The 114,148-nt window shown below is 35.4% G+C and overlaps 1 protein-coding gene across 1 annotated transcript; it reads left to right on the top strand.

Moving 5' to 3' along the window:
- Positions 1 to 19,919: 19,919 nt before the first annotated feature.
- Positions 19,920 to 61,364, top strand: TRPA1 (transient receptor potential cation channel subfamily A member 1). The gene is made up of 27 exons (XM_070942214.1): positions 19,920 to 20,039; positions 21,614 to 21,776; positions 24,103 to 24,278; positions 26,376 to 26,483; positions 27,710 to 27,818; positions 29,377 to 29,522; positions 30,090 to 30,226; positions 32,108 to 32,156; positions 33,497 to 33,596; positions 33,687 to 33,787; positions 34,988 to 35,157; positions 35,240 to 35,404; positions 37,156 to 37,270; positions 40,933 to 41,099; positions 43,356 to 43,449; positions 44,882 to 44,941; positions 45,660 to 45,758; positions 46,627 to 46,697; positions 47,030 to 47,171; positions 49,139 to 49,228; positions 49,469 to 49,638; positions 51,047 to 51,176; positions 52,051 to 52,233; positions 53,701 to 53,769; positions 56,704 to 56,814; positions 57,651 to 57,748; positions 61,166 to 61,364. The coding sequence occupies exons 1-27, from the start codon at positions 19,920 to 19,922 to the stop codon at positions 61,362 to 61,364; spliced, it is 3,342 nt and encodes a 1,113-aa protein (XP_070798315.1).
- The last annotated feature ends 52,784 nt before the right edge of the window (positions 61,365 to 114,148 follow it).

Consider the following 114,148-nt stretch of genomic DNA (forward strand, 5'->3'; position numbering starts at 1 on the left):
TCATCACGTCCTGTGCTAAGCACATTGGGCTACAAGTGTACTCCACAATTCTTGATCCGCAGCTTCTGTCTCTGCATCCTTTCATTTAAGATCGATGTTTTTCAAATCTTCCTGAAGTGTATGATCTGGTATTAGACTTGCTAAAATTCTTTTAAACACAGAACATAAGCCGCACGTTAGTTTTCACAGCAACAGCATTGAAGCCATATGTGACTCTAAATCCTCCTTCCTGCCGAAATGATTCTAGGAAACAATGGTGTATCTTTCTGTGTGGGCATGAAAAAGTCAAGAGGGCGGTCATTGTACTATACTGCAATGAAGTCATAGCCTTTTGCATGCATTTATGATATGGACACATATCCAAAATAGACACTTTGTTTAGGCTACCATACCTGCCATCTTCAGACACTGCTGTTAGGAAATGCAAGAAGTAGAAAATCACATATTCTGAACCCTATGATGATATTAATGTGTCATGTTCCTGTAACTTATGTAACAATATTCAAAGTATTTTCGGGTGGGGGCTATGGCAATAATCCCCTTAACAAATTTTAAAAGTCTAGTTGATATTTCCCACACTTCACAAAAGAAACATCTTTAGCAGTCCATAGAACCTTTGTGTTTCGTGATTTCTTCCTTCCTCATTTATTTGTATTGCAAAGTAAAATTTGATAGGTAGCAGTGTATAGAACCAAGTTTAACATATAGATGGATATAAAATGCATTTTGATAACGCAAGATATATTTGCAAGGAGATGAAATTTTCCAGGACTATTTTATAGCTCTTTCCAAACAATAAAAAGTAGCATCTGAAATCTATAAACGGGAAAGTTCCTCGTTTGTTGAGAATGTATTCAATAAATTTCCAGACCCTGGCATATTGGTTATACAGATTCAGTTGTTTATGAAATCACTATTTATAGTGATTGACAAAACATTTTAATAATCTAGATTGAGTTGTGGAGTTTTAGTCCCCCAACTTTAAAAGGTACAAAGTTAGCCGTAGGTCAGTGTTTTTAAAGTGGACCTCTGTTGATTCCCAACATTGTCGTAAGTTTCCCAAGACCTCTCAGGGATTGTCAAAATTAAAATTATTTGCCAGGCTACGTTAAAAAATAATACAAAATTAAAATCAAACCATCAAACAATCATGAAAAGCAGTAGCTACAGTCAATTTTAATTTTTAATACAGTAAATACCAATAATTATAAGCCATACAAACAAAACTCTTTTGGAGCCTTCCATAATTTTTAGAAATGTTAAAAGGATCCTGAGAGAATAAAGTTAAGAAACATTGTACTGGGTATTACTGCCATGGTTTACATAAACATATGAGTGTTTTTTCTTTTCTATACTTTAAAAAAAATCCATATCCTTTTTAATAACAGAAATACCTAGAAGGATATGATTTGAAATATATAGAGAAAAACAGAGACAGATAGACAGAAAAATTAAAATATATATTTTGATTTCCTGAGGCAAAGTAATGCAGTCAGTATTTCTGAAGGTTATTGGTTTTCATAAGTATCATATTAAAACAAAAAGCAAGTATCATCCTTCCTTTTTTATTGAGGGATTTTCCCTTTGTATTGTTGCACTTTGATTTATGATTTCCATGCCTTAGCACTGTGTGCTGAGATCTGATGTCAACATTCATAGTTCAGTCTTTATTTGAACTGCATGGTTGCCATCAAGTGGTTTACAATAACATTTCTTGTAAGTAAAAAATTATTTCAAAAGCCAATACTTTGACTCTACCATCCAAAACAATGTAATACAAAGAAAAGAAAGTGTTTATCACTTTAAAATTTTATTTGGAAGTTTTGTTCCACAAATCAAGATAAAAATAATTAAGACACTATAGGCAATCTCATTGCAAACTGAATATTTTCAAATACAATTACTGTATTTATCTGCTATACAATTATCTTGTATTTTCTTCACAGTGTGTTCTATTTGTATCATCGTGGCTCTGGAGAATGGGAGTTGCACTCTAACACATCCAGAGGAATCACATTTGGATAGCCAATGCAGATGATAAAATGTTACTTATTCAAAACTGTATTATTTGCTTTAAAATGCTAGATAATTAGAAACCCTATCCAAACTGGGAAGAGAATATTTTTTGAGAAAGTTTGGACCTATACAGTACATATACACCTTCCATGAAGGAGTGGCACATCTACAACAACGTAATTTTCTTATGTATTATTAGGAAGCAATTTGTGGCTATATCCTACGTCTATAATCTACTCATACTGTATAAGCAGCAAAGAGATGGGAGGAAAAAAAAATAGTAGGGAAGTAACTACTACACAATTGACACCCTATACAACAACTTGGCAAAGTAATAATCGTAGCTTACCAAGTGTATACCTGCCTTTTCACCTTTCAGTTGTAGAATGTTCCGATTCCACATATTTTATGCCCAACCACCACAAAATCTATGTATAATTATTTATGCCAAGCAAGAGCACTTAACATCAGGGGCAATCTATATAATTTATCAATCTATATAATAATATTTGTTACTGCTGAATTGTACATCTATATTATCAGTTAAGAAGTTGGGACTGATGTTACATTCAGTTCTTTGTTAATAATAAAGAAACTAAATATTTTTGATTCTATTCATTTCTGTACATTTCAGGACATAATATTGGTTATTAGAGTTGAAAATCAATATGTAATTTGAACTGAATTTACGTTTAAAAAATTCACTCGTAGTTTAATTTTACTGTTGTGCAAATAAAATATTATTGCTGTACTGCAAATAGACAGCTTACACTTTCTTATAATAAATCAAAGAACAGTAGTCATAACATGTATTTTTATTGACTGTTTTGGACAGCAGTTCTAGTATGTAACACACTAGAGTTATATCTGGCCACATGGAACTGATAGCCAGTGTGGCATTTGTGCTAATTATATTATAAAGACTTATAATGAGCAAGTATGACATTTCTTTTAGGTAAGTGTCCACACCGGACAAGTATCCAGGAAGGTATACTAACTACAGTATATGTTTTATGTATGTTCACGAAGAATGAGAAAATTGTGGATGAAAGCATGTTCAATATGTAAAACAATTCAATGCACATAATCTACTGTTTCTTTTCTATGTTTTATGTGCTCATCAATGATCATAATAATTACTTACTTAGAGGCAGATGGAGACTTTCTTGAGAGATAATCTGATGATCATCAGATAATCTGCTCTGGCTTTGCTCTTTTAAATATAGCTGATCATCTCATGAGTCAGTTGTTCCAAAGTCTATTTAGCCATCTGTTTGGTTTTAAAACCTGGGTTGAAAATATGAGAATAAAATATATTTCCATTTCTTTTTCTTTAATTCCATAATGAGATTATAAAATTGGCCAGTATGGGACACAGACATAAAAATAGTTTTTTCTTTTCTCAATTAACTATTTTCATAAAAATAGTTAATGCCATTAGAGGTAATTTCAATATTTCAAGTCAAGTAGCAGAGTTTTAAAATTGTTGGCAATCAAACATGACAGATTTGCATCAGTGACGCAGATGCCACCATGATGTATTTAATTTGCCAATTCTTTGGGATTTCATGTTCATATTTCCCTTGTTATCTGCCCCATATTGTAAACCATTTCTGACACCTGTCCTAACCAAACATAGGTTTCCTTCTTTTTTATGTTTTATCTTTTTTCTTTGGACTTTGTGCAATAAGAACACAATCCTAAATTTTACAACATCCTAAATCTTATAAAAATAAAAATGTTATATGTATAAGAGATGTGTGATTTTATGTGAATGTGCATAATAGTTTTAAAAGCTCATGTCTTACCTACTCCTCAAAAAAATGTGATGGTTAACAATTTTAAAAATGTTCTTAAAAATCCAAATAAGAGTAAATATATGAAAACTGGTGGTTAACAAAAATGAAAGAGCACAGAAACCCTATTAATTTTAACCAAATGCTTCCTTAAAAACTATTTTCATCTACAACACAACAAAGGATTTTTTAAGATTAGTGCAGTTAACAAAGTTTGGCCTGTATATTAGGACTGGTCAAACCTCATGGGACAAGTAGTTCTTGTATCCTGGAGTATAGGGAAAAAAGCATCCCTTTTGGGGGCCATCAATAGCAACTGAACTGAACTCAGAAGCAAAATGACAGCCAATAAAGTCAAGCTATGTATAACATAACATGTCATAGTTCTCATAAAATAGGGCAAAACTCACTTAAAAAATATCTCACCTAGCAACAGAAATTTTGGGCTCTGTTGTGATTGTAAGTCAAGGACTACCTATATTCCATATAATGGTAAATAGAATCCCCCAAAACAAGTGAGTTTGTTAATACTACTTTTTTTTTTTAAAAAGAGCACCCTGAGCCGTACATTTTCACACTGTTAATTCAAACAATGGGATCATCATGTCAATAGGAATAATGTGGAAACTGCTTCACTTATCCTGACATTAAACACTACTTCCTGGAAATTAGCATGATTTAAAAAAAGAAAAAGAAATAGCAATTTATAAAAGTAAATATCCACATATAACATGGATATTGGACCACTACAGCCATTGTGTAGTGTAGTGGTTAAAGCATCAGGCTAGAAACTGGGAGTCCATGGATTCTAGTCCTTCCTTAAGCACAAAGCCAGCTGGCTGACTTTGGCTCAGTCACTTTCTCTCAGCCCTAGGAAGGAGGCAATGGCAAACCATTTCTGAAAAGCCTTGCCAAGGAAACTACAGTCCTTGACTTACAACAATTAATTTAGTGACTGTTGAAAGTTACAGCACTAAAAAAAGTGACTTTTGAGCATTTCTCACAGTTATGACCTTTGCAGTATCCCCATGATCATGTGATCAAAATTCAGATGCTTGGCAACTGGTTCATACTTATGACCATTGCAGTGTCCCAAGGTCATGTGATTTCCTTTTGTGAACTTCTGACAAGCATATAGGGAAGCCAGATTCACTTAACAACCACTAACTTATCAACTGCAGTGATTCACTTCACAACTGTGGCAAGAAAGGTCATAAAATGGGGCCAAACTCACTTAACAACTGTCTTGCTTAAGAACAGAAATTTTGGGTTCCATTGTGATCGTAAGTTGAGGACTACCTGTGCAAGATCTTGTCCAGTTAGATACTGAGAATTGAACATGATTGAACGAAAGAAAACAACAACAACAAATGAACATGTACAGCCCTGATGAAGTTGTGACCATGCCATAACAGCATAGATGCTGACAGTGGCTTTTAATGTTAATGCTCACATTGTCTGCTAGTCCCTGCAAGATAATTTAGAGGCCTTTAAGACCATAGCAAATCTGCCAACTGCACCATATTATTAGGACAGGCATGGTTGAGAGAGAAGTCATCCTGAAGGAAAAATGTGCCTGGGAACATTCTGGATACTCTGAAGTTCACATTTGAGCTCTTCACTGCTCTCTATGAAGTGTTAGCAGAGCATGATGAGCATGAGAGTGGAACGTGTTTATCACCTATTCTACAAAAGTTAGAACAATAGTTATATTATTTTTCTAAAGAGACTGAGGTAAATAGCGGGTAAAGCATTGTACTCAGAAAAGCAGTTTTAGTGCTTTAGACTTAGGGGCTCCATTTTTCAACATTTGTTGAGAACTGTGGGTCAAACCCACAGAGGAAAAGGCAATCTGATGCTAAGACAGGGTTTCTCAATTCTGAATAGCCCATAGCTGGTTGTGGGGTTCTGGAAGTTGAAGTCCATAGATCTTCAAGTTACTAAGGTTGAGAAATACTGTGATAAGGAATCTTTGCTGAGAAGCCAAATCTCAGAACAGTCAGGAGAATGGGAAAGGCAGATATTTATATTCACCAGTGCTTGGAGAAGTGGACTTTTAAGTGCTCATTAATGTAACCTGCTAAAATCTGTAATTTCTTATTTAAAAAGCATTTTCAGAAGCAAAGGGATGAACAGTAAGATATGGTATGCTTTATAATCCTCTAGCAATAAAAGCTTTAAAATTTCATGCCAATATTAAGAGCTAAAAGGAATTGATGTCTCTATGGTTGCCATCAGGTGGAATAAATTTTTGAAAATGGAACTGTTCAGATGGTTTAGATCTAATTAGCAGTGACTTCCTTAACCTTTCTTCCCACTATATTAGGAAATGGTTGGCTTCCTTGGATGGAGAATGGAGTCAGAGAAAAGTCCCAGTTCGCTATTAGGTGATGACTAAATAGACAGAAAATGTGGAATTTGAGCATGGATTCCATTGTCTCTCTTTCCCAAAGTGCAAGAGAGCTGAACGGGAGAAATACAACCAGGGGTTATTGACAGGGGGTTTGATATTTAGTTTCTTTTAAAGTACCTCCTTCCCACCCCCAAACTCTCACACTTTATTATAAACATTTTGTTATAAACATTTTATTGTAACCATTAGAACATAGTTGTCAGCCTTGGAGCCATTTTCATTGGCGTCTTCAGGGCTGCCATAGCAGAGGCTGGTTAAGCTTGGGAACGAGAGGTGGGAGGTAGAGATAGCGAGTGCTTTGTAACCAAAGCAAGATTCTTTCCTCTGAGAACCAAGGACGTTCCCACCAGGTGTGAGGAGGCGGGATGTGATTGGGCCATGTGATGGTCTGCATGGGCAGGAGGGAGAAAATGTATTTTTAACTAGGAGCAAACCCGAGGAACTTTAGAGTTGGGTTTTCCCAGATGTGCCAATATCACATGCCTAATAAATCTACACTTTGAGGCATATCTAACATCTGCCCAGAGTTTTGATTCCCGTTGGGGCTGTTACTTGAAACCCTGACATTAATCATTCTTTCATCAGAAGAAAACTGTAATTCTAGCAGAAATGTTTGGGACTGACTGAAAAAATACTGGTGAACCTTGTGAAAAAACAAGTTCAGAGTCCTATAAATTCAAACAATTTACAATCCATGTTTGAGCTAGTTATATTTATCTTGTTCTTTGAGAAAGTGATAAACAGAATATAATAAATGTCCATGCCTAAGGCACTATGCTACCAAAAGAGAAGAATTTGCTTTACACCAGCCATGGCAGTCTTGATATGTTATATTTCCAATCCCTTATTCTGGACCAGGGAAGTTCATGGGTTAAATCTTGACTTTTTCAACCCCTTAAAAGACACTCATGAACTGGAAATAGTTCATAGTCATTGTACAGCATGATTAATCTTTTTATTATAGACAAAAACAAATATCCACAGGAGTTTTGCCTTCTATAATATTCTGAAAGCAAACCAATATATGGGACTATTTGTCTATTTATTTATTTATCTATTTATTTATCTATGTATTTAAATACAGCTGCCCATTTCACTTTTGTAGCTCTGGATGGCTTGCAAAACTGATAATCCAAAAAGAAAAAAACCCAACCAAAAATATCTGCAGAAGCCATTAAAACATAAAGAATAAAAATGATTAAAATCTTAAAATAAAGCATACTTTGTGGGAAACCACCATTCATTTTCCTTTGTTCTAGAATTTAAAATCTAGATTATTTTCTAGAAAACATTCAGTAAAGAACTTAATTACCCTTTATTTTGTCCCCACTCTTTTAAAAATAACTACAGGGAGAAGCTATCATTCCCCACAACAAAAAAAATCATTTAAAGTCATGCTTGTTTTTCATTTTTGGCAAATCATATTGTCTCATGCCATGTCATACATTACCATATGCAATGTAAGAGAGTTGACCAGCTGCAGTAGCTGGCTTCCTGGTGAAACATTTTCTATAGGTAATTTTATTATTTATTTAAATGTTTCACCCATTTTCCATTAAAAGAAATTCCAGCTCCTATATTTCCTACTAATTAAGAATTTTGAGAGGTTTTAAAACATTTGTTTTTTAAAAAAACATTTTAAAAACATTTTTAGTTTTAAAACATTTATGTTGTAAAAATGCATTTTAAAAGTTTATATTTCATTTGTCCAATGCAGAATTTTAGTCTAAATACAATAAGAGTATGGGAAATTACATAATATATGCTAGATGATATAGCTAATATTTCTTTATTAAAACAGTGGTCAACAGTAATCTTGAAGAATATAACCTTAAGGATTAACTTAAAATATTCCTAGAATTGTGCTAAATTCAGTGGGTTGCAAATATATCTTCCCTGGACAATGTGAATGTAAATTCTTGGATGATCCATTTCATTCTAATTTCAAACTGAAATAATCCTGATTGCCTTTCTAAATTGAGTGCATGTCACACTCAATATAGAATATTATTTTTATTTTTCATAGTGCTTGGTAATATAACTTTTAAAGATATACCTCCAATTTGGAACTTTTAAGTTTTCATTGAAAAGACAGACCCTGGGAATATAAAAGGCAATCTTTTAAAATTTACCACGTTGTGGTTTTTTTTTTCATGCAACAAATATTTTTAGCTCACCTGCCTAAAGTAAGTATTTTACTATTCATATTAGATCAACTGGTGCCTTTCTTTTTCTAATTGAATCCATTAGCACATAGCACCTGCAAGTTTTATAAACATGTTCACGTTAATCAAACAGAAATGTTTAAAGGTTATGTCTATACAGAATGGCAAATCAAACCAAGATCCATCATTTGTGTACACATCCTGGTGATAACTATTACACACAAGACCAAACCATGCTGGAGCATAGTTGCAGAAAAGGATATATAAATACTTTTACTTTACAGGGAATTCAGTCGTTATATATTCCATTTTTGTCTATAAATTATTAATATAAATGTTTAGAGTATAAATTGAATATTCTTTCTATGAGCTGGAAAATGTAACAGAACAATGCAATTGAGTCTCTCAGTTCCTAATTCTATGTAAACAAATCAAAACAATGAAAAGTTCAGAGCTTCAATATTCATATTATTGATTCTGTATTAACTTTTATATTCTAATCCTGCCTTTTTCTGGGAGCTCAGGTGACAGTCATGTTTTTTATTATTTATTTATTTTAGAGATGTGCAAAATGTTTTGAATTTTAGATGTTTTAAGTTCAAAGTTCTATATTTTGAGCTTGAAGCGCTTGTTCCAGGTTCGAAATGGGTTGCCAATAGATTTGAGTTCAAAAACATGGCCATTTCAAGTTCAGAATACTTCTGGAACAAGCTTTAAAACTGGCACAAGGCATTTTGAGATTAATATGTTTCAAATACCAAATGTATTTTTACCATCCTTAGGATAATCCTAGGGGTTAGATAGGACAGAGAAATATGAGAGGTCCAAATGAACATATCCAGCAAAGAAGAATCCATCTGTCAACCAAGGCAGTCTGTTTCATTGTTGAATAGTTCTTACTGTTTGGACATTTTTCCTGATACCCATCTGAAATCTACTTCCTTGTAATTTAATCCCATTATTTCTTATCTTCTGGAACATCTCTGTACAAGTCTGCCTCGCCTTCTACATGACAGCTGTTCAGTATAGGTTTCACATTTCCCTATAGCCTTGTCTTTTCCAGACTAAATTTATCAGTGTATTTAACCATTCCTTTTTTTCCCTTTAAAAATGTCATGTTGACGATAAGACATCTTCACATAGTTTTGACTTCTCCAGACTAAATATATCAGTGCCTTTAACTATTTCTATTAATTTTTTCCTTTAAATGGATATATTGAGGACATTTTCTCATAGTCTTGTCTTTTCCAGATTAAATATATCACTGCACTTTAACATTCCTCTTAATTTTTTTTTCTTTTCAAGCTATTACCTTGGTTCCTCTTCTTTGTTCTTTATTACAGTTTGTGAAGTTATTTAGAAGCATTTTCAAGAGAACAAGGCCTAGAACAGAGTCTAGTGAAATGCCACTCAACTTTTCCCTCTACCTTGATTAGGTTCAGTCAACTCTATATTCCTCTTGTGGTCAGTTAATCTGGTCATGTATCCCCGCCCCCCGCCCCCTCAAAAAAAAAAATGCTTTGGCATGATATATTCTTGGTAGGACCATGCTAGATTCTGACAAGCAATACATTTTTCTATATTTTCACAATATGTTCAATATTTATATAGGCATCATCAACATGTTCTCTTGGCAGATGATCAAATAATGTTTTTTTTAAATACAAAACAATGATAAATACAAAACAATAATAAAAATATAAAAAAAATAGAAAGCACCATATTACAAAAATCCAGAGAGCCACTTAATATAGGAAACAGATAGAGAAAGCATTTACTTTTGGCTGCTTTTAATAGTCATTCTGATTTTTCTCAGCCAAGATATGGCATACCTAAGCAAAACAGTAAAACAAAAATTTTAAAAGTTTTCTATCAGTAAAAGGAAAATGAGACCAGCTACTAGCTCATACTTCTAATCTTTTTTTAATGAGTGTTTTAAAGAACGATTAAATAAGAAGCCATTAAAAAAATACTAGAGAGGCCAAGTTAAGTTCCTGGGAAGCTGATCTACACCCAGAGCTTTTGCTACATATTCATCTTTATTGTTCCCAGAGCATCTCTTCTACCTGAGACCCAATTTTATAGTCCTAAAACTAAAATGACTATTGAGTAAGAGCAAAAAACTGCAGGAACCTGTCTTCTAGAGAAATTTTAAAAACTTATCATTCCACTATCTCTGTCCTGTGGATCCCTTTCTCCCTTTTAATGAATAAATATCATTCATTTCATTATTTCATTATTTTCCTGTAATTGATCTAAGTTGTTCATTCTTACAGTTCAAAGGTTGGGAACATGTAGCCCTCCAAATAATTGTTCCCAGCAGATCCAACCAGCCTGAATGGGTTAAAGAACGTTGGGAGTCAAAGTTCAGCAACATTTTGAGAGTTATAAGTTTCCTTTGCTATTGACATATTCTTGACTTTGACAAAGTCATTCTCTCATGCCAAACTTTGTTATTTCATCCCATATGGACAACTCACTCTGGAATAGCAAGAAAACAGATTGGTCTATTGTTTTGTGACAGGAAGGTAGCAAATTGCAGTAAACATACAAATGGTAATCCCACAATCTACCTAGAGAGACATTTGCATAGTAATGAATATGCATAAGGTTGATTGGATGTCACTTAATTGTACTTTTATGTGCAATAGAATGAAATTACACTTGAGAGCTATAACAACTTCCTGTCATTAGACACAGGAAAATTTGATGAAGCTTATGGTTAGTTTTGTATCAACACCACTTAACAATTTATATTTGAGTGAACTTATGAGCGTCCCCAAGTAGATCATAACAATGAGCAAACAAGGAGCTCTTTCGGGAAATCATGATTGAAGCAAAGATTATTTTTTGTGCTATCCTGCACTTCTTAAGATTCTTTACTTTCCATGTGACCTAAACTAGTGATCATCTATTTACATACTTGTGATTATTTGATATGTTGGCTAAGCTCAGAATCAAACTGCAACTAGGATCCAGCCTGGTAAGTCAGTGTTCCAAACCTGGAAAATAAATTAATGGTCAGTTTTGGAGCAGGTGCTCAAGAGGAAAATCTGGTGTGACAAGGATGTATTGACAGAGAAGTGCATAATATACAAACACCATGCTACTCCCTTTTGAATAAACAAAGGCAAATGGATGTGATTGTTAATACCTTGTAGAAACAATAGCAGCCATCCTGTATTTTGCAATCTCTCATCATTTGGCCAATATGGTGGGAAAAGTGAAATAGGTTACTGGTTGCTAATTTGGAGTAGAAGTAGGAGACCTTAAGTAGCTATGGTCATAACTGATGCATTATTCAATGCTGAAAGTAGGCTCCCCTGGTTTAAGCAGGAGCCACAACTCAAGGAAACATGTCCCCTCCACAAGTCACAAAATAACTTCTTCAAGAAGAAGCATGACCCCATCATGAGTAACCTCCCAGACCAGATATTACCAGATTACCCTTATATCTATTTATAACAAGCAATTTTGTTTTAGTAAAATGCAATATGAAGGTAGGTAAATTGAGGACCCAGTTGTGGGGGCAATAAGCTGACTTTGTATAAATATACAAAAGGATGAAGGCTATTGCTTAGTGCATGTAAGCCGCCCTGAGTCTCCGGAGAAGGGCGGCATATAAATCAAATTAAAAAACAATAATTGTTTTACCTTATACAGATTCTTGCAGTTTCCAGACTCAGATTCAAGTTCAGGACTTTAACAAATCTAGCTGGGCCATTCACAGTATTATATAACAGGGTAAGCTATCTTATTATGGCAAAGGAGAAATGTTAATGTCTTCCATTATCACTTCATATGCTCTAAACGAAGGACCAGTTCAAGCATATGATCTCTCTTGTGAGTCAGGGCTGCAATTCACTGTGTAAAGCCAATCTTCACCATGGAGACCATATACTCACAAAAAAGTCATAACCACCCATTCTCTCCGTCTTGGGATGCAGCTAGTGTAGAACCAGAAATCCAGTGGTTAATGAGGATAAGATATATCCTCAGAATTGTCCATCCACATCTCATAATACATACCAAGTTTGTGGATTCTTCCGCTAGCATGTTCTGAATGGATACAGTATTATTTTGCATTTATCAAGAGTACCAAATGTATACTTGTTTTCTGTTTACATTTTTATTCATTGCTTATATAATATTCACAGTTTACTTTTATTCTATTCTATCTGTATATTTCTATTACTAATTATCTATTGTTAAATAATTAATTACTATTAATTATTAACTGATTAATTATAAAAGAGGAGCAAAGGGAAGAACAAAAGATGAATGCAGAAGAATAAAGACTAAACTATCAATTGGCACAACCAAGAACTGATCAAAAAGAAATAGGCTGTAGGAAACATCTATGTATCATGACTGCATGACAAGTACAAATAAACTGGAAAAAGAAACTGGAAACTTCAAACACGAAGAAAATGTACAAAACTGGAACAGAGCGCAAACAAACACTTATGATGAGAATCAGCACAGATATCATGGTCCATTGAATATAAAAGTTGGAAGCAGAGCACTGGAAGGCTGTGATTCATCTGAGAGCTGTTTGAAATCCTGCAATGCCCTTTTTTCTTATCTGGTCAGTAGATGATAAAGATTTTCTCTCTCTCTCTTTTCTCCCTTTTGGGGGATATATAGTTTGTGTGTGGTGGTGGTGGTGGTGGTGGGAAGTTTGTACAATGAAATACATTCCAATAAGGTAGCTTTTTCTTACCCTAAGGGCAGAATGGAATTGTCCTTTTCCAGTCTTCTTACTCTATTTTCTCTCATCTAGTTACCAGTCCCTCATCGTCTTCAACAACAGCCTCTCAAAACAACCTATATGCCGGTGTTATCTCCACCATATTAGACTATGCCAAACTCTCACGTTCAGTCTTTAATTCTCTAGCATTTTCTTCAGCTCTTCCTTCCATTCTAATATTTACCTTTCTCTCACTAAATCCAACCACCCAAAGTAAATACTTACTCAACTATTCAACAAATGAATCCTTGAACTAACTAACCTATAAGTAAGCCAAGTGCCACCTTTAAAAATATGTATGAACAAATGATATTAATTCCTTTATATGTTTTTGTCTTGCTGTACTCTGAACATTCTGTTCAAATCAGATGATATTTTTTTCCTCTTACTTATTTTTAGTTTGCTCCAAATCATCTCTAATCCATTTTAATACTTTTTTAAATTAGCATTTCCATTTTTCTGAGTCTCTTTTGCAGCTTTTAAGTTTTAACATCAGTCATAGTTTGATCTTTATATTATGGGGCTGCTAAAAATCCATTAGATGACTGCACTAGCTTGTATCAGGCATGCCCACTTACTTTTATTAAAAAGCAGTTGTTTCTAGAGAATCCTTTACTTTCTGGGTTGTTGTTTTTTTTAAATCTGCACCATTACACAAGAATTTCAGTGCTTTCAATGCATTTGTTCCTTCTCCCTATTGTCTTTCACCCTTTCTCTAGTAACTTAGTATTTTATAGTCCATTTTGATGAATTGGTATGTATATATAGTACACGGACATAAACACACATATACATATATACATGTGCAATAACATAGTTATTAGAATAAGCTAATATTAGTAAAGTATTAGATTTATCTAATGTTAGTAAATAATTAGCATTAGCCTTTGCACTTGTACTACACGCTATCAATGCAGACAAATTTCTAATTTCTACGTGCCCATGATGATATGCACGTAGGCAATAAATAAATTTAACATATAATAAGAATAAAAGACATATCTTTTGTTCTAAAACAGTCCAACCTAACTCACAGGTGGTTTGTTATAAAAAAAAATGGGATAAGGAAACATTGTGTGTTCAACCTTGTGCTCTTGAACAAAACACAAATCTAACAAAATACAAGAATACTGTATTTTACTCAGTTTCTAGGTATAATCAATCATTCACTCTTACGTTAATTACCAGCATGAATCAGGATTAATCAGAAAAATACATAGTAAGGTGTTTGTAAAGGCTATTTTTCCATTTGGAACGTCTTTTATATATACTGTACATGATTCAAAAAGTGGAAGCTATATTTGACTCTATTGTGCAAAGTATTTTTTTACCATCCTCTAAACTATGCAGAAGGGACACGGCGGCTCAGCTAAGATGCTGAGCTTGTCGATCGAAAGGTCGGCAGTTCAGTGGTTCGAATCCCTAGTGCTGTGTAACAGGGTGAGCACCCGTTACTTATCCCAGCTTCTGCTAACCTAGCAGTTCAAAAGCACATAAAAAATGCAAGTAGAAAAATAGGAACCACCTTTGGTGGGAAGGTAACAGCATTCCGTGCAGCTTCAGCATTTAGTTATGCTGGCCACATGACCACGGAGATGTCTTCGGACAGCGCTAGATCTTCAGCTTTAAAACAGAGATAAGCACCGCCCCCTAGAGTCGGGAATGACTAGCACATATGTGTGAGGAGAACCTTTATCTTTACCTAAACTATGCAATGTTTCCCATTTCTGTTTTAAGTATCCTGGTGTATGTAAACAAAGCATCTTTCAGAGAAAAAAACCAGATGGATCAACAAATAAATAAGGAAGAAGCAATTGTTAATTGTTTACAGTGTTCTCAGCAAAAGTCCCTAAAAAGGGATTCTGTGATATATGCTATTATTTGAGACTAAATTAGTAAAATGCTTCGTGCCCATTTTCCTTGATAATTCTACTTATGTGGATTTAAACATAATTTTCATGAATTCAAGAGAAGGAAACAATTTACTTTCAGGGTAAACTAGAAACGACACCTAAGGTTTCTGACAAGTTGTAATGTATTTTGATGAACTAAGATGCATGTTGATTATATTCCTCTCTACTTTTCTTTTAAAAAAATATCAGATCACATCTTATGGTACAGACCTCATTTCTGTATTGCTATTTAGACTATCCATTAAAAGCAATTAGTTCATCAAAAAGTTCAGGAAGTGACCTTCCATGGCTCCCTAACAAAGTTGAAGCTCTATTATCTTGGAAGGATTATAGAAAGCTTGTTCATCATAAAAATGGGTTGGCTTCTCAAGGATTCGATCAAAACGAGGTCTTAGCACTTTATTCATTGGCCAAGTATCCCTCCCATAAATGACTCTCCCAGGAACAGAGATTATTAAATGGGAGAAGAGGTCCACCACTCTACTTTCTGAACTATCTGAAAGGAACAGCAGATAACAAGACAGAAAGCAGGATTCGGTTTGTCATGAATGACCAGGAGCTGTATCCTTGAAAAGTACTTCAGAAGGTAAGGCAACACATTGCTTTCTGTAATCTAGTGGGCTACTCTTAATTTATTTCTGGAAAACATTTTTTTTGGCCACAGAAATATTTTATTTCTTTATTTATATTTTAGACATATATTTGATATAATTGTTCTCTTCAGAAAATCAGCAAACCTGAACAGATGTAATCACTTTTGTCAACTGCTTTAATTCCTAAATTTAATGTTTTCTTTAACATCATTTGGCCTTATTTGTATCTTTGTTTTCCTTATTGTTCTCTTTAGTCCATGTGAATATATATTAATTTCTCATTTAACATTTTCTCACAATCCTGCCATGTTTGGAAAGCTCTTTTTAATCTCCTTTTTGTTTTAAAGTTGTGTTTGGTCTACCAATTTACTCAGCATTCTTTAGGACAAATTATTTTCTGCTGTTCAATTTATAATTAATTTTCTGCATCCTTTTTTTACAAATCTTCCATTTTTCTCTTGAAGAAAAGCTATATATTAAGCTAAAACAATATGTAAATAGAAGTTCGGAACTATTGCAAATAAATAAATACTTCCAAGGTATTACTGATAGAGAACTTCTCAGATAAATTTCTCTAGATGTTTCAGAGAAGAACTTTTAACGAAAATCTCATTTGGAACACAATAAAAATAAATTATGACTAATCAAATATCAGAATATTTTAACCTAGAAACAGGCCACATATGCCTTCTGTTACATAATAATAAATACTCCTATTAGTCTTCCATTAAGATGTCATATTTTTAACTTAGTTAAGTAGGTTATTATGATTGTAATCCTATGCATAGTTTACCTGGAAGTAATTCCCACTAATTCAATGGGATTTAGTTTTAAATAAATATGCTTTAGATCGTGCTGTCAGAATCTTAATTTTTGAAAGGGTTCTTCTTTTTCAATATATTGCATTTATTAAACAGTCATATTTTCATCAAAGGTTTGCTCTGAGGTTATCTTCAATGAATCTAATTTCGCCTAATGGGTTCATTCTTTTATCATTATCAAGCTCATTTTGCACGAACACATATAAAAGCCTTTTCAGTCCACTCTGGGGAAAACTATTCTATTTTTTAATCTGCTTATTAGATTTACTATCTTATGTAAATACATTAAAAAGATATGTGAAGTTTTGTCATTAAGCTTCAGATTCTCTCTAGTATCCCTTAAGAACCAATTCCTTTCAAAATGTCCTTCCAAAATTTTTAACAAGTGCTTTAAGGTTGCAGTCTCACAAAGCTTTAAAAACTGCAGTCTAAAAAAACCTAATCAAGAGCCTACAAATATACCAATGTTTGTTATTCTGGGAAACTGGAATCTTATTGTTCCAGACAGTGTTCAATTGTACTAAATCACAAAATAATTAGAAATAACACATGCAGATATGTACAAACACACATATATACTAGCAAAAGTTATTATTTGTAACTACAATTACAGTTATATTTTTTTAAAAAATAATACATATATTAATCAGATAGTGAATCTTAAATCATAACTTTCATTAAGATTTTTTAACCCCATAGACTCTTACTTTAGAAATTTTGTGTCTGTGTATGCCTTCAACTCAGTCTTAACTTTGTGTGACTACCTATACAGGTCCACATAATCTTCTTACCAGCTTTTTCAGAAGTGGCTTGCCATTTCATTCCTAGGGCTAAGAGAGGATAGATGGCCCAAAGTCACCGAGCTGGCTTTTTTCTTAAGGCAGAGTGAAAGGAACCCACATTCTCTCACTGTCTAGCTCAGGGCCTTTAACCACTAGACCAAACTGGCTCTCTATTTTGGAGTAAGCACCAGTAGATTCAGTGGGACAGACTGCTGAACAGAGGTGAATAGGATTGGGCCCTGGGCTAGAAAGAATAAGTCTGTCAGTTCTAGTCCTGCTTCAGCCATGAAAGCCAACTGAGTGACTTTGGGGCAATCACTCTCTCTCAGCCCAACGCACCTCATAGGGTTATTGTGGTGGGGAAAATAAGAGGAGTATGGGTATTTAGTGTTAGGCAGCACAAAGAAATACGATTTGATAGGCAGCCATCAAAATCCCAATCAATCAATAAAAAAGCCACACACAACCAGGCACCACATAAATATTACGCATAAACGTTAAGATAAAGGTTCCCCTTGCACATATGTGCTAGTTGTTCCTGACTCTAAGGGGTGGTGCTTATCTACATTTCAAAACCGAAGACCCAGCGCTGTCTGAAGACATCTCCGTGGTCATGTAGTCGGCTAAACGCCAAAGGCACCTGGAACGCTGTTACCTTCCCACCAAAGGTGGTTCCTATTTTTCTACTTGCATTTTTTTATGTGCTTTCGAACTGCTAGGTTGGCAGAAGCTGGGACAAATAACAGGAGCTCACCTCTTTACGCGGCACTAGGGATTTGAACTGCTGAACTGCTGTCCTTTTAATCAACAAGCTCAGTGTCTTAGCCACTGAGCCACCATGTCCCTTTGAGCCACACACAACCAGGCACGACATAAATACTACTCATAGAATAGCCCAAAGCATACATTCTGGTAGAAAAAAGTTCCCTAATCAGGATGAGTTTGTAAGGTCGGAAGACTAAACCTCTGGTCTAGGTGACCGACTCAGATTGGATCCTGCAATATTAGGTATGTTCACCACCTTGAGTTATTTGTAAAAATAATAAAGGTGAGATACAAACAAACCAATTATGCAAATCAAAGATATATTACATGTGAACATATACAGAAATATTCATGCTATCCCAAACTAAACATGGAAAGAGGGAGACTATTGTTTTCCATCCTAATTGTTCCACCCATTTCTCTTTCTATTCTATCTTTTTTGGTTTTCAGAACTGCCAGCTGTGAGACTCCTCAATGATGAAGAACTGAAGAGTTCAAATCAGTGTTGCTTCTCTTGAAAGCATTTCATTGAACCCTATAATTTTCATTGAATGAACATTTTTAGAATCTATTGGTTTCTCTCCAGAGACTATGAAAGTAGCTGGATCATATCAGGGTTGACTGTCAGTTTTGGACTGCAGGAAAAAAAAGTGAATGGGTGAAGTCAGATTTTTTTCTTTTAAACTACTTTTTTTATTTTCAGATGTGGACATAAGGAAAAACAGGTTCCCACATTTTTAAAATTTATGGAGATAATTTTGACCTAAAACAGGGCTGAAGGAATTTTGACTAGACAAATGGATGGTGGGCAAATTCTTTTTGACTCTACTTTTTTCTACTTCAGTCAACTTTTGGGCTTCTTTTCCCCAGTTTGTTGCCATTCAAATGTGCTGGGTGGCACCACATAGGTAATGCTGGAATTTACCAAAATGGGAAAAAACTGCATTAATTTAAAAAAAAAAATACAAACAAATCAACTAATTCAGGCACTATGAGGCAGGTAGCAGTTATTGAGCTACAAACCAGGAGATTGGAAGTTCCAGCCCCATCTTTGGGACAAAACCTTGGGCCAATCACTCTCTCTCAGCCCTAGGAAGAAGGCAACTTCTGTAATCTAGCCAAGAAAACTGCAATGACTCGCCAGGTAGCTCTTAGGAGTCAACACTGACTTGAAGGCATCCAAACTAAAATAATAAATCTGGTATTAACGTTTATATTGTGACAGCTGTTTGTAGCAAAGAATCCCCCTCCTTGGTATATAGACGGAAGAAAGGATTTACTTGTAAAGGAAGAGAAATAGATGTTGCAAAGGGAACCAATTAAAAACTATCGAAAACTATCATTCTCAGTTGCTGGTCTTTGGGCAGCAATAGTTTTATGCCACTTTGCTGCTGGTTGCAGAGTCCCATCTATTAAAGCTAAATATGAAGAACGCTGAAACTTAAGGTCTAAGAAAAAGCAGCCTTTTTCTTTCTGGCGGGGTCTCTTTCCTCCTTTCACCAGATGTTCGTCTCCTTGCGTTGAGACTTCAACTCCCTGGCAAGACTGCCTACTAAGGATGGGAGTTGTAGGTCTAGATGGGATTTCTAGCTTCCTAATCGCCTGGTCGCTACTTGCCTCCTGAAGAAGGTAACTCCGGTAGAAGGAAATGGTTCCCAAGCGCTGTTCGCTTGCCCACTCTTCTAACCTTACTTTCTTCATGGTCCCACAGACGCCCGCCACTTAAGGAAGAAACCAACTTTCTCCCACGCGCCGTCCGCTCTTTTTCCCCGCCCCCCGTGGGCGTGTCGCGCCAAACGAGGAGTCGCAGGGAGGGGGGTTCACTTCGGGAGGCGAGCATAGGGTGTTTCCACAACTTCTTCCCTTTTGCGTCCTGGTTCTCAGGTTGTCTCTTGAAGTCCCGCCATGAAGCGCTCGATCCTGAAGTGGTTTCAGAGCCGCGACCAAAAGCAGCACCCCTCTTCCTACGAAGGGGTGGTGTGCGAAGCCGACGCTTGTTCAGTGGCCTCGCAGGATGTCTTTAAGGTAGGATCGTGGAGAAAATTGAAGGGTTGTTTAGCTATATACTATTTCGTCCTGATCGCTCCCCTCCACTTTAGAATCAGCTTCTTCAGTTCTTTTCGGATTTTTTAAATTTCCGTTTCCCAGTTTGGTAGGGACTTGGGGACTGATGCCCAGCTCATCTGGAAAGCTCTAGGTGGACCATCCGGTCCTTACACAGGTAGATGAAGGATGTTGGATTTGGTGATCTAAGTGGGCACAGATACTGGGATTCTGGGTTAGGTATGGGAAATCAGATTTTAGGCTTCCAAAATAAGTTTTCTGTTTTGGAGACTGATGTTGAGATCTTTCACTTAAGCCATTACTTTTGGCATGGCTTTAATAAAGACAGTGAAACTTTCACTGAGCTGCAAAATGTACAAATGATTTGTTGCAGAAAAAACTGCATCTACTGAATCTAACATAACACTTCAAAACTGGCAAAAAAATGCTGGAAGATGACTCAGTGATTGCATGTGCTGTACATTAATGAAACACTGAGGCTGGGAATTAAACAATTAGCAAATAAAAATTATATTTACTTAGCATTTTTTTTTTTTTTTGAAAACTAGTGCAATTCACTAAAAATTTGTCAAACCCTTGCTTTAAATTAAAATAACTTCTTGGTTGAAATCTTCTACTCATGTATAATTTTTATTCAAAACGCTGAGTAGCCTCAAAAGCCAAAATTCTAATCTCCCATTGTGCTTCTAGTATTCTTAGCTAACATTGTTGAATTTTAATTGTTGAAAGCTAAGTGTATTTAATTTTTGTACCAAGTCTTCTGCAGAATAGTATTAATATTAAATATTAATAGTAAATTAAATAATTAACTATACTCAATAGTAAATTGATTATTAAAATATTCTAGAGAATTCTGATAGTCTTCATAAGTGTTCGTTCCAATTTTATAGATAAATAGATGTGTCTGTATTCCACATTTTAAGATTTAAGATTTTTTTCCACATTTAAGATTTCAACCACATATATAACATTGTTAGGAGAGTGGATTATAATTTGGATTATAAAGTCAGACCATAAAAGCTAAAGTCCTGAAAGATTTTTTTTCAAAATTTAATCTAAAACTAACTTTACTTACATATTTTTGCCATTTACAACAGTTGAAATTTTTGTTTTCTTAATATAATACATTTTAATGTCCTTTAATACACTTTTAGCCTCATGCTAAAATATAGCTTTTTCTACAATCTAATTGTTGTATTACTTAATATTCCTTCAAATATTTTTCAGCATAGAAAATTAATACTTTCTGGGAAAGAGGCTGTCTAAGTGGGCTAGGCCTAACTCAGCAGAACTATTTTCATGTTCCCAGGATTCTTTTAGACCTAAATAAAATAAACTGTAGTAATTAGATTAAAGGTCATGTTAAATAACTGTAGCTCTGCTATTAGCATAGTCAATGAACCTTTGTAGTGATGAATGAATATTTAAGTGATAATTCACTGCCAACATGTTACATAATAAAGAGCTACTTAGAAACATTAATATAATTTGGAATTTCTGTGGTACCAGACTAAAATTGCTTAAACCTCAATTAGGTGATCTCAGATGGAAGTACTTGCAGACTTCGAAGTTTCATTAAAAAGAATCGTGAAGGACTTAAGAAACTGGATAAGCTGAATGCTACACCATTGCACCATGCTGCAGGAAAAGGTCAACTTGAGTTAATGCAAATGATCATGGATGATTCTTCATTTGAAGGTGCCAAAATCAATTGTGGTTAAGGCTGGATGCAAATTCAGTAACTCAGGAGGACAGCAAAGAGTAAATTACCATTTGTCATGTATCATGCTGAGTGCTGCGACCTAATAAAGCATGATAATCATTAATAACACATCATTAATAACATCATCCTGCTGCACTCAAAAAATGCCTATTTATGCATGTATGTGCACCTGCAGACTTATTATTATATTTATTTGAAAGGTTTTGTGATAAAAGAAACTAATTAGAAGAAAGTTGCTTCATCTGAAACGACAGATATGTTTTTCTCCAAGCATTCTTCCATTGCAAACATTCTAAAGTTATCAGAAACATATGCAAGGGAAGGATGGTTGGTGCATACCACTCCATGTTCAGAGAAAGCAGCTTTCTTCTAATTAGTTTCTTTAATCACAAAACTTTTCAAATCAATATGAGTTTGCATGTGCACATAGAAAGATGCTACTACTAAAATGGGAAACAGTGATTTGTACCAATCATAGTTTGATCCATGTAAAGCATCTCAGTTTAGAAAAATATGTTAAGGAGAGAACAAAAGCTTAGATAACGAAAGGGAAACCTATACAAGTTATCTCAATCTTCTGAAAAGTTCCCATCTGACAGGAAATCAACGTCCAAACAGATCAATCTGTTGAGTAATTAGCATGCTTTGTATATGTTATTGCTAGAGATGGTGCAGTGTTTCTCCGTTAAGATACTTTTAGCCATTGCTTTTGCTATTGCTCCAAATTTAAGGAACCTGGTAAATTGTTTCTATAATCAAAGCCATGTGTTTAGTGGAAGTCCAGTTGTTAGCATATTCTGGGAGGTCTTCCCTTCCATTTTAAATGTCTGCATATTTTGCAGCACTCAGGAAATAGCTTTTTAGATGCTGATTATCTACTGGGGTTATAATATTGGAGGAGGCTGACTATTAGAGAGGGATTGTAGGCAGTGGTAGGTTGCTACCGGTTTGCACTGGATTGGGCGAACTGGTAACGGAGGTGGTGGGTGGGCGGAACCGGATGCTTCTGCGCATGTGCATACGCACGCGCACAAGCAAACCGGTAGTGACGGGATTTGGAACTCGCCCCTGACTGTAGGAGACAGATAATATTTCCTTAATAGAATGGAGGACTGTATGGAATTCATTGTATGTGATACGTGCAGTTTTGCAAAAGAAGAAAATAGTTGACATCTGTGAAGCACCTCAGAGTATCACTCCTGGTGTTTGATGTGACATAGCAATAGCTTCTTGATGGAAAATTAGAAATGCACAATTTCTATTCACAGTTTCTCTATTATTCACACTTTCTCTATTATTCACAAATACATATACAGGCAGTTCTCGACTCACAAGTATTTGTTTGGCAACCATTCAAAGTTACAATATCCTGAAAGTGATTTATGACTGGTCATCCTACTTATGACTGTCACAGCATCGCTGTAGTCATGTGATCACAATTTGGGTGCTTGGTAATGGCACTTACTTATAACAGTTGCAGTGTCCTGGGATCATGTGATTGCCATTTGCAACCTTCCCAGCTCCTGGCAATGGGGAAAGGAAAAGGGGAAATTTGAATTCACTTAATGACAGTGTGATTTGTTTAAAGACCATGGCATGATCACATGATAAGTCACATAACCACCGCATCACATACTGATGGAAGTTCTGGTTCCAATTGAGGTCATAAATCAAAAATTACTCAATTTACAACTCAAATTCATGCAATATGAAATGCATCTACTGATCTTTTGAGAGAATATTACAAGCATGCATCTACATTTGATGGTTTAAATGCAGACTCTAGAGCAGTGATGGCTAACCTTTTCTGGACCGAGTGCCCAAAGCACACCTGAACCCCCAAAATGCAATGCGCGTGCTCCCCCTGCACGCAGCCCACCTCTGCATGCATGCACATGCAGCCCTCTGTGCACCTGCCCTTCCCCCTGCATGTGCCCCGTGCCCCACATGTGCCCTGCTTGCTCCCCCTGCACGTGCCCCACCCCTGCGCATGCGTGGCAGAGATCCAGCTGGCCAGCAGGAGGCATGCATGCATGCGTAGTAGAGCTGAACTGTGGCGATGGCTCGTGTGCCATCAGAGAGGGCGCTGCATGCCACCTTTGGCACGCGTGCCATAGGTTCTTCATCATGGCTCTGGAGAATACATACAGAATAAGGTTTCTGATGTAAAGCTTGGTTCCTTCATTAAATTTATATTTCCATTTACAGTTCATTACAGTAGTATTATATAAAATACAGTATCATTTTATGTGAAATAAAATATGAAGTAACATTTATTCAATTGTCCTGTCTTTGGCATAGCTCTAAACGTAACAGACTCGTCTGGAAATACACCACTGCACTGGGCTACAAAAAAACAACAGACTGAAAGTGTTAAATTACTTCTCAGCAGAGGGGCCAACCCAAACATCCTTAATTCCAATATGGTTTCTCCACTTCACTGGGCCGTGCAGTATCTTTGCAATGATTTAGTTAAGGTAAAGCTCCATTTCCAAATTTATATGTATGTAAGTTAGTGAAGTTAAAAAATAAGATCATCTCAGGCGGGATTCATGCAATCCCATCTCAGGTGGGATTCAGCCAGTTCGCACCACTTCGGGAGAACCAGTTGTTAACTTTCTGAACAGTTTGGCAAACTGGTGGTTGGAAGAAATCATCAGGGCAGCGAACCGGTTGTTAAATTACTTGAATCCCACCACTGATCTCATGGATATTTATAGGAGTTAATGTGAATAAATGGGGATTAATATGCTACATATCTTGATTTTTGGAGATGCTGAACTCTACACAGATGAAAAATGCTGCATCTTATTATCTCCCAAGTGGAAACTAAGCTAAACTTTCAAATTCTGATATTGTTCTTCAGTTTTTAAAAGCAACCAGATAACAGAAATTAGCAATTTTGTTTTATTCATTGAAGGCAAAATACAGAGGATGGTTTAAAACTAGTTTTAACATTTAGGCTTTCAGGAAAAGGTTTGTTTTCTATTCTTTTTGATATTTTGAGTTCTATTGATTCCTGGTGAGTGCCTGGACAGTTTTTTCAGCTTGTTTCATGACTAAGGTTGGACTAGAACTCACAGTCTCTTGGTTTCTAGCCTGATGCATTAACCATTACACCAAAATAGCTCTATCAGGAAATTATATTGAAAATAGTGGGTGTTCCAGTGTAATGAAGCTAAAGTGATGGAAAGTGTAGGGCAGGAGTCTTGAAGCCCCGGGACGCGGAGTGGTATCGGTCCGCAGCCTGTTGGGAACTGGGTGGCGGAAGCTTCATTTGTGCATGCACAAGATCTAGGTTGCACACACGAAACCATCCCCTTCCCCCTTCTGCTGCCCCTGCTGCTGGTCAGTGGAGCCAGAAAGGTTGGAGACCACTGGTGTAGGGCTCAGGATTAACAAGCACAAACTGGAAACTAAGATTTCTCACAGATGAAGGCAATTGGATCCTGGTAAGATTTCTTCCTTAATGGAATTTTCTGATGAGCAAAGATGATACCATTTGGTATTGTATACGTAGAGTTGAAAGTTAGTTTGATGCTGTGGTTTGAAGTACCAGCCTGGGAAACTGAGAGACTACGTCCTCATTCTGCCTTAGGCACAAAACATCTAGTTATTTTCTCTTATCCTTAGAAAGAAGGAAATGGGAAACCACTCTCAAAAATGTTTTAAGAAAACTCCAGAGACTTGTCCAGGGTTGTCATTATTACATTGGACAGTCTTATTTGCAGTTATTAATCTATATATAGAGATAGTTTTCAATTTACAACTATAATTGTTCTAAGCCGAGAAGAATTTAATTAAATGTGCCAATACAGGTAGTTCTCAATTTACAATCATAATTGAGCCCAAAATTACAGTTACAAGTCATTGCGGTCATTAAGCATGTTACCATATGATTATATGGATTTTATGACCTATTTTGTGTCAGTCATTAAAGAAACATGGTAGTCATTAAAGGGAGGGAGGGGGGGAAGGAAGGAAGGAAGGAAGGGTGGTAGGCTGAGTGGGATAAAGGCAGGCAGGCAGGAAGATTTCTGATGCTCCCTGGTAGCTTCCATAAACCTTCAGGCCCTAATTCTGAATTTAGCACAATGATTTCTGACTTTCTTAATTGTGCTTTACAGAAGACTCAGTCTTAATTGAAGCCACTGTTATATAGTAGCTTACATACAAAGTATATCTAAACACCACTGGATTACTATAGGATCCTGGGAAGTCTAGAGTATATGCATTCAATTTACAAACAAGTGCTACTATTTATTTTAACAGCTAGAATTAAAAAAATTGCAATATTGGAATATTGCAGTAATACAATACAGCAGTGAGCATTGGAAATGGGGTGTAAAACATATCAAAACAGGTTGTCATTAACTCTACTAATTGCATACTAGCTTTAAGGCACAGCCCTAAATTACAAATCTGGTCAGAAACCATCAATGATCTATAATTGGATAACAAGAGTAAGCCTGCCAATTATGATACTATGAGTGCTTGTTACAGTTATAGTATATCCTCATTAAGAATAGTATAATAGTTGACAGAAAACATTTACATTTTATTTGAATATTTAGATTTTCCTTGAATGCAGCATTACGGATGTAAATCTGGAAGGAGAGGGTGGGAATACGCCTATATTAGTAGCATGTTACAAAGATAATTCTGAAGCACTGAAACTTCTGGTATGTATAACAAATGTATATATTTTTGTCAGTGTGTTTGAGTTATCCTTTGTCTACTACTTACACTATCTTTTTATAACTTCGTGTTCTTGAGGATTGCAATGTTGTAATGCTATTCCTTCTCATAGTGGAATATCCATTTTATTAGACATAGTCCTTGATTTGCTACCATAATTGAGCCCACAATTTCATAATGGTTGTAAAGTGAGTTACCAAATGGCCAGATCAGTTCTGGCAACAGTAATAGAAATAGCACTTTGACTTATATACCGCTTCACAGTCCTTCACAGCCCTTTCTAAGCAGTTTATAGAGTCAGCATATTACCCCCAACAATCTGGATCTTAATTTTACCGACCTTGGAAGAATGGAAAGCTGAATCAACCTTGAGTCGGTCAGGATCAAACTGCTGACAGTTGGCAGAGTTAGCTTGCAATACTGCATTCTAACCACTGCACCACCATGGCTCGTTTTTTACAATCTTTTTTGTGGCAGTTGTTAAACAAACACAGCTGTTGTTAAGTTTCCAGAAAAATATAATAAATTGCCATCCCATGATCATTGGAACTTTGAATCCATTGGATGGGTTTGTTAGAACTTCAAATGATCGCTAATTTATCGGTTATAAATTAAGGATTATTTGTAATATGATCTGTGTTGCTTGGTGTGTAAGTATAATATAGCTGTTAGAGGTTTATTGTATTTTCTGTGGTATATTTTTATTACTGCAATTATTATTTTAACCAGATTTGCATATGTCATTCAGTGCAGATAATGATTGGAGCAGCATATAAGCCCAGTAAATAAAAAGATCTAAATTGAGTCTTCTAAACAGCTGGAAGTAAATCAAGTGGCATCTTATTGCAATGAGTTACACATTTGTCTTGTTTCTTTTGTTCCTGCAAATTTTGATCACTTTATCCATCCTCTAAGGGAAGAGATTGACTATATGGGAACTCTAATAATAATTCCAGGGAAAATTAGGATAATATTTCTCTATTGAGGAAGATGTACTTCAGCTGACTGAGAAGTACAACTTCCTCCATTCTTTCTGATTTTTGGGCCACAATTACACAATTGGGAGAGATAGCCAACTAAAACCAGCATTTGTATCAATTAGCCAGTGTTTAATATTTTCATTTTTTACAATCTATTTTGGTAGTGTATGCAGTGAGTGTGTATGAAAAGTGTTCTTGTCATTTCATAACTGGTTCTTTCTTTCTTGCAGATTGAACATGGCGGTGACATTGCTAAAGCGAACAATACGGGCTGTATGCCAGTCCATGCAGCTGCCTTTTCTGGTTCAAAATTATGTTTGGAGATTATTATAAAGCGAGGTAAATACATTTAGGAAACCATCCATTAACATTGTTTACAATTGAAGTAGCACTCAGATGTGATTCTTTAAAATATTATAGGGTTGTAGAGTTTAAGTGGCTGTAAAGTATGTGAGTGTAATAGCCATTAATATGAAAAAGGCAACAGATAATAATAGGATGTGTTATACTGCACAGGTCCTGAGACAGGAGGAGGAATAAGGCTGTGGCCTAAGGGGGTGATACAAAGGGGTAAATGCTGCCTCATGCACATAATTTTTTTGCTATTGATAAAATACTTTACTTTTAAAAAGTATTAAAATGTTATCAGAGTTATGTTACTGTTACGACTCAAAATAATGAAAAACAATTCCAATGATTTTTCAGGAGTTACTCTCTTACAACAAAATATCTTGGAATGGGATTACAGATAGTTCTCGCCTTATGGCACAATTGAGCCCAAAATTTATGTTGCTAAGTGAGACATTTGTTAAGTGAGTTTTGCCCAATTGTACAACTTTACTTGCCGTAGTTGTTAAGTGAATCATTGCAGTTTTTAAGTTAGTAACCTAGTTGTTAAGTGAATCTGACTTCCCCACCGACTTTGCTTGTCAGAAGGTCACCAAGGGTTATCACATGACCCTGGGACCAGGGGTGAAATCCAGCAGGTTCTGACAGGTTCTGGCGAACCAGCAACAGAAATTTTGAGCAGCTCAGAGAACCGGTAGCGGAAATTTTGAGCAGTTCAGAGAACCGGCAAATACCACCTCTGGCTGGCCCAGAGTGGGATGGGAATAGGGATTTTGCAATATCCTTCCCCCAGAAGTAGGGAGGAAATGGAGATTTTGCAGTATCCTTCCCCTGCCATGCCCACCAAGCCATGCCCACAGAACCGGTAGTAAAAAAATTGGGATTTCACCACTGCCTGGGACACTGCAACTGTCATAAATATGAACTAGTTGCCAAGCATCCAAATTTTAATCATGTCCATGGGGATTCTGCAAAGCTCGTAAATGTGAAAAAGTCACTTTTTTCAGGGCTGTTGTAACTTTGAACAGTCACTGAACAAACTGTTGTAAGTGGAGGACTACCTGTAAGAGAGCTGGATTGCAAAGAAGTAGATGATACTACTAGATGGTAGCAGACAGACATAAAGAAAAATTTAACACTTTGCTTCCACTTTAATGGTTATTTGGAATTTTAAACCCAATGTTGGTTAGCTCTAGATTGGAGTGGACAGTTGTTGCCTGCTCCTGAATTAAAATGTATTTTTTGTATGTAGTACAAATGATTTTATAAACAGAAGAAGGAAGGAAGGAACAACATAGAGGTTTTATGATGACACAGCACTCCGTCAGAATTCCTTACTTTAGAATGCTTACAGTTTTGATAAGTTTTGTGGGCTGAATAAAATCTTGTAAAATGAACAGAAGTTGACAATTATTTGAATAAACTTTTATTTAATTAAATTTTTATATTTATTATTAAACATTTTAATAGGAATAACCAAATCAGTAAATTTGTTAATTAATTCTTCTTCTCTTATAAAACTATATCATAGGGTTGTTGTTTTTTTAAGGTGTAGAACTTGGGTATTCACCTGAAAATCATATTAATTTTACTAATAATGGGAAATGTAGTCCTCTTCATCTAGCAGTCCAAAGCAGAGACTTGGAAATGATTAAAATGTGCATTGAATATGGAGCACAGATTGATCTGAAACAGGTAAAATCTAATGAAACAAATGTTTATTTCACTACATTGATTGTAATAAACACATGTAGTTTTAAATTCCTGTTGAAAGAATTAGATATTGCACATAATTCATGCATTGCAATCTTTTATTGTATGTTTAGTTATTCAAATTCTATCCTCATAATTTAGCAACTCTTGGCTGCTTCTGCAATAGGAAAAATCATATTTCTTTTATATTTCTTTTTTGATACACAGAAATCATGTTTCTTTTTTTTTCTACATTCCCTGCTTTCTATTTCATGTAAAAAACCAGAGATATTTAATTACAGCTCTAAGTATCCTGCATGATGGCTGGAACTTTTTGAATTGTAATTGTAATTGTAATTGTAATTCAGTAAGATATGAAGAGCAATATTTTCTCCATTTATTTTAGGCAAAATGTTGCCTAAAATCTGAATTTGAAAAGAATCAAAAAGGAAAAATCTAGATTACGCTGAATTCTATTATGCTGAATTCTATATAATTAATAAGACTTCAGAAATATTTGGTATAGAGAATAATTGTAAGTTTTCTTTTGGCTTATATCTCCACTAATAGAACGACAACTGCACAGCTCTTCATTTTGCTGCTACCCAAGGAGCTACTGAGATTCTCAAGTTAATGATGTCATCTTATACAGGAGAGGAATCCATCATTAATGCATTAGATGGAAATAAGGAAACATTGCTCCATAGGTAAGGGTTTTACCTAGACTCCCTATATTGTTTATGATATGGTATTTTCTTATTAATTTTTCTCAACAATATGAAGTTATTTGCACTGGTTACAATAGCCTTGTTTCACTGGACTCATCATCTAGGCCAGGGGTGTCAAACTCCCCTCGTCATGTTGTCGTCATGTGATGTATCACAACTTTTTTCCCCTTCACTAAAATGGGGGTGGGCATGGCCAGCGTGTGACGCCCTATGGCCTGCAGGCCACGAGTTTGACACCCTGATCTAGGCCTTTGGCAAGGGCGAATGAGACCTCTCACTTCATTGCCATCTTTTATTGATTTTATTGAATTTTCTTTTTTATTATTGTTATGAACTGCCCAGAGTTTTTGAGAATCAAGCACTATGCAAATTTAACAAATAATAATTGTATAACAGAATAGAAGAAAAAGAACTGTAAAAAATTTCAAAACACAAAGACCTACAAACAGAAGTTTAGAAGAACAACTAAAGCAAAGTTAGTACCAATAATGATAAGCACCCTGGGGTAATTCCAAACCATCTCGAGCAATATCAGTATTAACAAAATCACCATCAGTCAATTGTTTAAAAGCAACTTTACTTGGAAGAGCTTACATTCTGCAATTATACTTTTAAGGCCATCAAATAACATCTGCCTGTCAGATCCTTGGGAAGGACTGGAAGGCTGCATAAAGATACAAATCCAATCTAAACACCTGGCCAACTAGGCAACCAGTCATAATAATAATTGGGCATCTTTAGAACACTGCACTGGTGGGTTGCTCCCGGTTTGCACCGGTTCGCAAGAACCAGTAGTAAAAATTTGTAGTAGATCGGAGAACCAGTAATAACATTGGCTGGCCATGCCCCCAAACTGGTCCCCGGCCCGGTCACTGCTCGCTTACCCCGCCCTCCTCATCAGAGGTTTTTTTTTTTACTTTTAAAAGCATTTTTTCTACAACCTCTTCGGCTGAAAAAAATGCTTTTAAAAGTAAAAAAAAAAGCCTCTGATGATCGCGCAGCTCAGCTGGGATCGTCAGAGGTTTCCGAAAGCATTTTTTCTGCAACCTCTTCATCCGAAGAGGTTGTAGAAAAAAAAAATGCCTTTAAAAGCCTCTGGCAATCCCAGCTGAGTTGCCTGATCGTCAGAGGCTCCTAAAAGCATTTTTTTCTGCAACCTCTTAAGGTTGTAGAAAAAATGCTTTTAAAAGTAAACAACGAAAACAAAACAACCTATCCCTGGAACACTGGTATTACTATTAAGTCACTGGACTAAACAGCTCATGGATTTCAGTTATGGTAATCATGAAAAGCTCCTTTATCATGCTGAACAACAATAAGGAAACAATATTACAATTAGAAGTTCATGTATTCTATACTCGGAAGAGCTTTTAGTGTATCATGATTGGAGACTACAACTGATAAAAACTATTCAATTCAATTCAAATCTTTATTGTCAGTGCACAACATATGTACAATGAGATTGGTTGAGCTCCCTCAGTGCACCCCCTCCCAACAGAATACAACTCACAGTGAAGTCAGAAAATCCCTAACCCAATAAATCATATTAACAAAACACCCAGGCCTATTGCACCAGTGTGAACATGTTACACATTGCACCGGCCCTGCAGTCCATCATACTACATAGTTATGATGTTATTTCTCATTCAGGAGTCTGACAGCCCACGGCTAAAAACTGTCCTTCAGTCTGTTTGTGCGGCTGGCTATGCTTCTATATCTCCTTCCCGATGGTAGGAGGGTAAAGAAGTGATGACAGGGTGAGAGTCGTCCTAGTAGATTAGAGACAAAATATAACTTTTTATTTCACTATTATGTGCTCATTTTGACATTTTGGTTTGCTCTTCCTTTTTTTCCTGCTAGGGCTGCATTGTTTGATCACTATGAACTGGCAGAATATCTCATTTCAAAGGTAAACATTTAGCTTTAATTGAATTTTTAAATGAACAGCAATAAAGATTGGAATTAAACTTACTGCAAGTTTGCATAGTAACATGCATTAAGGCATGATTTAAAAAATTAATTTCCTGTTTAGCTGATACAGTAAATTTACAAGAGGAACACAAATATTAGGAACATATAAGTTCAATGGTGCTAATAGCCTTTTCTAGTATCAATGCAGGTTAAATGCTGCCAGTGTATTAATTCTAAGAAACTATACTATATTGCTACAGTATCCCAATTAAGTAGTTTGACCAACGCAGTAACAACAGAAGTCAGTAAAAACATCTTGAATACAATATTATGTCATCCTTCGTTAACATGTCTGCTGTTATGATTTATTTAAATAGAGAAATAGACTATGGCATTCAAAACAAAGAACATTTTCACACAAACACATAGACAAATACATAATATATAAATACATTTATTTATAATACTGTATATAATATATACAGAACTGATGGCAGGTGGACCAAGGCAGTGATAGAATGGATCCCACTTGATAAAAAGTGTCTGTGAAAGAGACCTAAAACAAGATGGATTGACGACATCAGCAAGTATTGCGGATCCAATTGGCAAAGAAAGCTCAGGACCGAATAGATTGGAAACATGTGGAAGAGGCCTTCCTGTAGTGGATAGCCAATGGCTAAAATGATGATGATGATGATGATGATGATGATGATGATGATGATGATGATATAATATATATAAATAAAGCTGGTGTGTGTATATACATATATGTTTGAATGTAAGTATATACATACAAACTGTCATCCTTCCGATTAATGAACTCAGGGCAGTCAAGATTCTTATAGTTTGCTCAGATTCAAGAAACCCTTTAGTTGAGTACATCATGTTGGCATTTAGAAAGGTGAAGCTAGCTCTAAATAGTTCCCGTGCTCAGGGATAGTTAAAAGAATAGAATTCCACCCCCCACCCCACCCCCATGTCCTTTAGGTTATATGGGTCAATCAAGTCTGTCACAGCTTCCCGCTCAGCTCTGAGAGGTGTCTGTTGACATGGCCTTGGTTCAAAGGCTGGCTGGTAGATGTTTTGACTAGCAGTTGAGGCACCACATTCCTAAATTTCCCCATCCCTTCCCCCATGAATGACAACCAAGAAATGAAGCAGGAGTAAGCATGAGAGAGAATAGCTTCAGCTGAAGTCATTTTGCAGATTGACATATACATACATACATACATACATACATACATACATGCATACATACATACATACATACAGTCTAATTCCCTAAGTTATCATTAATATCTATCTATTACTGTACTTTTGATGGACTTTTCATTTCAGGGAGCAAATATTAATAGTGTTGACATTGAGGGTCGAACACCATTACTCCTTGCAACTTCCTGTGCATCATGGAAAATTGTGAATCTGTTACTTTCAAAAGGTACAAAATGAACAAAACACACTTTATGAACAAGATCAATTAAAATTGTTGGTCAGTAGTTTTGAAATCAAAATCTCTTTTTCAAATTAGGAGCAAATGTAGAATTAAAAGATCTCCTTGGGCATAATTTTTTACATCTAACTGTCCTACAACCTGGAGGGTTACAGCATCTGAATGAAGATTTTTTGAAGGTAAAGAAAATTTGTGGAACTATTAATAACCAGTTGTCTAATAATATTTTAAGAACTAATACAGGTAGTTCTTGACTTAACAACAGTTCATTTAGTGACCATTCAAAGTTACAACAGCACTGAAAAAAGTGACATGACCATTTTCACACTTATGACCATTGCAGCATTCCCATGGTCATGTGACTTACATTTGGATGCTTGACAATTGGTTCATATTTATGACAGTTGCATCCTAGCATCCTGGGGTCACGTGATCATCTTTTGCAGCTTTTTGACAATGTGGAAGCCACACCGTGTTACTTATTTAACAATTACAGTGATTCACTTAACAAATGTGGCAAGAAAAGTCATAAAATAGGGCAAAGCTCACTTAACAAAGCTCTCACTCAGCAATATAAATTCTGGGCTCAATTGTGGTCATAAGTCAAGGACCTGTATTTTTATTTTCTTCATGGAATTTAACATACCTATTTAAACCCAGTTTCGTCTAGTGATTAAAGCACCAGGCTAGAAAGCAGGAGACCGTGAGTTCAAGTTCTGCCTTAAGTATGAAAGCCAATTGGGTGATTTTGGGCCACTCACTCTTTCAGCCCAACCCACCTCACAAGGTTGTTGTATGGGGAAAATAGGAGGAGGAAAGTGTGTTTGATATGTCTGCAGCCCTGAGTTATTTGTAAAAATAATAGGCGGGATACAAATAAATAAATAATACATAGGATGAAATAATATGGATTTATATAATTTGCAATACTGCTGGTATTGCAGGTTATATATAAAAACTAAAGTTCAATCGCAAACATTTTTGTGGTTTTTAGCTTTTTTTTCTAATTATTTTTTTCAACTGAATATCACTTTTCAACACCTCTCAGCAGAAAAATCAAAGTGTTCCCTAGAGCTATACCATGAAAGTTTCAGAATTCAATATATATTCCGAATTCAAGGCAGCAAACAATATCAGAATTCCTTATGGCAAATCACACTGTTGGAATATTCAATCATTAAATTATATTCATTCATTCTAAAAGTGAACTTTGATTTATAACAACCTAAAGCATTGAAAACATGTTATAAATACAACATCAGCCTGTTATATCCTGGAACATGTGATCTTTAGTAACATATCAGTTAGGATATAAGTTCAAAATAACTTCCTAACTTCTCTAGAATTCTATTAAAAGGTACCACTTTTATATCTGACAGATGAAACATATTCGCGATCTTATAACTGAGGAGGATCAGGAAGGATGCACTCCTTTACATTATGCATGCAAACAAGGCGTACCCCTTTCTGTGAATATCCTTCTTGAAATGAATGTTTCTGTATACGCTAAGAGCAGAGACAAGAAATCTCCATTACATTTTGCAGCTAGGTAAGACTGAAAATCTTTCCTCATTGGCCATTTTCTATTCCAAACTTTATCCTTCATAATGGGACATGTATCTTTCATACAGCTATGGACGAATCAACACGTGTCTTCGACTTCTGGAGGCTATGGAAGATACCAGACTGTTGAATGAAGGAGACAAGAAGGGGATGACACCTTTACATCTAGCTGCTCAAAATGGACATGAGAAGGTAGTCCAGTTTCTCCTAAAGAAAGGTGCCCTCTTTCTTTGGTAGGTAAATTGCAAGATTCTGTTATTATAGCCTATATCAATAAAGTATAGGTCTGATCTTTCTGTGGGTTTGACTTCCTGGTTTTTACACTTAAGTAAGGCTGACATACATCCGGTCCCCAAATGTACATACTTGATATAAATATGTTCAGTGGTGAAATCTAAAATTTGTTACTACCGGTTCTGTGGGTGTGGCTTGGTGGTGGTGATGGTAATGTGACTGGGTAGGCGTGGCCAAGTTTTTTTACTTTTAAAACCATTTTAAATGTAAAACCATGTAAAAAAATGCTTTCAAAAGGCTCTGACGATCCCAGCTGAGTTGCCTGATTGTCAAACCCTCTGACTGGCAGGCAACTCAGCTGGGATCGTCAGAGCTTGGCTCATCAGAGGCATTTAAAAGAAAAAAAGCCTCTGATGATCACGCAGCTCAGCTGGGCATGGGGGGCGCAGGGATTTTTGCTACCGGTTTTATTTTTATTTTTTTATTTTATTTTGAATTTGTATACCGCCCTTCTCCCTGAGGACTCAGGGCGGTGAACAGCCAAGTAAAAACATCAAGTACAAATATTAAAATACAGTTAAAATATACATATATAAATTTGGCCCCATTAATTAAAAACAATAAACAAAACACTTAAAAACACTTAAAAAATTAGGCCAGCCCGGCTTGCTGGAAAAGGAAGGTTTTAAGGGCACGGCGGAAGGCACCGAGGTCTTGGATTCTCCTTATCTCTGGAGGCAATTGATTCCAGAGGGTAGGTGCCCCAGTTCTCCGAACTGCCCGCCGCCATCGCTACCTACTCGCCCGAGCTGGTCCGAACCAGGAGCATTTCACCCCTGCATATGTTTATAACAATCTGAATTATTAAGGAACAAATTATTCAGGAAATACAGTCATGTGAAAAAGAAAGTACATCCTCTTTTGAGTGCCATGGACTCAGGACATAGTTAAAAATCATCTGTCACTTAGCGGTTGTTAAAAGTAGTTTGTTGTTAGCATTGAGGGTCAAACCCCATTATTACATGCCACTTCTTGTATATACTGTATTTTTCGGAGTATAAAATGCACTCCGCCCCCCAAAAGAGGCTAAAAATTTGGGTGTGTCTTATACTCCGAATGTAGCTTTTTCGAAGTTTTTTTTCAGCCCTAACGAGGCGCTAGCGAGTGAAGTGATTTGCTGCTCCCCATGCTCAGCTGTGCTTTAAAGCTTTTTTCAGCCCTAATGAGGTGCTAGCGAATGAAGTGATTTGCCTGCTCCCCATGCTCAGCTGTGCTTTAGAAGCTTTTTTTCAGCCCTAACGAGGCGCTAGCGAGTGAAGTGATTTGCTGCTCCCCATGCTCAGCTGTGCTTTAGAAGCTTTTTTTCAGCCTAACGAGGCGCTAGCAAGTGAAGCATCTCTATGCTTTGCCTGCTTTTCTTATTGCTTTTCTCTCCAAAGATCATTTTATATCCCCAAGCAGGTGATATAAAATGTGCACTCAGGCTCAAAACCAGCAAACTAATGTGCTGAAGCTGACCAGACTAAGGACTCTAGCCAGATGAATACCGGGTAGACAGATTTTTCCCCCCTATTTTCCTCCCCAAAAACTAAGTTGCGTCTTATACTCCGGTGCGTCTTATACTCTGAAAAATACACTAGTATATGTTTCTTCATACACACACACACACACACACACACACACACACACGGACTTATATTCAATTGTTGTAACAAAGTGAGAATATTTTATTCTCTTTTTTTTCCATAAGTGACTATAAAGGCTGGACAGCTTTGCATCATGCGGCTTTTGGTGGATATACTCGTACAATGCAAATTATTTTGAACACAAATATGAAAGCCACTGATAAAGTAAATGACGAAGGGGTAAGTGTCTCTGTAATTTTTAGTTAAAATGGTAACATTATACTTTAGTTTTAGATACTATGTAGTTCAGAGGGCTCTTACATAATATTGGAACTCAAAGAATGTGTTTCAATTGTTATTATCTCATACTTGCAAGGGTGCATTTAGCCATTACTGAAACAGGAGTGCTTTCTATCACTTGCCTTTATTCTGGATAACTGAGCACAAAGCATTGTAGTTGCTTGTCATTCTTTTGGCAAGAATGGCTATGTCACTATTTCCAGTTATTTCTATTAGAGCCTTGTCTAGTGAGCTAGGTGTTCACATAATGTGTCTCGGAAAAATTAATATACTAAATTGATGAAAATCACTTATATCAGAAAAAGTAGCCTTTCCAAAATTGAAATGTTGTATATTTATTAAATTAAGTCATTAATATCAGAGCTAATAGTACTTTTACAATCTCTACCATGTTATTTTCTTAGCTATTCCTACAGTCCAATATACTGTAACCAATATTCCTGCAAAATAATCAGATTCCAGGATTTTGCAGTAGAATTCAAAAAACACTGACATCTTTAACTTGAAAGCATGTACCCAAACACATACTTATATAGGTTACTATATTCTTCCCAAAAGAAACCAAAACTGGACATAACTAACCCAAATGAGTTAATACATCCTCAATTTTTTTAAATTACTAACAGAGAAAAATCAACTTTCCTCTTTTTTTAAAAAAATTTTTTTGTATTATAGTTAAAAAAAAACAAAAACAAATGAAAAACAAAGACAAATATATAATAGTTTTTCTATCACGGTGTAACATCACCAAAATGTCCATGTATATATACACCAATAATCAGAAAGTAAAAACAGAAAATATTTACAGATTCTTATATACAAATTTACATTTCCAATACTTATTGATTACCATAATTATACCATCATCTATAATTATAATCCAGCATTATCCTTTGTCATCTCCCATCGTTTCTGGTTCCAATCATACCATATGTTCCTAGTATAAAAATCTGAGTCTCTTTTACCCTTGATCAGTTTTGTAAGTCTATCGGACTCTGCACATTCCATGATTTTATAAATTATTTGTAAGTCCGTTGGTAGATCCTCATTCTTCCATTCTTGTGCGAATGCAGTCTCCCTGCAGTGATTATGTGCAGCATCAGATACCATTTAGTCAATCCAATATTGACAGGTCTAACCCCCCAACCAAAAGGTTTCCAGTTTCAATTCCACTCTACAGTGTGTAATTTCAAGCAACCATCGTCTTATTTTCATCCAATATTTAGCTGCCAGCGGACATGTCCACCATTGGTGGAAGTAAGTTCCATTGCTATGCCCACATTTCCAGCACTGTGAAGATGTCCCGGGGAACATTTTAGCTAATCTTGCTGGAGGTAGGTGCCATCTATAAACCATCTCATAAATATTCTCTTTATAAGAGGATGCCATAGTTAATTTTAAATTTTTAAGCCAAATCTCCTCCCATTTTTGAAACTCCAATGAATAACCCATATTTCACCCCCAGGCAATCATGGAGTCTTTAACGACTTCGTCCCCCACTTTCAATTATAATAGGTACGAATAGCATCTCGATAAAACTTTCCTGTCATTACCTAATAATATTTTATCCAATTCTTGTTTCCCATGATACATCCTTTCACTTTCCTGATTTTTCTTCCACCTTGAATGTATTTGGGTGTAGGCCCACCAGTCTATATTACACCGCTCTGACCTCAGTTGTTCCCGTGTCTTCAGTCTGCCCTGAGTATCCAAAATGTCTTCATAGGTCAAGACCTTCTCTCCTTTAGATAACGTCGGGTATACCAGGGCTTCCTGAGTCGAAATCCAAGATGGTATCTTCAGGTACAACTTTCTCCTAAGTCTTTCCCAGGTATCTCCTAGGGTCTTATGTAAATAATGATTGCGAAAATACCTCGGTCGGGTTAACTGTCCAGGCCATAAAAAGTGGTGTCAACCATGTTGAAGACTGTGGCCTTCTGCCACCAGTAGCCGCCTCCTTTTCAAGGTGATCCAGTCCTTCACCCATATCAGAATGGCTGCCTGATGGTAAAACTCCCAATTTGGGAGTCCAAATCCCCCTTATGTATAGGTTCCTGCATCATCCTAAACTTAATCCTTGACTTTTTACTTTGCCAAATAAATTTAGAAATAACTCTGTTCAAGGTGTTGAAGAATTCCCTATCCAGACTTAACTGGGGCAGTTTGGAACAAAAACAACCATTTGGGGAGGACGTACATTTTGATGGCAGCTATCCTTCCCATAAGAGATAGTTGTAAATTTTTCCACCTCTCCAAATCTCTGACTGTCTGATTATAAAAGGGAACATAATTATCTTCCTTTACCGAAGAGCACCTTGGTGTCAACCAAATTCCCAAGTATTTTATTTTATTAGTTGTCTGCATCCCCAGGAGTCCCTCCAACTTTTCTCTTTTTGAAAATGATACATTATTTGAGGAAATGATACATTATTTGAGGAATTATTTGAGGCTTACATTGCTATTGTTGTATATCAGGCAAATACAATTCTAAATCTGATTATTGTTGAAAGTTCTTAAAATAATACTCAGTATGCCCCAAATATATCTAGCTACTTGTAAACCGGGAATTTATTTGCTATACTGTATGTTGATCGGAATAATAGCAAAGATTTTAATAAAAAATACATAATAACTTTCAAGTGAAGCCTGCAGAGGTTGGTATTCAGTTAAATTCTAATTCCTCATAAATATAGCAATAGCACTTAAACTTGTATACCACCCCATAGTGGTTTACAGCTTTTACTGAGCAGTTTACAAATGTCAGCATATTGGCCCCAACAATCTATGTTCTCATTTTATTGCCCTTGGAAGGATGGAAGGCTGAGTCAACCTTGAGCTGGTTAGGATCGAACTGCTGGCAGTAGGTAGAGTTAGCCTGCAATACCGCATTCTAACCACTGTACCACCATGGCTCAATAAATGTTCAATTACATTTTTGGAAATATGGTAAGATAAAACCTCCTTCATCAATTTACCTAGTAAGATTCTTGGTGCGTGTCTTATATTTCCATCAAATATAAATATGCATGAAATACCTATTTGGAATGAATATTGGGTTACCCTTCAAATATATATCAACCAAATGTTATTAATTATGATAAGATTTGGCAACACCCTAACAATGCAATGAGATTTTTGTCTATCTTTTAATATTTATGAATAAGATTTCACATCAGTTTCCAAATATTCATAATATTTTTGGTATGTAGTTAACTTTTTGTAAAGTAGAACATTGAATTTCCTGTTTATCAGAAATGAAATGTTTGAATAATTGTTCATTTCTCAGAAGTAAATGCTATTCAGTATGCACAGAAATGAAGCTACGGATCATATCAATAATTCTGAGTTTCATTTTTAAAAATGGGTTTCAAAATGAATCTCTGACCCACCTCCCTGCATTGTGGACATTCTGGAGGGATTGTTGCACAACCAAGCAGCAAAATGAATGAATATCCTTGCAGCTTGAAATTTGTCAGAGGAAAAGATAGAAACAGATGTACCAGAGGAAAAAAATTACAGCAGTTTCAATTCCATGTGATGTTTGTTTCATAGAATAATGGCATTATTTTAATGAATTGTTCTTGGGGTGGATGTGGGGAAAGAATACAGCTCTTCATCTTGCTGCCAGAGAAGGCCACGCAAAAGCAGTGAAATTACTTCTTGATGACAATGCCAAAATTCTCCTGAACAGAGCTGAAGCTTCTTTCCTTCATGAAGCCATACACAATGGCCGAAAAGATGTTGTAAATGCTGTCATTTTACATAAAAGGTAAGCCTTCCTAAATCTGTTTAGAAGTTTTCTCTCTTTCTCTCTTTTAAAGTTCTGGTCACTCTTCCCAGTCCTGTATCATTGGCTGATTCTCCTAACAAATGACTAGCCACGCTGTAAAATCCAGTCCTACCTAATTCCCCTCATGAAATGAGAAGGTGGTCAAGAGGTCAACCACAACTTTTATTTACTAGCGAACATATACTACTGAAAATCAGAGGTCCTGATATTATATTTCTTCCTGACCTAGGATATTTTTCCTGACCCAGTGCAGAACTTTATATTTATCTCTGCTAAATTCTATTCACTGCAGTGAAAGTTAAATTAAACATGAGCCAGCATTTAAAAGCAGCTACCCTGTTTCCCTGAAAATAAGACATCCCCTGATAATAAGCCCAATTGGACTTTTGAGCGCATGCACTAAAATCAGCCTCCCCCTGAAAATCAGCCCTCCCTGAAAATATTTAAACGCAGAGCTGGAAATCAGGTAAGACGGCAAGAGGAGCGCCATCTTGCTCCACGCGCCCCAAAATAATAAGACCTCCCCGAAAATAAGGCCAAGCACTTATTTTGGGTTCAAAAAAAATAAGACAGGGTCTTATTTTCGGGGAAACACAGTACTAAAAAGACAAATGTTACCTTCTGTGCATTCATCATCTGAAACATCAAATCTAGATCATGCACAGTAATTTTCCATTCCGCTCTACCCTTGTTGAACATCACTTGCAGTATTTAGTCTGTTTCTGGGCACCATAGCTGAAAAGGATATTAAATAAGTTCAGATGAGAACTACTAAAATGGTAAGGCATCTGGAAACTATGAAAAATGGTTGAAAAATATTTAGTCTCCAAAAGAGACAATTGAAAGGAATTATTTATTTATAAAATTTATCCACATTTCAGTTTTTAACATATTCTTGGTTGATTATAAGTAAATATAGTTAATAAAACAATAATTATAAAAATTACGTTAACATCAGAAATTATAATAAAAATTAAACTCTATTGGTGCTGCTAATGCAAGTCAATTTCTGATGGTCTCCGCAACTTTTCCGGTTGCAGAAGGCCACTCAAAGGAACAAGCTCTTCCACAGAAGGCATGTCCCTACTGAAAAGGCCTATCCTATGCCCCTCCCTACCACATCCCCAGATAAGTGAGGATTCTTAGAAGGCACTATTATAATATAGTGCCTTCCCCCAGATAAGTGAAGATTCTTAGAAGGCACTATTATAATCTTGATGGAAAATATTTGTAGAATTCAAAATCCTACATTGTGTTTTATGGTTTAATGTTAATCTAATATAGCATAAACTAATAAGCATTTTTCATTTTATAAGAAAATGAATTTTGTGCTATATTAGAAATAAAATTTCAATATAGCCAAGGTGGCGCAGTGGTTAGAGTGCAGTATTGCAAGCTACTTCAGCTGACTGCTAGCTGCAGTTCGGCAGTTCAAATCTCACCAGGTCAAGGTTGACTCAGCCTTCCATCCTTCCGAGGTGGGTAAAAGGAGGACCAAGATTGTTGGAGGCAATATGCTGACTCTGTAAACCACTTAGAGAGGGCTGTAAAAACACTATGAAGCCATATATAAGTCTAAGTGCTATTGCTATAGTCCCATTGGTATACAAATCAATTTAAAGAACGCACATTAGTTCTTGTTCAGACAGGCAACTCAGAGTATTAATTTCTCTTTTTGAGTCATATTAATATACCTGTATCGTTTTTTTCAACTTTCCTGTTACATTTATAATGAGTATACTCACAAAGTGCTAGATGTAGAAGTGGAAAGCCAATTTTTAGCTAATTTAAGATATTTTCCCCACATAACATATAATAGCAATAATATGTTATGCTTACATAACTATATAAAGCTGTGACATACCACTTGACTTCAAGAACTTGAAGAACTTGCTATTATATAACATGCTAAATATTGCCTAGCCTACTCATTTTTACTTTGTTATGACAGTGTCTGTAATTGAGCTGAACATCAACATTTTTGCTGTAATCCTTTTAAAAACATGGAAGTTCTGATTGGGTAGTGGTCTTGTCTGCTTTGGAAGCTAAGCAGGGTAGGGCCTGCTTAGTATTTGGATGAGAGACAATGGCAAACTACTTCTATACTGTTGCTAAGAAAACTGCATGGAATCACCTGAATGGAACTTTATCCTTATCGAAGATACAGCAATGTATTTTTTCTTCAATCACTACAAATACCCATTCTGAATCCTTTCAACTTATTTTCTTTTTCAGATGGGAAGAATCTATAACAACATTTTCTCACCATTCTTCTATAAACAAATGTGCAATACTAGAGATGGTTGAATATCTTCCCGAATGTTTAAAAGTAAGCTTATATTTAGCAAGTAATGTAACTTTTAAGAAGGTCAAAACTGGGAGGTTATCCCACTCCCCCCAAAATTAAGGCAATGTCAAGCTACTTCTCTATTATTATGTAAAAAACAACATGGAATTCTGTCCATGAAATCGTAGCTGTTTTTCGAGTTCAACCCTTGAATTTACAAAAAAGTTGTTTTTAAATTTTCCAGTTTGTGACCCCATTATACCCGTAGTTTGGGGAAATCTGGAGCTACAATCCAGTTTGGGGGACTCTGGAACTACAATCCCAAAGGGGCATAAAGTTGGAGAAGACTGATAATAGTATTGTGTGAAATTAGCGTATATTTATGTACATCTCTCTTCATGTTTCTTTTGATTCAACCTATAGATATTCTTTATGCCATGTATTAAGCTTTAAATATGTCCTGTTTTCTTCTTATATAATTATTTCTATCAGTCACTACATTTGTTAGTACGTTTTGAACATCACTACAAAAAGAACTAATTTTACATGTACAAGTCCAAATCTTCTGATAGTAAAATAAAGAATGATTCCAAAACACCAGACAATTTTCTTGGCAGAGAAGAAAGAATGCCCATTTTGAACAAATCCATTTGTCAGGCTATTTTATTTTCATAATTCTAAGATACAATCAGTGAATTCATACCAGAGGTGAAATCCAGCAGGTTCTGACAGATTCTGGAGAACTGGTAGCAGAAATTTTGAGCAGTTCAGAGAACCGGTAGTGGAAATTTTGAGTAGTTCGGAGAACTGGCAAATGTCACCCCTGGCTGGCCCCAGACTGGGCTGGGAATGGAGATTTTGCAATATCCTTCCCCCAGGAGTGGAGAGGGAATGGGGATTTTGCAGTATCCTTCCCGTGCCACGCCACCAAGCCACACCACGCCCACCAAGCTATGCCTACAGAACCAGTAGTAAAAAAATTTGGATTTCACCACTGATTCATACTGTTAGATAGATTGACATGAATAAGAAATTTCAAAATCACCATTTTCTGGTGACTAGGTTGACTAGGATCAAACAAATTTTGAAACACATTGATGAGTGTGTGCATTAAAACTTGCCTCCATCATTGTGCTATTGGCCATGGAAAAGCTATCCTAAGTGTTAATAGGAGTTTAAATTCTGGAGGCAATAGGAGTGCATCTTACCGTTGTGAACAATAGAGAAAGATTAAGGCTGCCCTTAATGTCATGATTAAACTTTGAAATCCTAAACATGTCCTCTAAATAGAATAGTCTTTGCCACATGTCTCTGAACCTAAAACAAATCTTTTAAATGCTTTTGAATATGAAAAATTCAAAACCACTTCAGTTTAGATTTACTTTTCATCATTCAGAATGATGTATAATATGATGGCATAACTTTGTTAGTAATTTTTTAAAAAACATAAAAATGTTTCTCTATTTTTGCTTAGTTGGTATTAGACAATTGCATTATTGAATCACCTGATGAAAAAGGATCTAAAGACTTCTGTGTAAGTAAAATGCAAGCAGTTTTATCTATTAAGGAGTTTTAGAATTAATAAAGCATCTTGATGTACTAATGGTCCTATGATTCTTATGCAAGAAACATATAGTCAGCTGTTATATATTAGATGATGTGTTTTAACTACTATTTAATCGGAATTCACTGAAAAAAATCAGTTGAATTTGCATATTACATTAAATTATAGCTTATTATAAATTAAATCCACAGAAACATTGTACTTCCATGCTGTTTTCTGTTCTTTTGTGTTGAATACAGAGAAGCAGAGTGAGGGATCCTAATATTATGTATGTGTACATGTGTATGTATATATATGTACATGTGTCTGTATACAGTATAAAAATAAGTTTAAGAAGAAATTATATTAAATTTAATTAACTAATGTTGATTTAATTAAAATTGTTTAATTTTGAAGAATACCTTACAGGATTGTTATATGACCTTGATTTAAAATGACATGGAATTGTCACCAAAATGTAAGTTAAGTTTAGCACTAAAGTCCAAAATGGAATATATACTGTCAATAGTAAATATTTCATCAACATTTTATAAAACACTCAAATACCTTAAATTCCTTAATTTCCCTGAATTGAAAGTATAATATCAAAGATTATATGTGTAGGTGCATGTATACATAACTGTGTATATGCCTGTACCCTGAATATATTTATTGAAATAATAAACTGTGTTGGTTTATATTTGCATAGATTGAATATAACTTCAGATATCTTCAGTGTCCACTGAAACTTAAGAAGAAATTTAAAGAGAATGAGGGAATAATTTATGAGCCGCTTCTTGCTTTAAATGTAAGTTATGCTTATGTGAAATCATACCTAATACTGTAGAACAGAGGTCCCCAACCTTTTGGCTTGGTGATCTAGAAGGGGGGAAAGGGATAGTTCCATGTGATTGGAGGGGGTTAGGGGAGCTTCACGTGTGAGCATAAGATGGCTGCTGCTCGCATGATGGGAGATTCATCCGTGCTCATGCGCTCACCTCCGCTTGCGTGGGCCAGTTCCAAACAGGTCATGGCCTGGTAGTGAGCCAGGGTTCAGGGTTGGGGACCCCTCTGTAGAGACTGAAAGTGTAATCTAGGACCATTTGAAATATTCTGTAAGGATCCACTGTACTATCCTTAAATTTGCAGTTCATTAGAACTGACTTGAGATTCACTTTTTCACCCCACCCCAAATAATCACATATTTTCTAGTTATCCATTTTGATAATCTAAATTGTTAAAATCATATTTAACTGGTGACAGAATGCATGCCTTACAATCAGTAGTGGGTGCCACTTACCTTTGCTACCGGTTTGGAACTGTGAGTGAGTGTGTGCGCACGCTTTACACATGCATGGTCTTTTGTGCATGCGCAGACACAAAGCATCCATGATGACGTCCGGGCGGGTGGGCATAGCCTCCCACCACTGCCATTACTGGTTCGCCCGAACTGGGGCAAACCGGTAGAAACCCACCACTGCTTACAATACATCTATTTGCTGATGTTTGCTGTAGAATAGTTTTCATCTTTGTGCCAATACATGTATAAGTACACATTTTAAGAATATTATAAACTGTTCCACAATTAATAATAACTCCAAGTCATATTATTGTTTAATATAAATAATAGGTTGGATGTAAAATGATGTATCTGTATTTTTTCCTATTTTACCCAGGGCATGGTACGTCACAACCGTGTTGAACTGCTTAGTCATCCTGTTTGTACAGAATATTTACTTATGAAATGGTAGGTAGCCATTTGAAAAAAAAAAATCTTTCTAATTCGGGTTCTTTGAAATCTGACCTCTTAAATCAGGTTTCATTTTATTTTATTTATTGATGATGGTAAGATGGGCGACTTATAAATTTATGATTTATGGAAAGAACACATGACAGTTATGATATCCCTTAGTAACTAGCAATGGCAAATATAGTAAATATAAACATAATTATTAAAAAGATGTTCCAATTTAGATTTTATTCTCAGAGCCTTTCCTTGTTTACATTTCTTCCTGCTAAAGTAGAAAATGCTACGATTTATATTATGAAAGTCATACTAAATACAATTTTACTTTATAGGATGGCCTATGGTTTCCGAGCACATATTTTGAATCTGGCTGTGTATTCCCTTGGCTTAATACCTCTTACCCTCCTGGTCACCCATTTAGAGCCAGATGTTTGTTTCAATGCAACACTTAAATATGGACCTTTTGATAATAAGGTATGGCTTTAATTCATTACATTGGTTTGTAGTTGAATTTATCAATAAAGCAATGAACTGGAACCTGGGATTAAGTAGCACGTATAAATGCATTTGCTTTCATTTATTTTGTGATCTTCCAAGAATCATTGTTGTTAGAACTCTGGAAAAGAAAGATCTTAATTTGATCTAGAAAAACAGTTCATAAGTTTTTACAGTAGTAGTAAATAGAAATGTAAAGCAGTATTTCAAGTCTGTAGAAATATTAACATTTTAAAGTACATTCTGCTGCATTTATTGATTGATTTTATTGACATGGAAACCACGTCTTTTCAGATAGATATTTCAGGACTTTCATGTGGAACAGGTCAAAATAATATGTTTCCTTTCAATATCTGCATTTACTTACAGTATGCATCTTAGGAATCTAGGGAAGTCTCTAGAACCATTAGAATTCTGAATAAATATTTTAGTATGATCTTTCCTGAGGCTACCTTGGTCTTGATTGGACCCTAAATTAGGGATATGCTGCCATACTTGTCCTTTCAGTGAAGTAAACAGACATATTCCAAAAAAAGTAAATGACAATAGACATAAATTAGGGAGCGATCAAGACTAAAATAAGTGTCATTAAATTTAAATTTGATTAATTGAGTTTATGTTGCTAACCATTAAGATTTGTCCTTTTATAATTAAAAAGGACAATTTGACAACAATGTTTGGAGTGGTACTTGGGATGACACTAACTAATATTTAGTCTATTGGGGATAAAGGCCTAGGCACACAATTGTGTAATCTTATGTAGGTTCACAGATTGAACCTCTGTTCCTAGTTGTATCTGTTTGCAGACATTCAAGAAATAAGGTTTTTAATGGAAGTGAGGAAAGGTCAAAAAACAAGTGATAACTAAGATGATGCTTATTCAACATTGTTCCATATATCCTTGGTAGTCTCTGAACTTGGTTGTTTTCCCATTCATTACCAAGTTAGATAATAACATCAGTGGTAATAAGGAGTAGGGTTTACTCTCATTTATATGTTAGACACTTTGTCAGTGTTGGTCACCAAGACCACTCCCACCAACCTAAACCAGCATTGAAGATGTTACCTAATTTGGTAATAAAAAATCTGTAAGAAAACAAGCAAGTTCCATAACCACCATGGACCTTTCATTTCAACCCTGAGCTACAAATGTTCTTATCTATTGGTCCATGTTGTTGCCCAGCAATTTAGAGCAAATAATTCTTGTGTATTATGGATAAAACAAAAACATCACTTTGGGAGAAGTGGTGGAACTTACATTGCATGTTATTTTGTCCCTTACAGCATATTTACTGTGCTGTATAAGTAGCTGAGTTCACATAACATGTATAGTAAGGTTGGTTAAAGATCTGGGTCTGTATTTACATAACTTGTTAAGGATTTTGGCTACTGTCTTCCATAGCTTGCATGTTATACAAATCCTACTTGGATAATAGTCAGGGAGTTAATTCACTAAGCTGAAGAAAGTAAGAGTCCCTCATAGGGTAATAGGTATAATTTATTTCCTCTGTACTTGGAGCCAGAGCCGGGAAATCCTTCTGCCCTCAGAAACCTCTCTTCTGTCCCAGTAAGGATTTTGGGTGATATTAGGAGTTTTATTATATTGCAATTATATTGGAATATAATATTGGATTATATTGGAATACTAATATAATATAGTATAGAAAACTAGTATAATAGTTTTGGTTTAGAAATTTGAGTATTGTTAACCTACTTTTATTTTTCTAAGGAATACTTTCATGATTCTTTATTTCTGTAGTTCCGCAATATTTGTTAAGATAATCTTCTACCATCTGGCATCAAACTTCAGCTTTCAAGTTTATATATTATTAATTACTCAAGATATTGGGCAATTTTCCCATCAATTTAATACATTAAAAGCAAAATGAAAATTGCTTTCCATTTACCCATTAATATCATGTCCTGTTTTTTTTTTCTCGTTTCAGGATTCAAACTTCATTAAAGTTTGTATGTCTTTAGTTTTTATCATGAGTTTATTTGGTATCTGCAAAGAAATAATACAGCTATTCCAACAGGTATTGGCTAATGTTGTGGCTTTTATTTAATAATATTATGTGAAGTATTTTATGTGCAATTAAACATAAAATGTTTTTATGAAGAAAATCATTATTCATTATGATTTTTTTTTCCTGTGGGTGTATTCGTTGGAATTAGTTTTTGACTCCTAGTAACCTTGATTTGCTTAGAAATAATAATATGCTATCTGATTTGCTTCATTTTCAACAATATTAATACTTAACTTTTTTATATTTTAGAAATTAAACTATTTGTTGGATTATTCTAATCTTCTTGACTGGACAATTTATACTACAAGTATCATTTTCGTGTCATCTTTATTTGTGATGTTACCAATTCGTTTACAGTGGGACTGTGGTGCAATTGCTATACTCTTGGCTTGGACAAACTTCTTGCTCTATTTACAAAGGTAAGTTAGAATCTTCAAGAATGTAGTTATAAATTAATAAATTATTCTATATTAGGTTTTGAGCCACTGTAGAATGATTTAAATTCATAGGTTTTTGTAAGTATAGAAATGAATGTGTCTTGTTTTTAGTGAATGGTAATTTATATTTCAAGAATATACAAATGTCATAGCTTTAGAAAATTATGAGCCTAATATGATATCCAAAAATTAAGTTGCTAAAGTTGCTGAATTCAAATCAGATTGGTGTGAGATCAAATCAAATAACTGTGTTCATTATTGAAGCTATCCAATTTTTTCCTAAGTATGGCCTCTCCTTTCATGCAGTCGAAGAAATGAAAGAAAGAAAGAAGGAAGGAAGGAAGGAAGGAAGGAAGGAAGGAAGGAAGGAAGGAAGGAAAGAAAGAAAGAAAGAAAGAAAGAAAGAAAGAAAGACTATTTTTTATTAGAGACAAGTTTTGAAGAAATATCCCATTATAGTGGGAAAAGTCTATGGAGATTCTCATTCAACCAAGTCATAGTTGTCCCAATGGTGCTTTTTCAAGAGGCAACTGGACTTCCTTGGTTTTTTTGAAGATATTCTGCTTCTCATTCAGAGAAAGCACCTTTGGGATAGTGGGAAAAGAGAAAGTTAATCTCAATCCTTTGACTCATAGTTGTATTAAAATGATTCCTAAGGGACAGGAGGGCTTTTCACTATGATACCAATTTTCTTGGGTGCAGCTTATCAAACGAAGACAGGGAAGACTTCTAGATATTCACCTCAAGGACTTATGTAATCCAGTTATTTTTCCGCAATGCCTATTAGACATACATAAACAGGACAAGGTTATTAAATCATACTGTACTTGTATTTATGTTCTCCAGGAACTACCATTTTTCTCAACTAATAATGAAATAATAGTGAGTATAATTAGAGGCCATTGTTATCCATTATCTTTCCCATTACTATATGACAGCAGCAGTTTTACGAAAAATACTTTAATTATTCTGAATCTTTTAACATTCAACTAAAGTACTTTAGTTTCTCATATTACAACAAAAGGAGAAAACTCTTCTTTAGTATTTCTTCAGTTTGAAAATGTGAGATTTACAGCATATATAAATAGTTACCATAACCAATACATATTTTAATACAAGGCAATCACATTGTCGTTTCCATCCATGAGGACCAGATTCTGTTCCCATAAAAGACAAAAGAGAATGGGGACTGAATCAGAATTAATGAAAAAGCAGTTACTAAAATGAGAATCTTATCGAGAAACATTTCTTGGTAGGGGAATTATAAAGACAAATAAAATAGCAATGATTTTTATAAATAGAGGACTTCTCAAATGTGTCATGTGATTAACAGATTAAGAAAATTATATATACACCTTTTTAAATTCAATATTGTATTTTCTCTTCCCAGATTTGAAAATTATGGAATATATATTGTGATGTTTTGGGAAATTTTGAGGACTCTGATACGGATTGTTATTGTTTTCTTTTTTTTGATGTTAGCATTTGGGCTCAGCTTCTATGTTCTTCTTGGTTCACAGGTTTGATATATCATATTAAATACTTTACAAAATTATTTTAAAGGAAAAAATAATTTTATTAAATAACTGAGTTGGTCAAAAGGATTGTTATTACTTAAGCCAAGTTAAATGTGACAGAAGAAGACAACAGCATCTTGGGGCTGATGTTCTCTAGATCTTGATGGATACACTAAAATGTGAGGTGGTGGCTTCTGTTAACAGAAGAATGGCTGTTAACAAAATCAAAGTTTCATTAACTGAGTATGATAGTACTGTTTCATGAGTTTGAGGCATGAATTTAGACAACATGAAGGTATTTTTTAATAACTTTAATGCATAAACATACTAGTGTCTATCACCTGATTTTAAAAATTCTGCTAACTAAAATTAATCAGAAATAAATCATCACTCTTTATTATCATATTTATTTTCTTAATAAATTCGGTGTTTCTGGGCACCAAATAACTGTTAATAGAAAATTAAGTTGTAGGTGACTACAGTTCACTGTTTTGTTGTAAATGATATGCCTCAACATGCATAGATAACCTGAGCCATAAAAAGGAGAGGTTAAATGACTATTTTTGAGGGCATCTAACCAAATGTAGCTACTATTTAAAAATCAAAATATACTTGTTTCCTACCAGTGATAAATGCTTGCAGATTAAAAAATTATATCCATGAATTTTCTTTGGATTGCTTAATGTGAGCACTGAAGGCATTTAAAAATCTATTGCAATCTCTATTAGGTCTGTTAAATAGAAAATTAAAGATATATTTAAAAGAACACGAATAGTAACATTTTAGATAATAGAACACCTATGAAAAACCAGGAAATTATATGTGAGTCTGAAAACAGAATACTATAAATTACTATCTTTCCTCTTTTTCCTTTTAGCAAACATATGGCACTCCATATCTTTCAGTAATGCAAACATTTTCCATGATGATAGGAGATAACAACTACCGTGAGGCTTTCCTTGAACCAATGCTCGCTGATAAACTCCCTTTTCCATTCCTGAGTTTTATAATTCTCATTATCTTTTCTATGCTTATCCCGATTCTTCTTATGAACTTGCTGGTAAGAATGAACTATATTAAAGTTCAGATGTTGACAGCATTACTTGGAACTTGCATAAATTTATTTTATTTTATTTATTTTATGTCTATGGAAAATACATTGCTAAAGTGGAGGGAGCAGTTGCTGCAATGTATTAGGAATAAATAACAGGCATCAGCAACATTTCCTTTTTGGCTTGTTGAAGGCAGAAATAATAAGGTCTTGTATTTTTCCTAATATGGGAAGAATCCTCCTTTTAGCCCATTGCAGCTATTCTGACTAACAAATATCAGCCACTGTCTGCATTTCTTAAGAGATTAATTAAAGAAATTTTAAAGAGATGGTACATGGGAATTTCTGCAGGCAAATCACACAGCTGGCTGTACCTGTACTTCCTTTAATGTATTATTTAGGATGCTTGTAGTCACTGAAGAAATTACAACAAAACTGCATGACTGCCATCCAGAAACAGGTCAAGTGGTATTATGAGAATGTTTATTATCATTCCTGAAATACCTGAATAATAAGTCCCATTATCTCTTACACACTCAATGCAGAGGCACCAGAAAAAGCTGCTTTCTAATAATTTCCATATAGGATTATTGTAGCATGTTATATCTTGGGACTGTTTTTGAAAAACTGGGTGATTCAAAATATTGTATCTAGGTTGATTATAAATGGAATTGATACCTATTTGCATTTTATTTCAAATTTATTCAATTTAGTCTATTGGGGATACAGTGAATTAGGCAGATGAAAAGCTTTTAATGGCTACAGATGAAGGAATCCAAGGCTTTACTTATTCTACCTGGACCATCAATTCACTATGAAGTCTATTTCTGATGGCTGTGAGCTTTGAAGTTAAAAGAGAAATATTAAGTCAGTGTCTGAACCTGCACCTCTTTCTCATAATGGATGGGTGGACATCCATTATTTCGATTATTTCCCTTGGTACTTCTGATTTTTTTTAGGATACGAAGAAATTCATTATTTTAATTATGTTTGAACTACTGCATTAATTTTTTTAAAGTGCTATTGTATGCCATCCTTGTTTTTTGTATTGTACAAAACTCTGCCTGGATTTGTATGCTAACGAATATGTTGATTTATTGAATATATGTTAGATGTCTATGGAGATTCTCAGTCATCCAGGTCATGGTTGTCTCAAAGGTGCTTTTTCAAGAGGCAACTGGACTTCCTTTGTTAAGATGTTTCGCCTCTCATCCAAGAAGTTTCTTAAGCTCTGGACTCTGAACTCTTCAACTCTGAAGAAGATTCTTGGATGAGAAGCGAAACATTTTAAAAGAAAAACTAGAAAGTCCAGTTGGTTCTTGAAAAAGCACCTTTGGGAGAATATATGTTAGGTTCCTGTTATGATGGTAAGACTTTTTAGTTTTAATTTTGGTAAAACTGTGATTTAACTGAAGAGGATTGAGATATTTGGAAAGCATAAAAAAACCCTTGCTAATTCTGATTTCTGTTTTGTAGATTGGTTTGGCTGTTGGTGACATTGCAGAGGTGCAAAAGTTTGCTGCAATGAAAAGAATAGCAATGCAGGTTTGTGCAGTGCATGATCGATTTTATATTGATTACAGTATATATAGAAGTTCATATTCTCTGTTTGCTGCTGGGAAAGTAAAGTGAAAAATAATTGGGAAATTACCTGAATTATTCTTCTTCTGACAAGTTATGTGACATTATAGAAACCTAAAGATAAGGAAAATAAAGAAACTTTAATGTATTAAAATCCAGGAATGAATATGTACATACATACCCATCACACTAAGCCCTTTATTAATATGCAACATTATGCAAAGCATAGATGTTACATAAAAAGTGTTCCAAAGAAATTAAAGGTACATGATCAGAAAATAAGAACTTCCACTTTTCAAGGTTTACTTAGTCTCATCAAATTCACATATTGCTTCAGGCATTGCCTTCTGTTATTTAAAATTTTCCATGTCTATCATTAAGTGTTGTACCTTATGATTCTTGATGAACGTATCTTTTCTTTTATGTACACTGACAGCATATGCACCAAGACAAATTCCTTGTGTGTCCAGTCACACTTGGCCAATAAAAAAATCTATTCTATTCTATTCTATTCTATTCTATTCTATTCTATTCTATTCTATTCTATTCTATTCTATTCTATTCTATTCTATTCTATTCTATTCTATTCTATTCTATGTCTCCCTTCCTGAGGACCTCATCCATCCAACCATTTGGTCTTTGCTTTGTCACATTCTGAAGAACCCACTCCAACTAAATTCAATTTTTATATTTCCCTTTACAAATGTAACTCACATTTCCATTTATCAAAGTGGTGAAAGCATGCTTATATTTGCAGCTTTATTTCTTTTGACAAATTTATTATTTGCAACAGATCACATACTACTAGTACTACTACTTTTCTGCCAACATCTGCCCATCTTAAAACTTGTCCATCCATTTTCACTTCTAGCAAACATTCTACCAAGTTACATAAATTCTTCTGTTTGTTTTAGTCTTTCACCACTTAGCTATATCATGCATTTTTTAATTCCATTTTTCCTGTCAAACACAATTAACTTGATATTTGATTCATTAATGTTCACATGAATTTTTCTGGTTGTTTCAGTCTAGCTTAATATTCATTGCAAATGATGTTCTCATCTAATGAGTATAATTGGCATTCATAACCATCATGTCATTGCTGCAAATATAAGCATGCTTTACTATCATAAATGTATTAAACAAGAAACATCATAAATCTTTTATTTGCTTCCTGTTCAGTGTTGAACAATTCACTAAGCTCTCTATTTATTCCCACAAAAGAGCCTTGGTAGTACAGGGGTTTAAGGCACCCTGTTATTAAGCTTATTAAGACCAGCTGCCTGCAATTACTGCAGGGTTCGAATCTCGCCAAGGCTCAAGGTTGACTCAGCCTTCCATCCTTTCTAAGGTAGGTGAAATGAGGACCCAGTTGTGGAGGCAATAAGCTGACTTTGTATAAATATATACAAAAAGGATGAAGGCTATTGCTGAGCACATTGTAAGCCGCCCTGAGTCTTCGGAGAAGGGCGGCATATAAATCAAATTTAAAAAAAAAAACAAAAAAACACACTTTACCTCCATCATATATTCTTATCCCATTGAGTAACCATCAATATTTGTGATAAAACGTTAAATTGTAACTATAATTTTTTTCATAGATTTTTCTCTAAATCAACAAATGTATAATAAACACTCTCATTTTTATATATTTTTCAATGACTAGTACAAATGCAGTCTATATATGCTCTACCTTGCACAAACTGACTTCTACTTCCCGAATTTTGTTCAGTGCCACCATCATATCCTTTCACCAGAATTCTTCCCAGGCATAACTAATTCTAATCTTTTGTCTACATTCTTGCTATTTTATATAGGGAAACAATAATAGCATTCTTCCAATTTGCACCCAGATTAAACCTGTCATGCACAAGAAACTACATGCATATTTCAATACTCCTTCAGACATACTATCTACACCTGCAGCTTTGCCATTTCTCAATTATATCACATCATTTATAGCTTGATTTTCTAGAAATTTATTCCAGTCTATGGTATATGCAGTTCAGATTTTTTTTCAGTCTTTAACACATCACTGTTATTTCTAAAACACTTTGTAGTATAGTATTTCCTCTCTTCAGTTTTTTCTTTTTTTTCTTTTTTCAACAGCTCTATTCATGCTCTTTAACATTGGCTTCACTCACATTCCAATTCAGTCTCTTATGCTGCAGTTTTTGCCAGATTGCCCATAGATATTTAATAGATAATGACATCTGCCACTCCTCTTGTTAATTGAAGTTTTCATGTAAAGCAGTAGATTTAAAGATTAGTAGTCCCTGTGCAATATCTCCAGATAATGATAAGAACCAAATCAGTCAGTTTGAGTATAGTTTGGTCAGGATTGCACAAGATTGCACTAAAGTCCAATTTTTTCCTGGGCACATTAATGTTACTCTATGCAATCTAAAGATTATGTTGCTATCCAACACACTTTTGCTAACATGCTACCAGCCTATATATATGCCTTTTACTTACGTGCTCTAACAATGCCTGTTATGATGCCCAGCTAATCTTTGAAATGCTTAATCCAAATATGGATTAAGCTTGGATTTCCCAGGGTTGAAAATTTTGTCAGCATTTCTAATTACTTTAAAGCTTTATACTATATGAAACATTATCCTTAAGACATAAACTTTTAATATGCTGTTATGAGAAATGACATGACCAGAGATTAATTTATCAATTTTTCTATTCATCTTTTTGTGAGGGGAGATGGAAAACCTTAACTTAGTTTTTTATCCAAATAGGATAATCAACCTTACCTTAAATTTATAACAATTTTTCTATATTGCATGTAGAATTAATCTAGGAAGTGAATGGATAGCCCAGTTCTGATGGCACAATAATTTAGTTTTATGTTTTTAGCAAGTTTATTAAAGATATATTTATTTCTCTTAGGTTAATCTTCATACAAACCTGGAAAAAAAATTACCATATTGGTTTCTCAGTAGAGTTGATCAAGAATCCATTGTTGTGTATCCTAATAAACCTAGATATTGTGGCTTTATGGTAAGTTAAAAACAAAAATGACTGAACTTTATGATTTCTATCCATCTTCCAAGCCCCAGAAACAGGAAGAGAAGAATAGAGAGGGCCAAACTAATGCAATTCTTCTTCAATCTTTCAATTTTGTAATGGCTGCCAAGAGCTAAGCTAACAATAAAACTCAAAGCAAAGAGAAATTGACCTCTCATGATCTACTTTCTATTACTTCTTATTGTTGTTTTGGCAGTGAATGCAAGGAGGAAAGATGCTGGTACCTTCTGTTTGCTCTTTGCATTTCTTTAGTCTCCTGCCAGAGTATCAGAGGAGCTAAGAAGCAGAAAGGTCTGACAAACAGGTAAACCAAAAGGAGAGATGTCTGAAGTTCACCAAGAGAACCAGAGAACAATAACTCCACTGCAAACCAGACTTATAACTTGTTTTAGAATAACAGAATAACAGAATTGGAAGGAACTTAGAGGTCTTCTAGTCCAACCTCCTGCTCAATCATTATAAGCAAATGTCCAATATCTTCTTAAAAACACCTCCAGTGTTGAGTATCTACAACTTCTGGGAGCAAATTGTTCCATTGATTAATTGTTCTAACTGTCAGGAAATTTCGCCTTACTTCTAGGTTGATTGTCTCCTTAATTACTTTCCATTCATTGCTTCTTGTCCTGTGTTCAGGTGCTTTATTCAGGTGAATAAAGAATAAATAAAATAGTCTATTTAATACACTTTACAAGCTTCAAATATGTTTTTTAAATTTCTGTGTATTTAAACTTAAATATTAAGTTTATTAATTAATTTATTAAGTTATAAGAATTTTATCATTTCTATTAATTCCTATTTTTTTATTATAGACTGTGTTCCAGTATTGCTTTGGATGGGATAATACAGCAGCTGATACACAGAGTGCCGATACAACATTAGAACTAGAAGTATTGAAACAGAAGTACAGGTATTTGTTAGTTCTGTGCTAAGGAAATAAAGTAATGAAGTTTCTATTAGTAGGAAATCAATTATGATTTCGCAGACTAAGTATTTTATTTGCAGGACAGTATTTTATTTTCAATAGTATTATTTAAAAAATACAAATGACTGTGGACTTTATTTTTACTGTAGGCAGAAGCAAGCATTTACTGAACCATTTTTCAATAATTTTCATAGTATATTTCTAAGAATCCTGGAGGTAGTGAAAGAGTCTGACATGCATCTTGGGCTATGTTCCTCACTACAATCAAGTCAATCTTACAACATACAAAATTTCTAATATTTTCAATTTTCAAAATAATATTTATATATTATGAAATATATAAATTGAAGGGCCTTTGTTATTCATGTATTGAGAAGACAGTGATCAAGTGACAAACTGGGTTTGTCAGCATGGATTCAAATCTGACTTGAAACAAAAAAGAACGACCTAATGTAAAGAAAGTGTTATTAATCACCATATCATGGTACTGTATAGGGTTAACTTTTTGTCAATACCAACTTCAATATAGTATCCAAGAAAAATGGAGCTGATGTTCTCCATTATCGTTAGTCTGTATTGGTTGAAAAACATCAATCTTTATCATAGTACAAAAATATTCCAAAATATGAAGAGAATGTAGAAAAAAGGAAGAAAAATTCCCTTCTCCGGGGGAATAAGCCATAAAATGCTCATGGTCATAACCCTTGAATTACAAAACCTTGTTTGTTTCAAATCAAATACTTTTAAAACAATTAATGTACAATTTCTTTTCATCTGTTGTTACTTTGAATTGGTGTAAATATTTCTTTAATCAAAAGTAATTTTTTTCTGCAAAAGGAAATCTTTTTTTAAAAAAAAACAAGTTTTATTACAATTTTTCTCTCATCTTACATATTTTATGAACAGAGCGTTGACTGAGTCACATCTTATACATTTTATACATAATCATAATTTTAATATATTCTAATCTTCCCCTTTTTTAATATCATTTATCATTTTCAATTTTTACATATAAATAACATTACTTTACGCCCTATATTTCTCCTCTCTTGCAATTACACCAGTTATTTACCATATTTCTTCATTTCCTGAAGCATCTCTCAATCATTAGCATTTTAAATTTCCATCCTAATTTGCATTGTTATCAAAATTAGTAATGTTATTAAATTACTTGTTTTCACATTCTTATCCACTGAGTTTTATCTTAAACAAGTTCTATTCATTCATCTTTACAAAATAATCGCTTTCATGACTTTGTTATTCCAGTTTCAACATTATTATTCTCTTTATATACTACATTTATTATTTCATATTCAATTCTTTCACATAAATAACATCAGTGTGCCCTATAATTCTTCTCTCTTACAAATACATTTTAAATTGCCCTCTAATTTAAGAAACTATCAAAATTACTAATATTATTATATTATCTACTTTCCCATTCCCATTTACTAATCTACCTTGTTATATATATTTACTAATATTTACCCCATTATCATTTCTTCCTTCCAATAGCATTATTCACCTTTATCCATCATCTCTCAATCTTTTTAGAATCCCCCTTTTAAATAATTTTTGCTCAGCCTTTTATCACGCTCTAACTTCTCAATTCTCTTTTTTTATTTTTTTGTGTTACATTTTATCTTCTGAATTTCTTTTATCTCTTTTTGTTGTACTGTTTCAGCATTCCTCACCAAGACTTTCCCTTGTCTCTTCCAAATATTTCCCTTTTACCCTTTTACCTGTTTGTTTTTTTAGGAGAGATTTTCCCTCTTTCCTCTCTCCCCTTTCTACATTACAAAAAATATCTGTGATATTGTCTACTTGATTCTTATTTTTTAATACTTTCTCTTCTATGTTCTTAACTTCTTGTATCGCATTTAAATTTCCCTCTTCCAAATCCTCTTCACTTTTCTTTTCTGTATATTTCAATGAATTTTCTGTTTCTTTGTTACCTATTAAAGATGCATGCACATTTTTAAACATCAGAAGTAGCTCTTCATACATCTGCAACTCCATTTTATAACAATTAAAAAAAAAATTAAAACATCCCCGATTATATCTCTTCACAATTAACCAAAGTTTTAGAGTCTATTTAATTTTCTTATTTCTCCTCTTTTCTTCCTTTCTGCTTCAATTATTCCTCTTTTATTCAGAAGTAGAATGTTCTCATAAATTATTAATAATCCAACTCCAGAAATAATCAAATCCAATTAGAAGGCTGTCTTCCAAGAGAGAAGGGAAAACCAAATGCAAAACCCAATCACTCCTTAAATGTTCTCACAATGTCCAAATTATCTTCTATATGTCCAAGGTCGGGCCTTCCAGCTATTACTACTTCTTTTTTGTTTATTTAAATAAAGTATTACAGTACTTTTCCTTTCCTCCAATAGATGGCATTCTCCATTTCTTATTCCATACAAAATAGTCTGTTAAAACCAGCTAATTGTTGAAGTATCCAGGGATTTTAAAGTACTCATACAAAATGCTATTTTCTCCCCAAAGTAACTTTTTTTCCTTTTAAAATGTTTTGCTTTCCCCAATTTTCCAAGTATAGAACTTCTTCTTGGGCTTTTTGTATTACAGTCCCTGCTTTTTTCCCCGTATGTGTGTTTTTTCCCCCAAGTGCCAGATAGCCACTAATCCAAGCTCAGGAATTTCTTTTAAAACTCTGGTTTCAATTTTTCCTTTAAGTATAAATTGGCAATTATCTCACCCAGTTCCATCACTTCGTCCAAACACTGCTCCAGATCAATTATTGGGTCCAGTTGTCCCAGCTTCAAGGTAGCCACTAGAAGATGGCTGCCCCCCCCTCCGCTGCCAATCAGAAGAGCTGTTTCTGTTCCAGCGAGGAAATTGCCAATTCCTCGCGGTCCATGAAACGCCTCTCCTTTCTTCACCGTCCCTACAAGACGGCTATGGCTCGAAAGCCACCTGCCAGTGGTTTGTCCAGCTGGATTTTGCAGGACTCATCAGAGCCCGCTATTTTCCAGTCGGTTCCCGCCGCAACATCAAACCAGAAGTCCACAAAAGGAAATCTTATTGTCAAAATAATTTAAAGTCATCTTCAGAAAAGATTAAGTATCTTAATCATCTTTTCATATTTAATACATTTTAATATTTATTTATTATATCATCCATAATATAAACTCATGTATTAAAATGTACACTTTCTTTAGGTTTTCTGAGTGATGTCAGTGGAATTAAGACAAAAAAATAAATATCTTTTCATTTTATTTCATTTTAAATTTAAATAGTAGCAAACAAGTTTTAGAGGGATTCAGAGGGTGTGACCAAAATATAAGGTTTTGCATGCAGTTCTGACATCCTCATTGTCAATCCTGGTGTAGCTTGTATAATTTACCAACTTGTCCTATAACAAATGTATGTTTTGGTCTCCAGGCTTAAGGACATTGCAACTCTGGTGGAAAAGCAGCACAATCTCCTTAAACTAGTTGCACAAAAGATGGAAATAATGTCTGAGGCAGAGGATGAAGATCCAAATGATTTATTCCAGAACAAATTTAGGAAAGAGCAGTTGGAACATAAGAACAGTAAATGGGATACAGTGCTCAAAGCAGTGAAATCAAAATGTGCCTAATTTGGTTACAACTATCCTCATATTTTTTTTATATAAAATAGCTTCCTAGTCGGAAACAGACATTTACACTGTGGCATTTTAAGGTGGCACAGGAGTTACCATTGTGGGACAGTAGTACGTCAATGTCGGATTGATTAGCAAGTCCCCTCAATTCCAGTCAAGCTGGTTAATAAGCATATACTGGGCTATATAATGCTGGATATTCCCTTCCTCTTGCCTCCCTATAGATGATTGGTCACTGTCATGTTGCAATAGTGGCTAACCAGGACTGGCTGAATCAAAAACTTATTTCAGCATAACTACCATAAGTTTCTGTATTCTGTATTTAGAAGCTTTTCTATAGAGCATGGTATAATATTAATTTAGTTATTACCATATATTAAAAAGTTTCCATGGGAATATATAAAAGACTTAGTTTCTTAAATATTAACACATAGCATAATTAATGCAGTAGCAGCTTTGCTGATGAATTCAGGCCAACTAAGCCAAATTTATCTCTTCGGAATGTCAAAGACATTAATATGATAGTTGGCTACTCAGAGTCAGTACAATCTCATTTACATTAAACTAGTTTTCCTGAAAGTATGGTAATAGGAAATATTGAAGACTGACCTCTATGCATATTGTAGGGAATAATTATATGAGGGGGACTGGGCTAGAAAGCAAGAGACCATGAGTTCAAGTCCCGCCTTAGCCATAAAAGCTAGTTAGGCGACCTTGGGCTAGTCATTCTCTTGCAGCCCAATTCACCTCACAGGGTTGTTGTTGTTGTGGGGAAAATAAGAGAAGGAAAGTGTGTTGGATATGTTCACCACCTTGAGTTATTTGTAAAAATAATAAAGGTGGGTTATACATAAATGAATTTGATAAGTAAAGCTTAAATTTTAAATGTTTTTGGCAGATTAAACATTTAATTCATCAACTACCAGTAATTAAATTTAATTGGTTTTAATTGGTTTTAAATTGGGTTTTTAAATTCGGGGTTTTATAAATTGGGCCTACTATTTAATAATTTTAATTTTTAAATATTGTCTGTCTTTGTGTTTTTAATTAAGCTGTACACCACCCTGAGTCCTTCAGGAGAAGGGCGGTATAGAAATAAAATTAATAAATAAATAAATAATAAATAAATATTTTTGTTCAGATATTTAACAAATACTTCTGTGCTTAGGATGGGCAATTGCTTTGTCACCTCTAAAATTCTTCAAGATTCTTTCAACTTGCATTTCCCCACAATATTCTTCAAAGGTGGTAGAACTCCCTCTGAAAATTGGAGAATAAACAGGGGTGAAATGCTCCCGGTTCAGACTGGATGACCTGATCCTGTGGTGATGGTGACGGGTGATTCAGAGAACCGGTAGCAAAAATCCCTGGCTCCCACCTCCATGCCCAGCTGAGCCGCACGATCATCAGAGGCTTTTTAAAAAAACTTTTAAAAGCATTTTTTTTAAAGTAAAAAAAAAAAGCCTCTGATGATCGGGCAGCTCATCTGGGATTGTCAGAGCCTTTTAAAAGCATTTTTTCTACAACTTCTGAAGAGGTTGTAGAAAAAATGCTTTTTTTAAAAAAAAAAGCCTCTGACAATCAGGCAACTCAGCTGGGATCGTCAGAGCTTTTTAAAAGCATTTTTTTGTAGAAAAAATGCTTTTAAAAGTAAAAAAAAAAAGTTGGCCATGCCCACCCAGTCACATTAACCCCCCACCAAGCCACGCCCACAGAACCAGTAGTAACAAATTTTACATTTCACCAGAGTATAAACCTATCTAGAAAATGTCAGGTGTTGGGTGTTGCTGCTTATTCCAGTTGTGCTTGTATCAATTTACTGAGAAACGCAGTGTCTTGTGGGGGTGCGGTGCATGCTCATATGCATGCATGCACACTCTTAAGAGTCAGTGTTGACTCCTGGTAACTACCTGGGCTAGTTCCTGCCGTTTTTGGGCATGATTTTGCATATGGTTTACCACTGCCTCCTCCCTAGGCACATGAGTTGTTCAGATAACTTATCTGGCTTTGTTTCTAAGTTGGGACTAGAACTTACGGTGTATCAGTTTCTAGCCTGATGCCTTAACTGCCAAACAAAACTTAACTCTCTAAATACCTCTGGTCCAGTTTAAAACAAAACAAATCCATAGGCCTGTGCAAAGTATTTGAAAGAAGTGATTCATAAAGAATGTTGGTATGAGAGAAGAACCATTCCTTGTAGTAGTAAAGCAACTGTGTCTTTTGGAAAGTTTATGCTTTTCCTAGTTATCTGTGTATCTGATTTGCTTTGCTGATGTTCCTAGAGGGAGCATTAACTGTACAGTGGAAGGATTGATCTTGTATGTTGGTTCAACTCTTGCAGAATCCTTGCTGCTCTTTGAGCATTACAAGTTGGGTAAAGAAATGTCTCAAATCAAACAACTAACCTCAGAAAGCACCAAGTGCTCACAGTTCAGTCCTGAGCTGCAGATATTCTCTTCTATTGATTCAACTCTTCCAAAGGATGTGCTTGCTTTAATGCTTTGAAAGAGAGTGCTTTGCTCATTTCAATACACTTTAAAAGCACCTCTTTTAGCAATAGCGATAGCAATAGCATTTAGACTTATATACTGCCCTATACATCACTGTCTGAGTGATTTACAAATGTCAGCATATTGCCCACAACAATCTGGGTCCTCATATTACCGACCTCAGAAGAATGGAAGACTAAATCAACCTTGAGCCGGTCAGGATTGAACTCCTGGTGCGTGGGCAAGTTAGCCTGCAATACTACATTCTAACCACTGCGCCATCACAGCCCAATGCTTTTAAATGCTTTGCATGCGAAATCATTGCTTTTATATCATATGAGAAATTAATTGAGTAAAGGATATAAAACGATATGTCTCTTTATCCAGTGGTACATTCATTATGCCTTATAGAAACAGAAATAAACTATAGTCAGTATCATATATTAGCTAAAATTACAACTGCAGATCTACTCAGATGTAAATTCCATAAAGTTCAGTGGACTTGTTAAGATAAAACAGTCTAAATATATGATGAGCACTGTTATCTAGTAAAATATTAGAAGAAAAATATTTAAACTATTGTATTGAAGAAGTTCTAACTAATGCTTCTTTTAGTTTTAACCCAAGGCTGGCTTTGTTGATAAAATACATATTGTTCAACAGATAAAATGATGTTACGATTTGTGTAGATGTGAAGCACAATAAAGATATTGTAATCATCTTCCTGTTTTAGTAAAACTCCTAATAAACCTGCTTATTTCTATACCATTCAGTTGTCTTTTTTCTAAAACAAGAGAAGTAATGCATTTTATCCATTTCATTATGTCTTCTAGTAACGACTGTGATTTTTAAAATCTAAACATTATTTTAGCCATCCGGTAAATTCCTGCTTTCTTTAAATGTGTAAGGAAATTATTATTCTACTTTAGGAATCCACAGAGAATTTACTCATTTGAAAATATCCAATCCGTCTGCTTCTGCAGAACTTAATACACAAGGAATAATTCTAATCTAGTTTCTGAGTTGGAATCTTCCTAATGTCCCCCAATTTCCACTCTCATCTGGCACCTTCCACACGTGTTGAGATTAGAGTTTCTAGAATTGCCAGTAATCATCATTGAAGTCGCACTTCCATTTACAGAAAATGTTTTATTTGCAGATGTTTTTGATTTTCAGGCTGAGCCACCTTCCTTAATATGGGGCTCTCCAGATGTACTGGGACCAAAATTCCCAGAACACTTATACAGGGCAGATTGGTCTGATCATATTATATGCAAGCTGATACAAAGAAATTGCCACTGCGCAATTATTGTCAATATTATTGTATTGCATAGAGCAGAACTGCCGGGGTTTAACAGCAAACCATCACATGTAGATACGGAATATACCAAATAACCATATATCTTTTGCCTCCAGCGAAAATATTTTGTGGGCATGGAAATATTTCCCTTTTTTTCCTTTTAACCTAGTAATTTTGTGTCAATTCCTCTTAAATGACTTGTGTCAACTTTTTTTTTATGTACTTTTGGGGCTATGACTATAGCAAACACATATTGGAAGTGTCGGTAGTCTATCATAACACTAGATGGCAGTGAATACTAGTGAATGCTAGTATTTAATTGGTTGTTAAAGAATTTGGTAGAAGAAACAGTTGATTGATTTTAGTTTTACAGCATATATTCTACAGCAAATCTGTATTTAAGACTAGGTTAGGAACAGATTATCCTGGAAAATATGTAATTAAGAGCTGACAGCAGTTACTGGGACATAATTACTCAATGTAAGAAAAATAGTACAAATGAACTCTTATTTGCTGGTGGTTTTGTTTAATACTCTTTTTCTTTCGTTTTTAGTGACATTTTAATGCTTTTGTGTTGTGCTCAGTTAATACCTTTCTACATCTGGAGGCTGGGAAAATGAATCTGTAGCCTTCCCCATTTCTACATGCATAGCTAAAGTTAATTTCTGAGCTAGAGCTTGGATTTGCCTAGCAGAATCAACTATTAACTGGGTAGTGTTAATGATTTGCCAAAGTTTCAAGTTTTATTTTATTTACTATGAGCTAGATATACAGAAAATTCAGAGTCAATAAAAACACAATTGTTTTCTACAGATAGGGATGAACACCATAATAATAACCATTGTGCACTGGTTGACTTCTTAATGTTAGTATGATTAAAAGAATAAGCCAGCAACATTATTTTGGCTAGCTGGAAAATACTTATTAAAGTAGACATCTTGACTTAGAGATATTGTGTAACTGGGTGTTAATCTCCTTGTTTGTTTGTGTTATATCCTGCTTGTTGTTCAGGAGCTCCATTCAATTTTCATTGCTGTCCTTCCGCTTTGTATTTTTTTCCACAATAACTCTGCAGTAGGTTGGAGTACTGAGTGTGACTGGTCCAAGGCCAGCCGGTGGGACAGACAGACAGACAGACAGACAGACAGACAGATAGACAGACAGACAGATGAAAAGTATTGAAGCTTCCAAAATTGCTGAACAATGCAGAGACAAGTCTAAATAAATTTAATTAATTAATTAAGAGCAAGCTCAGCAAATCTCAGGAGTAAATAACCTTTACAGGCTATGTGTTGCTCCACAGCAACTATTTTGTACCATTTTCTGCCCCTCTTCTCAATATTATGCTACCAACATCGAGTGGGAAATCAGAAATTTTCAGTGGCAGTTTTTATAATCTATGTGTAGGATGCATTGCACAGTGACTATAAGTATGCTTGTTAGATTAATGGGATGGGATAGGAAGGATGCAGAGCAGCTATCAGTATGCTTGCTAGGTAGATAGGATGTGTAATATATATATAAATATGGATATATGGATCAAAATGTACCAAATTGATGAATACAAAGCTTAATATTAGTAGGGAATGAACATTGCATGGATATGATCAAAGGTGGCACCTGGTTTATTCCTTTGCTATATTACAAAAATAATTTTCTGGATGGCTCAATTAGTCAAAGTCTTGCTGGATGACAAAAGTAAAAAATGTTTGGTATCAGTCATAGAGTATGCAACAGTGTGTCCCAGAATGGAAAAAGACCACAGCATAAATTAACAAATGAAAGAAATGAAAGAAAAAAACAACACATGTGTGAAACTAAGTGAAAGGGTGGGGATATAACTGATCTGAATTAAAGTTCTCATCAAATACTGGAAAGAATAGGTTTACTGTAATTAATAAAGAGAAAAAATACATCTCAGGAAGTATGAATTAATGTCACTAAAGCTATGCTCATGTTTGAAAATGGAATTTATAGATTGGTGATTCAGGGATTTGTGAATGAAGGAATGATTTGATAGTGGAAAAACTGGTAAGGCCATTTGGAGACCTAAGAATAAATATCAATGATGGCTGGAAAGTATAGTCTGCCTAGAGTACATGGTTTAAGCAAACATATATTTATAGGAATACATGGCAACTGAATGAATATCAATATAAAAACATGATTGTTTATAAGGAAAGATTGAGAAAATTAGTGAAGAAATATAACAAAAGATTGAAATGTGGAATACACCATTATTTGAAGTTTGTGTATGTATGTGTGTTTGTGCAGAATTAAATTTTTAAAGCACATTTTAAAATATAGCTACTACTGAGTAATGCGGGACACAAACTAAATAGTAATTTAATTATATAACATTACAATTGTGTAAGGCTATAATATGTTATATTAAAATGAAGTAAGGACGGAAAATATGTATTAAACTCAGGAGGGAAAAAGAAAACACCGCACTGCTGAATAAAACAAAAATACAATTTCATCTAACACTGCTGAAATTATATCATTTTTTCTGTGTTCTTATGATAAGTCTTTTTCTGAACAATATGTTACATATAGACCATACACAGGAACATGTTGTCTGGTCTTGCCTCTCATTCAGTACAATGAAATTCAAAAACTGATGTTCACAAATTTAATTACGGATGTAGATTTTAGAATACAAACATTCTTGCATAAGTACATAATCACAACTTTTTGCAATATGTTCTTCATAAGTTGAAAGGCCAAGTTCTTCATAAATTGAAAGATCCCAGATTTTTGGCATATATATACATCTTATATATATATATGACATCTTTAACCCTGAATCATTTCCAAGAATCTGGTTCACCACACTGATAATAACTAACTAATAATAATTACTAATGGACACGCCCATAACACACGTGCCAAAGTTTCTTCAAATTTATTACTTTTCTATCATAGAAAGGATGAGAACCAATCTTTTAAAAATATTCATAGAGGAGGTCCAAAAGACCCTAAAGAGGGATTTTCTGAACTAAATGATTTTTTAAGCCTCAAGAATGACTTCCAGGAAAAAAATGTACATGGAAGAAAAGGAAAGAAAAGTGAAAGAAATAGAGTAAAATGTAATGACTGCAAAAAAAGTACAGGCTCTGGGGAAAAAAAAATAAGAGAGAACAAGATAGACCAATTTTCCTTAATATGAGGAAAAAGTGCGTATAAGGAAAAAGTGGGTATATGGAAGCTCCTGGGAACAGAGACAATTGAATAAACTTACATTAAAATCTATAGTTAAGTTAATAGGAATTATAGAAAAGCTACAATTGGTAGAATTCAGAAGGAAAGATCTTCTTAATGACATACAGAAAAAGAATGAATCCTGCAAAAATGACGATGAGAAAACATACTGCATATTGTAGATAAGTATTGTCAAAAAAGGAGAAAAAACTCAATATTAAAAAAATGTATAGTTAATTTTTACTCAGAAATAAATCTTCAGTTTATTTGTTTTATAGCCTACCTTTATTTTGTACAACTTAAAGTGGTAATATGTTCCTTCTCCTCCTATTTTTCCCTCAACAACCCTGTGATAAAAGTTGGGATGAGCGTCACAGGATAGCTCAAAGTCGCCTGGCTAGATCACTGGGTCTTCTCAAACTATAATTTCGACATATCCTCAGTGTTTTTTTACCTCAGCAACTTTATGATATGTGGACTTCAGCTGGGGAATTCTGGCTCCAAACATTTTAAAGTTGCTAAGGTTGATAAATAGTGATCTAAATATAGAGAAAGCAGAGGTCTCAAATTAAATCATCACGAGGACCACACAATTCATACATGATACAAAATCTTTTTTCTAAAATGAGAATGTTTTCTAGTTTGTCCAAAATGAGAATTATCACAGTATGCTATGAAACATAAACTTATAAAATAAAAACATTTTGCTAGAGTCAAAACTATATTTTACGAGTTTAACACTGCCATGGAACACTGCATTTTGTTTTTCCCAAAGCACTGTTATATCATTTGTTTGCTATGAATAATAATACAAAAACTCTGGAAATTAATCATTTGACACTTGTCAAGGTTTATCTCTTCAGAAAAGGCAATTCTGCATGAAAGTATTTTTCAATTTTGCCAAAAAGTAAAAATGATATTGATTGTTCTCAAAGGAAAAAATCCCATGTTTTATCTTTATCTTTTTATAAGAGGCTATATTCCCACTGAATTAGCTCAACTTTAAATCGTATTTTATCCAAAATACTATCTTCTATTTTTTCCCTCTAATTCCTTGAGTTTTCCTGCTCACTGTTGACCCATTGTCTAGCTGTTTCATCAAACTGTCTTTTCTCCAGAAGTAATGAAGTTTGAAATCATTTGATAGATAGCAACTAGGCACTACATAGCACCAAGAATTAAAAATAAAATTCTGAAAACTATAAACTTACTGTTGTGCAAGATCTATTATCTGTGTCTGTTCAGCTACTTTTCTAATCACCCTTTAAAGATTGACAAAAGTGTTATGTTATCTTTTACTTCAGGCAGTAAACATTTCTGCAATTTGAGATTTTATATTTTGATGTAGAAAATGCTGATGCAGTTCATATTTAACAGCTTGGACTGGCTTACAAAGCTTCTGGGTAATATGTAGATCAGGGGTGTCAAACTCTCATCATCACAGTGGTGATGATAACATATCGGAACTTTTCCCCCCTACGCTAAACCGGGCACGGGAATGGGCATGGGCATGGGCATGGCCAGCATGTGACGCATCTGGCCCACGGCCTATGAGTTTTACAACCCTGATGTAGATTAATGTGTAGTAAGAAAATAAACCAGCTTTTCTTTCCTACAACAACTACTATTAGAATCATAGGGCTGGAAAGGACTTTGGAGATCTTCTAGGCCAAACCCCTTGCCCAAGGTAGGAGTCCTTATACTATCCCAGACAAATGGTTGTCCATTTTTTTCTTGAAAACTTCCAGCAATGGAACATTCACAATACCAGGAAGAAAACTGTTCCATTGATTAATTGCTCTCACGTTCAGGAAATTCCTCCTTATTTCCAGGTTGAATTTTCCTCTGACCAGCTTCCACCTGTTGCTTCTTGTCTTGCCCTCAGGTACTATGGAGAATAAAGCCACCCCCTCTTCCCTGTGGAAGGCCTTGGAAGGCTGCTATCAGGTCTTCCCTAAGCTTTCTCTTCATTAGGCTAAACCGGGGGTCCCCAAATTGGTAGTTTTAAGACTTGTGAACTTCAACTCCCAGAATTATCCAGCCAGCTATGCTGAAGCAAGAAGAAAATAGCAATAATTCACTATGGAAACACAGAGATCTAGCCAGAGTTAGATCAATTGTTGTTTTGAGGTTTTTGTAAATTCAAAGTGAGCGAAAATAAGTTTAGTAGAAGATGTATCAGAATTCAAGGTCCTTTGACCTTGGGCTAAACATAGCAAGATCCCTTAGCGGTTCATAATACAATTCAGCTAGACCCCTTATCATCTTTGTTGCTCTTCTCTGCATCTTTCTAGGGCTTCAGCATCATTTTTGTATCATGGTGGCCAGAATTGGATGCATTGTTTCAAATGTGGCCTCACTATTAGTATAGCATGGTATTATTTCTATGACTACTAATAGGGATTGAATTCTTCCCCTTTAATCTAATTGTTCCTTAGCATTCTAATAAATGCTGCCCCTGCCCCAGAACCCTTCCATTGTTCTCTTTCAATTTAATGGAAAAGTTTACTTTCATTTTTGCTGTGTATTGTAATATACAAAGAAGAAAGTTCCTATAGAAAAAAAAAATTGGTGAAATTCTCAGGGGAAGGTTGTAGGTTTCTGGTACGTATCTTAGATATATGTTAGCCAAAAGTAAATGTTTTGCTTTTATTTTAGAAGGTTGTTTTCATCAGCCTGTAGCTTGTTTAGCTTCTATATTTCAATTAAATCTCAAGGAAGACATGAGGGTTTCTCAAATTGGGAAACAGTGCCTAGTAGCGAGAATGCAGAGAGATGGAGTGAAGTTGAAACAGAAAAAAAATGTTGTCAACAATCTCTGCCAGCTCTTGTCAATAAAATCTGCTTATCTTTCCTTCTTGCAAAGAAATTTGACAGATGCTCCAAAGCATCCTGCGAATCAGATGGAGAAATAGCTACCATTTTTGACAAACCAGGCAGTCAACCTCTGGGAATCTGAAGGGAAGTACTGTTGTTCAGCGTTACTGTTCAGTGCTTAGATGATCTAATCAGGCTTCTTCTGTGTCATTCCTGGTTAGTGCTTTGTGCAAGTTTTAGCCTGTAATCTGGGTACCTGCTGGGTTCAGGTCAGGAACATATGATTAGAAATGGGGATGGGGGATCAAAAAGGGCCAGCTGTATGAATCTTCCTTCCATCCCATATAGAAAGAATGATTCATAGAAGCACGTACTCATGTGGTTCAGACTCTTAAGTGCTTTCCTGAATCTGGGCCATAGATAATGAAATCAGTCTTTGGAAGGGGAAATTGGGTGGAGGAGATGATGAGGTGCAGGTGCCTAATCACTTGGTGCCTGAGCTGGAAACAAGCAAGGAGGCTGCTTACTTTGATCTCTAAAAGGATGAACAAAAATGTAATAACTATCAGGAAGGTTTGACAGAAAGATGTCCAACCATAGAGAGCCCAAACCACCTCATAGGATTGCTATTATGGGGAAAATGGTAAGAGGAAAGTGCATTTGTTGCCTTGACTTATTTATTAAAAATAATACAGGCAAGATAGAAATAAAAATAAATAGGCACTGTGAGTCATGATTTCACTCTCCCAGAGTTGTTAAATCACCATCCAACTACATTTTGGATGAAATAAATAAGATCATAACATGAACATTGATTTTTGTTTTTCTATTTTTTCAACTTTCTGTTCTCTTATGACAATTGGGTTATAAAAATAAGCAAATCTTTCTCTTCAGGTTGACTTCATGTGGATTAAAATCTTGATCTTAACACACAACTGCAGTACAATCCTATATTATTTGTTCAATAATAACTCCCACTAAACTCAATCAGCCTTACTTCTAGAAGCCTTTTTGCCAATAGCTGGATTGCTTTTCCTCTTGCTTGAACAAATCCAGACCAGTTCGTAAAATATGCAGTTAATGATGTAATAAAATTGTAATGCAGATATATTATTTTGGTGCCCTCCCAAGCCATTTCATTTAATACGTATATTGTGAGAGACCATTGTGAACAAAACAGCAAACATTCTATCACTGTGTGTAGCTCGAATCTTAGATAATTTAATTGAAGAGATGGATTTCTAATTCTGTCTGTAGCAGAAAAACACTCTTAACTCACCTTAAACTCTTAAATCAAATAACCACAAAATATAACTGCAGGATAAGCACTAGATGTTCATTGAAATTTATCCAGGAATCGCAATCCTCTCCTATTAGAGAATTGTATTAGTGTGGAAGATGACCACACTGAGCCTGAGGGAGGGGTCAAACATGGCATCAGTCTTGAGTCCCTTTGGTCAAGGTTCAGCCCACCTTAAATTATTTTGATTCTTATCTACCATCAATTTGCTTTGACTGTTAGTAGTTCGGATTCTTTTAGAGAGCTTAAGCTTGCACTAAACCTATATATTCATTTGAACTGCCTGGACTCCTGATTTTCTGTGCTTGAAAGAAAGCTCCTTCTTATATGTGAGTTTATTTATTTTTAAAATATAAATTTTATTGTATAGAATTGAAAGGGAAAACATGCTATTGTGGGTGGCAAGTGGTTCCTTTTTTGGACCCATCAACAACCTCTGAAATTTGAAGGGTATCTGGGTTTTTGTTTAGTGGAATCTTTCATTTAGTATAATGTCCCCAAACTCAAAATAATCTTCACCATAATGTAGAAACACGAAGTATTCTAACTTGCTTTCTAATAATGCTGGTTTTCATGATTTAGTGATGTTATTATATGATCACACTATTCAGATTGTCCTCAATTTGCAGGTACCACCACATTTTTAAAATGTGATTTCTAACTACATAAGGTTATACACCCAGCCCTGTGCTGACTACCAATGAAAAATTAAAATTGAAATTGAAATAAAAAAATTCAAATCTATTTAGTATATATAAGTATGTAAGCCCCAATGTTGAATGATCAACATCCCTTTCTACTGCTACCATATTTCTACAGATATTCCATAAATTCCTATAATCTTGGAAATAACTGGAGTGCTGATTTAAGTTTACCTTCTCATATTAAAGGTTCTTATAGGTAGGGAATGTATATATTGCTGCACGGTATTCAATATATATTAGACAATCATTTATTTGTTTGATGTTCTTCAAATGAGTTTCTCTGATGTCTTTTCTCTGATGTCTTTAGCACATCAGTCTGAGGTTGGATCCTTTGGGATTTGGAGAACTTTTGGAAGAGTTTCTTTGATTTTCTATGATTGTTTTAATCTTTGATGTCTTTACAGACGTTGTAATACTTGTTTCTTTTAACAGCCCTCTGAAATTCTTTGTTAAGTTCCTTCCTGAGATCTTTCTCTTTTTTGGTTTTACCATCTCTTTTGTTCTTTATTCTTCAATTTCCAGTGTTTGTTTTGACATCCATAATGGTTTCATCTGTATCTTGGTTTTGACAATATTTTTCACATTCATCCTTAACAATTTCTTTGATTTTATTCCATAGTTTTCTAGATCCTTATCAATGAGGTTCAGGACTTCAAAGCAATTTTTGAAAATGGTGGGTATATGTCAAGATAATTTCTTAGACACCTGTTGTCTTTCTTCTTTTTCCATAGCATGGCTGACAGTTTACATATGGGCAATTTGCTATCGCTTCCATAGTCAGCCCCTGGCTACAGTTCGCTTTTATAATTAAGCTTTTCCACATCCTTCTATCCAATAATATATTAGATTTCTGCAAATTCTATCTGATGATGGCCATAAAGCATTGTTTTGGTTTTGGAAAGTAATTAACAATGAAGAAACTATTTGAACACATCTTAGCAGAGGCAGAGCCTTTCATAAAAACACTAAGCCAGCCAAACTCACTTTTTATCATTTTAGGAAATGTTCAGTTTAACCACTTTATGAATATTAAAGACTTTCAAAACAGAAAAGCTAATTTGGCATCTGGTAGGTTTTATGTTTTTCAGATTAAAAAAAAATTAAAAAGAGTTTTAAGAATCTAAAATAATATACAATTGCTGAAAAGGGGAAAAAAGGGAATGTGTTGATTTAAAAAAAAATTTAAATGAATTGGGACACCATAGAGATTTGGAATATTGGTTATTTTTGCTGTAAGAATTGAAAAAGTCATAATTAAATAATATATTGATAGGAAATTATTAAACTGGAACTAAACCCATGTAAGAAATTGAGACTTGATGAAGCTTGCAAATGGACATTAGAGAGTATTAAAGAACCAGGCAGAAAAGAGTTAAAATGATAAAGCTGGCTGTAACATTTTCTTATCTTAAAGTGTTATTTGAAAAATGGGCTGATATATTGATAACTAATAACTTGAAACACATTCAGATATCAATGGCTAAAGTTTTAGAAGATGATAAGAAATCTTTTTTTTCACCTAACATAGATTTTAGAGATTTTGAAGGCATGGAAAACAATAAACTTGAGTTTAGCAAAATGGGAATATAAAAGACAAATCAAGAAAAGAAACTGGACATGGCACAGCTGTGACAAGAAATGCTGGACGATGGCTCTTTATGGGATTTACAAAGTAGGCTGGTGAAAGCTTTGAAGGCTCCATTTAAATGCCAAAGAGTGATGAAAGATGAAATCCTGTAATCCATAGGAATGATTTAAAGGTTAAGATTCTCCAGGGCAACCCAGACAGAATATGATTAGATGAATTTATTCTACTTTATGGCAAAGGTGCATTAACAGATTTTTGCAAGTCTAATAGTACAAACTTTCTGTCTTTCTTTTTCATTTTTTTTCTAGTTTAGCTTCTATTACTTTTTACTATGTGTAGTAAAAGCTTTATTAAAAAGGAATTATGTCCCTTTATAAAGTAGTGTACTTTGCTAACTTTGAACACTTTGCTGTTCTGAAGGCCAGGTGGACTGGCATTGGTGATTGGCAAGTTTGACCCTGCCTGGGAAAGACCCTCTCATCCCCAGCAGGACTTGGTTGTGTTAGGGTTGTAGCTTGTTCTCAATATTCTTATGTTACTTAGAAACATGGATACATAATGAAAAACAATGCCACAAAGTTAAGCAAATCACAAAGAAAGAGGCTAGCCCAGAGATAATGGCATTTATAGCTTGGCCATACACACACACACACACACACACACACACACATATTTGTCTGGTTTGGTTCTGCAACCCAACAAGACAGACACAGACTTCAGAGGATAATTAGAATGCCGAAAAAACAATTGCTACCAACCTGCCTTCCATTGAGGACCTGTATACTGCACGAGTAAAAAAGAGGGCTGTAAAAATATTTACAGACCTCTCTCATCCTGGACATAAACTGTTTCAACTCCTATCCTCAAAACAACGCCCTAAAGCACTGCAGACCAGAACAACTAGACACAAGAACAGCTTTTTCCCGAACGCCATTACTCTGCTAAACAAATAATTTCCTCAACACTGTCAAACTATTTACTAAGTCTGCATTACTATTAAACTTCTCATCATTCCTATCACCCATCTTATCCCACTTATGACTGTATGACTGTAACCTTGTTGCTGGTATCCTTAAGATTTCTATTGACTGTTTCCCTATGACTATCATTAAGTGTTGTATCTTATGATTCTTAATGAATGTATCTTTTCTTTTATGTACTCCAAGAGTGTATGCACCAAGACAAATACCCTGTGTGTCCAATCACACTTGGCCAATAAAGAATTCTATTCTATTCTATTCTATTCTATTCTATTCTATTCTATTCTATTCTATTCTATTCTATTCTATTCTATTCTTTTCTTTGAGGACTAAAAAATTGAGCTATTTGTCAAGAAAATTAAACCTGCTCCTATTGTGCAGAATTTAGAAGTCAGATCAGCCTTAACACTGAGAGCTGAGCTTAGCTCTCATTTACACTGCCAGGCCTAACTCGAAAGTTTATTATTTAGTTAGTACAGGGTTAGAGCATATTGTTGGCCACATTAAAGAAACTAAGAGAACATGAATGGAGCTTGAAGTAACATCAGCCTTGCCACCACAAAGTAGGTCTGATAGGCAGAATAGAAACACCACTGAATCGATGAAGTCCTTTGAAGTTATCTGCAAACTTATTTTATGTTGACAGCATAAAACTCTTTTATTAAAGATTAACTAAATTTGTGATAATACCATCTGAAGAAACTCATGTCAGTGTAAGTAGGAACAAGCCCCTGGAATCATTTAAATCTAAATATGCCCCCCTGCTTTTTGGGTTCAGAATATGAAACTTAGAACTATTAACGGATTTCAAATAAATGGAAATGGATTTATAGTTAATGGACATATAGGCCACAATCCAAAAAGCAACTTTAGGTGCTTTCATGCAATTATTTGAGTACAATGGGTACCCTCCCTCATGTGGAACAGCAAAGTCAAGGAATATTACGTATTGCTTTTGAAATTTGGAATTTTAAATATTTTCAAAAAGAAACAAAAATAACCCCAACCTTGATGCTTGGAAACAAATACATGAGGTCCTTCCTTTAGAACTAGTTATTCCATGCTCTGGATTGTACCCATGTAATTTATCTCAAGTGAATTTCAGCCTTAATTAAGCATAATAAAACTCCTTGATTTTAGGAAAATTTAGGCACATATTTAACTCTATTCTGTTTCATAGACAAGAACAATGTTATAAATTGATAAAGATCAGATAACAAGTTTTCAGGGACCAGAATAATCTTTGAATTTTCCTGGGACTGGTTCTACTATCTGTGTCCAACTTCCTGCTTAATGAAGGAACAAAATAGAGCATCCCAGACAGATGCTTGTATACTTTCCACTTGAATGCAGTGAAGGGGAGCCCAACAACTAATTATCTGCTGAAATTTTATGACATTTTCTTAACTTGAAAACTGATCTTCCTGGAACTTAAATCCATTTTTATGTTTTATACTTTGCTCTTTGGGAATGCTAATGCTGGAAAAAGTGGAAGAGAAGAGAAGAGGAAAAGGTGAACAGACTCAGTCACAGTGCACATCATTGGGAGACTTGAAAGAACAGATTTCTGGTCATACAGCATATTCTTCTCCAGCTCCTTCACAAAGTTGATCCACAAGGAAATCCCAGTTTGGTAAGCATGAGGGAACTTCAGAGATTTTATTCTTTCTAGTATGTTTGAACCCAATTCTTAACAAATTAATTTATACGAATTAGAATATACACTTTTAAAATTGTATTTTAAAAAAAAGAACGTGCCAAATAATTCATTGAAAAGCAATTAAGGGAGGGGAGAAATCCTCTTGATTTTCAAAAAAATGAAGTAGACCTAGGGCTCTTAAATTCCTATCCTTAATCTGCTTTGTGATTTGATTTAAACATTAGTCATAAATTTAGGGAAATTATGTAATGTTCTGTATAAACTTCATTAATAGCTTCGTTGTGTTCTAGACAACCTTTCATCTGGTGTTTTATCCCTTTTACAATTTTGTCAAAGGTAATGCTTATTAGCAGCTGCAAATCTGCCAGCACCATTGGTAAGATCAGACATTTTTCACAGCCATCCACTGACTCCCCTACTTTCCCCCTATTCCCTGTCCTCATCCAACTCTGAACTCACACATAAGATGGAGTTAGCATGGCATACTCCTCTCCTGATGGCTTCTTTGGAAGCATCTGTTAAAAGGCATATATTATAAAACACTATAATTAGCTGACTGGCTGTACTGAAATGATTGAAAACAATTCTGATTTCCAAAATTTTCTCAGTCTAGACAGCATCAGAGTGTCTTTGTGGAACCTTTATCTTGTGTTTTTAATGCCACAATTCATGCTATGATTTAACAAGATTATTTATGTCAGTATAGAGCAGGAAATATGGAAGACAGCACTGGGCTGCCCAAGAAACATAATATTTGATGGAGCATTAGCTTAGTCTTTCAAGAGGTGATCAATGAACTGTGACTTGAAACTGTTTAAATTATGTGAAATAATGTAGTAGTGGTTACATTCACTCAAAGCAAATCACTTTGACTCACTTGAGCTTTTCTATCTATATCCTCTTCCTGTTGCACTTCAGAATGCATACAACAAAAAGAAAAGAAAAGGAGAGAGAGAGAGAGAGGGAGGGAGGGAGGGAGGGAAGGGGAAAGTGGGGAAGGGAGGGAGAGACACTTTAAAGTATCCAGCATGATTCTCATGGGGATATTTCTGTCTGGAGAAATTTGTAGAAAAATATCTCTCCAATGATATATGGAATAGCTGGAAGCTTGGCATTCAGAGAAATAATCCTTAGAATGAAACAAAAAGACCCAAACACATCATTTCCAGCAGCCTACAAAGAGATAAAGAGGGATTAACACCAGACAAACTATCAAGTAGATAACAATACTTTAATCAAAGAACTATAAAGAAGAAAGCCATATCCCACCAACATTGGTAGTGCAAACTATTGCATATAAACATGGGGAAAACCCCACTCCCTAGCACTGATTATGTCACTTAATAAGGTATAGGAGAAGGACTGGCAGAGCTAGGGGATGGGTGAAAAGAGGAATCAGCTTAAATCACTACATAACCACAATGAATTAAGTCCAATCTCTCCCCAACTGCTGTTGATCCTCCACAGTTCAACCCTGGACCATAGACATTGTCTTCTACTGGAACAGCCATAAAGTCAACTCACACACCACTATTTGTCTTTCTTTGGAAACTGAAGCTATGGAAGAATATTTGATAATTCTATGCTATACTCTCAGTTCATGTAGGACCATAATTTTGTACAGTAATGCTGATTTGTGAATGGAATTATATTATTGGCAAAATGGAATGTATATTCATCTTAATATATATATATTTTCATATCTGTATGTAAATTTCATTTGCAAAAGAGGTAATGATGGGATATGTATCACACTAAACCAGGTGTTGACAATGTGTGGCTCCTGAGCTGCATACGGCTCTTTCATCCCCCTGCTGTGGCTCCCTGCCGGCTGGCCCTGCCATTCACTCTCCCCTCCCAGTCACGCTTCACGTGGCCTGAGAAGGTAAGGGCAACAGTGGGGATGGAGACTCATTCCATATTCCAGAGCGGGAGGGAAGTGCCCCTGTACTTGCCTCTCATTTCACAGGTGCTTCTTCTGGCGCTTCTTGGTGCTGCACGCATCTCAGTCACTTGGGGAGATGCGCAACTTTCTTTCCGCCCTGAGACACTGGTCCAGCCTGCGGCCGATGCTCCGCATTGTAATGCTCCAGAAGGCTGCGGCCGATGCTCCGCATTGTAATGCATTGTAATGCTCCAGAAGGAGAAGGGGATGCCTTCTCCTCCATTGTGAAGCGTGCTAAATTTAAGTATGCTATGCAAGGTGCTGGTGAGAGCAGCGCCATCAGCCACAGCTGGGCCAGGCCAGTACTCTAGATTTGCAACTAGACTTGCAACACACAAGAGAGAGGGAGGGAGGGAGGGACGGGAGAAAGAGAGGGAGAGAAAGAGAGGGGGAGAGAGAGAGGGAGGGAGGGAAAGAGAAATACAGAGATGAGAGAGAGAAGACAAAAAAGAGACATGAGAAAATTATGGAGGAAGACAATGAGAGGGAAACAAGGGAAATGAGAGAGAGAAGGGGAGAGAAAGAAAGGAAAGAAAGAAAAGAGAGGGAGGGAAAGGAAAAAAGAGAAAAACAAGAGAGAGGGAGGGAGGGAGAGAGAGATAAAGAGAGACCCATTTCCCACAGAAAACACCTGGAGCCACAAAATCGGGATAGGCATGGTTGGGGGGTATCATGTGACTGGGTGGGAGTGACATTGAATTGGCCACACCCACTTGAGTTTTGTGGCTACCAGTGTTGTTGTTTTTTTCTGTGGGAAACGGGTCCAAATGGCTCTTTGAGTGTTTAAGGTTGCAGACCCCTGCACTAAGCCATGATTTACAAAGCTTGATGGTTCAGTTTATATAATACACTAAACTAAATCAAAACCACATTATGGCTTAGTGAGCACATGCATCCAGCCAATGTAGAAAATACTACTTAAGACAGAATGCTCCAAAGTAATAAATTTTAACTATTTAATGTTTTTCAAATGAGCTTTGTATTAAGGAAAAGCTGATAAAGGCATTAATTTGAATTTCAAGCTTAGTTTAACTTTGGAGCAATAGGTCAATTGTATTTTATTATTGGCCTATAATTAATAAAATACTAGAGTCACCCTTTGCTTTTACAAACAGTATTACTACAGCAATATCCTCTAGGTGTGTTAGAACTACAATTCAAAATCACCACAATTAACACAGAAGATAGCCATTTTAGTGCTGTTGCTAATGCATATTACATTACATTATTATGTCAATTTTTGCCCAAATCTTTTTCACAGTGTTTTTCTGAGATAAGCTTAGGGGAAAAATTAATACATATGCTTAAACTACAGAATGTACTCTTGTACATGCTGAATAATGTGTATTAAAATAAATGAAGTCAGACATTCCTAAGCTTCATGCTATAACATCTCTCTTTAGTGTAATGCTAATGTATATACATTTCCTAAAAATCCAAACACCAACAAGAATACACATTGAACAATGAAAACAATACAAAGAAACTTTGGGAAATTTATTTGGATTTATTGTAAATATGTACAGCTACATCTTTATACCTACACTGGACTCTGTCTTTACCTCTCAAAGGGAGGTATACCTCACAATTTGGAAAACTCTGTATTAAAAGAACTATCTCTTATTGTCATACATTTTAAAATTTAACAGAAATGGAGTTGGATAATAAATTTGGAGTAGAGAATTGGAGTGTCTCATATTGCAATGTCATTGGCTGTAGGATAGGTATATTTTGCATAATTCAAAAAAAAATCACTAATTCGATAACTTTTATTTTTTGGATTTATTAAACCTTCAGTGAAAGTAAAAAAATATTGGCTGATATCATGCTGGAAAAATTTTATACTTAAAGGATCTTTATGGTTTACAGTGAACCAGATTTGTGTAATAAAGTTAAACTTTAAAATGTTAATATGTAGTTGAATGATCTTACCATCTCTCTCTCTCTCTCTCTCTCTCTCTCTCTCTCTCTCTCTCTCTCTCTCTCTCTCTCTCTCTCTCTCTCTCTCTCTCTCTCTCTTGTCCTGCCCCCATCCCCAGAGTATGCCTGAAGTCAGGGATTGTCTATAATCATTGTTGTCATCATTATTAATAATCTGGAAGAAAGTGTGAGACCCTTCTACTGAAGAGTGGAACAAACATTTAAATTGCCTACAATTTAAAGAATTAAAAGAATTTGACTGAGTACCAAGGCAGTAATAACTTTGTTTACTAGACAGAGAGCAGACAGAAAAAAATATTTAATTGCACTCAAAAGAAATGAATCTGATTACCCCTTTCTCTGCTGAAAATGATCTACTGTATATATATTGTGAGTGCTAATGTCTTTAGTCATAGATTAAATCTATGTTAATCACAATTTAGAAATCATAAGAAAACATTCAGGAAAAAATTGGAAGTTTGTGTTACTCCAATATTAATTCTACAGTTGCATATCAACACAATCTTACGCTTGTAATCAATGATCTTTTCCTTAGGCTGCTGTCTTTTAGATGCATAGAAGTACATTAATTACATCAATGTCAACTAGAGGTATTACATTATTAATCTGTGATTATTATTGCCTACATGATAAAAATTAGGGCTCACTGCCTACAAAGGAATGACATAAATCCTTAATAGTTGAACTTTTATCTTTTATTCTCACTTAGTGCTTATATAAAATATGATGGATTATTGAGATTTCTTTCATTCCATCTAGCTATCCTGGTTAAAGATGTGGAAATGTGTGATCAGCAAGTTTTCCTTTCCCAAAAATTCCTAAGAAGTAGGAAGGTAGGTAGGTAGGTAGGAAGAAGGAAGGAAGAAGGGAGGGAGAGAAAGAAGGAAGGAAGGAAAGAAGGAAGGAAGGAAGGAAGGAAGGAAGGAAGGAAGGAAGGAAGGAAGGAAGGAAGGAAGGAATATCTGTTCAAATCTATATGGAATTGGAAACTCTTAATATTAATTTATGCTCATGAACTTTGAAGAAAATAATTATCAGGGAAATACTTTTGCCTCACCTGTTTTGGAACAATTCTTTCATTCGGAACTACTTTTATTGCTATTCTCTTATTCAGTCATTCTTGATTTCAAGAATCAAGCAAAGATGGCTTTGAAATGCATTAGGCAGAAAACACTGATCTGATTTTTCCTGGCGCTTTAAGACCATTCTTGTCTTTTGCATGTTTCTTCCACTAGTGGCTCCCCCCCTTTCCCCCCTTATTACTTCTCATGGGAAACTGCTTGTGGAAGTCAGCCAGAGGTTGGAGCAAAGTATCATTACTTCTGACTCATGTTTTAGTCTATGAATCCTAGGGAAGCAGTGGGAATTTTGAACAGGTGCTGAGAGTCAATTTTGGATTGGACGAGGATTAAGCAGCAGAATTTTAATCCTAGTAAAATAGAGGTATAGCAGGAAGCATATGCCGTAAAGGGGAATGCACAGATAAAAATATATTTTAGTCATGGCCAAGCATAGATTGGAGGCACAATTTCTTAGCACCTATGCTTATTTTTTCCCACTATGGGAAAAATTGCTAGCATTATATCATGCTATAATAGACTTTGTGCTTGCCTGTTCCTGCTTTCTCTCCATTCTAGAGGTAGAAAAGAAAAATAGCAGCCTGTTCCATGTATATATAAAACTGTATTGCATCGTTATGACTATGCAATATATAAAATATATAAAAACACAGTGTGGTGAATTGTTTCCCAGGTACAGGATTTATTTTCAAGTATAGGAGGCCTTTTAAAATCAGAAACCTATTTGTGTGATCTCTTATGAATAAAGTAAATACCAGTAATTGCATTGAATTTCACTGAGGGTTTACTGTTGGGTAAGAAATAAATATTCCATTTACTTTTGGTATTTTAATTTTGATCTGTATCATAAAAAATTAATAAAAGATCTTTACAATGTTTTTTTCACAATATAATTCCAGCTGAAATGTTAGTTTTCCTGGATTCATACACTCAGTGAACAGGATTTTCTGACAGACAACATACTGGGGTCATTCTTTAGTAGCAAAAACACTTGTAACACCAAAACATTTTCAACAAATTTTCTTGACTGACGTTTATCAGCATGACTGGTAGATTGGTTATCTTTAGCTTTTTTAAAAATCACCCAAAATAAACATTTTCATTTTAAAAGGTTAGCAATTTAAAATAGTGAATAAAAACATTGAACTTCATATTGAAATATTGAATTTCACTGTACATTTTACAAGTAATCCTTAAAATACATTCATACTATTACACTTTATGTTGGTGGAGAAGCTGGAGGTACATGAATATTTTCAAAGTCCGGCTACCCAAATATCAGAGGCTGGGATCAATCCATGGCCAAAAGTCAAAAGTTTTGTCAATAGTGTTGGACATGATACTCTGGAGAAATTAGTTTTTTCCCCATTATAATATTAATAATATTCATGTAATGCTTAACAACCAATCACAGAACAAGCAAAATACTATTAATTAATCCATAATATTCAAAATACTAAGTAGACCACAACCTAGGTAACTGTAATTCCAAGGGAATGGTGGAATAATGAACCAGTAACCATTTTATAATCAAAAGAATAAACCAGATCCTTTTTTTTTTTTTAGAACAGCGCTAGTTCAGATTTGTTGTACATACTCTGGGTTGGGTTATCCAAATGATTAAAACTGAGGTATTGATCAGTTTTTCCACCAACTTTTTATTCCCATCTCTGCAAAGTTTCCTCAGAACAAAGCTGCAGAGTGGAAAGGGGGGAAATGCCTTATGATATTTGTAGCCTACATCAGGTTTGAATTGGGAGGGATGCAGGTGAGGAGTTGCGTTCACGTTCAATTTCAGGGCAAAAGATACATTCCAGAAGATAATACCACCACCACTAACTTCTGAACTATTTTATTAAAGAAGCCTTGCAGAGACACAGGATGAAGCCTGTGCAAAAACCTGGTGAATGCCTCAGTATTAATCCCTCTAAATCTAGAAGCCCAAAGTAGACCCTGTAAAACTCACAACACTTTAATATAACTAAGTTAAATCAAGGTATAAAATACTATACCACCTGAGAAAATCCCGCTCCACATAGATTAGGGTTTAATGAAAGAAAACAAAACATTTTTACATATAAAAATATTTTAATGGAAAGATATAACTTGATAAACAAATATAATTTTTTTTGTCTTGTAAAAGTCCCCCCTCCCAGTGAACACACCATGAGTAGCTCTAATCTAAAATTTTAAAATACATAATGTAATATATGTAATTTCAATATCACCTAAACTTCTCAGTAACAGAAGTAGTAACTATTTATTTTGATTATATTTCTGGCTTCAAAGGACTTTTCCAGATATTTAAAACATTAATATGTTTTTAAAGAAAGGGTATAAATTGGAATAAAATAAATAAAATAAAATAAAAAAAGTTCCAAGTGTAGAATTCTGTGAATTATAGCTATTCTTATTCTTATTTTTATTTTGTACTTGAAATACAGTTCAAAATAATGTGGCTCACAATAAATATATTTTTATGGTCCTTGATGGATCTTTTTTATTGCAGCTATCTTTCACTGTACATTTACAAGAGGTGAAATACCTTTAAATTAACCAAGGGTTGTACTGTTCCATTCATTTATAGGATGAACATTCCAAAATATTTGAGAGATCATAACAGCTAGGGAATAATCAGATTTCGAGGTGCTCTCTCAGCACTTGGAAGAACAACTCAATCACTAACAAATTAATTAAAAACAGGTGCCAGGGTTTAAGCTGCAAAACTGTAGATTTCTCAGAGCATGTTGTCATCGTTGTTTGAAAAGTGCTGGTGTCCGCTGACGTTGTCCACTAAGTTTAAAGTTACTGTGAGATTACTTCCATCTTTAGAAGAGTTCCATACTGCAATAATATCACTATAATTATTTAATAGAAGTCTAGATACATATGGGTTGAAATATTAGACATGCAAGTGAGGTTTGGCATCCCTATTAGGATTTATTTTCATTCTAGTTTTTCTACAACTACATTTGCACCTAGTTTTTCTACAACTCCCTTTGCACCTTTCAAAAGAGCTCCAGAAGACTGCAGAATGCTTTAGAGATTTGGAGGCTGTGTGGTGGTGAAATGGGAATGAAGGAGGAGATCCCAAAAATTACAAGTGGAATTTGCCCATTACTTTTGAAACAATTTGCAATATAGTGACAAACATGTTGCTAGATTCTCCTGGTATCATTTGGCAAACTGTTTTTGAAATTTGCTTTTTTTTCCTGAGAATAAAAAAACCATTTCTTTCCTAGTCACTGTCAACTACTTGAAGCAAAATGAATGATAAATGTAAATTGTGTTTATAACTAGCATTTTCAGAATGAATTAACAAGAATAAATATGAATATTTTTATTCCAAACTATATTTGGTATATAAATTGTATTACATATACTTAAAGCTTCTCCATGCTAAACAACAATCTTGTGATGGAATACAGTTCAGATTCCCAGGAAAAGAAAATGCATTCCAGAGGAGCAAGAACAACTTGGTTCAAATAGTTTGTGTGAGAAAAATGGGTGAAGATGGCTTCACTCTAATAGTTTCCAGAGTATATGCTTTATAGAGGTGTTAGCATGCTTTAGTTTGGCAAGATTCTGTCTATAGGTAAGGAACAATAAAGAAAGCTGCTTGGAAGAATCACATGTCTTTCTTGATTTTTGGAACCTGACAGATATTGATCATTGTGCTATTTGAGCCAAGTGTTCATGTATTTTGATACTTTAACTTTATAGCTATCATTCCAATTTAACTGTGTGAGTGTATGCGTGCACACACATACAATATTTTTAAGGCAATTTAGATTCAAAGCTAGCATGTGCACAAGATAGGAGCAATTTCAGTGCTAAATGAAAATTGCCAATGTCAATGTGAAAAATAAGAAAGGCAAGCATATCATAGTTCTGAACATCCAAGCTAAATAAATTATATAAATGCTTCACTGAGATGCTTTCCTAAACTATTAAGTCAGAACAGATGCATTAACAACATCCAATGTTACCATGCATATAACTACAGATGATTATGCAATAAACTGAGGACAGAAACCACATTTTCCTTCATGCTACATGAACCTGAGCACCAGCTGACTTTGTATTAAATAGACTCACAAAATATATTTTATTTATTTATTTATTTATTGGTTCAATTTATATGCCGCCCTTCTCCAGAGACTCAGGGAGGCTTACAATGCCTTAAGCAATAGCCTTCATACTTTCGTATATATCTGCTTAGTAGGCCTTTCGGCCCCCCCCTAAGTGGTGTTCTATTTTATACAAAGTCAGCTTATTGCCCCCACAATCCGGGTCCTCATTTGACCTACCTCGAAAGGATGGAAGGTTGAGTCAACCTTAAGCTTGGTGAGATTCGAACTTGCAGTAATTGCAGGCAGCTGGTGTTACTTAACAGCATGTATGAATGAATTATTTGTTATTTTCTTTCTGTCATACCGGATATCTGTCCAATGGCCATCCACATTGTTCCAAAACTGGCTTCTTGACAGACACTTTAGTTAACATTTCCTTTATTTTCACTGCTGTGGTTTCTGACTAGTTTCTTTTTAAATGAAATTATGAAATGAAATTATGATAAAGATGCTTTATTTGTTTTCTTATTTATTTAAAACATTTTAGTTCTTCCTTTCTAAAAGTTAAAAGAAGCTAATAATAGCTAATAATAATAAATAAGTTACATATACATAATCGCAATACCATTAATATGCAAAATGCCCTAAAATAATCCTTAAAAGATGAAGCAGAAAGATGAAAATATAAGAGGAATAACAATCTGTGTTCATTAAAATCACTAATTTACCACATAATGATAAAAGAACATCATGGAAACAGCAAGACTAGAAATGGTAGTAGCCATTTAAAAATGTCCTTTGTCTGATCCCAGTCACCATTTTTCTCCTATACCAAGTCACCAAACAGAACAACCCAAAGAATTTGTTACCTCAAAACAAGATAATTGTGCCCAATTACATGTCCTAAACTAGAAATTTTGCTATAATGTTTTTAATGGGATACCATCTTCATCTCACTTGAGGATAGCCCTTTAGTTTATGGGGGTACAGTGCAGGGCTGAAATGCACTTACCTTCACTACCGGTTCACAAATGGGAGTGCTTGTGCGTGACACCTCTGCACATGCTCAGGACCTTCTGCGCATGAGCAGAGTGTCAAAAACGGGATGTGATGATGTCCAGGTGGGTGGGTGGAGCCTCCCGCCACCGGTGTGACCGGTTTGCCCGAGCAGAATAGAACCGGCTGCATTTCACCACTGCTACAGTGTCATGACATAGGCCAAGGCCCAAGCCCAGGTCCAGGCCTGAGTACAGGCTCAGACTCCAAATCTGATTCTGAAAAATAAAGTTTATTTTTACCTGCGGAATGTCAGCCCTAGGAGAGAGAAAGCCAAGATCACAAGGCTAATCAAAAACAGGCACTTGAACAGTTGGATCAGATGAGGATTATAGTGCATTTAATAAGTGCAGGGCCCAGCCCCTGCACCTATTAAATAGAATGTAGAAAAGAGCAAATGTTCTATGAGGCTTCTTGCCAAACAAGAAAACAAATCTCTTAATGGCAATTGGTTGCAGGCTGATTTAAGAGGCAGTTCAAAGTCATGTTTCTTTATTCGAAATAAATATATGATCTCTGGCTGCTACACATTTGTGTAAATTCTGTCCATGAAATTCTGACTCTGGACTGGCTGACATTTGTGACCTGCCTCTCAAAACTGTGGATTGACCTTGGACTATTCTTCTGCACACTCTTGTTAAAAGCAAGCCATTCAGGAAAGATTCTATCAGAGTCCATTTTGCTTTGCATATACCTTGAGAAAACTGTGAACTATCACTGCAACTGTGCATGAGTCATCTAGTATCTTCTAGTAAAGAGGAATGGGATGGATTGGAAGCTCCCATCAGCCACTGAAGTGAATTGCTTCAATTATCTTAAGGTGGGGGGGATAGGGGGGAGAGGCAATATTTTCTGAACTTATTCTGACTTTATTATCCTATCACGGGCTCAGTTGCCACTGTTATGTGCAGCAATGTTTCAATCCTAAAGTTGATGGAACATCTGGATATTTTAGGCATACATTAGCTTCGAAGGTGCATTTCAGTCATTTCATTATATGTTGAACTATAGTCTCTGCTAACATTTAGCGCTTTTTAATTCTCTCAGACCATTTCACTGGCACACTTCCTACATTAATGTCAACACTTGCTAGCTTTAAGATTGGCTTTTAAATCCTTTGTAAAAGTAGACATATATCTTAGACATATAGAATGTGGTGAGATTTAATGTGGGTTAATGGATTAATCCACATATATTAATATATAAAAAACTATCTATTACACAGGCATTCCCATTAAACATTTTGTGCCATAATTTACCATATTGATGCAGAGTGGGTTGGTAGATAGATATTGTTCAACTTCCTAATCTTGGGCTAGAACTCCTGGAAAGCCTAAACCTGCCCCCAAAACAGCACTTTAGCTAAGTCTGATTACAGAAACCTGTGTTTCTCAACCTCAGCAACTTTAAGGTATATAGACTTCAATTCCCAGAATTCTGAAAGTTGAAGTCCACACATTTGAAATTTGCCAAGGTTGAGAAACACCTAGATAGATAATAGCTAGATGGCTACACAGACAGATAGCTAGATGGAATAAATAGGTATATAATAGATAGATAGATGATAGATAAATAGATAGATAGATAGATAGATAGATAGATAGATAGATGCGTGTGTGTGTGTCAGAGAGAGAGAGAGAGAGAGAAAGAGAGAGAGAGAGAGATGAAAGATAGAACACGTATGTCTGTGTGTCACATATGTCTCTGTGTATGTTGTATGTAAACTCGAGGCAGTTCCATTTCCATGGCAAAGCTTTACAATTCTGTGTGTAGAGTTGGGATGACAGTTAAATTGGGCCAAGATCACTAAGTGACATTTTTATGCATGAGAATAGACTTGAAACTCAGTTTTCTTAGTGCCAGCACTTAATCATTATTCTCCTTATCAAAAGGGACAATACTTGTTTGAATAACTATCCTGCAAATTGTGTCAGCTGTAGAGATTTTACATTGTTCCAGTTTGTCTTTCCAGAGCTGCAGTTTGTTAGTTAAAATCTTCATAGAGCAGAAAGATTTTATTTAGCATGTGGTGTCTACCGAGGTCATGCAATCACTGATATACAAAGAAAAATAAAGCACCAGCAAATATATACACATACATACATACATACATACATACATACATACATACATACTGTGCATAGATACATACATACATACATATATACATTCACATAGTATTTGGATAATACAATATACAAGATAAAGTATTAAATTAAGATAAAACCATAATAATAGAAATATGACGCTAAGAGGATTTTTTGTTTAAGAAATAGCAGGAACTTATGTGTGTGTTTTCGCTTTTTGTGTACTTTGTATTTGAACAATGTAATAATTCCTTTCTTTTCTTTCAATAGTTCTAGATTCAATACTATTCAACACTATCTGTGTTGTGGATCCAACACAGCTTTGATTTTTAGAGCCCTTTCTACAAGCTTCACCAAAATTTAAAATTGAAATTGAAATTCTGTTTGATATGGATAATGTGAAGGAAGATATTTTTCCATCACAGATAGCCAAAATTAAGGTCATTCATTGAGACTAAACATATGAGATTAAGAATTGACCTACAAAATGTTTTTAAAAATGATTCATTGTTGCCAGTGAATCCTAAACTGTGGGATTCACTGGGCAATAATGACAGCTAATATGGAGGGTTTCAAAAGAGAACAGGAAAAGTTTCCTTTTGCTTTTGTTAGCTTATTTTCATAAGAGGTAAGTCTGAGGTACTAAATCCTTCTTTACTATTGTGGAATTGTTTGTGTGAATGCATGTTAAGTAGTACAATTAAACAAGAAATAACACAGTCATGAAGTACAGATATTCCGATTAGAAATAGTTCATGATCATGTTAAGAGCAATTTGAGGAAGGAGAAGACCATTTGGATTTTATCAACCTGAAGATACTATGTTTAATTTAAAATTATTGGTAACGATATAATGATCGTGATAGATAAGGTAAACAATTCTTAACAATCCAATGCTTATCCATTATTTAAAAATAAGTCAAAATTTAATTTTATGCATTTCATTCATTCCTTCAGCAGGGATTAATTCCAGCAATATTATTTTATTAAATACCATTGCTTAACCCAGGGGTCTGCAACCTTAACCACTCAAAGAGCCATTTGGACCCGTTTCCCACAGAAAAGAAAACACCGGGAGCCACAAAACCTTGGTGGGCATGGCCAACTCAATGTCACTCACTTCCACCAGTCACATGACACCCCCCCAACCACGCCTATTCAGCGGGTCATTAGGGCAGAAAACCAGTTGTTAAAAAACACCAGGAACCACAAAATCCTTTCGACATTTCTCTCTCTCCCCCTCCCTCTCCCCCCCTCTCTGTATCTCTTTATGTCTCTCTCTCTTCCACTCTCTCTGTATCTCTCTCTCTCTCTGCCTTGGCCACTTCTCCATCCCCTGCCGTTGCCTTTACCTTCTCAGGCCAGGCGAGGAGTGACTGGTAGGGGAGGGCGAGGGCAGGGCCAGCCAGTGGTGGGAATCACCCAACAGGGAGCCCCAGCAGAGGGCCCAAAGAGCCGCATGTGGCTCTGGAGCCACAGGTTGCTGACCCCTGGCTTAACCACTGATTAACCGACCAAGCTACAGTGACTCAGGAAAATGTATTGTACACATTCTTAGAAATGCCTTTCTTGAGATGCTAGAGAGCCCTCATGCCAAGGTCCTTTATGACTGTCATACAAATGCCTGTAGTGGTTTCTTCAGACAAGGAATTAGTAGTAAATCCCTTTTACAAAGCTTAAGTAAGCTACTGTGTTCAAAATCAGCAGAAGTCTTTCAGTTTAGATATGAATATATCTAAGCTGAATCAGCACAGCTAGATATGAATCTTCCTACAAGCTAGATTGAAACCATATTGTTGATTGCCCTCTGTCAGCATCAAGATTCAGTTCCACTTATATCCATGGCAGTTCAAACATGCTGCTTCTTTTTAACCTTTCCAGGATTCAGTGGTGTGTACTTCATGGTCTTGAAGCAGAGCAGTTTGTTGTTGACAGAACTGACATCGCTGTCTTGAGAATTGTTGGCTCTTGGCTTATCTTTCACACTTGAAACATTTTTATTCTTAACTTTCTACATGTGAAAGTTTCCCCACTGTGTTCTTTCTTCATGTGCTCATGAAGAATTGGCTTTACAGAGGGAAAGGACTGCTCACCATTTCTCACTTTATGGATACCACATACAAATGCAGTATCTACTGCTACTTATACATTCACTTCTAGTTGCTTTTTAAATTTAAAGCTCTTGAATAGACTTTTTTTTTTGCCACAATCTGCAAAATAAAGGCTGTAAAAAGAATTAAAACTTTGCAGTAGCAGAATAGATATTTTTATCTTCCTATATTTCTGTATGTTGATTCTTCTTGTTCAAAATTTTAACCCTGGAATTGAGACAGTCAAGGGCTTGGCCCTTTTCTGTTTAAATTAAATGAAGCCTTGGTTGGTATAAATCAAAGATGAACAAGCAATATGATAGCAATATGATAGCAATTTATGAACTCCATTAGACTTCTGGCTTTATGATTTTGAGCTTTCCAGATCTATCATCAGTCCTAGATTGCCTTCTTTCTGGTATATATCATCCCTGACTTACAACTCTCCCTCACCCTACTATAATAAACAGACATTGCTTAATATATTGAGCCTAGTTATACTATTTATAATATCTGAAAAGTATAAGGAAATTACCACAGAAATCTGTCCTAGAGTGATCTACAAAAATTTCCTTCCGTAGGTTGCATTTGCTGCTTGCAAACTAAGATAAGTTATTTCATAGTTTTTAAAATCTGAAGAGTTTGAAATACAGTTTTGAAATCCTTCTGTGCAGCTACAAAATAATTTGGGGGGTGGGATGGTAGATTATAAAGACAGCTGTGTGAATTAATGAAATGATGTATGAATGGGACTTGGCCATGTGCCCTGACTGAAAGTCATGTAGATGACCTCATAAAAACAGTCAAAGAATGCCCTATAGTTTACTTGTAAAAGCAATCTACTCCTTAAGAAATGTCCATATAATTCAGTGTACATTTAAGCTCAATATTATTGCTTCATTATTGTAGGATGAACATTTCCCATGAAAAGCATATTTAACCAACGAAGGCAACTATAAACTTTAATTGATATTTCACAGTATCTACAAGTTTGCTCTCTGGAGAGAATAAAATGTCCATTTTGCACCTGCATTTTAACAGCAATCTGATAGGCTTTCAACCATTCACATTTTTCATTAACACACTTCATACACAATTTTTCACAAATTTGTTTTATATTTAGGTTTCTCTTCTCGTTCCATGTAACACCAAACAACTTAAACACAAAACCTACTACTTACAACCAAATGAGAGAGACTGGCTATTTTCTTAAATGGTTTTGTCCTGTAGTGCTGCTAGAAAAATGGGTGGCAAATTGTCAGTCTTTACCAGGTACACCAGACAAAAATGCTAATTCTACTTTATCATAAAGCTACTTTAACAGAATCTTCCGAGTCTGGAAGTACAATTATCCCACTATCATCTTTACAACCCAATAATTTAGGGCTGGTCCCTCCTAAGCCTCTTGCTCTTCCGCTATGGAGCTCTGGGCTATGCATCCTCTTATCTGATTGTTCCCTAGGTAGTCTAGCTTCTCCCAAGGTCACTCCCACATACCATTAAACTTCTATATATTATGCAGGTAGTCCTCCACTTAGAACAGTTCATTTAGTGACTGAAATTACAATGGCACTGAAAAAGATACTTATGACCATTATTCACACTTACAACCATTACAGCATCCCCATGATCATGTGATCAAAATTCAGACACTTGGCAATTGTCTCATATTTATGAGTTGCATGGTCCTTGGATCATATGATCTCTTTGTGACCTTCTGACAAGCAAAGTCAATAGGAAAGCCAGCTTCACTTCACTTTTATTTAATTATGTACCTTTCTTGGAGACTGCCTAGACAAGTTTTTTGGGCATGGTGTTTCAGAAGCGGCTATCCTTTATCTCCTTCATAGGCCTCAGAGAAAGTGATTGGCCAAAGTTTACCCATCTAGTTTTGTTCTCAAAGCTAGACCAGAATTCATGGTCTTCCAGTTTCTACCATAGCCTAATGCCTTAATCACTACACTGGCTCTTGAATTCAGTTTTTTGGAATAACCCTTTTTCCCAGTTATAAAGAAGCACAAATAGGCCTTTAGTGAAATTTCTTTTGATGGCCAGGTGGTAGGAGGGAACATCTTGACTTCCACTACAATCAGGTCACAAGCAATCTCCCATGCTGTTCAACACTTTATTTCATACTGAAGAGAAGACCTAATGTGGATGTTTTAAGGTAGGAATTGCAGGAATTCAGGGATGTTTCAGAGTAAAAATGAAATTATAGCAGTGACATAAACTACATGAATTCTGTCCACACTGAAAGAAAGTAAGAAAGTTGAAATTTGCACCAGAAGGAATTGATCATAGCTCTCCAGAAGAATACTTTGTAAAGAAATCAGCTTCAATCTCCAATAAAAAAAGGGGGAAAGTAAGTAATCCAAAATTTCTACAGCACCACAATTCAATGGCAATCACTTTTTCTTTGGATTGGATCTTTCTGAGGTCCATCTTTATAAGCCAGATGTTGCAGCTGTAAAACCATAATCTTGACAGTACGAACCTAGTTTGCTGTCAGTGTGAAATCTCTCCATTATTACTTGTCGTTATTGTTCTCCCTAGTAGCACAAGTTTATTTTTATTTTATTTATTAAATGTTTATGCTGTCCATCTCACCATTGAGCAACTCTGGGAGAATAATAAATGAAGAAGATCAATCAAGAAAAGTTTGGACAGCCATCTGTCCAGAATGGTATAGTGTCTCCTGCTTGAGCAAGGGATTGGACTAGAGATCTCCAAGGTCTCTGCCAAACCTGTTATTCTATGTTCTATCAGGAAATAGAAAATGGGAAACTTTCTCCGAGATTCCAGGAACTCTGAGGTTGCTGCTGGTGAAGAATAATATAATAGGCCAGGTTGAACAAATCATAACCCTATTTATATGATGCTCAGATTAATTTGTATAAGAAACTTCTATCTTAAACCTACTCTTTCCAGTTTTGAAAACAGTCTGTCAGGAATCTTAGTATCTAAGGGATCAGTGCAGCCAAAGAATAGACAGACAGGTTATAGATATGTCGTCTTCTTCCCTCCCCAGCCTTTTCCCCCATTATATTCTTGTACCAGTTGAGACTGCTTAGTAATCTGTTCGGAATGGGACAACTCACCACAGCCAACAGACGTGGCCAACTTGCCACAACCAACTTTCCACGGCCAACTCACTTCACCACAATCAACTCACTGTGGAACAACTCACCATAGTGCAATTCAACAATTCAGTTTAATTATTTAAAATAATAAAAAAACATTATTTTGATTTTTGTCATTCACATTTCATTTTGTCCTTCCTTTGGCATCTTATCTTTAATAATTCTTTCCACCATTTCTTCAATATTAGAGTAACTCTTGTCCCACAGCAAGTTGTCCCACAGTAAATTGACCATGGTGAGTTATCCCATGGCAAGTTGGCTGCAGGGAACTGGCTGTGGTGAGTTGTCCTAGACCTCAATATGTTGGACACTCAGGAAGATGATTTCTAGTATTTTTCCCAATCTGCTAGCCAAAAGTGAACAAAATGATCACATTGATGTTGCTAAGGTCTCCTATTCTTGGATTCTTGGAAACAATAATATACAGTACATGCTGAAACTGTTTTGTTAGATATGATCAGGACTCCAGGACAGTCATAAAAACCTTGTTATTTTCCAATTAGCTACTGACCTAGCACACATGGCAGACACACTCTGAAACGGTAGGTCTTCCTCTACTAAGCTGAAGGATAATGGGCTGAAGTTGAAGATTTTACATCTATCTACTTGTCACGGTCAAATCGCTTCCTGCTGAGCTTTAGACCTGCAGCTGTCATTTTATGTCTCAGAGGATAGGAGATCCATTAGAAGCAATCCATGCTAAGAAGCTAATGGATGCCAATGATTTCCAAAGAGCTCTGGGAGATTTTCCAGCCATTGTAATGGGTGCTCTTATAAAAGTTATCATTATGGTCACTCCTTGGCATTGTCTCCCACTATGTACCATCTCTTGTTCATTTCCTTAGTTACTCCTGATGGGGCAATGAAGCAAATTTTGACCTGACTGAAAATCCAGATAGAGGAAAATTTCTCGTAAATCTGATTGAATTAGGGTTTGTTATCAAATCTCCTCTGTGGTCCTGATGGAGGACAAACATATTTTTTCTCCTTCGCAACTTTTTTCTCTAGTTTCATCCTGCAAAGCTTTTCCAAGAAGATCATCCTCAGGTCTGACTCACCACAAGTTTACTTGGAATCCTTGATTACTGTACTGTGATTAGTTGCCCAAACAGTGAGATAAAATCTACACAAAAAACTTGCTTTGCTAATATTGGTTTTTTATAATCTCTCCACTTGGTGAAATATAGTGAAACGATCTTGAGAATTATAATTGCTTCTCACATTCATTTTACACACTTACTTTTCTTCTGGGCTGGTAGATATTTATCTTAGGGGAAGACTACAAAAATTGGTATGCATTTTATGAATAACATTGTATTCTTATGCACAGATTTCAGTACAAACATTCTGATACAAATCATAGCATAAAATATTTAAGATTTAAGATGACACTGCTTTGTAAAAATTAATGTGCAGAAGGATATGTTTCAAGCTTGATCTTAATTTGGCAGCTGTAGTTTGACAGGGAACTATCCAGAATTTGGTATATGGTGGGCAGCTATATAAATGTTTTAAATAAATACGTAAATAAATAGTTTGCTTCCAAAAGCATTTTAGGGGAAATGTGTAACCATACTACTAATATTTACTACTAACCCTCATTATTTTTTGCTAGGCTTTCCAAAGAAATTAAAGCTCAAGCTAAAAAAAGAAAATTATTATCTATCATGTATTTTTATAACTTCCATGCCAAACAGCCATAAAAGTTAAAATATAGAAGATGCATCAGATGAAGTAGACTTTTCCCTTTGCTATTATTTATTTAAGCTAAACAAACCTAAATAAAGTCTGTGGGTGCTGTATTTTATAACAGTTGGCAGAATAAATGGAACAGCAGTGAGATCATATCTTTAAAAAAAAAAAAACTGAAGTGGTATCCTGGCTAAGTGATTCAGCTTGAACACAGATAAACTCAAAGATTAAAAATGAAGAGCTGGAGCATCTGTCCTTAATATCCCTGAACATGGATTTTGTTTTTTATGTGCATTCAGCCTGTGTGACCATTGACCATTCTACAGGCTCAAACATTAACCCCAAATTACTAGCATTTATGTTGATTTCTAAGGCAAACTAAAATAGTCAGGGTATATTTGGCTAGCACTGTTTACAAAAGATTTGATGCCATAAGAAGATCAGGCCTCTCTTCACCAACTGCAAGAATGAAATTCTGAGCAAATTAAATTAAACTTAAATTTAATAAACAAACAAATAAACATTGTTGCTCGTGCGAAGTCCAAGCCCCAATAGCAAGCCATGTAGGTCCCAAGGTTTAGCAGTCTGATGGATCAGGAAATCTTTTAAGTAGTACTAACTTACCACAAGAGCAGTTAAACATAAAAATGAAGTTCCTAGTAGCTATATTATTCTATTTTTTCTTCTCAAATTCCCTTTAATTCCTTCAAAATAAAACAGAAAGTAGACAATGAAGAATGGTGGTGGACTCATCTTTTTAACATTGAAGGACAATACAAACTAAACATATTTATTTGTTTATTTATTACATTTATATTCTGCCTTTTCTTCACGCACTTAGCAGCATTTACCCTACCTGGGTTGATTTTGAACAGCTAAGCAAGGATCTGGTTAGGAATGGGAGAGAAGACCACCAGATATAATAAACAAACAAACAAACAAAAAAACAAACCTGTCCAAAATCTCCCAGAGACAATATTTGAATGATATGACAAACCAGAATTCACTAGAACTATGGCTTAGCTGTACACAAACTGGATACTAGTCCATGTGCCTCCATTCCATCAACAGATATATATAAATCCATCTGTGATTTGCCTAGTGTAAGTATCAAACCAGGAACTCTGGCTTGTGGATCATTTAAACTAGAGAGTTGGCTTGTTCAAACTTAAAATTAAGCCACTGTTTGTTCTGGAAATATTTGGTTAAATAGCATACAAAATAAGCCACAGGTGGAGCATAATTAAAATACAGAATTCTCTAGAGTTTAGTGTAGTGTCACTTGAGTATCTGCTGCATATAGCACTGTTTTATGGCATTTACTGATTAGCCTCAGACAACCACTGAAATTTTATCTCAAATTTTCTTACATTTTTCTTGCATAATGCAATTTTTATGAAGCAGTTCAAAGGTCTAGTTTGCAGTGATAGGGAGGCTGAATCTGTATGCCTTCCTATTATTAAAATACGAATCCTCCTCTCCTCCAGTTGTGTGTGAAATTTATTTATCTGTGGCGAAATCAATCAGTTCTGTCCATCTGAGTGGTTCACATCTGTGATGGTAGCCTCTTTCTATAAGTAAGATACAGTAGATTCCATAATCCATGTGAAATAATTGTGGCCCAAATGAGTCCTTTGTATTCTGCTTTCATGGAGATTGCTTAAAACAAGGCACACATGTTGCAGCAGTAACACTACCCACAGTGAGAAAAAAAACTTTCCTGTTGTGTCTTAAATCAATCATTCTTGCATATTTGAAACAGCGAGAGAAAAAGGCTAAGAAACCACAAGTGTTTTCTTTCTCAAGAAAGGGATTACATACGTATCTTTTTGCACAATCAAGACTGGGGAGCAGGGTTTCTTCCTTCTTGCCACCACTGAGTAATATTTAATCAATAGGTTTCCCTTCTATTGTTTGAAAGAGTTGGACCTGTTTGCTGCCTACCTATCTTGTATCTCCTGTAATGTGTTAAACACTTTGATGAATAAGGTAGAAACATGAGAACAATATATAAGTGTTCTTGATTTACAAGAAGTACAGTGAGTTTGATGCAGCCTGTAAGGAAAACAGTGAACTTTAGCATACACATAGTTTCTGATTAATGCATGGGTCCTCTACTGAATGTAGGATTCTCGGAGTGGAGTATAGGTATTTTATGTATATTGTGTCTGCTTTCACAGGATTTCTACAAAATGTGGGTGGCCAATTGGTAGAACTGTCTAATCCTATTCTATACACAAAATGTATGTGGATATGATGTAAGTGAGTCAGCATGGGCCAAAGAACAATGTATTGGGCTGGATGTGTGAAACCACAGATTCAAATTTCAACCGCACCAAATTTCAACAGCTAACTGGGTGGCCATTTGGGAACCACTCCTCCTACTTTGCTTTATGTTATTGAGACAACTGGTGAAAGCATATTTAGAAAAAGGAATGAGGGAGTGGCTATGAAGGTAAGGCAGGCTGGCTTATGATAGCACTGCAGAAGCAGCAAACTAAAGGAGCTGATTGAGAAAGGAGAGAGTGCAACTGTTCAAAATAAATTATGCTGTCACTTGTAAGGAGTTGACATCCAGCTATTATTATGGAGTTTGCATATCCATAATTATTGGAAGTCCACAGATAATGCAATTTATTAGCAATGGATGGAAACTAATCAAGGAGAGAAGCAACCTAGAACTAAGGAGAAATTTCCTGACAGTTAGAACAATTAGTGGAACAACTTGCCTCCAGAAGTTGTGAATGCTCCAACACTGGAAGTTTTTAAGAAGAGTTTGGACAACCATTTGTCTGAAATGGTATAGGGTTTCCTGTCTGAGCAAGGGGTTGGACTAGAAGACTTCCTAGGTCCCTTCCAACTCTGTTATTGTATTCTGTTCTATTAATTTTTAAATAAATTGGGTTATTATTGTCTCTGCAGCTTTTTCCAACACACACACACACTATTATTGTTGTCGTCATCATCTTCATCATCATCAAATTTATTTGCTGCCTATCCCGCCATGGGGCTACTCTAGGTGGCTCACAACCATATAAAATGAAGAAATAAAAAGGAAGTGTAACCAAAGTGAAAGTGAAATAGTAGAGCAATAAAATAAACAAGGAAAAAGAAAACAAAGAAAATACATCAATATGATTAATAAAGAAGATGGGTGAGTGGAGAGTGGAGTCTGCTTTCAATCTAGCAGCCATTTTAAGAGTTGAAGTCCCCCATTGGGTCCCCAGGCCAATTTACAGAGGAAGGACTTTATGTTCTTATGGAAGTATAGGAGGTGGGGGACAGATCTTACCCAGGAGGACAGGATGTTCCAAAGGGTGGGAGCTACGGCACAGAAGGCTTTGCTTCTGGATCCCAACAATTGGAGTGTTTTGAGCAACGGGATCTGTAAAAGGCTGTCTCTGCCAGCCCAAGTAGGAAGGGCTAGTCTTTGTGGGACAATACATATAATTATGTATGAACTCTGAGCTAGTGAGCTCTTAAACAATGACCAAATCCATTTTTCAAAATAAACCTTTTCTCTGACACATTTATGTAAATGCCTTATATTTAATGCAAACAAATACAATTACAGTTCCAAGGAAGTCAGTGTGAATAACGCTGAAGGGAGAAATTGATAATGAAAATGTTTATGGCATGCACTTCTATCTCTGAAAGGCATCTTTCACCAGCTATTAGTAGCCAAAACCTTTTTTTACATGGGTGAAGAGAGTTCACACATTGTGTGGTGCTTTTTAAAATGACACAGAGGTGTACACCTGCGGGAAAAGCCAGAATCCAAAAGGCACTTTCCAAGCCAATGATGTACAGAAGCTATTTTCATTTTTCTTTCTTTAAAACAAAACATATGTCCAAGATCAGACATGGCATGTGTATTACAAATATATGTTTTTCAAGACACAGCACTTAATTTTCCCTTGGGAAAACAGACCTTGGATAGCAATGGATAAGTGTATCTTTCATTAAACTATCAGCAAGAGTTTAAGTGTATATTTAATGCACAGTGCAAATGAGGGATTAAAGAGTATCGATTATGATAGATGATTGCTAATTGTTAGTGAATCTGTAATTACAGGAGAAACTTCATTCCATGTTGGTGTTAACATCCTGCAAAAGCTATCCAGCAGTTTTTTCAATACCTGTTATTTTACCTTTCTAATGCAACTCTAGGGACACTATCTCAACAGCCTTAGGGGTCTTCAGATTTCCCCCTCTGAGGATGGAGTCAGGTCTGTATCTTCACAGGGAGGAAAGTTGATACCAAATCCTTTTTCTATCACTCCCCCCCCATCAGCCTCCACAGCTGTTTCTTTCCAAAACGGAGAAATTTTGAACCTCCTAGTAAAAAACAAAAGACACTAAAGGACTTTTTGACTATAAAATCCACACTTTTCCAGCTCTTTGTCTTATCCCCAATTTGGGGGAAAATATAGGACAACATTTGCAGTTCAAACAAAATGTCAAGAAGGAAGGAAGGGTTGAGAACCAAAAGCAAAGCCAGAATCACAACTCCTTCATGTCTATTCAGAGATGAACAATATTTCAAAGTACTGAAAGTTATAGTTGCACAACTGAGGGGTTAGAGTTGATTTTTTTTATATCCCAAATATATCAGCCACAACAGAGGCCGAATAAAGTTTAATTATCATGGGAGTGTAAACCAAACCAAAATATTGAATATTGGCTTAATAACAACAACAATATATATATATATATATATATATATATATATATATATATATATATATATATATATATATATATATATATATATATATATATATATATATATTTGTTTTCTCAGGTTTTCGCGGGTGTTTGTATGTAGGTCTTTGGTTATTCGGGTCTTCTCCCACGTAAAATTGGAAGTGTCTTGGCGACGTTTCGACGAAGTCTCATTCGTCATCTTCAGGCTGGTGTTCTCGGCTTCGTGCTTCCAGGAGCAATGTGAGATCGCAGCTGTCTCTTCCTTTTAACTGCTAGTGGGGGTGTGAGCTGATTGGGTGGGAACTTGGCTGTGTTCTGATTGGGTGGAGGTGTGTTCTGATTGGTTAGGGGCTTGGCTGTGCCAGACCGCAGCTGCATCATTAGCCACTTTAAACCCCTCCAATCCATACATGAAGCAGACTGACACCCACCATGAAGAGCTCGCACGGCCACAAACACGAAGCCAAACAACAACAACGCAGCTCACCAGCTCAAATCCCCCTGCAACTCAGACTAAGCTGAGCACAACCAAGCCCCCACCCAAACAGAACACACCCCCAGCCAATCAGAGCACAGCCAAGCCCCTAACCAATCAGAACACACCTCCACCCAATCAGAACACAGCCAAGTTCCCACCCAATCAGCTCACACCCCCACTAGCAGTTAAAAGGAAGAGACAGCTGCGATCTCACATTGCTCCTGGAAGCACGAAGCCGAGAACACCAGCCTGAAGATGACGAATGAGACTTCGTCGAAACGTCGCCAAGACACTTCCAATTTTACGTGGGAGAAGACCCGAATAACCAAAGACCTACATATATATATATATATATATATATATATATATATATATATATATGTAGGTCTTTGGTTATTCGGGTCTTCTCCCACGTAAAATTGGAAGTGTCTCGGCGACGTTTCGACGAAGTCTCATTCGTCATCTTCAGGCTGGTGTTCTCGGCTTCGTGCTTCCAGGAGCACGAAGCCGAGAACACCAGCCTGAAGATGACGAATGAGACTTCGTCGAAACGTCGCCGAGACACTTCCAATTTTACGTGGGAGAAGACCCGAATAACCAAAGACCTACATACAAACACCCGCGAAAACCTGAGAAAACATATATATATATATATATATATATATATATATATATATATATATATATATATATATATATATATTGTTGTTGTTATTAAGCCAATTACTGCAATAAGAGTTTAGCAAACACAGAATAAACCACATGCAGCCCTGGACTGGTAGTAATGCAGCCCCACAAGATCATAATTTTTAAACATTATGTGACTAATATACATTAACAATATTAAATATTTTATATGCAGTCCAAGACAATTCCTCTTCATTCAATGTGGCCCAAGCTAGTCAAAATGTTGGACACTCATGGTTTAGATGGTTGCGAAGATATTTGGTCCAGGAAGGCTTTATTACATTCTGACACCAAGGAGTAATCTGATGAAAACAATTGTATGTTACATTTGTAAAATATTTATTTAAAATGAATTAGACACCTTTTGCACATGGGAGTGGTACTGAACTAAGGTTCTGCTCCTTGTGTCTTCTTAACATTGTGGGGCTGGAATTGAAAAAACGACGTAAATGGTCTTTTGGGTTATTGTCTTCCTGGAGGAAATCTATCTATGTGGTCACTAAAAATCAACATTGACTTGATGACACATAATGAATCTTCCTCATCTATCATCTCCAAGATACCAAGCTAATGAAGATACCTGCATAGCAGAGCACTAACACAGGTTTATTTATTTATTTATTTATTTATTTATTATTCATATTTCTATGCCGCCCACTCTCCGAGGACTCTGGGCGGCTTAGACCAAAGACAGTATACTAAATAGCATATTGCCCCCAACAATCTGGGTCCTCATTTTACCCACCTCGGAAGGATGGAAGGCTGAATCAACCTTAAGCCGGTGAGATTTGATAGCGATCAGCTGAAGTAGCTGCAGTACTGCACTCTAATCACTGCGCCACCTCGGCTCTAATTAAAGCAAGAGCAAAACTATTGTGAAGACATTCATACATCTTCTTACTTTGGCTCAAATAATGCTTTCATTAACAGCTCATTGATGTACCTTACTCTTCATCTTCATCCCCAGAGCATAACTATAATCAGAGAACTTTGGTATTTAATAATGCAATATGCAATGATGTTTTTCATCTTCTTCCATCAAAATCCTTGCTTTATTCATAATTTGAATCACTTCAGCAGCAATTATAATGATGGTATGTCAAAGACTAGGAACTGCCAGGTTTCTTTTGATGCTTAGAGCTGCTATGAGCACACCCTCTCCTCTCCAGTCAATTCTTCCAGTTTCCTTCCATGACTGTTTTGATTTATGGGATTATGCTAACATGACCTCAGGGAAAGGAGCACCTGAATCAAGATATCTTGAGCAACCTTAGGCCAGAGGTTCTGTACAGTGATCTATTAAGACCATATGGAAATAACCCAAAAGACAGACTTCTTTATGGGGTGCTCTAAATTCCTACATGCAGTGGTGGGATTCAGCCAGTTCGCACCTATTCGGGAGAACCGGTTGTTAATTTTCTAAGCAGTTTGGAGAATGGGTTGTTTGAAGAAATCTCCTTTTGTTTTTCCACTTTACAGGGCTAATTCTGTAAGGAAGGCAGGAAGGAAACATTCTGGTGTTGTCTCTAGCCTAATCTTTATTGTCCTGCTTACAGAAACTGCCTCTGGTTAACCCTTATTACATTGTAACAGCTAAAGCAAAGTACCCATCGACGTGAATGACGTTGAGTTGGCCATGCCCACATGGTCACATGACCACCGAGCCATGCCTACCCAGCTGGTCATTAGGGCAGAGAACTGGTTAAATTACTTGAATCCCACCACTGCCAAATGGGTTTGATGGATAGGTTACTTTAAAGATGTCCTGGGCTACCATGTTTTCTAGCACCCATCTTGATGCTGCTCTATTGAGGGCCATTCTAAGTAATAAATCAGGACCTTTGTAGAGAGCTGCAAAAATGGCTAAAACTATAGTTTTCACAATTTACCACACTTTGTCTCGTGTCTCGTCCCTCAATTTACGTTAGAGAGATGGAGTAATGGATGTTTTCCTATTTTCTGGAAAACCCAATAGCTGCATCTTAATATTCTCTGTCAGCAATAATACAATGCACACACAAAGAGAGCTTTTATAAATGTATTTTGTGATAATACCTATATTTCTCGTAACTGTTGTAGTAAGCTTTGCTGTATGAAGAAACTGGGAATATGAACTTTTCAACTTCCAGAGAAGAGCAATCCAAGACTACAACTGGTTTCAACTGGTTTTGAGGAAAGTAAACTAAGCAAACTAAGCATGGTCATGATGTGTACATCATCAAATAGGTATGAAATCTGATGGCATAATTGGTGTGTCAATACCAAGTTAGATAAACAAAGAAGTCTGCTAGCTGAGTCTTTTGTCTTTAATCCTTCATTTTGTAAAAGGTTGTTGCACCCCTGGCATCAAGTAAAGGAACCCTGCAGCCAATTTTCTCTGGTTGTGTTTTATTGGAATCAAAAGAAATCCCAAAATACCCATTGCTGCCCTTATTATAGACAGGCTATAGAGACTTAGATAAAGAAATGATGCTGGCATCTTTTTGTGCTGTGTTAAGCATTTTAAACTGGCTGTCTGGATGTGCTCTGTGTAAGCTTCCTTATATCTAATCATCCCTTCAGTGGTTAAAAGTAGGGAGCAGATGACACAGGATCTAAAGGTTCCCTTCGCACACACTGTATGTGCTAGTCGTTTCCGGCTCTAGGGGGCAGTGCTCATCTCCGTTTCAAAGCCGAAGAGCCAGCACTGTCCGAAGATGTCTCCATGGTCATGTGGCCAGCATGACTAAATGCCAAAGGCGCACAGAACGCTGTTACCTTCCCACCAAAGGTAGTTCCTATTTGTCTACTTGCATTTTTTACGTGCTTTCGAACTGCTAGGTTGGCAGAAGCTGGGACAAGTAACGGGAGCTCACCCCATTACACAATACTAGGGATTCAAACCGCTGAACTGCCGACCTTTCGATTGACAAGCTCAGTGTCTTAGCCACTGAGCCACCGGGTCCCTCACACAGGATCTAAACCCAGATTTTATGAAAACCACCTACCCATTCATAATATCTGAATTAAGACTAGATCTAATTATAGGCAGTCCTCAATGTACAACCACAATTGAACCAACATTTATGTTGCTAAGTGAGACAGTTCTTAAGTGAGTTTGTTATTACCTTTCTTGCCACATTTGTTAAGTGAATCACTGCAGTTGTTAAGTTAGTAACATGGTTGTTAAGTGAATCTGGCTTCTTCAATGACTTTGCTTGTCAGAAGATCCAAAGGAGGAATCACATGATTCTGGGACACTGCTACTGTCATAAATATGAATCAGTTGCCAAGTGTCTGAATTTTGATCACATGACTGTGGGCATGCTGCAATGATCATAAGTGTGAAAAACAGTCATAAGTCACTTTTTTCAGTGCCAGTGTACCTTTGAATAGTCACTAAATAAACTGTTGCAAGTCAAGGATTAGATGTATACTAAATCTGGTTTTTCTTATGCATCAACATATTTCATAGTTATTTTAAAATCATCTAGATTGATTCCCATCTTCACATATGCATAGAAAATAACAGATTTAGCAGAACCTATCGCCAGAGAGGGATAATTTTCTATCACATGAGGAAATCATTGAATAATTAGATTACACTCTAATTATTAGCTAATATGATATAATTTTATTTCTATTCATTTTCCCTCTTGTGTAGCATGTCAATGTCTGGTTTGCAAACAGATTAACTGCAAGTATCTTTCTTATTCATCACCTGAGCCCATAGGATAATTGGAAGGATAAACACCTCAAATTTCCTTTCTCGGAAATCCTGGGTTTTCACCCCTGATTCCACTTCCTGCTTTAAGTTAGCAACTGAATTGTTCCTGCTGCCTCTACCTATCTTCCTCACCTGGTGTCTTCCCCATCTCCCCAAGTGAATACTACTACTACTACTACTACTACTACTACTACTACTACTACTACTATTACTACTGCTACTACTACTACTACTACTACTACTACTAATAATAATAATAATAATAATAATAATAATAATAATAATAATAATAATTTTATTTATATACCACCCTCCTCCCGAAGGACTCGGGGCAGTGTACAGCCAAAATTAAAACATAAGCGAGGGGGCAATTAAAACATAATGATGAAAACAAAACAAAAGTCTATAAAACAATGTTCTGGTCACGTAGCTTAGAGGCTTGTGACTAGAGGGTTCAGCCCTTCCTTCTCAAAAAGACAAAATCAATATTTAGTAAATAAAACATATTCAGTATATAGTGGTTAAGGCATCAAGCTAGAAACTAGTAGACCATGAGTTCTTGTCCTTTCTTAGGCACAAAGCCAGCTTGGGCCAGTCACTGTATCACAGCCTTTCAAAGGAAGAAATGGCAAATCACTTCCAAAAAATATTGCCAAGAAAATTTGCAAGGAGAAGGATAAATATACATACTCACATACACACACAAACTTGTACCTCCAAAATAATTCCTTCTGCAATATACATCTTAATCTTTTAGATTTTACAATACTATATAAAGATAATTCTATAGAAGTTTATTTCTAATTGAAATAAAAACATGAGATCTGTCTCTTTGATCCAGCTCTAATAATTTCCTGCAATATCTTGACCTAAATCTTTTTTCCATTTATACTTATTAAAATATTATCACTGGCTTTGTTCTATTAATATTTTCCGGATGTGCCATATTTATTACTAATGAATTAAAACAGTGTCTAGTCTAAAAATATTAAAAATAAAGTAATATTAGTACAGAAAGGACATTTTAATTATTTCATGCTTCTTCTTATACCCAAATATTGCACAACATTTTTATATCCTATAGTTCCATGTCATAAAATAATCATTAAATATCAGCCAACAGATGGTCCCATTAATCTTTTGACCTAAATAAATTATTTTTGTGACTAAACCTAGGGATTTACTAGGATATGAACAGATTAATGAAGATGGTGATATTCCAGAAAAAAACTCCAAACTATTTATGTTGGACTCTATAAGGTAGAAAATTATGTATATCAGGGTACCATGCCACAAATGTTTTCTTGCTATTAGTAGAGAACAGTGAAGTTGCCAATATTGGATTGTATTTGAGATCTATGTCACACTATCACACTGAATTAAGAATAGTTCAAAGTGTTTTAAATAAATTATCATAATACAAGTAGTCCTCGACTTAGGACCACAATTGAGCCCAAAATTTCTGTTGCTACTTGAGACATTTGTTAAGTTAATTTTGCCCCATTTTATGTTCTTTCCTGCCACAATTGTTAAGCAAATCACTGCAGCTATTAAGTTAGTAACACAATTGTTAAATGAATCCGGTTTTCCAATTAATTGACTTTGCTTATCAGGAGGTCACAAAAGGGGATCACATGTCACCAGGACATTCATATATGAACCAGATGCCAAGCACCTGAATTTTGCTCACGTGGCAAAATTGTGGGGATGTTGCAACAATTGTGTGAAAAACAGTCATAAGTTACTTTTTTCAGTGCCATTGTAATTTCGAAAGGTCACTAAATGAACTGTTGTAAGTTGAGGACTACCTGTAATTGGAAGTATACTTCTGATGCATAACTTGCCCTCTTTGGTTTGTGCACATTTTATTTCTTCAACCTGATATTTTCTCCATATACTGAATTCTTAGATATGTCAATATGCTGAAGTACTGTGTGCTTCTATTTACATGCAAGTGTTTTCAACTGATTCTGACACTTGTGGTATTTCAGCAGCCATGTAACACCTATAAGGATATCGGATCATACTAGAAAGGATGAACAGGGCAGTTCCCACAATAACAGTCCCACTTGCATATGAATTAAAATCCAGGGCCTCAGGCAATTACAAGTATATATGATTCACTTGTAATTGCCTTACAAGGATATATGAGTCACTCTTCCCTACCAATTCACTTATGCATTTATATCTATATAATATCATTGAAAAAAATGTTTTATAGGCTTCCCAATATAGATGGTGACATAATTCCACTAGCTTTTAGCACTGGATTTTGTTTCTAGTTGGTAGATCTTGGAGTCACACAGTTCAGAAATGATATAAGTATGTAACAAAGAAGGAAGAACAGTTTCTGGTCATATTTTTGCAAAAACTGCAATATTAGAGCAATAACGTAATCTTAATGCTGTATTAAAAAAAAAGTCTTGCACTAAAATCCTTCCTAGTATCAGCTGTGTTCCAAAAGGACTGGTGGTAATTAGCAAAAACTGTAAAATGTCTTGTTTTCCTAAATCTTAGGAGGTTGAATAACTGCTGTACTTCTTAAGAATTTTCCTTCTGCTGATATCAGTATGAATCTAATGGTTCTCCCATTTTAAGCAATGTAATTTGCTTCATGCATTCAGTTATTTCTTTGAGGTATTGCTGAATTAAATTCCAGTATTAGAATTTATGTCAGTAAAGATACAAGGATTTATTTATTTTGATTTATCTGAGTTTTTTTGTATTTAGGCCCGCAAGTCTAAACATATTCTTTAGGCCTAAAGGCTAAATCAGAAGATATATAAAATGAAACATTTCCTTTTAATACTTGGTGCTGTAATAACCACTGCTTATGGGATCAGGAAAGATTAATTGTACCTACCACTTATTTATCTAAAAAAAAAATCTCTCCTTCAAACAATGGAGTTATGAAGATATGAGAATTGATCATGGATGCCTACTGACCACACTTATTATTAACTAGTGTAATGAGTCATCAATCACCAATGCAAGACCGAAATGGCTGCAAATGTACATAGGGCAATATTCTACATGATCTTTCTGATAACAGTTCTAGAAAAAACCATCATGGAAATTACCCTGATGCAAACATCCAAAGGGAAACTTTGAGGTATCCAAATTCTCACGAATAATTGCAATGTCAATTGTTTAAAAAAAACAAAAACCAAAGTTTTCAGCATAGAATTCTAGAAACAAAAGAAACATACCAGTCGTCCTTGCATATCAGTGGTGGGTTGCTCCCGGTTTTGTTCAGTTCTTGTGAATTGATAGTAAAAGCTGTGGGAGGCTCCGCCCACCTGCCCAGATGTCATAATGGACAATCTGCGCATGCGCAGAAGCTTCTGCGCGTGCTCCCATTGCGAACCAGTAGTAAAGGTAAGTAGAACCCACCCCTGTTGCATATGTATACCAATAAGACATAATTATTTTGCCCATTGGGACACTTGTCCTGTCCAAAATGTTGAATGCAGTTCACACCTATCAAAACTAGTTTATTACTTACCATATTCTCTAACCCATATTTCATGAAGTAAACTGATTACTAGTCAGTTTCTGAGTATAATTTAAGTGCTGTTCATCATCCATAATGACTCAAGTCCTGGTTACCTGCAGAACTACATGTCTCCAATTGTATCTTCTTGTCCTAAGTAAAAGTACATTTGAGAAAGCAAAAGTATCTTAGCATGAGTGAATCCCTTTTCTATGTACCCTAGGGTTGGGTTCATAAAGTATGATAAGGCATAAGATGAATATATTTGGTTTAGCTAAACATAGTGTATGACTCCACAAACTGTATAGCTTAGTGTGATGCATGAATTTGATTTATTTGGAGTCATGGACTGCAAGTTCTTAAAACCAAGCCTGTCTTGTTTTGAAAAGTCAGGCAGAAATCTTGATATGGATTTAGCTGAGTTACTGTAACTCAGTTTAGACTTTCCACTTAAATTGGTGTGATTGAGAATACAGGCCAAGCACATTTCTCATTTAGTTTAAGATCACAGCCAAGACAAAAGGAAGCCATTTTTCACTAGTTAACTGTTCCCCATAGAAACTTTCCAACTGTAACACTGGCCAATTCTCACAAGGACCAACAGCTTCAAAAAGGGGGTTGCAAGATTGCAGGCTCAGTGTAGAGATTTTCATTAAGACTTCCATTTGCCAGTATGGAATTTCAAGGTGTACTAATTAAATAGAATGAGTGAAAAAGGTTACATTAATGTGGTGTGCCAGGAGATAGAGTTTTCAGATAGAGTTGCTGGAAGGAAGCAGTCCTGAAAGAAACACCTGGCTTGGACTCTCAGCAGTGCATTAGTTAGAAACAGGAGAGAAAAACAATCCCACCACTAATGAGTCCCAGATGAAAAGTCTGTTTAACTAAAGCGAGGCCTTTAAAAAGAATACTGAATATTCTGATTGATGAGAAAATTGTTTGGCATTCCTAATTGTTCCTTACATTAAACTCTAGAGTTTATTTTTCTCAGTTAAAGCATTTGGAGAGCCAACTACTGAAAACACATGTAATAAATTATGATGGAAACAAAAGAGAAAAAATTCCAAGCATGTATATATGGAAGATAAATCTTGCATCATATTTGGTGTTGGCTGAGTGTTTATGAGATATCACTGTGGAATGGGACTCAGGTTTAACTTGAAGAGGTTTATTAAACACGGATGGAGAGAGTTTAGCAGCAGCCAAAAAAGCTAATGCAATCCTTGCTTGTATAAACAGAAACATAGAATCAAAATCACGTGAAGTATTAATATTTAATACTAGAAAGAGAAGGCTAGAGAGAAGTTCCCTGAAGTTGGATTCCAGGATGAGTCTGAAAGCTCAGAAGACAAAACCTCTGGTCCCAATGACTGACCCAGATTGGATCCTGCAGTATTAATACCACTTTATAAAACTTAGTAAGAATACACCTGGAATACTGCATCCAGGTTTGGTCACCACATTACACCACATTACAAAAAAATATTGAGATTTTGGAAAAAGTGCAAAGAAGAGCAAGAGCAAAGAAGATGGTTAAGGGCCTGGAGACAAAAACATATGAAGAACGGTTGCAGGAACTGGGTATGGCTAGTCTAGAGAAAAGAAGGACTAGTGGGGGACATGATATGTCCAGTATTCCAGTATTTCAGGGTCTGCCACAAAAAATAGGGAGTCAACTTATTTTCCAAAGCACCAGAAGACAAGACAAGAAATAATAGATGGAAATTAATCAAGGAGAGAAGCAACCTGGAGTTAAGGAGAAACTTCCTGACAGTGAGAACAATTAACCAGTGGAACAGCTTGCCTTCAGAAGTTGTGGCTGCTTGATCAAGGGATAGAACTAAAAGACCTCAAAGGTACCATCCAGTTCTATTTGATTGATTGATTGATTGATTGATTGATTGATTGATTGAGTTTTCATAACATCACCTTTGGAGAGAAACTGAACTTCATGTATCCTTTTTAGCCACACTACCCGTACTGTATTTTTTACTAAAAAGCATGTACCCACATTTGATGTGTGTGCTTTTCAGTGAAGAATGGTAATCATACCAAGAATATTTGCATATAATAGGAGCCTAGGTCTGAACCCCAAACTAAAATTAATGGTTTTATCATACAGCTTAAGGATCCCAAGCCAATAATTAGATTTGATTTCAGGAGAATACTTTATTGTTCAGGTAAAGTCACGAAGCCAATAGTCATTGTCCATATTAAGGAGCATTCAAATAGTACTGGCCAACTATTTTGGGAGACATGCACACAAATTCTGGCTTTGCATGACACAATTAATATTTTTCCTCCATTGCCTCTTAACCTTCATATTCCTTCAAACACTTATTTTTATCCTGACTGACATAAATTGCTTTATTCATTGTAATGTTTGTAATCAATCCATATTACATCTACTCAGATTCTAAAATGTTCTGAATCTTAACCAAACCAGGATCCAGCTTAACCCAAGATATTCCAGAGTATTCTTCTCTACCAGCTATCCTGAGATCTTCTATTGCTGATACACAATTGCAGAAATCAACAGCTGTCTGGATGAATGGAAACTAATCAAGGGGAGAAACAACCTAGAACTAAAGAGAAATTTCCTGACTCTGAAATGGCTTGCCTCCAGAAGTTGTGGGTGCTCCAACACTGGAAGTATTTAAGAAGAAATTGGATGGCCATTTGTCTGAAATGGTATAAGGTTTCCTGCTTGAGCAGGGAGTTGGACTAGAAGTATAATGTTATCAAAAGTAATAATATTGATTAGAAAGAGAGAACACTCTGTTCTATACATTCCAGCTGCATCAGATATTTCTTATATAGTATTAATTGGTTAATACCAATTAATACTATATAAGATGGGAATATTTTTATTAGCAATTCTATTAAATTTGTATAACAAATTTATACAAGCTTTTTTACAGTAATTTCTCTAACTATGATGAAGCTTTCTTCAGAGAGCCAGAAGCAAGGCAAAGCAGCTAGTTTCAATTCATATCTATCTTATCACACAAAATCTGTATTTGGGACAGGGAGGTAGGTAATTCCTGTAGGGTATTCATGGCAAACAAAATGCTTGTTAGAGGAAAAAGTATTGCCTATTCAATCAACATTTGTTATCTGTATGTAATTTTCTGCATATACTATTAAATTATTTGTATGTAGTGCAATCCTACATACATTTATCAAGAATAAAGGGTTTTTTTGCTAATTGGATTGGTATTAGGAGATGTAGACCAACATATCAAAATATGATAGATTGAGTGAGAGAGCCATTTTTTCCCCTATACAATCAACTGCCTAGACAAGTAGCTATAGTTTTTTTAGCAAGATTTTCAGAAGTGGTTTGCTATTGCCTCCTTCCAAGGGCTGAGAATGACTAGCTCAAGTTCAGCCAGATGCTTTTGTGCCCAAGGCAAAACAAGAACTCACAATCTCCTGATGTCTTAATCACTACACCAAACTGGGTCTCTAAGGTAAACATATGCTAGAATAAAAACACAATTTGGAAGACTACAGTTGCAGCATAGGGACTGTTTTAGCATTCAAAGTATCAGAGTGGTGTGGAGCCCATAAAATGGTTGAACTGTTCTTGAGTGTCTGTGCTCTCTAGATACTGTATGGCTTTTAATGATTTGTTTTCATTGTGTGTGTAGTTTGTATAGTTTGTATTGTTTTTCTTTTTTTTCTTTTCTTTTCTTTTTTTGGTACTGTTTATGTTTTAATTGTAAGCCATTCAGACTGATGAGTGTGAGACTGGGCAGCTATATAAATTGAATAAATAGAATAAACAATACAGTCTGGACATTCAATTATGTAAAAATGATAATAATTATTAACACATACAATCATTGCTATGACTTTCCAGAAGAAACTGTCTGCTTTCATCTCTGCTATGTCTGGTATGCTTTAGAAGAGAAAGTGCTTGGCTAGATATTTCCAGGCTAAGACCTAGAAATGAGAATGCATCCAGGATTTAATTTTGTATTCTTATTTTGGATTGATATGGCCACCCAATTCAAACATTGCAATCCTGGATGGTTTACATAGTTGATCATGACTCATATTTATATATCTCACCAGGTGTGAATTCTACTTATTCAGGTTCCAGGTGGCTGAGGAAAATGCTAGGTTTTTTATCTAGTAGTGGGAAGATCAACGGGGGCGACTGCCACAGAAAGGGGATTTGTACAGCTGCTTCATATAAATGTTAAAAAGAAGCGGGCACAGGTAATGCCAAGGGACCCTGTGTAATAGTGTCTACAGTTGAACCACTTTATTCCACCAACACTGAGGGGAACCAGCCAAAGAAGAAGAAGGAGAACCATTGTAGTATATACCTTCCAGTCTCAAGACCCTGAGATGGTCCAGAAGGATAGCATGTCAATGATACCAAAGCCCACTAAGAAATCGAAGGACCAAGAAGGATGTACTCCTTCCCAGGCTAATTCATTGTCAAGTGCAATGAAGACTACCTCAGTATTGTATCCTGGTCTGAACCTAGACTGAAAGTAATCCAAATAATTGTTACTTAATCTTGATCATATTCTGGGACATTTTGTTTGCAA

This window comes from Pituophis catenifer, unplaced genomic scaffold (assembly GCF_029215685.1).
Source record: "Pituophis catenifer annectens isolate HBS135680 unplaced genomic scaffold, rPitCat1.0.hap2 SCAF_3, whole genome shotgun sequence".
NCBI classification, from domain to species: Eukaryota; Metazoa; Chordata; class Lepidosauria; order Squamata; family Colubridae; genus Pituophis; species Pituophis catenifer.

Bases quoted from the DNA above. Each gene is read 5' to 3' on its own strand.
- TRPA1 (XM_070942214.1), top strand. From the start codon at position 19,920: ATGAAGCGCTCGATCCTGAAGTGGTTTCAGAGCCGCGACCAAAAGCAG. The intron at 24,279-26,375 runs GTAAAGCTCCAT...TTGAATATTTAG, and splicing joins TTTGCAATGATTTAGTTAAG to ATTTTCCTTGAATGCAGCAT. The intron at 51,177-52,050 runs GTTTGATATATC...TTTTCCTTTTAG, and splicing joins ATGTTCTTCTTGGTTCACAG to CAAACATATGGCACTCCATA.